Source organism: Mustela erminea, chromosome X, assembly GCF_009829155.1.
Source record: "Mustela erminea isolate mMusErm1 chromosome X, mMusErm1.Pri, whole genome shotgun sequence".
NCBI classification, from domain to species: Eukaryota; Metazoa; Chordata; class Mammalia; order Carnivora; family Mustelidae; genus Mustela; species Mustela erminea.
The window spans coordinates 26,256,677-26,400,855 of NC_045635.1; the positions used below are offsets into that span (position 1 = coordinate 26,256,677).

The window sequence follows — 144,179 nt, forward strand, 5'->3', positions numbered from 1 at the left end:
GAGAGAAGCAGGCTCCCCGCTGAGCAGGGAGTCCAACTCAGGGCTCCAACCCAGGACCCTAGGATCATGACCTGAGCAGAAGACAGATGCTTAATCAACTGAGCCACCCAGACACCCCTCTGTGTGGTTTTCTGTTGGTAGGTAAAACATGCTAATTTACTGGTTATGTTCAAAGGATGGGAAAATAACTTAAGAATTTGGAATTGGGAAGAGATATTTATAGTTTAAATTTTAAAATAACTGTAAAAGAAATTTTCATAGAAAAATATATAAGCATATTAAAATCATCTATTTAAAAGAAGAGACTATTATAATGGAATGAAAGAGGAAGCCTGTCATATACAGAACATAATAAATATATTTAAGGCAAAATATTTTCAAAATTTTAAAATCAAAAGGATGTAAAAATATTTATTAACCAAATGAAAGGTGAATGGGGGAGACAGTTGATTATATAATACAAAATAGAATTAAGACATAAATCTTGACATTCAGTACTGCTTAATATTAACTGCAAAGAGAGGTTTGAGCAAATTACATAGTATGCAAATTATATCTCAATAAAACTGTTTAATAAGAAAGTTTCTTTTTGACATGACCATTAGAGGTAGCAAAGAAAAGCATTTCTTGACATCCAGCCACAGGCTGGCAATTGAAAGCCTACATAAATGTATCACACCATTTCCATATTTCTCCCATTCTTTTTTTTTCTTTTTTAAGATTTTATATATTTATTTTAGAAAGCTAGAGAGAGTAGGGAGAGTAGCAGGGGGAAAGGGGGAGAGAGAATCCCAAACAACTCCAAGCCGAGTGTGGAGACTGACTCAGGCCTCCATCCCAAGATTCTGAGGTGAAGACCAGAGCCAAAATCAAGAGTCACATGCTTAACCCATTGAGCCACCAGGGTGCCCCCACTCCATTCTTCTTTAGCATCATGGGACTTCTTTTTCTCCAACTCAGGTTAAATGGAGAAGGATTTATGGTGCCTTTGAAGAGAGGCAGCCCCCTGAGCTGGGATTCATTACCATTGTCATCTGGCGATTCTGTATCAACAGTATTTAAGAATAACATTGCCAATTTCATTCTGATTTTCATCCTGTTCTTTATCCACCACCTGAACAGCTGACTCACCTAAACCATTTTTTTCCCATTTCTCTCATTATCATTTTTATGTTTCTGTTAGCCTTCTTTGTTCTTTGGAATGGCTTCTCATTACTAAAGCAATGCATGGCAGATATCGTAGCAAGAGGTTGTTTTCCATGTGGTTTATCGCCCCCTGAACATGAGGTTGAAATAAGGTGGCCTAGGCAGAAGGAACTGCCTATATCACAAGGTATATGGTTGAATGAACCAGAGGCACATTATTTTGGCTGGCTGATTGCTTGTCGTCATAAAATCAATCTGACCTTGCTTGTACATGTAACATTTTAAGGACTTCAGGGGATATTTCATTATTTAAAGAAGGCAAGACAGTCAAGTGGTAAAATTTTCAGCATAAACTTGCTCAATTCATGACTTCATTCATTCCAAATTGGTCAACTCAATTACATCTAAATTCTGGAGAATTTTCTATATGTTAAATTCTGCTGGGACTCAACCAGAATAGTCCATTCTGTTCAATTATGTCTACCATGAAATTGTAAGTCTCTCAATCATTTAACTAATAAATCTGAGAGAAAGAAGATTTATCAGGGACTTGCTAAGATTTTCAAACAAAGTGTCACACTCCTTTGAACTATATTGACAGGCTTCCGTGGTGGCCTCTCTCCTGTGTCATGTACCTGGGAGTATGGCTAGTGACTAATGACCACATCTGAATAAAATCATAACTGATTCAGTATTTCTCAAATTCCCAACAGAACCTTCCTTGTACAATAACTTTTTCAATTGTCTGTTTTACCTACTATGATTGACTCTTTTCTTATGTTTTCAGCAATTCTACTTGCACTAAAAATCAATTAAGTACTAACCCAGTTATATTCTTTCTCGGTCTCTTCCTCTCCATTGCCCTTTCCTTATGAATTTATTTTGCCATCTCAACAGGAGTCAAAACTTTTCACTCATAAATAATAAGCAAGCAAGCAAACAAATCTCCACCACAGAAGTTTTGCTGCTTCGTACAAAGAGTGGGTCAGCAACTGTCCTGGCATTGAAACCTGAGCTCTTTCTTCCCTTGACCTTACCTGACCATGAAGTACCCTTGCCATACTGAGTTGTAGGTCTGAAAGTCAATCCTTCCTCTTCAAGATGCCAGCCTGTACGACCTACAGTGATTAAATTGCAGCAGTGGCCTTGGGTTCTTATTGATAATCAAACTCATAAAGCACAATAGCCTCAACAAAGCACCAAGTTCATTAGCTTTCAAGAAGGTTAAAGATCAGGGAACAACATGCACAGTGGCTGAAGAGCAATTGTCTCTTGACTCTCAGAACCTATTCTGAATATTTCCTAAATTCCATAATAAGATTATGGCTGAGATTTGATATTGGATTTTTTTTTAGATTTGTATTTATTTATTTCCGTGTGCACACGTGTGTGAGAGAGAGAGAGAGCGCGCGCGCAAGCCAGGGAAGAGGGAGAGGGAAACGGAGAAGCAGACTCCCTGCTCAGCAGGGAGCCTAACTCAGGGTTCCATCCAAGGACCTTGGGATCATGACCTGAGTGAAAGGCAGATGCTTAACCAACTGAGCTACCCAGGAGCCCCTGATACTGGATTAAGTAAAATGGAGGCTGACTGGTTACATTGACAAAAAAGTTACAATGTTATCATGGAGCAAAAATCTGATTAAAGAGGACTAATGAGAAATAGAGGAGGCATTATAGGCAGAAACTATAGATAACACTGTCAATGAGATGAACAACAGAGAAATGGGCAGAGACTTGAAGCAAAGGTCAAGTCAGAAATGGCTTTCATTTTTTTTTTTTTTAAAGATTTTATTTATTTATTTGACAAAGAGAGATCACGAGTAGGCAGAGAGGCAGGCAGAGAGAGAGAGGAGGAAGCAGGCTCCTGCTGAGCAGAGAGCCCGATGTGGGACTCGATCCCAGGACCCTGAGATCATGACCTGAGCCGAAGGCAGCGGCTTAACCCACTGAGCCACCCAGGCGCCCCCAGAAATGGCTTTCAAATGGAAGCATTTGCTGATGATAATAAACCAGTAGAATAGGAAAAATAAAATATGCAGAAGGAAGAAGGAAGCATCGCTAGAATGATGTACTTGTGTAGGCAAGAAGTGAGTACTGCACATTGTTGGAGTACTCGGAACATTTCCAGATTGTTTTTTTTTTTAATTAATTTTTTATTTTTTATAAACACATATTTTTATCCCCAGGGGTACAGGTCTGTGAATCACCAGGTTTACACACTTCACAGCACTCACCAAAGCACATACCCTCCCCAATGTCCATAATCCCACCCCCTTCTCCCAAACCCCCTCCCCCCAGCAACCCTCAGATTGTTCTCATGTATCATTACACTATTTACTGTCATTGCAGGCTTCAGAAGAGATAAACATATGCTAGCAACTCTTTGCTTCATTGTTACTATTGTTGGTTCCTTTTTTTATAACATTTAGTGTTATAATTTCTTATTGAAATGCTTTAGGGTGAATTTTAATTCCAAGAAATGGGGAAATCCACTAATTGTGTCCCCATTCCATTGTCCTATGAAGAAATATTTCCCAAGATTTTAATTGCTCGGAGGAAATAAAATAAAATCAGTGTAAAGGATCCACACATAGCTGAGATTTTCTAGGCATTTAGACAGGAAAAAAAATTGTAGCTTACACAACAATGGCATTGTAATCAATGATTTCTGCTGAACTCTTTGCAGAGTGTCCATTGGGATTCCAGGTGTGTTTAATATGCAGGAGATGGATCCAATCAGACAAAGAAGGGGAAGGCTTTGCAAGTAGGAGGAATGCTCTTCTCTGTTCTGGTTTGCAGTCCCCACTGTACTGATTGTGTTGATAGAGTGTTATTTCCCCCATTTGTTCTTGCCTTTATTGTTGATGACTTTAATATATTTTTAGGAGTCAAGCATCCAAGGATAACCTGAGAGATGTAGCTCATCTCATGCATTACTAGGATGACAGCAGATATATTATTAGCTGAAAATCTGCTCTCTCAGTACAAGACCAATGGTATTGGGTATTAAGAAGTGCACATATTGCATGGAGTACTGGGTGTGGTGCATAAACAATGAATCTATGAACACTGAAAAAAATAAAATAAAATAAAGATGTTACAAAAATAAATAAATAAAATTAAAAAGATTAAAAAATAAAAATAAATGAAAAATAAAGCAACGCAAAACAAAACATGGAAGCCATTATTTTCCTTTTCTATTATTTGCTTACCAGCAGACTTGTTCTTGCCTCTAATCAGATTTCCTTAAGGCCAAAGCTATGTAATAAATAAATTTAAATAAATATTTAAATCAAATTTTCTTTATTTAAACTTATTTATTTAAATAAATTTATTTAAATAAGTATCTATTCAATTAAATAAAAAAGAAACAGCCATATTTCTTTTTCTATAATTTTCTTTTATTTTTTGTTAACATATAATATATTATTTGCCCCAGGGGTACAGATCTGTGAATCGTCAGGCTTACACACTTCACAGCACTCACCATAGCACATACCCTCCCCAGTGTCCATAACTCAGCCACCCTCTCAGTACCCCCTTCCCCCAGCAACCCTCAGTTTGTTTTGTGAGATTAAGAATCTCTTATGGTTTGTCTCCCTCCTGAACCCATCTTGTTTCATTTTTTCCTTCCCCTCCCCAATACCCCCCACATTGACTCCCAAATTCCTCATCTCAGGGAGATCATATGATAATTGTCTTTCTCTGATTGACTTATTTCGCCTAGCGTAATACTCTCTAGTTTCATCCATATCATTGCAAATGGCAAGATTTCATTTCTTTTGATGGCTGCATAGTATTCCTGTGTGTGTGTGTGTGTGTGTGTGTGTGTGTGTGTGTGTGTGTGTATCACTTCTTCTTTATCCATTTATCTGTTGATGGACATCTATGTTCTTTCCATAGTTTGGCTATTGTGGACATTGCTGCTAAAAATATTCATTTTTCTGCATGTGGCTGTCCAATTTTTCCAACACCATTTGTTGAAGACACTATCTTTTTTCCAGTGGACATTCTTTCCTGCCTTGTCAAAGATTAGTTGACCATAGAGTTGAGGGTCTATTTCTGGGATCTCTATTCTGTTCCATTGATCTGTGTGTCTGTTTTTGTGCCAGTACTAGACTGTCTTGATGATGACAGCTTTGTAATAGAGCTTGAAGTCTGGAATTGTGATGCCACCAACTTTGGCGTTCTTTTTCAACATTCCTCTGGCTATTTGAGGTCTTTTCTGGTTCCATATAAATTTTAGGATTATTTGCTCCATTTTTTTGAAATAAAAATGGATGGGATTTTGATAGGGATTGCATTAAAAATGTAGATTGCTTTAGGTAGCATAGACATTTCACAATATTTGTTCTTCCAATCCATGAGCATGGAACACTTTTTCCATTTCTTTGTATCTTCCTCAATTTCTTTCATAAGTACTTTATAGTTTTCTGAGAACAGATTCCTTGCCTTGTTGGTGAGGTTTATTCCTAGGTATCTTATGGTTTTGGGTGCAATTGTAAATGGGATCAACTTCTTAATTTCTCTTTCTTCTGTCTTGCTGCTGGTGTATAGAAATGTAACTGATTTCTGTGCATTGATTTTGTATCCTGATACCTTACTGAATTCCTGTACAAGTTCTAGCAGTTTTAGAGTGGAGTCTTCTGGGTTTTCCACATAAAGTATCATATCATCTGCAAAGAATGATTGACTTCTTCTTTGCTGATTTGGATGCATTTAATTTCTTTTTGTTGTATGATTGCTGAGGCTAGGACTTCTAGTACTATGTTGAATAGCAGTGGTGATAATGGACATTCCTGCCGTGTTCCTGAACTTAGTGGACAAACTCTCTGTTTTCCCCATTGAGAATTATATTCATGGTGGGTTTTTCATAGATGGCTTTGATGATATTGAGTTATGTTCCCTCTATCCCCAAACTTTGAGGAGTTTTGATCAGGAAGGGATGCTGTACTTTGCCAAATGCATTTTCAGCATCTATTGAAAGTATCATATGGTTCTTGTCTTTTCTTTTATTTATGTATTGTATCACATTGATTGATTTGCAGATGTTGAACCAAACTTGCCGCCCTGCAATAAATCCCACTTGGCTGTGGCGAATAATCCTTTTAATGTACTGTTGGATCCTATTGGCTAGTATTTTGGTGAGAATTTTCGCAACTGTGTTCATCAAGGATATTGGCCTGTAATTCTCTTTTTTGATGGGGTCTTTGTCTGGCTTTGGGATCAAGGTAATGCTGGCCTCATAAAATGAATTTGGAAGTTTTTCTTCCATTTCTATTTTTTGGAGCAGTTTCAGAATAGGAACTAATTCTTCTTTAAACGTTTGGTAGAATTCCCCTGGGAAGCCATCTGGCCCTGGGTTCTTGTTTGTTGGGAGATTTTTAATGACTACTTCAATCTCCTTACTGGTTATGGGTGTCTTCAGGTTTTCTATTTCTTCCTGGTTCAGTTTTGGTAGTTTATATGTGTCTGGGAATGCATCCATTTCTTCCAGATTGTCCAATTTGCTGGCATATAGTTGCTCATAATATATTCTTATAATTGTTTGTATTTCTTTGGTGTTGGTTGTGATCTCTCTGCTTTCATTCATGATTTTACTTATTTGGGCCCTTTCTCTTTTCTTTTTGATTAGTCTGGCCAGGGGCTTATCAATCATATTAATTCCTTCAAAGAACCAGCTCCTAATTTCATTGATTTGTTCTACTGTTCTTTTGGTTTCCATTTCATTGATTTCTGCTCTGATCTTTATGATTTCCCTTCTCCTGCTGGGTTTAGGCTTTCTTTGCTGTTCTTTCTCCAGCTCCTTTAGGTGTAGGGTTAGGATGCGTACTTGAGACCTTTCTTGTTTCTTGAGAAAGGCTTGTATCACTATCTACTTTCCTCTCAGGACTGCCTTTGTTGTGTCCCACAGATTTTGAACCATTGTGTTTTCTTTATCATTTGTTTCCATGAATTTTTTCAATTCTTCTTTAATTTCCTGGTTGACCCATTCATTCTTTAGAAGGATGCTGTTTAGTCTCCATACATTTGGGTTCTTTCCAAATTTCCTCTTGTGACTGAGTTCTAGCTTCAGAGCATTGTGGTCTGAAAATAGGCAGGGAGTGATCCCAATCTTTTGGTACCAGTTGAGACCTGATTTGTGATCCAGGATGTGATCTACACTGGAGAATGTTCCATGTGCACTAGAGAAGAATGTGTATTCTGTCGCTTTGGGATGGAATGTTCTGAATGTATCTGTGATGTCCATCTGGTCAAGTGTGTCATTTGAGGCCTTGATTTCCTTGTTAATTTTTTACTTGGATGATTTGTCCATTTCAGTGAGGGACTTGTTAAAGTCCCCTACTATTATTGTATCATTATCAATGTGTTTCTTTGATTTTGTTATTAATTGGTTTATATAGTTGGCTGCTCCCATGTGAGGGGCATAGATATTTAAAACTGTTAGATCTTCTTGTTGGACAGACCCATTAAGTATGATATAGTGTCCTTCCTCATCTCTTATTATAGTCTTTGGCTTAAAATCTAATTGATCTGATATAAAGATTGCCACCCTAGCTTTCTTTAATGTCCATCAGCATAGTAAATTGTTTTCCACCCCCTCACTTTAAATCCGGATGTGTCTTTGGGACTAAACTGAGCTTCTGGTAGATAGCATATTGATGGGTTTTGTTTTGTTTTTTATCCAATCTGATACCCTGTGTCTTTTGATTGGGCATCTAGCCCATTTACTTTCAGGGTAACTTTTTTTTTTAAAGGTTTTATTTATTTATTTGACAGAGATCACAAGCAGGCAGAGAGACAGGCAGAGATAGAGGAGGAAGCAGACTCCCCGCAGATAGCCCGATGTGGGGCTTGATCCTAGGACCCTGGGATCATGACCTGAGCTGAAGGCAAAGGCTTTAACCACTGAGCCACCCAGGCGCCCCTCAGGGTAACTTTTGAAAGATATGAATTTTGTGCTGTTGTATTGCCTGTAAGATGACTGTTATTGTATATTGTCTCTGTTCCCTTCTGGACTACTAGTTTTAAGCTCTCTCTTTGCTTAGAGAATCCTTTACAATATTTCTGGTAGGGCTAGTTTGGTGTTTGCAAATTCTTTTAGTTTTTGTTTTTCCTGGAAGCTTTTTTTTAATCTCTCCTTCTATTTTCAATGAGAGCCTAGCTGGATAGAGTATTCTTGGGTGAGTGTTTTTCTCATTTAGTGCTCTGAATATATCATGCCAGTTCTTTCTGGCCTGCCAGGTCTCCGGATCAGTGTTCTGCCAATCTAATATTTTTACCATTGTATGTTGCGGACTTCTTGTCCCGAGCTGCTCTCAGGATTTTCTCTTTGTCATTAAGACTTGTAAGTTTTACAATTAGATAACAGGGTGTGGACCTATTTGTATTGATTTTGCAGGGGGTGGGTCTCTGCCTCCTGGATTTTGATGCTTGTTCCCTTTGCCATATTAGGGAAATTCTCTACAATAATTTGCTGCAATATACCTTCTGCTTCCCTCTCTCTTTCTTCTTCTTTTGGAATCCCAAAAGAAGATATCTATATATCTATATATCTATATATCTATATATAGATATATAGATATATATATAATGTTGTTTCATCTTTTGGTATCACTTATCTCTTGAATTCTCCCCTCGTGGTCCAGTGGTTGTTTGTCTCTCTTTTGCTCAGCTTCTTTATTCTCTATCATTTGGTCTTCTATATCATTAATTCTCTCTTCTGCCTCATTTATCCGAGCAGTAAGAACCTCCATTTTTTATTGTACCTCATTAATAGCTTTTTTGATTTCAGCTCAGTTAGATTTTTATTCTTTTATTTTCCCAGAAAGGGCTTTTATTTCCCCAGATAGGGTTTCTCTAATATCTTCCATGAATTTTTCAAGCCCGGCTAGCACCTTGAGAATCGTGATTCTGAACTCTAGATATGACATATTACTAATGTCCATATTGATTAGGTCCCTAGTCTTCAGTACTGCCTCTTGTTCTTTTTTGTGTGGTGAGTTTTTCTGCCTTGTCATTTTATCCAGATAAGAATATATGAAGGAGAGAATAAAATACTAAAAGGGTGGCAAAGACCCCAGAAAAATGTATGCTAACCAAATAAGAAGAGACCCCAAATCAGGGGGGAAGAAAGGGTGTAGAAAGAATTTCTTTTAATTTTAAAAATTAAATATATATATATTTGTTTTATATATATATATTAGACTAGTGAATAGAACAGAGCCACCCACTTGATTTGGGGAGTATTTCGGTCTCTTAGAAGAAACTACCTCCCAAAATTTCAAAGAAAGAAATATATATATATATATATATATATATAAAACAATAAGGGTAAACATGATGAAGGGATGAAATATGACTGTAAAGATGAAAATTTTTTTAAAAATCTAAAAAAAGAATTGATAAGTTGGTTAGAAAAAGAAAGTGGAGAGAATTTGCTCAGGCTGGAGACTAGAACAAAGCACTGTGCTACATTTAGGGTATACTTTGATGTATTAGAAGAAATTGTATCCCAAAAAATTTTTAGAAGAAAAAACCCTATATGTATATAAAAAATAAAGTAAGATATAATGAAGGATAAAATATGAGTATAACAATAAAAGTTTAAAAAGATTTTTTTAGAAAGCTATGCTAAGATAAACTAGTTTAAAAATGTTAAAAGAGGAAAGAAGAAAGTTAAAAAAAAATCAGAATAAGAGAAAAATGAAATTAAAAGAATTTAAGTAAGTTTGCAAGACTAAAGAATCATGGGGAGAAAGCCATGAATTCCATGCTTTGCTTTCTCCTCCTCTGGAATTCTGCTGTTCTCCTTGATCAGTGAGCTCGGTCTTGGTTGGATGTTCTTGCTGATCTTCTGGAGGAGTGGCCTGTTATAGTGATTCTCAAATGTCTTTGCCCAAGGCAGAATTGCAGTGACCTTGCCAGGGGCCAGGCTAAGTAATCTGCTCGGGTTTGCTCTTGGGAGCTTTTGTTCCCTGAATGCTTTCCATAAAGTTCTGGAGGACATGAATGAAAATGGCGGCCTCCCAATCTCTGTCCCAGAGGAACTGAGAGCTCAGGGCCCCACTCCTCAGTGTGCGCTCAGAGAAAAGCACTCAATCACTCCCATCTCCCTGGCCTCCGGCCACGCTCTGAGCTCACCTGGCCTGTGACCGAGCTTTTCTGTCTCTGGCACAACTTGGAGTCTCCAAACCCAGCAGATTCCTGCCTCCAGAGGAGGAAGGTAGGCCTCCCTGGATCTGCCACTTGTGGGGCCCTGCTCAAAGAGCAGGATCTGTACTGTGGATCACAATTTAAGGTAACCCCAAGCTGAGGGCTCACTCCTCGGCTCCGTCTGTGTAGCTGGCTTCCCCACTCTGATACCTGCGAGCTCTGCTACACTCAGACACCCTCAATCCTTCTGTGACCCTGCGGGACCTGAGACCACACTGTCCCCGCAAGGGGTCCACCTCCACTTAGCCTCTGGAGCAAGCCCCTCAGTGGATCAGACGCTTTTTTTTTTTTTTTTTAAAGATTCCATCCATTTATTTGACAGACAGAGACCACAAGTAGGCAGAGAGGCAGGCAGAGAGAGAGGAGAAGGCAGGCTCCCCACTGAGCAGAAAGCCCGATGCTGGGCCCAATCCCAAACCACAGGATCATGACTCAAGCTGAAGGCAGAGGCCTCAACCCACTGAGCCACCCATGCACCCATGGAGCAGACTTTTAAAAGTTCGAGTATTGTGCTCTGTTGCTCCACTGCTTGCCGGGAGCCGGCCCCTCCTCCCGCAGTCTATCTTCCAGTAGCTTCGGATTCACTTCTCCGCACGTCCTAGCTCTCAGAAAGTGGTTGGTTTTCTGTTTCTAGAATTGCTGCTCTTCTTCTCTTTGATCTCTTGTTGAGTTTGTAGGTGTTCAGAATGGTTTGATAAACTATCTAGCTGAACTCCTGCTACCTGATGTCATCTCAGCTTGCTACTCCTCCACCATCTTGACTCCTCCCCACTGGACAGTTGTGTTTTCATTATCATTTGTCTTCATGTATTTTTTTAAAATTTTCTTTTTGATTTCATGTTTTGCCCACTTGTGGTTGAGCAGCCTACTGTTCAGCTTGCATGTATTTCCATTTTCTCCAGATCGGATTTCTAGTTTCATACTGTAGAAATTGATTGTTCTATAATTGATTACTAGTTTAAGACTGCTGTGGTTACAAAAGATGCTTGATATAATTGCAGGTTTCTGAGTTTTGTTTTGTGTCCTAACATGATCCACATTGAAGAATATTCTGTGTGCTCTTGAAAAAAAATGTGTATTCTGGTGTTTGGGGATGGAATATCTGTATCTGTTTGATCCATCTGGTTTAATGTGTCATTCAAAGGTAATGACTTGAAGTTCTGTTGGGATGATCTATCCATTGATGTAAGTGGTGTATTAAAGTCCCCTAGTGTTACTCTATAAATTTCACTTCCTCCTTTTATGTCTATTAAAATTTGCTTTATGTATATAGGTGGTCCTGTGTTGGGTATATGGATTAATATTTTTACCATTACATAATGCCCTTCTTTTTTTTGTTCTAGTCTTTGTTTTATTTTTGAAAAAGATTATTTATTTTAGGGGTGCCTGGATGGCTCAGTTGGTTAAGGATCTGTTTTTTGGCTAAGGTTATGATCCTGGGGTCCTGGGATGGAGCCCTATGTCAGACTCCCTGTTCAGCAGGGAGTGTGTTTCTCCCTCTCCCTCTGCCTGTTGCTCCCTCTACTTGTACTGTCTCCAATTATACTCTCTCTACCAAATAAATAAATATAATCTTTTATTTAAAAAAGATAATTCATTTTAGAGAGAGGATAAGTGAGGGTAGGAGCAGAGGGAGAGAGAGAATCCTGAAGCAGACTCCCCACTGAACATGGAGCCCAACACGGGCCTTGATCTCACGACCCTGAGATCATGACCTGAGCTGAAAGCAAGAGTTCACTGCTTAAGTGACTGAGACACCCAGTCATGCCTGGTCCTTGTTTTAAAGTCCTCCCCCTTTTTAATATCTGAAGTAAGTATTATTACCCTTACCATTTTTTCACTTCCATTTGTATGGTACACATTTTTCTAACCTTGCACTTTCAGTCTATGTGTCCTTAGGTATGTGGTAAGTCTCTTGTAACCAATATGTATATGAATTTTTTTATATGTTCAGTTTTTTTATTGGAGTATTTAGTCCCTTTACATTTAAAGTAATTGTTGTGGTGCCTGGGTGGCTCAGTTAAGCACCCAGCTCTTGGTTTCAGCTCAGGTCATGATCTCAGGGTCATGAGATTGAGCCCTGTGTTGGGAATTGTGCCTGCTTGAGATTCTCTCTCTCCCTCTTACTCTGCCCCCTCTCTGCCAACTCACTTGCTCTCTCTGTGTCTCAAAAAAATAAATGTAGACTTAAAAAATAATTATTGATAGGTTTTCCTTTTTGCCATTTTGCTAATTTTTTTCTGAAGTGTGTGTGTGTGTGTGTGTGTGTGTGTGTGTGTGTGTGAGCTCCACACCCAGTGTTGGGCTTGAATTCATGACCCCAAGATCCAGAGTCATATGCTGTACTAACTGAGCCAGCCAGGTGCCCCTTTCTGGTTGTTTTTATAATTCTTCTCTGCTATTTTTTTTTCTCTTGCTCTCTTGTAGTTTGATAGCTCTCTGTATTGCTATGTTTAGATTCATCTCTCTTCTTTTGTATGTATTACAGGAGTTTGATTGTGGTTACCACTAGGGTCATATAATATCTTATATGTATAACACCCTGTATTAAGTTGACAGTCACTTACATTTGAACATGTTCTAAAAACACTACATTTTTAGACCCCTTTCCTCATTTTATGTAGATGGTATCATATTTTATATCTTTTTATTTTGTGTATTCCTTGACCAGGTTTTGTAGTTAACACTGATTTTGCTATTTTGGTGGTTTATCCTCCACATTAGTTTTATAAGTGATTAATCTACTACTTTTACTGTATCTTTGCTTTTATCTGTGAAATTCTTTCCTTTCACAATTCTCTTCTTGTTATGGACTTTTCATTCTACTTAAAGATTTCCTTTAATATTTCTTGTAAGTCTGGATTAGTGGAGATAAACTCCTTCAACTCTTTTTTTTTTTTTTCTTGTCTGGAATATTTTTTATCTCTCTTTCCAATTGGGAATGATAACCTTGCTGGGAAAAGTATTCTTGGTTATAGGTATTTTCCTTTCAGCACTTTGAGTATATCCTGTGACTCCCTTCTGGCCTGCAAAGTTTTTACTGAAATATCAGCTTATAGCCTTATGGGATTTCCCCTGTATGTAACTGAATTTCATTTTCTCTTTCTACTTGTAAAGTTCTATCTTTATCATTATTTTTTGCCATTTTAATTCATATGTGTCTTGGTGTGAACCTCCTTGGATTGATGTTATTGAGGGCTTTCCCTGCCTCTTTGATCTGGTTGTGCTTTTCCTTCCCCAGAGATTAGTAAACTTTTCAGCTATTTTTTCTTCAAATAAGTTTTCTGCCCTCTTCTCTCTCCTCTTTCTGGGACCTCTATAATACAAATATTATATGCTTGATGTTGCTGAGTTCATTTAACCTATTGCCATTTTTTATTCTTCTTTCCCCATTTGCTCATTAGCTTGGTTGATTTCCATTACTTGGTCTTCCAGATTGCTGATCAGTTTTTCTGCATCCTCTAATTTGCTATTAATTCTTTTCAATGTATTTTTTATTTCATTTATTGAATTCTTCATCTCTGGTTCTTTTTTATACTTTCTATCTCCTGGTTGAAGTTCTCACTGAAGTCTCCTACACTTTTCTCAAGTCCACTGAGTATCTTGATGACCATAACTCTGAACTTTATCGAGCATATTGTTTATCTCCATTCCATTTAGGTGTTCCACTCTGATTTTTTCTTGTTCTTTTATTTTGTAGAGATTCCTCTCTCTATTTTGTCTTAGTTTCTGTGTTGGTTTCTTGAAAGTAGTGGCCTCATGTAGTGGAAGTCCTGTGGCACCCTGTAGCACAGTCCTGCCACCCCCTCCCCTCTAGGTCACTAGATTTAGGTGCTCCAAGGGGTGTTCACTCTGTGGGCTACATCAACACTAGTATTGGAGCCAAGCCATGGGTTATCTTTAGCTGAGCCAGCTGCAATGAGCTCCTTTGCCTGCTGTGGCTACACGGGGCAGGGTTTGGTCCCTGAACTGTTGAGAGGTCTGAGGCCACTGTGAGTTCTTTGGTGGCCAGGACTGACAGTCAACCAAGATGCCTGTAACTAGCCTCTGGGCCATAGCTGCAGGTGCACCCAAGGTCAGGGTTTGTTTCCTGTGCAACCAGCTAAGAGACAATGTTGCTGAGACTTGAGTGTAGGGTTATCCCCACCTCCCCCAGGGGCAGGAGTCATTTTGGAGTGGCACTGGTCCTCGTTGGGACTGCCTGTGGGGTGCAGCAAGGCAGGAGCTTCTCTGTGGGGGGGGACAATCACTCTGACAGGTGGGTTGGATGGGGTAAGTCTGCAGGGGAATCCTGGGGCAAGGCATGTGTTGCTAGAAAGACAGATGGGAGAGCTCTCTAGGCCAGGGAAGTGGAGGAGAATTGGTGTCCACCAGCTTTTTTCATCCTGGGGACATCTGAAGATCCCTGCCCTTCTAGCACATGTTCTAAGATGAGTCACTAAACCTTCCCAAGTACCCTGAGACAGTTTCAGCCCACAGCATATATGCTGTGTCTTGGGTGGAGTTATTTATTCAGACTCTTGAAGGGCAGGGTCTCCATTTCCTATTTGTCTTCCTGTTCTCCTAGAAGGGAGCCCACTGGTGTTCAAAGCCCCCCAAATTAAACCCAACAGGTTTTCAAAGCAAGCAGACTTGTCTTCCCGGTGTGGGTCCCCAGTGCCGGGGGTGCCCAGTGTGGGATCTCATCTTCCTGTTTCTGTGGGCTTGCAGCGTTTCTCCTATCTGTGGTTCGTCTTACCTGGGATTTGGTTCCCAGCTGCATCTCTCTGCCTTCCTGTTTTCTTGAGACAGTCTGCCAGTCTTCAAGTCATTTTCAGAGTTAGGGGCATGGACATATCTGTTCGCTTCACTGTGTCCATGGGATGAGATGAGCTTAGGATCCTCCTACTCTGGACATCTTACCCCTTTGTCCAGGTTTTCTTATTGAGGAGGTCAACAGTTTCTGTTGAGTTGAAGTTCTTCTACAGATAACCACCCAGTCATGGTTTTCTTCTGTATGTTTTATTAAGTGTGTGTGACAGGAAAACAAGAGACTGCAAATGCGTGTTCATGGATATGACCCAATAAGACTTTCCTCCAATGTTCCTATGACCAGGATAGTTCAGTGTGCTGGCTTCTCTCTGCTGTGTGTCCCTGCATGAATTCTGAGATTGCCAGAAGTTGTAAATTGTAAATCACATACCTCATATTGATAGTGGTTTTTTCACCAGAACGCTTGTGATTATGGATGAATAAGCAGCATTTTTGCACAGACTTTATCACATAATGCATTTTGGTATGGCTTCTCACTTGTAGGGCTCAGTACCTGAGTTGTCAGCGGGTTGCGTGGGTGAACAGCTTTCCACTCACGTGACAGCTGTAGGGTTTGACTCCTGTATGTATTCTCGCAGACCTTCTGCAGCGCTGGGCTTGTATAAACACTTTTCCGTAGGAGTTATACAGCCTGGCCTTGGAATACGGGTATCTCTGGCCTTTCAAAACTTTGTGATACACCAATCGGTTTTTACGAAAGAGCTACATTCATACGTATTTTTGATAACCAAAAGAAACCTGAAGAGGACTACTTTTTACCAAAAAAGGCAGAGAACAAAAGGTGTCCAGCATCCAACCCTTTAAGCAGTGAGAGTGGCCCCACCCAGCGGCCCCCTCTGGGAACTGCACTGAACGTCTCTGCATCAAGCCGACGGAGCCTTACACCCTGTGAGCATCTGTGCTTCGTCCTGACGTGTGTGTGTGTGTGTGTGTGTGTGTGTGTGTATCTCTTAGCCACATGTGTCCTAAGGTGTCAGACAAACCCTGAAAGAGGTTATTTTGGGGGGTCCAGGAGTGCTCAGAAAATGTCTCCTGTAAATGAATGGTGCCTGCTCCTTTCCTTTAGGCCCTTTCAGCTTACACAAGCTTTGAAAAGGAATGCTCTGCTTCTGGACAGCCCGGGAACCTCGAGCTCTGATCCGGCTCTTCCCTGCAACTCTCCACCTCACCAGGATTCTTGACACTGGCTATATATTAGATACAGCATGTTCTTTCAGCGTATAGCTGAGCTGTGATTTTCCATATTTCTCTTTCACTGTTTGAGTTGGCACAAAGACATCCTGTGCTGGCAATGTATTTATAGAGGTCTGAAGTGTCATTTCTTTGTGCAACCTGTTCTCGTACAGGTGTAGACAGTTTATTTGCATGTAGAAATTTTTCAATAGATACATTCTTTTATATTTTTTAAAGATTTTATTTACTTATTTGACAGACAGAGATCCCAAGTAGGCAGAGAGACAGGCAGAGAGAGAGGGGGGAAGCAGGCTCCCTGCTGAGCGGAGAGCCTGATGTGGGGCTCCATCCTAGGACCCTGGGATCATGACCTGAGCCGAAGGCAGAGGCTTTAACCCATTGAGCCACCCAGGCACCCAGATACATTCTTTTAAACACAGAGTACTGTCTTACTCTGCTTCGTTTTCTGGGAATTGAAAGCATTTTTCGTGTCTGATAACAACATCTTTGCCAACGCCCCTTGGTAAGGATTTGCCTGAATTAAATCTGATTTTATTCTTAATTCCAGTTTTTGATCAAAAGTTACTTAGAAGAGTTTTTTCGTTTTCTTTCTGGTGGCTTGATTTGTTTTTAGATTTAATGTTTCACAGTCAGAAAAATGTGGCCTGTATAATTGCTTTAAAAATTGCAATTTTCCAGTTTTTTTATTTTTGTAAATGTTTGGTAAACTTTTAAAAGAACATTTAGGTCATGTGAGATATATAATTTTATTACATGGAGGTTTCAGTAAGCTGATTCTTATACTATTTGTCTGTTTTTACATTTCACACTCAGAATTCTGTTCAAGTTTAACATAAATGCAGGAGAATTCCGGTGTCACTTTTGTTTTTCTTTGTAGGTACTATTTTTTTAACCCTCCCACCATGTTTCTACTTATTGTTTCTCTCCCATTTGCTGTGTCATTTCTAATCGTATTTTTAATTATTGCTACTCCTAGATCTAGATTTCATGTTTGTTGTGTTAGTTCTTCATCTTTCTTCTGAATACTTGAATAATTTTCTGTTGACTCAGGTTTCTTAAGTTTAACTACCTATATCTGCATTTTAGGATTTTGTAAAAAAAAGTTTTCATTGGAAGGAAACTGTTTTTGATCTGATTGATCCTTTCTGAAAGATAGCCCATTGCTATACATTTTGTTTGGAATTAAAATTAGAAATAAAGTTTTCTGCACTGGTTCTGTAGGATGAGGTCCTTCTTTAAGAATGCTAAATCTTTCCACGAGTGTATTGATTTTTAAGGAGTCTTTAAAAAGATGACTTGGAACCCAGTGCTCAGATCTTGTAATCCTTAATGAAAAAGAAAGCTAAAGCTTTGTACTTTTTTCTGTGGATTTTCTTCAATGAAAAAAATCCTTGATGACAGAGCCGAGGAAAGACAAGCAAGTTGCATGTACTGTGAAGCCTTGGTTTTTAGCCACTTGGTAAGCAAGCACCCATGGGTACTGCTTTAGGTATTTCCTGGACAGTTGAAAATTGTTCCCTGGAATCCTCAGTTAGGAGATTCAGATTTTTCTTCCAGGTTCGTTGTGGTAGCTGGAAGTTACTTGGTGCATCACACTCCTTATCTCAGTGGCCAAACTACTCCCTTCAATGCCTTGCTTCCGTAATGAAACCCATGGCAGCAGTGAGACAAAAACAAAAGCTGCTGTATCAGTGCTTCCTGTCCAGCACATGTACCCTTGCATTTGTCTCCTGCCCCGAACTTGGGGGGCTTCAAAGCCTTTTGTGGGGAGTCCCATAGATGTGCTGTGCAGGATTTCCTTGATAAGCTTCACTGGTGACTGCAATTGTGGCCTGGTTGATCCTGGTTGCTACTGCCTTCAGTATGTCCCCATCTGTACTTGGTCAGTTCTGACCCCCAGAACATCATTTCCTGTTTTCCAAACATTAAAGATGTTTCCATGAGTTACTTTAGAACCTGGAAAGAGAAACTCAAATCATAATCTTAAAATAGGAGTTCCCCTGCCACACCTGACTGTTAGATTCCTTGCCACAGTGTATAGGGAACGCGAGTGATTTCAGTTATGCGTAACCCAAAGATCTTTGAATTAAACCTAACCTACCCAGGGCAGACTATTCTTAGTGATTTGAAAGAAATCAAAATTGGAGGATGGGATTTTAAAAAGGCTATAAAAGTTAGTGGTTCTTGACCGGTGCAACAGTACTTCCTGAAAACCACCTGGGACCCCAAGAGAATCTAGGCACAAATAAGTCAAAACCAAGCAAAGGAATATAGAATAATGAACACTTTGTTTCCAAACTACAATGCAAAACTTGAGGAAGCCAGGCTGTGTGAAAAGCACCTGATTTCCCCCACACTCTGTGTTTCTTAACCACCAAAATATCAAGAAAGAGTGGCCAGAAACATATCCATCAAATTCCAAGAGGCAGGAAAAGTGAGGTGGTCTGCCTGAGAGGAGAACCTGGAACTGGTGAACCATAACATCACCCACATACTCTGTATCTCATTAAAACCTTTGAAACCCCTATCACAAAACATGGCCCGGACAGCATCCTAGGAAAAGGCCAAGAGATCAAAGTTAAGAAGTCTTTGGAGGAATGCAGGTGGTAGACAAGCTCCCCACACCCAACAGTGAGCCAGACTTCTGTGGGAAACTGAGCTACTCAATACCTAGAGAGAAATTATGAGAAGGAGATCATGTAGTTCTCACAGATGCCTCTTAACTACAAAAACGAGCACCGTCATCAATATTGTGTTAACAGATTCGATGTCATTTTCTTTTTCAAAATCCACTATTGGAAAGGGACAACCTAGAATGTGGGAAATAAGAAAGGGAGCAGGGGAGTAAGAAAAATAGTCCACCTATTGTTTTTTGAAGTTGTCTTGGATTTTCTTTCTATGAATTACTTTACTTACTGTTAGATGTGGTGGGGAGGTAACCAAAGAGTAATGAGGGAAAGTTTGATTTAAGGTATAGACTTGTGCAGTTTCAAGATGTAAGGGACAACAAGTATTCTACTCAGATCCTAATTGAGAACTGTTATTAAAAAAAAAAAAAGGCTACTTGGAAAATTTAACACAGGATATAGGATAGTATTTCATACGGTGCAATAGGAGCATTTGGCGCTTAGGTTTAAAAAAAAAGAGTTGATAGAGCGCCTGGGTGGCTCAGTGGGTTAAGCCTCTGCCTTCAGCTCAGGTCATGATCTCAGGGGTCCTGGGATTGAGCCCCTCATCGGGCTCTCTGCCTGCCTCTCTAATTGTGATCTGTCAAATAAATAAATAAAATCTTTTTTATAAAACGTTGATAGATGATTTCTTTGATGCCTGGGATTATTTTCAAAATAATCACGGGGAGGGAAGCCTGGGTGGCTCAGTCATTAAACATCCGCCTTTGGCTCAGATCCTACATCAAGTTCCCTGCTCAGCGGGAGGCCTCCTTCTCCCTCTCTTGCTCCCCCTGCTTGTGTTCCCTCTCTCCCTGTGTGTTTCTCTGTCAAATAAATAAAAATAGATAAAATCTTTTATAAAACAAAAATAATGGGGGCGTGGGGGAAATCATAACACAGATGAAATGCAATTGCTTACATAGTGATAATTTTGGAAGCTGGATAATGAGCAAATGAAGGGTCATTCTACAATTCTTCTGTATTTGAGTGTGTGCATTAATTTTCATATATTAAAAAAAGTAGTAGAAATTGTTTTGACTCCAAATATGCTTACTCACTGAAAAGGCTACCTACTAGAATTCATCTGTGCTGATTGCTGTGCAAATGTTGGAAGGTGGACTATGACTCTAGGAAGAGGAGGGTCAAGGGCACTGTTGCGCTGCACAAGTGTAAATCCGCCGTGTGGAACTTCTGGGTCCCCAAAATGTAATAGTCTAATGTGGACTGGAAACCTTACAGAGACCATAGTCATTCACCGCATATGCTGTATGTTCTATGGACTATATTGCTATAATAAAGCATGCTAGAGAAAAGGAAGTATGGAGAAAAGGATAAGATGAAACACATTTGTAGTCCTGTACTGTTTTTAGCCCAGTCCACACGTAAGTGCACCTGTGCAGTTCAAACCCATATTGTTCAAGGGTCAACTGTAGCTACAAATGATGAAAAAACTGAGAAGAAAAGTACTCATTATTTAAGTTCCTAACCTAGTCCACCATTTTCATAAAATTTGCTTATTTATCCTTCTGCCCAGGCTTTAAAGTTAATGGACATTTAATACCCCAAATCTAAAATTACGACGTGATCTAAAAGAGGAACAGAAATATGGAAGATTACGTTTTTGAGACAGCATATTTCAGTCTAGAAAACTAGGTGTTGGACTATAAATAAATCATTTCTAACTACACAGAAAAGATGCAGAATGTAGTGTTTGTTTTTAGTTTATTAATTTATTTTGCAGGAATCTTCGACTTTCCGAGTATGTACTGTTTGGAAGTACGATGCATGCATAGCCTTTTAAAATGCCTTTGTACAATTTCACCTCAAAATAATGATTCACAGCATACACAGAAATCTAGAAGAAACATGGTATTTACAAGATTTAATAAGGTCTTGCTGTTTTAATGAAGAAACTGATCAATTCTTTTACAGTAGGGAAACACGGACATCGGGTGTCATTATAAATAAGAATTCAGAATTGTTCAGTCTCAAAGCAACTTTTCATGGCTTTAGAAACTAATATTGGGTCACCATCCTATTAATCTCTGAATGCCCAAGCCATGCAAAATCTACTTGTATTAAATATTTGGGGATGCAAATAATAAAGAAAAAAATGCAGGTCTAGTGAATGTGAAAACACCATCAGAATTAACTTTTACAGTAAGAAAATACTGTTAATTCTTTCGAAAAGATACAGTAGTGGTGCAACAGACAGTGCCCAATTTATTCTCATTTTTTATAGTAACATTTCAATGGTCATTTTTCTTGCTCGATCGATATACAGACACACACTGCAACATGGATTCATTCCAAGTCTGAACAGTGGTTACAACAGCAAAATAAATCAAATTTAACTAGGAAGGGACATCTTCACATTCCAGGATACATCACTGATATTTTCAAAGGACAAATTTTCTATGCCTTATATCCTTGCTTTTTGTTTATACTGTCAAAGACATTACAGTTACCTTGTAAAATACTATAGAAAACGGAGTTGCCACAGAAAGTTGGATACGAACCCTTGGTAACCAGGACAAAACAATGACAAAATTTACGGAAACAATAATTTTTTTTAATAATTAAAAAGTACTAAAATCGAGACCAGCTCCTTAAAAATTAAACTGCTCATCACACTTCCCATTTCGTTCAGGGAAATAAACAAATTAGCAACACTTTCCCCACCATCCATTATCTTCTCTAAAACTACCTTTTCTACAATGCAGTTCTTTAAAGCCCCCTCCCTCTTTCCTCTCGCATACAAGGTCATTATATCTGACAATGCTGAGAAAGTTTCTGGCTCTTCCATTCCCACTTTAAACTCCTCAGACCTACTCCAAAAGTTAAGGGGCAATGTACTTTTAACAAAACAGCAAACGTGCTTTCTAAAAACCCAGTTTACAAAACCATGAAATAGTGTAACGTGTATCATCAGGCCTATGTGTTACCAGGTATATCAAACTAGGCGTGTTATAAGAAAACATACTTTTCACTAGAAAAACGAGTGCACCAACGGACCCCGAGAGCCAAAGGAGGGCAGCAGACAGGCATCTTCTCTCCGCCCACTCCGGCGCGACTGCGTGTGCTCGTCCATCTGACCAGGAGATCCTCTTGAAAAGACACCTAGAAGTGGACTGAATTCTTGTTTAAAGCGGTCACGGGCAAGAAGTATATACAGGGGACATGATTAAACTGACCACATCTGTCAGTGTAAGACAATTTTGCTTTCTTGAAAAATGAATAGAGCCTATGTTGGCATATGAAACTTGTGCACAACCAGAAATGAACATAGACGAAACGACTTTAAAACCCAGCTCTGATGTCTCCTACCCCACCCTCTACACCTGAGAGACTGGTTGTTTCTTTTTCCTGGCAGGTGAAAACAATGATTTACTAGATAGATCACCAAAGGACTGGAACCATGCATCTATTGCGTGACAACAGCTTATTAACCGGGATGTGTGTTCATGCAGTAGTTGTAAAATCACCTACAGGGTTTTAATAAAGCATCCGACTGTTTGCATACATGCTACTTTCATTCTCAACGGACATGTCCCAAGTTAACTGCTGCCCCTTCAGCAGATCTAAGAATACTGGTAAACCTTTAGCTAGAACACCAAGCAGTATATATATTTTTCCCCGAAATTGTTATCTAATACCATGGGGGGGGGTGATCGTCCCTAAAGAGATACGAAAACCACACAAAGGCAAAGGCATTGGCGTATTACAGAATAGCAGGACTGAGAGATGGCTACTGGAGACGGACAGATACCAGTGTCACAGAAACCTTTAAAGAATGCAGTTTTCAGGTCAATTCTTTTAAGCCCATCTGTTTTCTCACCATTATTTTCACAGTTTTGCCACAGTTTTATGAGAGATGTTTTATCAGTGTCATAACATAGCCATGCATATTTTTGTGAGACAAGTGGATTTGGGAGGGGGGGGCTTTTCCACATAGGAAAAGAACATTTTCAAAGCTGTAGGTCAAGTGTGAAATTAGATGATTTTGATGGAAAATGATGATGGGTTATTAAGCCTTTGGTTTCATTATACTATTAAGTGCAGCTTGTTTTTCCAGGTCTGCCAGATATCACTTCTAAAGTAGAATACAGTGACAGCTTCAAGAGCGTGTGTGAGTGTTGTGTGTGTGTGTGTGTGTGTGTGTGTGTGAGAAAGAGAGAGAGACAGAGACAGAGAGAGTGTGTGAGTGTGAGAGTAGTGGGGCACACAGTATGGGAGAATGGATATTCCTCAAAAACTCTGGTAAAATCCTTTAGGATTACAAACGTTACTAGTTTTATTGCTGTTATTTATTTTATATTCACCAAAATAACAGGAAGATTCCAAAACCCAATTCTGAGCTAGGAAGGAAATTCAACAGTGATAGAGATCTTAATTAAATGACCTATTAATAATTTTCCAGTGGTGCACCCTAGTGAGTCACATGATTTTATATCTCTTCAGTTATTCATACCTTAAAGCTGGGGTTTCATAAACAAGGAGTGCTTTAGTATCACCTGAACTACTTGAACAAACTCAGTATTATCTCGGAATACAGTATGTTAAATTGAAACAGTTCTTGGTTTTAAAGTCTGTTAAATTGAAACAGTTCTTGGTTTTAAAGTCCTTTGTATTCACCCTTCTCTTAAAATCCCGTTTCTCGACTAGCCTTCTCTTCCTCCCAGGTAATGCAGTGTACCACTTTATGATCTTGGCCAACTGTAATTGCCCTCACATTGGCTTATTACTGACATGTGCAAATCAATCCGTATTGAACAGCTAATGTTGATTTTTTTCTTTTCAGCTAAGTAAGGATTCTGGCACAAAACACTGTGCTGTAAACATCGTGAATTCATCACAAAATTGGAAGGAGGATAAAAAAGGTCCTATGGACTGCAAACATTTCTTACAGAACCACAGATGAGCTCAAGATTTCCGAATGGATTTTGGAATGGATTTACATTTGGCATACATTCACTGTGCTATTGGCAAAGCGCAGTTTTACAAGAAGGTCATTCATAAAATTCATAAAATCGTACTGATAAGGACTTGTTATTTTTAAGGCCAATGGCCCAATAAAAGCATGCAGTAACTTAAAAATTGTATCTACTATGTGGCATAATTAGGTCTTAGTTACCAGTGTTGATTTAGCTTGATGAATTATTGTACAAGTCAAAGGGATCTTCTCATCTCTGATTGTACTTTTGAATGAAAGGCACGATATGCCTCATTCTTAACTGCTACAAATCACATTTTAAGCCACTTGTGTTTGTGTGTTTGAAATTATCTCTGAAAAAAGCAGCAATTACACATACCCTTATTATTTTGCCCACCCCCCCAAGTCATATTCTGAGTGCTTTCTCCTGTCCTTCTCTTCAGTAGGAAACAACGGGAAGAAGCATGGGGAACCTTGGTTTTCCAGAGAGCTGTGACCAGGTTAAGTCTGCTCTGAGAATTCACAGTTTGTCTGCATAAACTGTAACATGTCACACCATGATTTAAAGTTCTAGTTTATAAAGTAAGGGCCACTCAGCAGTAACTTTAACAATTGGGATTCCACAGAAGAGCTCTTGACTTCTCTGTGTACATTCTTTCAGGAGTGAATCCTTTCCCAGTTTCAAGTATCCCTTTCTATCTCACTCTGCAATGAGTTAAGAAAGGAAAAAAGGAAAACCCAAAACAAAGAGAACTCCCCATTTTTCTTGAATGAGCACGAGCCCTACAGGGGCGCTGCTCCTCCCCCAGTGGAATAGGAAATGAAAAGGCCGGGCAGATGCACACACTCCCAAGGCTCCTTTTCTTCTAGTGGGTGCTCCCAGTTTCTCTCTCAGGTCGATGCAGACTCTTGGGCATTCAAGTGTACCGTGGCATCTCGCACTGCTCACAGCGGTTCAGCGCAGGGTGGTTTAGGAAGGTGCAGCTATCACAATTCCATGGGGCCCCCTCATAGTCTTCATCACGGGGTTGTGTCCGGGGACTCTGTTTGGAGCCAGTCAGATGCTCTGAGGGAAGTTAGGATCAAGAGAAAAAAGAGATTGAATTCTTCCAAGTATAATCCAAACTGAAAAATTACAAAAAAAAAAAAAAAAAGAAAGAAAGAAAGAAAGGGAAAAACGGTAGTTTCCTACCTGACCTAGGATAAAAGCCAATGAATGTCCATAGCTACTAGAAAAGGAAGTTTATGATACAAATTGTACTTGGTCTAAGAAAATAAACTGAAGTCCAGGATCGACTACCATCCCTCATTCAGTATCCATAGATAGTGGTTATGCTGTACTATAGCCAAATGGACAGAGAACTATACCCTAGCATGTGAAATTCTGCCCCCTCCCTTTCCCCCTTCACTTCAGTGCCCCTACTTCACAGCCCCTTAGAGTAGTGGCCATACTGTATTCAACATGTTCTGGGATGTCTGCCTCCTTCTGGGAGACCTGCAGCTTTACAGTATGCATATGTCAGTTAATAATAAGGGCTCACGAAGAGACGGTTCCTAACAAAGTTGCTCAGAATGGTTAAAAGAGAAAGACTTTACAGTTTTTCGTAAAAGCCAAATTCATTCCATGTGACTCTTTTTTTAAAAGATCTTATTTATGTATTTGACAGAGATCACAAGTAGGCAGAGAGGCAGGCAGAGAGAAAGGAGGAAGCAGGCTCCCTGCGGAGCAGAGAGCCCCATGTGGGGCTCAATCCCAGGCCCCTGGGACTATGACCTAAGCTGAAGGCAGAGGCTTAACCCACTGAGCCACCCAGGCATCCCTGAAAGACTCTTTTTTATTCTCAAATTTCTCCTATCTTTTTGGCATTACAAGGTTCTTCAGGTAGTTTTTTAAAAAGTCTATTATCTGGCAATATAAAATGATCACAACCTTAGGTGGGTCCTCAGGATTTTTTTTTAAAAGAATTTATTAGAGAAAGAGCTCATGAGCCAGCGGGAGCAGAGGGAGAAGAAGCAGGGCGCCTGAGCCCGCAAGATCCCAGGACCCTGGGATCATGACCTGAGCCAGAACAGGCACTTAAATTAACCATTTGAGCCACCTGGTAACCCTGGTCCTCAGGACTGTGTGTGTGTGTGTGTGTGTGTGTGTGTGTTACGTTAGCCACCATACAGTTCTCATCATTAGTTTTTGATGTAGAGTTCCATGATTCACTGTTGCATATAACACCCAGTGCTCCATGCAATCCATGCCCTCCTTAATACCCACCACCAGGCTCATCCACTCCCCACTCCTTCCCTATTAAAACCCTCCATTTGTTTCCCGGAGTCCATAGCCTCTCATGGTTGGTCTCCCACTACGTTTTCTCTCCCTTCATTTTTCCCTTCTCCTAATATCCTCAGGACTTTCTTTAAAAACACCTGAAACTTGGGGAGCCTGAGTGGCTCAGTCGGTTAAATGTCTGCCTTCGGTTGGGTCATGATCCCAGGGTCCCAGGATTGAGCCCCGCATCAGGGTCCCTGCTCAGCGGGGGGTCTGCTTCTCCCTCTTCCTCTGCTCATGTACTCTCTTCATCAAATAAATAAAATTTTTAAAAATACTTGAATCTTAGATTCCTCCTAGATCCTCATCTCTCAGCCTTGAGCTCAAAAAGGCTCTTTGCTTCAGGAGTTAATCTGTAAATCCTGCTTTTGTGGATTAGCCCCTACTGAAGGTGGCAGCAGTGACTATGAGGCGAAAGGTATCTGGGTGGAATTCCCCCTGGAATCCAGATCATGGCCAGAGGCTGGGAAAATCTATCTGTTAAACCAGTGGAAATCATCACTGTGAACTGTAAATGAGATTAAGATCTAAGGTAGGCAACCTATCTAAGCAGGTCACAGAAGGAACTAAGATGGAAGGATTTAATCAGTTATCATTTGGGGTTAAGTCTATCTTCCACTGGAAATTAATGAGCTCACTTGTGGTTAGCAATTTGTATTTCATGACAAATGGCTGGTGTGGACGTTCTCCAAGAGATAGAGAGAACTGAGCTTCAGACCTCCAACCCTACAACAGGCAATAATAAGACTCAGGCTTTGGGCACCTGAGTGGCTCAGTGAGTTAAGCCTCGGCCTTCAGCTCAGGTCATGATCTCAGGGTCCTGGGATCAAGCCCCACATCAGGCTCTCTGCTCAGCAGGGCTCTCTCTCTGCCTGCTGTTCTGCCTACTTGTGATCTCTCTCTGTCAAATGAATAAATAAAATCTTTAAAAAAACAGTAAGACTCAGGCTGAAACAGGAAGGAGATGTTAGCTTTACAACAAAATAGAAAACCAATGGTCCATCAGCCTATTCCTAGAACTATAAAAAGGAGAATGGGTTTGTTTATATGGCCTCCACTGGCCATCTGAGTGGCCATTATCACCCACCTTGTATTTTTTGGCTCATGACTCCAAAACACAGAGACTTGATAGTTTTCTTTTTTGTACAATATGGAAGAATAAAAAGCACATTTAATTGCTACGGCCTTCTGTTAGAGGAAAAATGTTCTGCACGCCATTTCCAGAAAAGGTCCTCTCTCATACAGTACTCTTTGGTTTTCAGGGCATTTTGTTCTCCGAAAAGGTTAACACGTAAACCATATTGCTGTTGGCTTTTAATAAACAGGCTCTGAAAACTCACTTTTATACATTCCCAGAGCAGGCAACTTTTTACTTCATGAAGTATAACTCCAAACCTAGCCTAAAATGTTATTTTCTAAACTCTATAAATAACTGCACAACCTCTTTTAGTGTAACTAATACAGGATACTTGGGGCTCCTCTTCATAGTCTAATACTGTACACAAAGTAAAAATAATTTCCCTTCTATCCTTTGAGTTCTTGCCTGAGACCCTCCTGTAATAAACGACAGACTAACAAGAAAAGAAACGAAGTTCATTAACATATGTAGCTCACACAGACAGGGCAGAGACCTAGAAAACCTAACTTAAAATACCATCTACAGCTAAAGACAAAAGAAACGTGTTGGGGGGAGGGCAGGGGAACCAATCAGGGAAGGTTACCTGACTGTTGCCTAGATTCCCTTCTCCACTGATCCACTTCTCTTTTGATTTAGTCACTAGGCTCTCTGGTAGGGGCAGGGAGACATTTCTAGGTGGAGATTGCCTTTATCACTGTAGATGTTCCTTACAAAAGGGTAACTTCTACTCTGTTGTCAGAGATTCTCCTGCCTTTGCAGTTTCTCAGAGTAATCCTTTTGGAAAAGAGGCATGTTTGGCGGTGGCATATTTTTCCCTTCAGTACCATAATGATTTAATTTGGAATCAAGTCACTCTGAAGAAACTTACCAAAAGAATTTTAAAGGCACCTAATTTAGAATTATTGTGGGTAAGACACTGCTCATTTCATCACAGGAAATACTGTTTAAATAGAAGTATTTAAAACCCAAAAGACATTTTAGATGTCCGTTTTCATTTGATTTACATTTGTAAAATTTTCTTTTTATGGACTTTTCAAAAGAAAAATATTTCAGGTCTCATAGAAAAATTAATATGCATATGTATACACAAATGAAAAGTGAAATCAGTATGTTTTTCCTTTAAGACTAATTATTTTTAGGGGCACTTGGCAGGCTCAGTCAGAAAAGCATGCCACTCTTGATCTCGGGGTCATCAGTTAAAGCCCCACATTGGGTGTAGAGATTCCTAAAAAAAATAATAATAATAAACTTTAAAAAATACTACTTTTAAAGGGGTTAATAGGCCAGATTTCCATAAAAATAACCATCCTCAAAAATAGCACAAATCAACAGTTTCACCAATATTGTTTATATTACATAGCCATACTTGTATAAACCCAAACATAGACAGTATTTTTAGAATGCTTATTTCAACGGAATCCCAGGGTAAAATTCAAGAAGCATTAGAAAATTGCAGTGAGAAGTTATAAAAGCCAGAACTTTCAAGTTATTTCCTTAATTACTTGGCCTTGCTTTCTAGACGCTATTATAAGAGCAATCTGTCCAATATGGTAACTGCCGGCCAACTGAAATGTGACCACTGTGAACTAAAATGTGCTCTAAGTGTAAAATGTACACCAGATTTCAAAGATATTGTATGAAATCAAGAATGTAGAATATCTCACTAGTTTATATTGACTTCATATTGAAATAATACTTGGCATATACTAGATTAAATATTTTAAGTATTTGCCTTGTATTATATTTCTGTTGGGCAGCACAGCCTTAGAAACTCAGCAGAGAGAATAATTATTTTTAAGGAATCTCTACACCCAACGTGAGCCTTGAACTCAAAATCCCAAGCTGAAGAGTCACAAGCTCCACCAACTGAGCCATCCAGGCACTTGGAGAGAGTAATTTTTTTATAAAGAGGGGGGGAAAGGTGGACTTTACTTGTGGTTAACTCTACATGGGCGAACACGTGTCTTTGGACTTTGTGCACAAAATCCGGACACACAAGTACAAACCCTCAGCAGCTGCTGCCTGGGTGTCATGGACGTCTGCCTGTACTTTGGAGGTCACGCTAATTCTTCGGGCTTTCCTCTCAATTGTGCAAGGGTCTGACGAATCTGCATGAAAAGAAGCAAAGCCAGGAGAAAAGGGATTAAAGCCATCCATGAGAAGAGTGGACAGGCTCCCAAGGCTCTCCCATGGCACGTGGACGGTTGCGTGTTTGTCCTTTCTATTGCTTCATATTATCGTTAGTTCTCCTGTGAAGGTAAGTGCCATATTTAATATCACTTTTACAACCTATACAGAACAGTGCTCTTAGAACTTCTTCCATCCTCTATAATTACTTGGATGCAATGCCTAATTTTACCAGTTTTCCCCCTTCCTAGTGCAAACTCAGTGACGGTAATTAAATTTAAGGGCAAAATGTGGAAGATGATACTTCAGCAACTGCCTTAGTAAGCAACAGTTATGAGAAAACCATGGGTTGAAAGTACATGATGTATAAGGTTAGCCAAAGAATCCATTAAATAATATAAAACTATAGTACATCATAATTAAAGAGTAGGATTAGCAGTAACTGAAAAAAATCAGAACTCAAAATAATGAATTTATTTCTATTAATTTCTACATGGTTAGTAAGAAGTCATTTCTTTGTAATTAAGAGTTGGTATCATCTGCCCTTCAGAACCAAAGAATGATCTTCTATTTTCTGATTAGTTCTGAGCCCATATAAGCAATCCTCTAGTACGATCCGCCTTTGGAAATCACTGCTCCAGAATTCTAAGCTTGGTACCTAGGTATGTAAACACACCATTATCAGAGTAAACAAAAGCAGAGTAAATGGTCTCCTTAGGCTCCAAAGAATAGTGTCAAGTTCTATTTCTTAAATTTGTAAAGCACTTTCATAGTGTCACATACTTACTCTCACAGACTCTTGTAACAGCCCTGTAAAATACACCAACTACTGGACTGATCACCTTTCTGGTGCACGGACTAGATCTGAACAAGGTCAGGAGGCCAAAACAACCCAGACATCAAGCTGTTGGACACCAAGGTCAATGCTCTCACCATTGTGTTACCAATGACAGCTTGGGGAGGCCTTGCTGGGTCAGCCGAGGAACTAACATGCACACTGCACTGCTTTAATACGAAGCTCAGTCCAAAAAGGTTTCTGGGTCTCCCTCTTTTTCCTTCTGTTTCTTTTCCTTACTCTCCCCTTTTCATTACCATACTTCAGACAAACATCCGCATTCCACTTGGATTTGCAGTTTACGTCTGTAATAACTCCAAGACATTTATTCTAACCAATAAATCAATCCTACCTGCTATTTATACTTTATCTTAAGTGATACTGCAAGAAAATCTACATTAAACTACATTAACTTTTTTTTTAAAGAAGAGGCCAATTTAGTTTAAAAATCTGCAAATGCTTAGAAGAAAACAAATTTGACTTCATAGAGAAAATCAAATAGCTTTTAGAAATGTAATGAAAAGTCTTCTTAAGGAATTGCAGCATTAAGTTCTATTCATAAATAATACTATTTTATACTCTCACCAACAGTATATATAATGAAGGCTCAATTACATTGCTATGTAGAGATTCATTTATACTTAAGATGTTAGTTCTCTACTCTACTCAAAACTGTTTATATAGAAGATAAGCTGCTTGGGGCAGGAGTCATGTCTCAACTTCGTAGCATCAAGCGTCTATGCACATTATCCATCTACACACTGAGCATTTGCTCTATAATTTAAAAAGCTGATCGCAACTGGAATTTAATTACAGCTAACTCGGAAGGACTAACCAATTATCAGCTTTAGCAAAATTTGTTTGAATTCAAAGTGCCTTTTTTTTGTATAAAACTATTTGTAGAGAGCCCAATGAAGCTTGATATTACAGCATCCTAATGATGCAAACAAACCCTGTACTATTCCTGAGCTGAACACCAGCTCTCTACCTCAAACACGTGGTGCTGGTCTCAAAGACAGCAGGCAGAGTGACCGTCTGCCACACTGCTCTCACCACTGCTAGAACACGGATTATATGGGCTCCTGGCAGCTGATCTATTCCATTACCTAAAAAAATTCTCCTTTTACTACTTTGTGAGTTTTCAAGGTAAAACTTATACAATGAAATACACAAACCATGTGTTGCCATATGGAGTTCTGACAAATGCATGTATACCTGAATAATCCAAATCCTGATCCAGATATTATCATTAGCCTATAAAATCCTCCCACGCCCTTTCCCAGTTAATCCCCAACCTCTCCTCCCAGAGATAACAGCTGTCCTGTTTTTTTGACAGAAATGCAGCTTATGAAATGCATGTAAACAATCATACAGAACACATTCTTTGCTGTTTTTCTTTCAGCATTATGTCCTTGAGGTTGGCCCATGTTGAGTTTAAAAATGCTGATTTGCACCGCTCAGTGTATCAGTTTGCTTATCCATTCATCTGTTGATGGCCCCTTGGTATGTTCCCAAATTTTTGGTTATTTTGAATAAACATGTTATGAATCTTCTAACACAAGTCATTTTGTGGACACAGGCTTTAAATTCTTTTGGATAAATTTTTAGAAGGAGAACTGATGAGCTACAGGGCAAGTGAATGAATGTTTGGTTTTGTAAGAAATGGTCACACCATCTTAAACTTTTACCAGAAATGTGTAAGAATTCCACTGTTCTATGTCCTCATTAATGTTTCAAGCCATCGCTATTCAGGAATCTCAGGATTTTAATTTGCATTTTCTTAATGTCTATTCAAGTTGAGTGTTTTCATGTGCTTATTGGCCATTTACATATATATTTCTTTGTCAAGTGTCGACTCAAATGTTTCGACCTTTTAAAAACTGGACTGTCCTTTTATTACCGTGTTACAAAAGTTCTTTACAGATTCTAAAGACCAGTTTTTGTTTTGTTTTGACCATATATGTTTACAAATATTTTTCCCCAGCCCCTGGTTTTCCTCTACACTTTCTTAATAGTGCCTCTTGATGAGCAGAAGAGTTAAATTTTAATGAAGGCTAAGGTACCAACTGTTCTGGGTCCCAAAAATTCTAAGCTAAACCTAAGATGCAAGGATATTTTATATTTTGCTCTTCAAGTTCTGTAATTTAGCTTCACACTTCAGTATGACCTACCTCAGATTTTTGTGTATAGTAGGAGGTAAGAATCAAAACTGATAATTTTTCCATTTGGTTATCTAGTTCTTCCAGCACTGATTGCTACAATGACTACAGTTACTTTAGTGGTTTTGTCAAGAATTTGGCAGTGTAAGAGAGGGTCTGTATCTGGGCTATTTATAAAGCTACAGTCGCTTCTCTATCTACTTTTTATCCCCATGCCAGTAACACACTGTGATGGCTACAGCTTTGTAGTAAGTTCTAAGGTTAGTTAGGGCTAACACTTGCAACTTCATTCTTTTTACAGATGATTCTGGATACCCTATGTACAAATCAGGGGAAAAAGTAAGTTTCCCAATTTTGATTTAACCAAAAACATGGTATATTACTCTAATTTATTTTGGCAACATTTTATAGTTTTCAGCATATACAGCTGGTCAGATTTATTCGTAAGTAGAACATGTTTTTTTGATAGTTTTGTTATTCTCTTTTTAATTTCGTTCTTCAATTGTTTGCTAGTATATAAAAATATAGTTCTTGTATACCGACCTTCCATCCCAAGACCTTAAGTTCTTGTTTAGTATCCTTGGGATATCTTTGCAAATAACCATGTTAGTTGGTGTGGCTGCTGACTTTAGTCAGATGCTTTCCTTGCATCTAGTAAAATAATCATGAGCTTTTTCTCCTTGATTGATAGTGCATTCCTGAGCTAAAACAAACATGGTCATGATATATTATCCTTTCTATTTACCATGAATATTAAGGATTTTTTTTTTTTTGCTTTAAGTGCAGGATTATTGATTTGCAATTCTATTTTCTTTGGGGAAACAGGGTGAGTAGGTAATCCTTATCAGGTTTTGAAATCAGGACTCTTGGGGCGCCTGGGTGGCTCAGTGGGTTAAAGCCTCTGCCTTTGGCTCAAGTCATGATCTCAGGGTCCTGGGATGAAGCCCCACATCGAGCTCTCTGCTCAGCAGGGAGCCTGCTTCCCTTCCTCTCTCTGTGTCTGTCTCTCTGCCTACTTGTGATTTCTGTCTGTCAAATAAATAAATAAAATCTTAAAAAAAATATCAGGGCTCTGCTGATTCCATAAGACCAAAAAAAAGGGGAGGAGTTTGTTCCTCCCCTATTTTCTCAAAGACTGTGTAAGATTGGTAGGATCTCTTCCTTTAATGTGTTATAGTATACACCCACCAGTGCAGTCATCTGGGTTTGGAGTTTCCTTTGTGGGACAATTTTTGAGATAATGGATTCAATTTCTTAAACAGATATATGACTATTATTAGGTCCTATATCATCTCATTTTCAGTTTTGAGTAGATGCACCCATTCACATAAAGTGCTGAGTTTACATAAAGATGTTCATCACATTTTCTTATTATTTTAATGGGTAACCCATCTTCTGGTTCTGATTTTGGTAAGTTGTGAATTTGTGTTCTTTCTAGATAGACATAATCAATATACTCTTAAGTTTTACTTATCTTTACATCTCTTTGACTTTGTTGTTCTTTCCTAGCTTAAGGTAGAATTTTAGGTCACTGATTATATTAATCTTCAGGTCTTGTGTATTTACAAATTTCTTTGTACTCACTGCATAAAATCTGTGTAAGTAAAGAATCTGACCTTGCCTAAAGCAGGTCTAGTTTTAATCCCTAGTTCCTAGGAGATAACCACTAAAATCTTGAAAATTTCCCAAATGATTGAAGTTGTCTCTCTTATTTACAGTGGGCTCTTTGGACCATACCTGAGAGTTTATGCTAATGAGATGGCTCATGGTAGACAAACTGTCTGCTCATCAACTGGGTCGTCTATCCCCAGATTAACAACTTTTCAACATACTCCCTTAAACAGGGTGATTCTTTTATAACAGACCATGAATCAATTATGTGTTGGGTTAGTAATAGGAAATACTTCTTTAGTAGACACTCGGGCAACATCAAGTTTAAAACCCCATGTATTATTATTTTTTTATTTGACAGAGAGAGATCACTAACAGGCACAGAGGCAGGCAGAGAGAGAGGGGGGAAGCAGGCTCCCTGCTGAGCAGAGAGCCTGATGCGAGGCTCGAGCCCAGGACCCTGAAATCATGACCTGAGCAGAAGGCAGAGGCTTAACCCACTGAGCCACCCAGGCACCCCAAGCCCCATGTATTATTAATCCAAATGGTTAAAGCGGTCAGTGATACATAACTCTGTGACTTTCAGCTTGAAACGGCATATAATGTTGCCATAGTGCCAAATCTAATACTTGGAAGTCATCCACTAAGACTCTTATTTGTATTTTTAGGAATCATACTATTTTAAACGCAGATATGATTAAACATCTATGGTGGTAGTATTACTGCACTGCAACCTATAAATTAAATACTTAAAATACACAGAAAACTGTTCAACTAAAATTTAGGTAACGAAATTTATATCTTACCTAAGAAGTAGTAACTTGTTTACTTGTTTACTTGTTACTTTATAACAAGATTTTAACTTGTTTCACCCTTAAATTGCTTAAAGCAAAATGGATTAAGATACGAAATGCATACTTTAGCTCAGTCTTGAGAACTAAACAAAAGAACATGAGCCTTAAGTAAGAATGGGACAAAAAAAAATTATCTAAATCCAATGACTCAGGATGTAAACTTAATTCAAGTTAATTTTTCAAGATACTGAAATGCCAATTAAACACTGATACATAAATATAAAAGAGAACAGATCCAAAAGTGATTCCTCCAAATCTTGGTTACAGAGGATTTATTTTGACCTTCATGAAAAAACACCTAGTCCCTATCTAGTTATTATGTTCACTTGTTGGGCACACAAGGATTCTTCTGCAACCTGCTAGTCTCAGATCTACTACAGATACAATTTAACATTCTAACGTAAGACCTTTTATGTTCTCATGATTTTATAAGAATTATCTTTAAGGATTATAGTTATTATAGAGGTAAGAAATTCTAATATTCGCTATATAATATATTCTTTAAGTTCTTTTTAAAAGATTAAATTGTATATTCCATTTAATTACCGATGACAGTAACTCCAGGAGTAACTAATTTTAGTGCTTTTTTAAAGTATGGGCACAGTAGTATCAATATGGTTAATTTTTTAATGCTGAACAAGTTAGCATCTCTAATAGAAATTTCTTCAGCTAAAGAGGTGAACTCTCAAAGAATTCTGATATTTATTTCTATGATGTTTATGGCATTTCCCTACTCACCTTTTTTAGATGGCTTGGGTGGTACAACTGGGCCAGGTTCTATGTTGTCATAAAAATTATTCATGGCTTTTGGATCAAAGTTTCCTATAAAGAAAATAAAATCACCACGCATTTAAGGCTTTCTCCTATTTGACTTTTTTGTTTAAAAATGTATAGAAATAAAATAGCTAAAATGGGAAACTGTGTTCTAGGGTTTCAAAACTCCTATCACCTTCCCACTGAAAATGTTTTTCTTGGTCCCTGTGAGAAAAGACTGCAAGCAAACTACCACAGCATTTTACCACTATCACTTGAAGGAATATTTTTCTAACTGCAAAGCTAGTCTCTTTCAGCAGGATTATGTACGTGGCACACTTAGGTAGGTAAATGAGTAGGAGAAATTAAAGAAAGGCTAAACTATTTTCTAGTGTTTCCTTCATCTCATTCATAATTTACCTTAAAAAGTTATCCATTATGAATTTAACAGTGGAAGAAGTCAAACATACAAATTTACAAAAGACGAATGAAGTCATACATATTAGCAGCAGCTCACAGATTTCAAGAAATGGAGAATACTGAATGTGGTCTAAAGATTTAACAAAGATGATAAGGTGCCAATTTCAGAATAATAAATACAATGATCCCTGAGAGTTTTGTCTTGCCACAAATTTTCAACTCTCTTAAAAAGTTCACTCCCTGGCCTTGTGCCGATTTCAGTCTAAACTCCTGCCGTGATGGCTCCAAGGTGGATTCTGATACAGTGGCAACCTTAGGTCCTACCTTCACTTCTGTGAACCCATCACTGTAATTGGCTTGTTCTGCACAATTCCAATTAAGCACTGTAACTACCATGCTTACTAACAGTTCAAATATATTAGATGTTTTGATTTCTAGACATTATTCCCCCGCAAGTTTCCCTCACCAAAACCAACAATAAACCTGCATTTCAGCAATCCAAATAATGATCTGCATCTAGATCCATTCTCTCACTTCAAATTCACGTTGGCATTCAGTATACAATTTTTCCAGAGTGTGGAAGAGTAGAATTCAGTATAAAATGGACATATTTGGACCCCTTATGAAAGGAGATTTAGAAATACTTAAGCACCAAAAAGAGCTCTTTGTTGCCCAATGGAGACCAAAAACACAGCTCTTTGCTTATAAAACTTTAATAGTGGTTCTTGTCCAGGTCCTATTACAAATGCTTTTAACCATTTGGAAGATAATGGAAGCCACAATGCTCTAAGATGTTGCATATGTATTTTTTCAATTACTTAAGTTACAGCTGATGTTTTAATTTCTAGATCTCCTAAGGCTGACTATAAATACTCTAACTGGTTGTTTTTGTGTCGTGCTTTAAAAAGCACCCAAGCAAAAACTGATGCGGTCTCCCAATACACTAACAATGATCTGTATCACCCGACTATAACGCAGAGCTCCACTGCTTCAAGCTACAAGTCTGTAAAGGGACTACTTTGTGAAATGCCCAGGCTGCTCAACTTTCATATTCAAATTTGCTTCTATTCAGATTGTTCGGTATCTTTTAGGGTCCCAGGCTTCTACTATTAAAGTTAGCCCATTGCCATTTTTAGTTGAGATTTACTATATACTGTCAAAATAGAGTAGAAGCTCCCTTAGCTGCCATAATTGAAAACAATAAGTGGTGGTAATAGAGAGGCTGATTGAAACAGACCTTTCAAGAAAAACTACTTGTCAACTTCAAAGCTGGATGAAGACTTTTTTTTTTTCACCACGTGTCCACTGAAGTTCTACACAGTCTTTCTTACATAAACATCCATGATGAGTTACAGAGGAAGTGGAAAACTTTTTTCTTATGTAAAGTTGCAGAAAATCAGCATTTCACGTTGTGTGGACCTGTAATTCAATCTGCTGCAAGCCCCCAATAGTGCTGGTGAAGCACAAAAGCAGCCCCAGACAATATGTGAACAAATGGACGTGACTACATTTGACTACAGCTACAAAAAGAACCAACAAGCTAGTTTGCTGAGCCCTAAAATTCTACAATTTTGTATTGTTTTGAGTAAGAAAACAGAATGCTCTTAGATTTTTGTGATTTATCCCCTGAACCCTTTGCTCAGACCACCCCCCAACCGTGCCTTTTTGTTGTTGTTTTTAAAGTAATTGGCCTTTGGGAGTTTTTTGGTAGAAAGAACAGCTCCTCCTGCATTCTTGTCAGCTTAATAAACATTAAATTACAGACGCAGAGTAACTGGCATGTGCAAGTTAGCGAACAGGTACAACAAACTCTCACTGAGCAGACCGTTCAACCACTAGGAGTGACAGTACTTGAACACGCCAGCACGTGGTCCCTAGTCATCAGTGTGCAGCAGCTGCGGACAGCGTCAGAGTATTGTACAGGGGGAAATAACATCAATAACCTACTGAGCTTGGTAAGTGAAAGCTAAGAGAGCTTCTACTGTAGTACAAGTCTATAAGAGAGCCAAAACAAAAACAAAAAAAGCCAAAAAAAAAAAAAACCCTCCAAAAAGTCTGAGATACAGCTGGATGTTTTCATATGATAGATATAAAAAATGGCATATGGAATTTACTTTAAAAGTGAGAAATCTGGTGTTCTGATATGTGATTCCCTATTTTAACAGATACATCTGATGATTACCATAACATCACTCTAGGAAGTTTTATAATTAAGACCCATCAATACAAAATATTCACAGTAAATGACTAGAACAAGAAAAATGCGGAGTAACCACTTAGAGCAGTCTAAATGACAAGAGCTTAATGATGGAACTGCCAAAGTAAAACTGTTTTTGATCCCCCAAATCTATGACCATGGAGTAGAAGGATCTCTTGAGTAGAATTATAATGGATAAAAACTATCTCTTAAACCTGTAAAACCAAAAATGATGGCTATTTAGCAGCTTAAAACACACTATTACTTATGGTTTACCAAATAATCAAGTCTATACCTCTAGATTGAAGGAGGTCAACTTCTTTCAGTGTACAGTCAACATTTATCTGGAGTTGTCTGTTCATGCTTCTCAATCTTGTCATTTCCTCAGGCTAGTAAGAAAGGACCCAAAATAGCAATTGTGGGAAAGTCATTATCAAGCCCAACATTTAAGAACTGCTATTCATATTAATAGTTCTGATTGGTCATTACCAACAATATGCCCTTAGTCCATAAGAGGGCATGTTAAGAAGTCCTAAACATTTAAAGGAACAATCAGGTAAAATGGGGACATCGGTATGGCCACATAAACACAAAATCTGCATAAAACGTGGCAAGATACAGTACTAGACTATGTTTTATCATACAAAATATCATTTTAATCACAGGGCACTAAAAATAATTTACTTCTACGCTTTCATGGTAAGGGAAACTATGAGAATCAATCTGTAAAACAAGCAATGTCCTTGATTTTAGTGCTGTCCAGGCTTGAAAAAACAATAATACTAAGTATCAGGCACTGTGTTTACCAGAGGTCTCATTCTTTCCTCAAAACATCTTTCAGGCAAGTACTAATATCCTTGTTAATTTATACATGAGGAAGCTGATGCACCCACAGTGCATATAATTTTCCCAAGGTTATAAAACACAATGATTGGTAAAACCAGGATTTACATCAAACAATCTATTACATGAAAATTTCACAAACAAATGGATCCCATTCTTCCTCCATATTTGTTTCCTTCTTCTTGACTTAGAGCCTGGTTTACCTATTCTTCGGCCTTTGAGGGGCACACACAAGACATCAAAATGTACAGAATGCCCTCTTCTTCAGTTAAATAAAGTTTTTTGGAAGTCTTTACATCCCCGGAACTTCTAGATTTTATATATATCTATATATCTATAGATATATAGATACACACACACACACACACACACGCGCACACACACACACACACAATAACAAACAAAATTCACGTCTGAATTCCAAAGGCAGGGATACTGAAGCTTTCAGCACAGCCCAGATATTAACTCAGTTAGTTACTAATGTGCTTTCAACTACATGAAGTAAAAGATAAATATCTGCTGTGACAGAATAAAATCCTCTTCCATTAAAAACCTTTACTTTTCTACAAACTATGTTAGTTTAAGAGCAAAGAAAAAGGAGTAAAAAGGTTCTTAATTCACAATAATGCAAGCTCTTATGCTGTTAGGACATGTCATCAGAATAAATGGGACTGCCCCTTGCATTACTAAGTATGAAACATTTAAAATACGTGATAGAATACAGTAAGAGCTACAATTGCTTAGAATGCTATGAGAACACAAAAGTCATTTAGAACTATTTATTAGGGATTGCTTTCTTTTTCCTATTTGCAAAAGTATGGGACATTACCAAGTAAAATGCTTACACCTTGTCTGCCAGGCAACATTAAAAGGGTTTAAAATATACCTGAGCATTTATACTAAAAATAAAGGACTTGTCCAGAGGTTTCAAAGACGGCTATTGTCTTCCTAGGAATATGTAAAAGAACTCATTCTTTTTAGAGTCATAACAGAAAAATTCAGGACCTAGAGGAGTTGCTTCTTCCTATGTGGGCGGCGGGGGGGGGGGGTTGGCCACAGAGGTCATAAAGAGTGAAGCTCCATAACTAAGTATGGAAGTACTGTAATACACTTTATATATAGTCTAGAGGCTACAGCACATTTGCTTATAACAAGAGATTTACTCAACAAAGTCATTTCCAAAGACAAGAGAACCACTCCAATTCACTAAAAGAATGGTATACCTATAAGATTCTTATGTCCTTTTTCATAGTTTCTGATTAAACCAAGGTCAAAAAAAATCTGAAAAGTCAGTACCATTCACCAAAAAATACACTGTCTTTTCAGGGAGGAGGGGTTTCAAGATTGGCTGTAACTTAGATCTGTTTGTAAAAGAGCTGACATTTCAAAGTGAAAAACTCTTAAGCTTTTTCCAAAAGGGGGCAAAACTACCTTAAGTCAACTGAGCACTTGAAGAAGTTGTATCACAGAGACCCAGTCGAAGACTACTGGAGTTCGGTGGCTTGGCCTTAATTATGCATCTGAGACTAACAAACATCGGTTATTCCAGAAACCCATTTAGAATAAGACATATGACAGGAAAAACTTGACTAAGGGGGTAAATGGCATCTCTTGCCTTAATCCAACCTTATTTATCTTTCAACGTGTAACTTAAATTTCCCTCTCCGCCATGAAACTGTCTCATCTTTGAACCCTATCAGCAAAAAGTTAACATTTCTATCTCAAAACACTGAAAGTACTTAATATCCTTAAACTGGCCAACATTTCTGATTTAATGTCAATTTACATGATCTTTTCTCTCTCACACACAAACACGTATCAGTTCACAGACACACATTTATCCTTTCACATAAAGATCTCTTTATGAGATGACCTCTTCGACAGCACTTAACAGTGCTTTGCAAACGGCAGATTAGGGCGATCCACTTCTGCCCTCCTTAGATTACTGCACTGGTGCTCTGAGCTTCTACAGCTGGCAACAAATGTGCATTCAGTTTCCTGAAGCATGCACATTTCTTAGTACACTGCTTGATAAAGAAATGTTAAAACCTGAAGGTAGAAATATGTGCTTAGTAGCAAAACAATAGTCCATTCTCTATCATGTAATCCCAAACGTGAGTGGGACAAAGATAAAGACAGCCATTTTACTGAGAACCTAACTCCATGCCAGGCACTTTACATATATTGCTTTTATCTTGACAACAATATTAAAATATATTTAACAGAATTCCCTTTTATAGATAGGGAAAATCAAATGCAGATAACTTAGATATAGTCAGTGATTGCCAGAACTATTCTGCCTCCAGAGCCTATGTGAGCACTTTTTTTTAAAGATTTATTTATTTTGGGGGGCACCTGGGTGGCTCAGTGGGTTAAGCCTCTGCCTTTAGCTCAGGTCATGATCCCAGGGTCCTGGGATCGAGTCCCGCATCAGGCTCTCTGCTCAGCAGGGAGACTGCATCCCACTCTCTCTCTCTGCCTGCCTCTCTGCCTACTTGTAATCTCTCTCTCTGTGTCAAATAAATAAATAAAATCTTTAAAAAAACATCTATTTATTTTAGAGAGCACAAGTGAGAGAGAGATTGGGGGAGAGGGGACAAGGAAGAGGAAGAAAGATAATCTCCAGCACATTACTCAGTAAGCATGGAGCCCAATGTGGAGCTTGATTCCATGACCCTGAGATCATGATTTGAGCAGAAAGGAAAATTCAGCTGCTTAACTGACTGAGCCACCCAGGTGCCCCTTATATGGGCAGTCTTTACAAGGATGTCATGGTGACTCGAATGAGCCTCTTTCAACAAAAAGGAATTCTGACAAAATGCTTTACTTCTGGATTAATTTCCTACATAATATACATACATTATGCATATTCCTGGAGTTAAATCAAAATTTTGCAAAATGGTTCAGGGGTGTGTGTGTGTGTGTGTGTGTGTGTGTATCTTAAATAGGATTTTCGAGTGTTGTCCAACCAACACTGGTAAGAATACTTACTATTTGTTGAGGATTACATATATTGATTATGTATAATATTATTTAATCCCATGAGATGGGCACTTGAAGATATTACAGGTAAAAAAACAAGCAGAGAAAGTTGCTTCTCCAAGGATATATGAGTAGCAGGAGGAGTCAAATTCACACCCGATAGAGAGGCACTGTCTGAACCTCCATGTAGAATTGTCCCTCAGCCATGCAATGCTAATAGTCCCTCACTTTACTCTAGGCCTGGCAGCAGAAACACAAGGCAATCACACAAATTTCTCATCTCTTAAATATTGTCAGCAATATGGGCTACCAATTTCTGAAGCTGGGTGATGGCTACACAGGGGGTTCATTCTACTCTTTTTCTTTTTTTAAGTAACTCATCAATAAAAATGCTCATCTAAAATCTGGATTTTGTTGAAGCACTAACCTATGTTACCTTTGACAGTTCTTTACTTTCCAAAACAACAACAAAAACCAATAGGGTTCATTTCAGCAGGAATTACCACACAGCAAGAGGTCACTAAACAAAACTTATTTAGTTATGTTAGGGAAATGACTTTTATGTTAACAAAATCTGCTCATGCTCCATAAGTACCTAAAAGACTCCAAAGTGCCCAACCACCAGGATAGATTCCTCTGTGGGTTATGTTCTTCAATACCTCCCCCAATCGAAGAATTCAATTAAGATTTCAAGTGGAGAAAACACTAAGAAATTTATTACCTTTCAGTTAATGAGAGCTTTATAATTTTCTTAGTGCTTTAAGTAAAACCCTCCCTCCTTGGTTCTAATACTGACTATACTTAGGAATTTTGTCAGTATTAGAAAAAATTTCATTAAATTACTAAATATGCCTCTTTATCAATAATCAGTATCAATAATTTCCTTCTGAAAAATTCCACTGGTTCCCCATTACCAGCAGAAGTTCAAACACTTCACCCTCAAGGTCTAAACCGCAATTGACAGGTGCACATTTACCTGTTAGGACACCAGAAATTTCAGCTTAAGTGTAAGACCTGTATTTGCTGCCTCCTGAAAGTCTGTCTCTGCCTTAACTTCGCACTTTTGTTACCTCTATGTTCTTTCCCTCTTTTCTCTTGTTTTCCCTTCTAAAATGCTCTCCCCTTGCCTCTCTCCCTCTACAGCAACACTATATGTAGACCAGTGGGTCCTCACCCTCTTCCCCTCCATTCTATTAACCTTAACAAAAATCAGAAACTCCAGAAACTGGAGACATGCTTCCAGACTGCACCTGACTTCAGGAGTTCACAGGCTGCCTTTGAAGCCATGACCTTCCATTAAAAACCTATCTATGAAGGCAGAGCTGCAGACATGCTGCTATTCTCCAAACCTGTAAATGCTGAGAAATTACTCTCCGCTGAAAGAGATCAGGAAAATAAGGAATGGCTCCAAGGACAAAGTAGAGTAAGGTGAAGCCCTGAAGCATACACAGGACTTAGCCATGAAGAGCTTCAGAAGGGCACTCCAGCAGAAGTGCACTGAGTACATACACAGACCAGTTGACATTCGAGTCCTCTCATTACCCGTGAGCATTACCAGCACCTACCACACCGAATTCTAAGTATCTGCCCACGGATCTATTTCTCTCACTAGCACGTACGCACCACGAACCTAGCTTGGTGCATACATACAGACCACATGCATAAACTCAACAAGGGCTGCCCGAATGACTATCAGATCACAGAAAGCTTGTACTTCCGTCACAAGATTCTAGGAGACTGGTTTTAAAACGTTCTGAATAGTTTAACATTTTTTAGAACTCGTAAACCGTACTTAAAATGTTATGAATATGAATATATTATCCAAATCTTTTCATTAGGGCAGTTACTATTAGGACTGCTGTCAGTATGGTTACCTTAGCTCCTACCTTATTTACACTTAATAAAATTGCTCTGCCTTATAATGCTCTATGGTGCACACTTTCCCAGATTCATACTGACACTGTTCTAATGCATTTGAATCGACATACTTGAGAAAATAACTTTTAAATCTTTGGAATTTATACGTATAGTATATGCTTAAAAGAATAAAATGAACAGATGAGAAAAAAATATAAAATGCTTGGGGAGGGTGTACCTCTCTATTTTGACAGAGAGCAATTCATAGTAAATGAGACGCCATACCTCTGTCAGAAAGTCAGTCATTTGAAAATACTGATGAACCTATGGAATTCATACATGTGAGAAGAAATAAAAGCACCGAATTATTCGGAAGAGAACTACTGAAGGCAAAAGTCTCTCATCCATTGTTTAAAATATGGAAAGGCCCTGTCAGGAACAGAACATCAAAGAAGAACACATGCCCCAGACAGCCATCACGCCCATCTTCCTGGCCACACAGGCCAACAGAGGACTTACCGTGGGGATTGCAGTGGTGCAGCTGACCCTTCGGAGCCGTCTCTGCATCAGGTCATGCTCCATCCCGTTCACTTCAGCCTTCAACCGCTCTAGCTCCTCTTTCTCAAGTTTCAACTGCTTTGCTAACCTCTCCATCCTTGCTCGCTGATGTAACAGCAAGGCTATAGTGTTACAGATAGAGTCATTGCAGAGGGTGACATTGAACAAGTGACTGGGAAATTTCTATATGCACTGCTAGTGCATAAAATACTCAAAAGAAACTCTGTCCTCCATTCTGAGCTGGCATTTACTCTTGTATCTTGCTAATGTTATTAAGCTTTAATTTGGCTCTTGGAACTCCTGCCAAAATGACATCATCCATATGTCCATCTTGCTCTGTTGACCTTCGTTTCCCTAAGATTGTCTTTTTAACTATACCTGTGTGGTTCTTAAACAGGTTCAATACCAGACATATCGAACTATAATCATAATTACTACTCCTCTTACACAATGAAAGAATATTAAATTCTCAGATACCTTGAAACCTGGATAGACTTTTTAAAAATTCCATCCTCCCTTTAATTAGGTCCACTATTAACTAATCCAACATTAGTCTTCATCACCAATCCCACTTATAAATATGTATCACTTATAAATATTACACCCCCTAGGCCAGTCTCGTTAGAAAAGATTCAAATTTCTTAACCTTGATAAACATTAGCCCACCCATTATGAATCTCCAATTCTGTAGTTTGTTTTTTGACAGTATCACTTTCATTTGTCTATGTTTTTGTCCCAATGAATGTTCTTCCTAAAAACAGCCTTATTAGATCACTATTTTCAAATTTTAAAACAAAACCTATAGAGAACTCTGAAGCACTGACACTATTTTTGTCTCAGCCTATTCTTGGTAGCAATGCTACTGTGAACTACTGAATAAATCCTAACCATTTCACTAAAACTAAACAGCTAATATAAATTTATTTTGAAAAAGCCACCTCACTACAAAGATTAAATTTCATAAAAGGGCTAAAATTACCTTGTGTATAGGCATAGTCATCTGATCCAGAACTAGAACTCCTCTGGTATTTATGGCTTCCCTTTTCTCCCCCAGAGCCTGGTACCACTGAAATAGGCTGAATAGGTTCTGGGGCTGCAGAACGTTCTTCTTGGTCCACTAAATTTAAAAGATTTTCAGTCGTCGCTCGACCTACAGTAATTTTAAAAACTGTAGTTGGGTTTGGTATCACTCGAGGAGATGGCGACGGAGCACATGAAGGTCCAGTGGGCTGTGTATATGTAATATACACAGGATTAACATTAAATGGAGGTTTTGGTTGACTGGATATTCCTCTTGAAGGAGAACTTGAAGGTGGTGTGGTGGCTGTGTACAGGGAGTGCTGATTCCGTGGAGATGGTTGATTACTGATAGGTGAAGGACTCCTGTTCATTGCTGTCCCAGGTCTTTGAGAGGGTTCTACTGTAATTTCTATCTTCTTCATGGATCCTTTGGGTAAGCTAGATGTTGTGTATGGGAGATAAGCTACTGAATGGCTTCCCTGCTTCTGATAGCTGGGAGGTCCTTGTTGATACGGATGCGGTGGAGTAGTTGAAGGACTAGGGGGCATAAAGACGTGGGAACTTGGGTGGCCCAACTGGGAAGGCTGCACCTGATGCTGTGGAGAGCTGAAGGGTGAAGGACACTGAGAAGGAGGTGGCGAATGGTAAGCAGGTTGAGGAATCTGCTGTTGTTTGGGAGAATACTGAGAAGGTTGATAGTTCTGTTGATGTGGATAAACAGGTAAAGGACGTTGGCTATAATGAGGCACTGGGCCCTGTGGTGAGGACTGCCATGGTGTAGTCTGAGGAGTTTGTCTTCCTGATGAACTCTGAGATGTCTGTCTAATATAAATAGAACCAGGAGACCCATAGAGATTGCTTGGAATTTGTGGAAGAATTTGTAAAGCTCTTGGTACAGTCTGTCCAGAAGGGAGGTTCTGGGACACTGTAACAGTAATCGGATTTGTACTATACCGAGGTATGTGCATGTACGAAGGAGGTGGCGGCGGTGAAGGCCCTTGCATAGCAGATGGATTCATTCCTGTGGGCATGGAAGACGGCTGCTGAGGTGGCTGTGAAGGAGGAGTAGCTGCACTTCTGTTCTGTTCATTCATAAAAAATGGATTGTAGTTCGGAGTAGCAGCCACAACAGCTGGAGCGGAGTGTGGTTCCTGAACTAAACATATCAGCTGTTTACTCGCTGCATGCTGTGGATCAATATGTCCATCACTTGAGCTGTGTACCAGTGTTCGACCCCCATTAAGTTGTGCCCCATCTCCTGGGTGGTAGCTACTCGGAGAATGGATACCCAGATTAATATGCAAAAGGCGATTTCTATTCATCCTGTTGTCATCTGGACTGTGGTATTCCATATATAAGTATTTGCTACTCTCCTGGGAGAGGGCTCGGCAACAGGCTTCAAGATTGTTGTTGTTCTAGGGGAGAAAAGTGGTAACATTAACAATGACAAAATGCACAAATCCTAAAAGAAGTCAAGCATTGCAGGTTATGCAAATACAACTGTCATAAAATAAGTAGAGAATGGCATTTTAAGCACAAACAGCTTCAGAGTCATCTACCCTGTCAAGGAGATCCCAAACAATTCATACTGTTTCACAGACATTTAGTTCCTATGACTAGTACTCCCGCTACTGCTACAGAAATGGAAAGCACCCACTAATGAACACGGTGACTCAACTCCACGTTGTCTGAGTCCAAATCCAGGACTCACTTTAGGTCTGATGCTTTTCAACAAATTAACATGTTGGGCCAATCTTGGAGTCACCATAACTGCTCAGAATACACCAGTTTAAAACCAGAAAACATGATAATAGTCATGCTTTAGTTTTTGAAAGGTAGTGGAACCACAAAAGGAGAAAAATTATAACAAAATTCCTAGAGTAAAAACAATAAAAATTCTAAAGCAGCCTTTTCTTTTCATCAAATTTATCCCTATAGAACTTCAACTATCCTTAGGAAAGATGAAGCTAACCAAAGAAATCAGTAAAAACAAGCACACATTTTTGAACTATGGTTCCAGAACTGCCAAAGTTAAGGCTATTTAACAGAAAACCAAGTCTCGACTGCCTCAATGAAATTCATTCACACTCCCACAGACACACATTTTCTACCCACTGAAAAGTAGCTTGGTCAACTTTCATAAGCATTGTAGGATCTGAATTTTTTGAGTCACTATACACACACTCAGAGATGGTATTACCAAAGTGACATTTTAGACATTCTGACAATAATGTAACTAATGAAGGAGGTTCGTCTTTTTTTAATTTGAAAATATAATGTAGTTTTCCATTAAAATACAAAATTCTCAACTATTTTATTAGCCTAAAGCACTATTATCCATTGCCTTTGGAATAATAAAATTTCTCAATTTCTATGACTTTCTCTGTAGTTCATAAATACACAGATACGCACATACATACCTACTACTGCATACTGATTTTAGGAAAAAGGACATTTTATACAAAAATGAAAGGAAACACTTTTACTTCTGCTGAGAAGCAAATAAGGTTAAACCTAAAACAGAACATACAATGCTGTAATTTTAGAGCTGGAAACGTTTAGGGTTCATCTATTCCAAATCAACTCATTTACAGATGAGGAAAGGGACACATGGCTTGAGAACAAGTACTTAACTAGTTAACAGGAGAGCCAGTTCTAGATTCTCAGTCTCCTAACTCCTTAATTTCAAGGGAGAGGATGTTAGGCTAAAAGTAAGTAACTATATTAAAGCTCATGAAGTAAACAAAGATTCAGTTAAACAAACCTTTACAAAATGAATTCTTAGAAATTTAAAGAACTGGCTTCATCAAAAGTCCATACATAACTTCTATCTGTTTCCTTATATAAAGCTGTGATACTAAAATTCTGAGCCCTAGAGAAAAGTAACTATCAAAATTTAAGAAGAAAATTATTTTTTAAAAAAGAAGAAAAATATTAAAACTCAAGAGTATGGCCTTTTTAAAAATCCTGTTTGAAAATCACTGTGCTCAAGAGATGAGAAGCTCAGTATTAAGCAAATTTGGATCCGAAGGATTCCAACTGATTGCCTACTAAAAATGTCACTGACAGGTAACTGAAAGAAAAAAATATGAAAAGTGAAAATAAAGTATGTCTGCAAATGGACTAAAAGGAGAACAAAAATTAGCCCATTTTATGAGCAACCCATTTGGGTTGCTCAGTGGGTTAAAGCCTCTGCCTTCGCCTCATGTCATGATCCCAGGATCTTCGGATCGAGTCTGCTTCCCCCTCTATCTCTGCCTGACACTCTGCCTACTTGTGATCTCTATAGGTCCCTATAGTTCTATCCCTATAGAACTATCCCTAACTAGGGATAAACTATTCCTAACTAGGGAAAAATTTGGTGAAAATTAAAAAAAAAATAGCCCATTTATATGAAACCTAAAGCAGTCGTGGATACTTCACTATTTGACAACTGTGGTAATGCTGCTGAAATTTCATGTTTTCTACAGTGAATTAGGGAGCCTGAACAGTATCCTCACAAATAGGACCCAAATTCACAATGATACAAAGTTGATTTGTCAGCCTATTCAAATGCATGTCTACAGTGACAAGGTAAGTAAATTTTCCTATGAAGAAAAAATTTTAAAAAGATTTCTTTACGAAATCATTTTTAAATACCACTGAAACAGATTCAAATGTGATCTTTAACCTGCAGAATGCCTTCAAAAGAAAAAAAATGGATACAAAATTTATCAAATAGTAAATCCAAATAAATAAAACAAAATTACTTAGTTGGATAAAGAGGTGAGAATTATTTTTTCTTTTCCTTTTTTTTTTTAAAGTAGGCTCCATGTCCAGTGTGGGGCTTGAACTTATGACCCTGAGATCAAGAGCTGGATGCTCTATGGACTGAGCCAGCCAGGTGCCCTAAGAGGTCAGAATTAAAACAAACAAACAAACAAACAAAAACCATATATAAACTCTTGAAAAGACCTAGGCAAAAAAGCATCATACTCCTAAAAAGTGACCCTAAATTGAGAGATGATATCTGGCTCAGAGAGAGAGGCTTTAAAACTTCTATATTAAATGTCAACTACTGAGTCTTTAAATGCAAACAGCAAAACTTTTCAGTGCCACTCAAAGGTAAGTCTCTATGCCAACAGACTCCTATTAATCCCAAAGGAACAAGGAAGAGGAAGACTTGAGTCAATGTCAATTAGCAATAAATGTTCATTAAGCTGAATTTAAAGTTCATTCCTTCAGTAAAGTTCATTCCTTCAGTTTAGTGTGATAAAGACACTAAGCCATGAAAAAATACAGGTAATAAAAGGATAAATTAAATTTGAAAAAACAAAGAGTTGGGGGATAGGTGGTGAGGACAGGTAAGGAAGGCAATTGCTAGGAAATGGTTTTAACTAAAAGCCTCACTCATGCTTGGTTTTACTCCATTGGGAAGCACCTTTTCTCTACCAGAGACCAAAATGTGGCTAAAGTAAAGAATGGAAATTCACAGTGGGAATGTGTGTTGGAAAAAACAAAAGCAAGCTGTAATACAAAAACTGTAACCCCAAAGGCCTAAACATAGTAGAAGGGCTAGGAAGCACCTCTTTTACCACAATTGTTCTGTGAGTCTCTATTTGCAATTAAACTCCGCAGTATATAGGCTTAGGTGATAAGCTGAGCCACTCACACTGCAGTAAGGTAGAGTCTGCATATGATGCAGTAAGGCAGAATTCAAACCAACAATGTGTGAGGAAGTCCAGTGGACAAAAGTACTGTACCAAAAGTGAACCAAACAGGGAAATGCTGTAACCCAAAACACATGGAGATCCTGTGGAGGATGATGCAAAATTCAACAAGGGGAGTATTAAGCTGGTTAATTTCCCTTGAATGGGAAAACACATTCTATCCAATTTAAAGATACATTTCAATATAAGACAACAAAATCAAAGAAATATGATTAAACTAGACAAAGTGGCCTTACACTTAAAATCACCTGTTAGTAAGCATTTATTAACTAGAAAAACAGTAAGAAAGGGAATGGACTCTCTATAGACTTTAAAAAACTGGCTCAAAAGTATAGCCAAAAAGTTATAATGATAAATCTGAGATTCAAAATTCAAATCTAAGAATTTAGGGAGTGATCAACCAACTCCAAAACTGTAAAAGGTGGAATCTGAACATAATGTTTTTGTTTTGCTACAGGCCTTTTTTTCCCCCTCTAAATCAGTGGTTCTCAGTAGGGTAGGTTTTGCCTCCCATAAGACATTTAGCAATGTGTGGAGACATTTTTGGTTGTCACAACTGCAAGAGTGCCATTGGCATCTAGTGGTAGAGACCAGGAATGCTGCTAAACAGCCTACAATGTACACGGCAGGGCCCCACAACAAAGATAACCCAGGCCAAAATGTCAATAGCACCAAGGCTGAGAATTCCTGCTCTAAATACCTCCCACTGCCCTCCACAAAGACAAGAAAACTTAAGGAGAACTGTAGCTTAATATCACTATCAGGTAATCTACCTGTAACATGCACTGAGACACAACACCCTCTGGAATCTCCGGGAAACGCTGTCGGAGGTCATGGAGAACCTGCATGTCAAGCTGTGGAGTGCTCTGCGCCATGCCAGAACAAATAGTGGTCAAGTATCGCTTAGGAAATTGACGCTAACCAGCCTTCCGATAGTAGTGATCTTCCAACACCGCATTCATTTTCTATTAAAAGAAATCAAAGTTAATCACTGTGTTGTCCACCTAAAACTCTTGTAACATTGTGTGTCAACAATACCTCAATAAAATATGGTTGAATTTAATTACATATTTCACATCATTCAAATAGCAACGGTCACTGTGTTAAAATGGCGAGTCGTAAAATTGACAAACTCAATTTAGCCAGACTTTTCTGATCACTGGTTCAGAAACAAAAAAAGCCAAAAGACATCCCCAAAACTTCATTTTCAGTTTAATGCTTAAAAAAAAAAATAAAGCACCAGCTAGATTAAAACTACAGAGTATTACTATTTTGGCAACCTTATCTCACTAGCCTTGAGAAATGCTACTTGTGTATAATCACTCAGGTTTTCCCAAGGGCTATCACATCACTCCCCAGAGCAGAGAAGTCATTTTGATGTCTAAAGTAATAAGAAAACAAGGACTTGATGATAACACCACAAAGAATTACCTCTCCTGTCTGTTTTACGTTCTACTTGTACTTTGAGACCAAAAGATTTGGACTTGAAGTATGAGTAAAGGAAACCCAAAGTCTAAAGGAAATAACTTAGCAAACGCAAATGGAAATGAAGACTCCTTTGTTTTTAATGATGATGCTTTTCGGGAGGGGAGGTGGGTGGGGGGATGGGCTAAATGCGTAGTGGGCATTAAGGAAGGCACTTGTGATGAGCACTGGTGTTGTATGTTAAGGGATGGATCACTAAATTCTACTCCTGAAACCAATATTACACTACATGTTAACTAACTTGAATTTAAATAAAATCTTGGAAGAAAAAATTAACTAAAAAGACGCTGCTGCTGGCCCATCATCTGCCAGACCTAAACAGCTGGGCTTTCACTTATTTTCTAATGCCACTGGCAGAGGTGCTACGATGGCAGGATTTAAGGGTACAGTTTGAGTGGGAAAAATTAACATCAAATCTCACTGGCACTACTCAAGCTGAGCACCCATATATAAAAAGGCAACTAGTGAAATAACAATTCATAAATTAACTGGCAGCATTAAGAATCAATGAACTGGGGGCACCTGGGTGGCTCAGTGGGTTAAGCCTCTGCCTTCCGCTTGGGTCATGATCCCAGGTGCTGGGATCGAGCCCCGAATCAGGCTCTCTGCTCAGCGAGGAGCCTGCTTCCTCCTCTCTCTGGGCCTGCGTCTCTGCCTCCTTGTGATCTCTCTCTCTGTCCAATAAATAAATAAAATATTTTTTAAAAAATCAATGAACTGATACATGTTTTAATACAGTTGACCTCTGAATGACACAGGGGTTATGGACACCAACCCCAGAGCATTCAAAAATCCGTATTTAACGGGGCACCTGGGTGGCTCAGTGGGTTAAAGCCTCTACCTTCGGCTCAGGTATGATCCCAGGGTCCTGGGATCGAGCCCCACATCGAGCTCTCGGCTCCGCAGGGAGCCTGCTTCCTCCCCTCTCTCTCTCTGCCTGCCTCTCTGCCTACTTGTGATTTCTCTCTCTCTGTCAAATAAATAAAATCTTTTAAAAAAATCCGTATTTAACTTTTTTTTTAATATTTTGTTTATGTATTTAACAGACAGACATCACAAGTAGGCAGAGAGGCAGGCAGAGAGAGAGGGGGGAAGCAGGTTCCCTGCCGAGGAGAGAGCCCAATGCAGGGCTCGATCCCAGGACCCTGGGATCATGATCTGAGCCGAAGGCAGAGGCTTTAACCCACTGAGCCACCCAGGTGCCCCCGTATTTAACTTTTGACTCCCCCCAAAACTTAACTACTAATAGCCAACTGCTGATCTTACTGATAACATAAACAGTCATATTAATCAAATTAATCATTAATAACATATTAATCAATATACATTTTGTATTGGAAATGACATATTATATACTCTACACTTACAATAGAGTAAAAACTAGAGAAAAATGTTAAGAAAATCATAAGGAAGAAAAAAAATTTATAGCACTGACTGTATTTATTTTAAAAAATCTGCATAAAATCTGCAATAATCTCCCTCTCTGCCTACTTGTGATCTCTGTCAAATAAATAAAAAAATATTTTTAAAAAATCTGCATGTTAAGTAGACCCATACAGTTTCAACCTATGTTGCTCAAGGGTTCAACTACATATATTTCCCATTTTTTTAAAGGGGAAAAACGTAGTGTATACCATACAATCCCATAATTTCTGCTGTGTTCACTCACTAGATGGTCAAGTATTTTTAAGTATGCGAAGTAAACACCTGCATCATCTTAAGAGGCATGGAAACCACAATTTTAAGCTACATGGTCTAAAGAACACACATAAGGAAGGGCCACTCCACAGCAAATCTTCTTTATCTTGCAAATAAGCCCTGAAACTTTAAATCATGCCATTACTTGGGGGCAATGTAGAGAACTACAATCAGTATTTCAAAAATCAAAAATGTTCGGATGGGTCTAAGAAGTCAGTATAGGAAGACCCTGAACTTATCTCTTCCCATGGACACACCAAATTTACGCCTATATATAGATCAATTCCTCCTGAAGAGTGGGGGGCTGACAGAACACCTTCTGCACAATACAAGGCTAGAGGGACCTCAATCAGAACAGCAAAAGAGACGCCTGGTAATAAGGGCAACTCCACCTTGACGCCACAAATTGCAATAATGGAAGGTATCACTGACAGATACATGTGCAGATTCACCTGCCCAGGGCACAGAAAACAAGCTGCAGCTTAAAGGGTAACCAGAGAGGTGCCTGGATGGCTCAATCGTTGGGCGTCGGCTTTCGGGTCAGGCCAAGATCCCCGGGTTCCTGGGATGGAGTTCCACATCAGGCTCTCTGCTCTGCAGGGAGCCTGCTTCTCCCTCTCCCACTCCCCTTGCTCGTGCTTCCTCTCTCTGTCAAATAAATAGTCTTTTTCTAAAAATAAATAAATGAAATAAAGGGTAACTAGACTATAAGTGAAGGAAAACCATTTATTAACCCCAGAACATCCACCAAACAGTGGAGTAACTACAGGAACTCTCCCTGGGGACAGAGGTGCTGTGACTGCCACAGTTGACCTTCCCCCTCCCACGAGACAGGAGCAAGGACTGGTGTCCTAGCAGCCTGCCACTTCGGCTAGTTCTGGGCTCCAAGCACATACCAGCTCCAACCATCCAAGCAGGGTGGCCCCAGGATGGCGCACACCAGGGCACACCTCACCTATATCCAATACGGCTCCAGTAGTATCACAAAAGAGGTACAGGGCAAAGCCCCCTGAGACACCTACATCCACGCCAGGTTGTGCTTCAGTTTTCCATTAGGGCAGCCACACTGTGGAGTGCCCCAGGACCCGGAGACCCATGGATTATAGCCCCACACAGCCAGCTACCCAAACGTGTGAGGAACACACAGTCTACATAGAGGATGTGTCTACACAAGGCCACTCTTCTAAGACCAGGAGAGGTGGCTCTTTCACTTCATTCATAGAAATAAACACAGAAAATCAGATTTTAAAAAGGGACAGAGGAATATGCTTATAAGACAAAATAAAGAAAATAACTAAATAACTAAAGAAAATAACTAAACCAAAATGACATAAGTCATCTACCTGACAAATATTTCAAAGTAATGATCAAAAAGTTGCTTGCCAGACTTGAGAGAAGAGATGAATTCACTAAGAACATCAACAAAAACACAATGTTTTTTGAAAAAAAAATATGGGGTGCCTGGGTGGCTCAGGCATTAAACATCTCCCTTCAGCTCAGGTCATGATCCCTGGGATCAAGCCCTGTGTCGGGCTCCCTGCTCAGTGGGAAGTCTGTTCTCCTTCTCCCACTCCTCCTGCTTGTGTTCCCTCTCTGTCTCTGTCAAATAAATAAATAAATAAATTTTAAAAAAAAATCAAAAAAACATTTTTAAAATCTGAGGTAAAAAGACTAAAATAACTGAAATAAAAAATATACCTGAAGTACTCAACAGGAGATTAAAGGATGCAGAAGAACAGAAGAGCACTCCAGAAAACAGGTAAGAAAAAACATTCAAGCTAAACACCAAAACAAAAAGGAATTTTTAAAAAATGAAGATGGTTAAGGGACCTCTGTGACAACATCACGCAAATTAACATTCCCAGGGTATGGATCTCAGAAGGAGCTAAGAGAGAAAGGGGAAGAAATAATAGAAAGAAATAATAGCTGAAAACTTCCCTAACCTAGGGAATGAAAGAGACATCCAGGTTCAAGAAGCAGAGAGCCCCAAATAAGATGAACCCAAAAAAGGCCCAAACCAAAACATGTTATAATTAAAATGTCAAAGATTAAAGATAATGAGAAGATCTTAAAAGCAGCAAGAGGAAACCAAACAGTCATCCACAACAAAAAAACCCATGAGGAGGGACGGCTGGGTGGCTCAGTTGGTTAAGCCGCTGCCTTCGGCTCAGGTCATGATCCCAGGGTCTTGGGATCGAGTCCCGCATCAGGCTCCTTGCTCAGTGGGGAGCCTGCTTCTCTCTCTGCCTCTGCCTGCCGCTCTGCCTGCTTGAGTTCTCTCTCTCTCTCTCTCTCTCTCTGACAAATAATAAAATCTTAAAAAAAAAAAAACCCATGAGGATATCAGCTGATTTTTCAGCAGAAACTTTGCAGGCCAAAAGAAAGTAGCAAGATGTACTCAAAGTGCTAAAAGGACAAAACCAACAACCAACAATCCTCCATGCTACAAGGTTAGCACGTAAAATCAAAGGAAAGCTAGAGTTACCCAGACAAACAAATTAAAGGAGTTCATCACCACTGAACCAGCCTTGTAAGAAATGCTAAAGGGACATCTTTAAGTGGAAAAGAAAAAGCCATGACAAGAGGTAAGAAAACGATGAAAGGAAAAAATTTCAAGTGTAAAGGCACACATGGTACATCAATCACTTACACTGTGAGTATGAAGGCTAAAAGGCAATAATAGTAAAAATCATTTGTATCTAAAAAATTAAGAGAGTCACAAAAAGATGTAAAACATATAAAAGACGGATGGGAAAGTAAAAATGCAATTCTTTAGAATGTGATAGAACTTTAACAATCATCAACTTAATATAAACTGCTATATACTTAGGATGTTTTATATGAACCTCAAGGTAACTACAACACAAAAACCTCTAAGAGATACATCAAAAAATAAAAAGAAAGGAATCCAAGCATAAAACTAAAAGTCAACAAACATGAGGGAAGAGCAAAAGAATAAAGAAACAGATAACTACAAAAGCTATCAGAAAAAATTAACAAATGACAATAAATACATATATATCAATAATTACCTTAAGTGTGAATGACCTAAATATTCTGATCAAAAGCCACAGGTTGAATGCATTTAAAAAAAAAAAAGACCCATCTACATGCTGTCTATGAGAAACTTAACTTCAGACAAAAAGACGCATACAGACTGAAAATGAAGAGATAGAAAAATATTCCACGCAAATGAAAGCCCCCCACCAAAAAAAGCTTGGTTAGCAGTGTCAGACAAAATAAACTTTAAAACAAAGACTGTGAGGCATCTGGGTGGCTCAGTCAGTTAAGCGTCTGCTTTCAGCTCAGGTCATGATCACGGGATCCTGGGATAGAGCCCCACATTGGGCTCCCTGCTCAGCAGAGAGTTCACTTCTGCCCCTCCCTCTGCCCCTCTCCTCACCTCCCTGCTTGTGCTCTCTGCTCTCTCTTGGGCTCTTTCTCCCTCTTTAAAACAGTGATGCACTATCACAATGCTAGATTTCAAGCTATATTACAAAGGTAGAGTAATCGAAATAGTATAGTAATTATAAAAATAGACACTTAAGATCAATGAAACAGAACACAGATCCCCCCCAAAAAACCCAGGCTTACACGGTCAGTTAATCTACAATAAAGGAAGCAAGCATACACAATGGGGAAAAAAACCGTCTCCTCAATAAACGGTGCTAAAAAAAAATAAAATAAAATCCAGAGAGTTACATGTCAAAAAAATGAAACTGTACTGCTTTCTTATATACAAAAATAAATTCAAAATGGATTAAAGACCTAAATGTGAGACCTGAAAGCATAAAAACCCTAAAAGAAAACATAGGCAGTCATGTCTTGGACATCAACCTTAGCACGTTTTTCTTGATTTCCCTTTAGGGAAACAAAAGAAAAACTATGGGGAGTACGCCAAACTTAAAAGCTTTTACACGGCAAAAGAAACCATCAACAAACCTAGAAGACAACCTACTGAAGGGAAGAAGATACTCGCTATTGAAGGGGAGAAAATATATAAAGAATGCATATACCACCAAAAACAAAACAAAACACCAAACATTCCAATTAAAACATGGGCAGAAGACCTGAATGGGCATTTTTGGAAAGACATGCAGATGACCAACAGACACATGAGAAGTCACTCAACATCACTCATCCTGAAAATGAAAATCAAAATCACAATGAATTAGCATTTCACTCTTGTCAAAATGTCTAATATCAAAAAGACAAAAATAAGTGTTGTGAGAATGTGGAGGGGAAAAAAAAAAACCTTTTTCACTAATGATGAGAATGTAAAGTAGAGCAGCCACTATGGAAAACCGTATGGAGGTTCCCCCAAAATATTAAAAATAGAACGACCATACAATCCAGTGATTCTACTGCAGGGTATTTACCTGAAGAAAATGAAAACTCTAATTTGAAAAGATACATGCACCCCCACTTTTACTGCAGCATTACTTACAACTGCCAAGTTACAGAAATATCCCAAGTGTCCACTGACAGCTGAATGGTAAAGAACATGCGGTATATATACACAATGGAGTATTACTCAGCCACAAAAAATAATAACATCTTGTCATTCACCTACAGGGTGTTATGCTAACTGAAATAAGCCAATTATAGAAAGACCTATACTATATGATTCTACTTACAAGTAGAATCTAAAAAAAAAATTTAACAAGCAAGCAAGAAAACAGAAAAAGACTCATAAACACAGAGAACTAGTAACTGCCAGCAGGAAGGAGGGATGGGCGAAATACATGAAAAGGATTAAGAGGTACCAACATCCAGTTATAAAATAAACAGGTCATGGGAATAAAAAGTACAGCATAGGAAATACAGTCAGTAATATACTGTAATAATAATCTATCATGCAAATAGTAGCTACACTTATTGTAGTGAGCATTCGTGACGTATAGAATTGTTGAATCACTCTGTTGTCTGTTGTATAGCTCTAATTGACATTGTAAGTCCACTATTCTTGGATTTAAAAAATTAAGAAAAGAAGGACCATCTGTACCCCAATGTTCATAGCAGCAATGGCTACAATCGCCAAACTGTGGAAAGAGCTAAGATGCCCTTCAAGAGACGAATGGATAAAGAAGATATAGTGCGTATATACAATGGAATTTATGCCTCCTCCATCAGAAAGGATGAATACCCAACTTTTGTATCAACATGGACTGGACTGGAGGAGATAATGCTGAGTGAAATAAGTCAAGCAGAGAAAATCAATTATCATATGGTTTCACTTATTTGTGGGGCATAAGGAATAATATGGAGGACATTAGGAGAAGGAAAGGAAAAGTGAATTGTGGTAAATCGAAGGGGGAGACGAAGCATGAGAGACTGTGGACTCTGAAAAACAATCTAAGGTTTTGGAGGGGAGGAGGATGGGGAGTTAGATGAGCCTGGTGGTGGGTATTATGGAGGGCACATACTGCATGGAGCACTGGGTGTGGTGCATAAACAATGAATCTTGGAACAATGAAAAAATAAAATTTAAAAAAATCATCACCTCACACCAGTCAGAATGGCTAAAATCAACAAGTCAGGAAAGGACAGATGCTGGCGAGGATGCGGAGAAAGGGGAACCCTCCTACACTGTTGGTGGGAATGCAAGCTGGTGCAGCCACTCTGGAAAACAGCATGGAGGTTCCTCAAAATGTTGAAAATAGAACTGCCCTATGACCCAGCAATTGCACTACTGGGTATTTACCCTAAAGATACAAACGTAGTGATCCAAAGGGGCACATGCACCCGAATGTTTATAGCAGCAATGTCCACAATAGCCAAACTATGGAAAGAACCTAGATGTCCATCAACAGATGAATGGATCAAGAAGATGTGGTATATATACACAATGGAATACTATGCAGCCATCAAAAGAAATGAAATCTTGCCATTTGCGACAACATGGATGGAACTAGAGCGTATCATGCTTAGCGAAATAAGTCAAGCGGAGAAAGACAACTATCATATGATCTCCCTGATATGAGGAAGTGGTGATGCAACATGGGGGCTTAAGTGGGTAGGAGAAGAATCAATGAAACAAAATGGGATTGGGAGGGAGACAAACCATAAGTGACTCTTAATCTCACAAAACAAACTGAGGGTTGCTGGGGGGAGGGAGGTTGGGAGAAGGGGGTGGGATTATGGACACTGGGGAGGGTATGTGCTTTGGTGAGTGCTGTGAAGTGTGTAAACCTGGTGATTCACAGACCTGTACCCCTGGGGATAAAAATATATGTTTATAAAAAAAAATTAAAAATTAAAACAACAAAAAAAATCATTAAAAAAATAAAATTTAATTAAAAAGAACTGAACGGATCTTTGAAAAACAAATTAAGAAATAAAAATGTTTAAGGAGGGGCACCTGGATGGCTCGGTGGGTTGAAGCCTCTGCCTTCGGCTCAGGTCATGATCCCAGGGTCCTGGGATCGAGCCCCGCATCGGGCTCTCTGCTCCACAGGGAGCCTGCTTCCCCCTCTGTCTCTGCCTGCCTCTCTGCCTACCTGTGATCTCGTTCTCTGTCAAATAAAATAAATAAAATCTTTTAAAAAAAATGTTTAAGGAAAATACTGAATTCAGTATTACTTTTGCTGGTTTATAATTAAGTAGATACTTGAAAAACAATCACCATGTAATCTCAAACTCAATGTTGATTACAGGCAGGGCATTTCATTTTGCACACAAACTGCCGGGTTCAACTGGGTGTCTGGCTGGCTCTCCTCTTCCTTCCAAGCTAAGACTGTCAAGGGTTATGGACACTCTTTCTGTCTACCAAGTGGTCACAAAGTCCATATCTATGAGATTCGGCCTAACCACAGATAAAAAGAGCCATTAGTGACTGCTTTAATGACCTCCAGCCACGATATAAAAGCTGTCTAATGAACATGAAGGAAAACTGAAATGTTGGTGAACATTCTTGGCACACATATGGGCTTTCTGTCTACCCTGTACTCTTCTCCCTACAAGTCATTCCTTAGTCTGCTTTAATCTGGCTCTTATCACTGCTCCACTGAAATACTTATCTCTCTGATGCTAAATCTAGATCATTTATTTTTCTGGTCCCTATGCCCCCTTGATCTCTGCAGCCTCTGACAATACTGACTGATACTTCTTTTTTTAGCCTCTTTGACAACATAGTAGCCTGGTTTCTTCCCACCTCTTTTGTCCCATTAACGTCTGTCTGGTTTTTGTCCTAATTTGCTTCCTCTTTTCATTCTGCATCCTTTTAACCAGTGATTGTATCCACTACTAGGCATTCAGTAACATTTAAAGGCTGAGAATTCCCAAATCGGTATCTTGAACATCATGCTCTCTGCCAGACTCCAGACACATACAGCCACCTGCCTACTACAGAGCACCATCTGGATATGCCCAAAGATAATTGTCAATATGTTCAAAAAGGAAATCCTCACCACAACCCTTCCCCAAATGCTCTCTGTTCTCTCCATGAATGTTACTATTATTCACTCAGTAACAATACTAGAAACCAGCGTGTGATCCCTGACTTCCCATTCTTGCACAACCAACTATAGGGTGAAAGGAAGTGCTCACGGTTTCCACCCCATTTTTGCCATCTGTTAGTGTCTAAGAAATATACTCAATCCTCACAACTTTGAAATTTCACCTACAAAATGGAAATAATAGTAGGGCTGTAGTAAAATTTAAATGTCAACCGTTACTAAGTCAGAAAGCATTAGTTACTATTAAGGGCATTTTTTAATACTGTCATCAACATTACGGCTCCAAGTTCCTGCTGCTCTCTCACCTCTGGTCTTGCCTTCCTCCAACATCACAGCCACAGAATTAGTGCTCTAAGATGCAGATCTGATCATGTCGCCTCCACTCTGCACCCCAACAGAAGAGAGCCGGCTGTGATCCCGTGCATGGCTGTCCTGTGCTACCTCCTCCTAGGGCATGATACCATGATCATCCATCTGCCTGAGATGCTTTTCTTCCTTCCTCCCACTGCTTCTCAAAGCCACACTGATCCTGTACACGTGGGTACTGATGGCACTTCCTCTCTGGAGGCTTCCACTGACAACACCATTCCCCGAATCCTGCCACCAAGCCTTTCCTCTACCCACCATGCTAGAGGACCCTCCATATGCTGTAACTGCAGGTTGTGCTTATCCTCACAGGTGCACCAAACACATGACAATGAAGCCACTAGGGTGCCTAAAGGTCTCATATGAACCGTAGCTCTACCCAGAACATGGTGTTACACCACCGAGTAGGGGAAGTACTCAAAAATGATGGGAGCTTGTGCTAAGGACCGGGGAGCTAGCTTAAAGCGGCTCCCACTGGCCAAATCTGTGACAATTTGAGTAAAATACAATTTGAGTAAAATACAATTTGAGTAAAATAATTAAGGACAGTAATGAATTACAGGCCTGTAGAAAACAGGAACCCACGAGCTGCTATCAGTATTAAATACATACATAAATAGAGAAGGGAGGACTTTTATGTACGGTAGAATCCAACCGGTAAACACTCAAGGAGTGCTAAAGCCTTAAGAAAACATCATTTTGCAGATATCACAGTACAGACTGCTTCAAGAAAAAAATCATCAAGGATGCTAAATCTAGGAGTAGATTTGGATAAAGGGTAGTATGTATGAATGGTCTTCAAGTATACCCCCCAAAACAGCTTATTAGTTGCAAGTGGGGGGATTACACAGTAGATAAATCAAATGATAACATGACTAGCTAATGAAAATTAACATCAATGAGGGAAAGATGGACAACATACACCTCCAGGCGGGTCACCCCGAGAAAACATATTACTTTACAGTATTCCTGTCAGGAATGCAGAACCTGAGGGACACCTGCATGGCTCAGGTGGTCAAGCACCTGGCTTCAGCTCAGGTCATGATCCGAGGGTCCTGGGATTGAGTCCCGTGTCAGGTTCCTTACTCGGCCAGAAGCCTGCTTCTCCCTCTCCCTCTGCTTGTGTTCCCTCTCTCAAAGAAATAAAATCTTAAAAAAAAAAAGGAATGCAGAACCTGAAACTTGTGAGGAAAGAAACAAAGCCAAAACAATAAATGCTCTATTTTAAAAAAAAGAGAGAGAGAGAGAGGTGGAGACAAGGTGAGCATGTCATCTTAAAAATGTCAATGTTATAAAAGAAAAAGGCAAGAAAAATATCACAGATTAAAAGAGACAGAGTATATAACAACTAGTCTAATAACTGATCCTAGACTGGGTCCTATACTAAGTGGGGAAAATGTTATAAAAGAATGACCAATTAACAAAAATGAGAGACAGAAGGTAGATTATGAAAAGTATTCCATTATGTTTAATTTATTGAATTTACTAAATTTACTGAATTGATAACCGTGCTACAGTTTTATGTGAGGCTACACTTAGTTTTAGGAAACTAGGCAATGAAATATTTAGGGGTAAAGCATATGCCAACTTAATCTAAAAAGATTCAGGAAAAAATATATAGTATGTATGTGTACATATGTGCATGTACACAAACATACACACACACATACATGCACAGAGAGTGGGAACAAATAAAGCCAATGGAAGAAAATGTTAATAGGTGAATATGGATAAAGGATGTGCTCTCTGTATAATTTTTATTCTCACAACTTCTGTACTTCTGGAATTATTTCCAAATAAAAAGTCAAAACAAAACCAAAAAGGTTGTAGTTCTATTCAGGGGCTATGCTTTGCTTACCACTGCGTTTCCAGAGCCTGAGCCCACACTTGCTCAAATGTCTGTTAAATAAAGAAGTCACTTTCACTATACCAAACCAATCTACCCAAGAAGATAAAATATATACACAAAACTTGGCTCCTACCTCCTAAACAAACCCCCAGTAAAATACTGGGGGATCGGTGATCACCTATGTAAAACAACTTGTGAATGCTTAGGAAAAAGGGAAAACTGATTTAAGCTACTAGATCTGTGAGTATGTTTTTACAGTTTTCCATTCTTTAAATATCCCAAATCTGAAAAGCTAAAATAGTCTACCAGATTAACAATTCAGGCTTAATTTAAAATGTACCTTATTTCAAAGTCCTTAGGGTTAACTTTAATCCTTAGGGTCAATTCAATCCTGTTCGGTGCCTGGGTAGCTCAGTCAGTTAAGCAGCTGACTCTGGGTTTCGGCTCAGATATATTTCGTGGTCATGAGATCAGGACCTGCGTCTGTGCTCAGTGAGTAGTCTGCTTTGGATTCTCTCTCCCTCTCCCTCCAGCCTGCATGCGCTCTCTCTCAAATAAATAAAATCTTTAAATGTGTTTGAATTACCCACCATTTTCATCAAAACAAACATTATCTGCCATCTTCACAGGAAGATGATCTATAATTTGCACAGCCTAACTAGAGTTAGGAGTCCTAACTAGATGAGTAACACTGCCAAGTCACTGAAGGTCAAAGACAGCACTAATAAAAATACACTGCAAGTTCTTTTAAATGTCCTAGAAGCCACATGAAGGAAAAAGCAAAGGTGAAATTTTAATATATTTTATTTAATCTGATCAAAAATAGTATTTTTAAAATATATGATCAATATAAAAATCAATGATGAGCTATTTTACATATTTCTCTCCAACTAGACCTTTGAAATCCATTGTGCATTTTATACTAACAGCACATGACAATTCAGACTAGCCACATTTCAAGTAGTCAGCAGCCACCTACAGTTAGCAGTGGCTACCTTACTGGACAGCGCAGCTCTAAGGCTTTAGGACTTTCATTCAATTAAAAGGCTAAGCCCTACAACTCTTAGATTCTATAATTCAATATCTCCTTGGAGGGTATTCAATTGATTAAGCACAGGGCCTGGCACAGACTAGATATTAAATGAGTATTTGTTAGGTAAAATAGAAAAAAAAATGTAATTCACTGAATTTAATGGTAAAAATTACCTTAGTCATCAAATCTGTTTGTATTTACAGAAATGATGACAACCTTCCCACCAGGAAATGATACTTCACACTTGAGGGGCTAACCACATTCAGAACACTTGATAGCTATTTAACTTGTTCACAAAGAGCTTCTGAAGCACCCAAAAGCTTAACTCAAGCTTCCCTAGTGGCTCCAAAGAACTGTTTTATTCATTTCTCAATCCTAATTTCAAGTCTTTAAAATAGAAGGATAATATAATTGCCTTTTTACAAAAAAAGAAAAGGCAACAAGGGTAAACAAAAACAAAGACGGATTAGGTGTCAAGCAAGAGCTTGGGTTCTGTCCGGTTCTGAGGTCTTGGAAGCTGCTAGCTCTCTGCCAGCTCTGTCTACCTTTTTAAAACCTCAGGTGCCACCAACACCAAAGTTACCATTAATTTCACCACTACTGCTATCATATACCATTTACTGAACAATTGTGTCCTCAAAGGTAGCTGTGATGATCTCTAGTTTACAGGTAAGAAAACAACCTAAAGAATGGGCATATGGGGCGCCTGGGTGGCTCAGTGGGTTAAGCCGCGGCCTTCGGCTCAGGTCATGATCTCAGGGTCCTGGGATCGAGTCCCGCATCGGGCTCTCTGCTCAGCAGGGAGCCTGCTTCCTCCTCTCTCTCTGCCTGCCTCTCTGCCTACTTGTGTTCTCTGTCAAATAAATAAATAAAATCTTTAAAAAAAAAAAAAAAAAGAATGGGCATATGGCAGAATCATGACTCAAATCTAAGTCTGCCTTCTCCAAAGGCTGTGCTCTTTCCACTACGTCACTGGTAGGTAACAAGGACATTGCCAGAAGGTGAGGAGGAGCGCCTTTCTTTGGGGAAAAAAAGACAAGAAACCCCCATCACTTTATCATCCAAAAAGAGGGGTTACAGGGGTGGGAGGCGAAGGGCTAAGAGGGGAGCAAAGAATCCTTGTATAAACAAGCTGTTTTAGGATACAAACAAGGCAGAGCTAAAAGGGGAAAAAATACCCTTTTCTTAAGAGTTATAAATACTTATCTTTGGAAAAAAATATTAAAAAGCATCTTTATAATCAAAGCCAACAATTTACATACCCACAAAAATGGCAACCATCTGAAAAGATGAATTTTTTTATTTTATTTTATTTATTTATTTGACGGAGAGATACAGCACAAGCAGGGGGAGCAGCAGTCAGAGTGAGAGGGAGAAGCAGTCCCCCCACCGACCAAGTGACCAAAGAGCCCGATGCAGGGCTCGATCCCAGGATCTTGATCCCAGGATCCCAGGATGTTGGGATCATGAGCAGAAGACAAACACTTAACCGACTGAGTTACCCAGGCATCCCCGGAAAAATGATTAATAGTAGGCCTACTTGTTACAGCAAATATGAAAATTTCTCTTTAAGGGATTATGTCCGTAATCTGAACAGTGGTTAGCATTCTGCCCTATACAATGGTCATTCACATAAGCACAAACTGACATGGATAACTATTAAGTATTTCACAACCTATAACACTCTCAATAATTTCCTGCTGATTAAAAGAATGTTAAAATTCTTCCTTAAAAAAAGCAATTTCCTTTCTGATGAGAGGTTAAAACAACAGAGAGTTTACAAACTATTCTAGCCAGTAAGATGAGCCTGTTTCCCTAAAAAGCAACGTTTTAAAACATGTATTACAGTACATTTCTGCATTCAATCCCACCGAATACAACCAAAATGAAACACTGTCCTATAGTATCCTACATTATAGATTTTGATATGATACACATCAAAACACAGTATCTAGTCTTGTCCAGATATTATCAATGTATGCAACAACTATGCAAACGAGACACAAACTTTGTTCCTTTACATTTTAACGGGCTGCTTCTTTTTAGACAATTCTTAAGTGATGAGTGACAATCTAAAACCAACCAGAGAACTCAAGCAGTATCTGAACTATACTGGCTAGGTGAGGCTGTGGCCTAACTCCTGGGACATCTTGAAACAACCCCATTAAAGCACAGATGGCCACAGCTGTGGACTGTGGAGCTGTGTAGGGTTCTAAAGCCATGTAAACCAAGACGTTCTACGGGGTGGAACTTTGTTGTCTGTCAGCTTTGCGGGCAAATTCCGATCTCTGAGGGCAGGATGGAGAGTGGGGGGGCCCAGACGCTAGGCTTAGCAGTGGAATCACACTGAGGCTTCTTCTGGTGGTGCAGCTGCCCTCACTCCCACTCAGAAGAGCCAGCACCACGAGGTGCAGTGGGCTCAAAAAGCAGCTACCAGGATTTCTCCCCATAGAATTCCTCCTCCCAAACAGACAAATTTCCCCCAAAGCTCTGTTGTGATGCTGCCATTTTCCATACTCTAGAAAATGAGCTCACACCTGGTGCTTTCTTTCCACAGCCTTCTCAGAGATCAGCAAATATGCAGGGTAGTGCAGTTATGGACCTCAGTGTTCACTTCTATAGCATTTTAGTTCACTTCCTAAAATAATTATAGCAGAGATTACAAACCAATGGTCTGTAGGCCAAATCCAGCCCCCTGATCTGTTTGCTTTGACCTCAATAATGTTAAAGAAAAAAGCTGAGCCACATTTTTGGGGGGAAGATTCTTTACTTCTTTAAGTCATCTCTACAACCAAACTGAGGCTCAAACTCACACAACCCGAAGATCAAGAGTTGCATGTTCCACTGACTGAGCCAGCCAGGTGCCCTGAGCCACGCTTTAAAATAGAGAAATTTTACATAACAATCTGGATACCCAATTTTTCTCTGGAAAAAAATAAGAAGCTAGAGCAACAGCAGGCAACTGGTTAAAACTGAGGCATGGCTGCACCCTTTCAAAGGGCCACATACTTTCCAGCTTGCCTACTTTCCACACTTCCTAGGGCATCACAGACACAGAGGCCTGAGGTCACTTCACTCACTGGCCTACTGAGGGGTCTGCGCCACCTGCACTATGTTCCATCAAAGGTTTAAAGCCAGTACTGTATCAGTCGCGTCTAGTGTGTCTCCACAACAGGCTATGGATACAGTAATTTTGCGTACAATAATTCTTCATCATGCATGCTTGACCCATGTATCACAAGGCGGTTAGGATCCTGGCCCCTTCTGTAAAACACCAAAGGCACGCCCAGGAGGCCTCTAGAAAGTCAAGAGCATCTCAGGCTGACAGCCACGGCTAGCACCTTAAGTTTGGTGAGGTGAAAACTGCTGAGGTTTGAAGAAAAGTAAGACTTGTCTTGAGAGGACTTTTAAGTAAAGGAATCATTCATTTTTCTGATTAGTCTGGCCTAGCCAATAACTGTTGAACAGAAACATGTATACTCATGTAAACCTTTGGAATTTTCACCCATTTTCTTGTTGCTTTGGAAGTTTTGGTTTTCAATGAAATTTACTGAGCCATATGTATGTACCAGACACCAGGCTAAGTGCTTTGTCTCATTTAATCCCCCTTATCCCATAGGAGAGGCAATAATATCATCCACATTTTACCAATGAGGAAATGTGAGGCTCAGAGAGGGTAAATAAGTTCCCTGTAGTCACACAGTCAACAAGCAGCAAATCTAGGAAACAAACTTATCTGGCTACATGGTAAGGCTCTGATGATGTCAAAAACTCTTAAAGACAGTTTCAATCAAAACCTGATTATAAAACAGAAGGGGTTTTTGTCCTGGATAGTAAATTCTTTGAGGTAAACAACAATAAGAAGTGGGCAGTAGTGGAGCATAACAAATGACCTTTTATTAGTGGTACAGGTAAGGGTTCTAATTTCAAGACTTTTCATGCATATATGTAAAGGTGCAACTAAATAACAAGGAAGGGATAAGAATTCAATACTTGTTATTTCCCCTAAATGAGCCTTCCAAATGATTTCTAAGATAATCATCCCACAGGATTCTGGAGATACACTACAGATCAATATAATACTTATATTAAAAGACTCAAAAAGCAGGGCGCCTGGGTGGCTCAGTGGGTTAAGCCTCTGCCTTCGGCTCAGGACATGATCTCAGGGTCCTGGGATTGAGCCCCACATGGGGCTCTCTGCTCAGCAGGGAGTCTGCTTCCTCCTCTCTCTCTGCCTGCCTCTCTGCCTACTTGTGATCTCTCTCTGTCAAATAAATAAAAATAAAAAATTTTTTTAAAAATTTTTTAAAAGACTCAAAAAGCATTTTCATCTTAAATACAGTCCCCCAGAAACAAATAGAAGCATATTCACTTTTTTTTTTTTTAGATTTTATTCATTTGGGATGCCTGCATGGCTCAGTCATTAAGTGTCTGCCTTTGGCTCAGGTCATGATCCCCGTGTCCTGGGATGGAGCCCCACATCTGGCTCCCTGCTCAGCGCGAAGCCTGCTTCTCCCTCTCTCTTCTCCTTCTCCCTCTGCTTGTATTCCCTCTCTCACTGTGTCTCTCTCTGTCAAATAAATACACAAAATCTTAAAAAGATTTTATTCATTTACTTCAGAGAAAAAGAGAGAAAGACCATGAGCAGAGGAGAGGGGCAGAGAGAGAAGCAGGCTCCCTGCTGAGCAGAGAGCCCAATGAGGGGCTCAAACCCAGGACTCCAGGATCACAACCTGAGCCTAAGGCAGACACTTAACCGACTGACCCACCAAGGTACCCCCATATTCAGTTTAAATTTAAAATGAGCACCCATTCTCACACTCCCAAGTGAGTATCTGCTTGCACACTGCCACCTCTACAGAACCCATCATATGTGCCACTCCTGCCGCCCCCCACTGACCTCCCCAACAAAAAATAAAAATAAAGGTACTTGGGATCATCTCCCATTCTGAGTATGGTAACAAAAAAAAACCAGGATATTATTATTTGGGTTTTTTACTTATTTTTTTTTAATTATTTATTGGAGAGAAAGAAAGGGGGGAGGGTAGGAGCTCAAGCCAGCAGGGGGAGGGGCAGACAGAGAGAATCCTGAAGCAGACTCCTAGCCCAGCGGGGAGCCTGATCTGGGGCTTGATCCCATGAACTAGGAGATCACAACCCCAGCCGAAACCAAGAGCCGGATGTCCAACAAACTGAGCCACCCAAGTGGCCCAATTATTAGTTTTTAATTCAGCTCTATGCCCAACAGGGGGCTCAAACTCATGACCCCAAGATCAGGAGCCACATCCTCCACTGAATGAACCACCCATGTGCTCCAAAGAAATAGGATATTAAAAAATAAAGCAAAACAACCTTACAGAGTGGCATACGAAAAACGAAATGGGAAAGTATTGATTTTTATTAGAAATATTTTGTTCATTTAGGAATACTGAGTTGGTGGCAGGAAAAAATAGTATCTAGATTAGAAAAATCAAAGGTTTCCTTTATAAAGTGACTCTAAAAATATCTCAAGAACATTCTGGAAAAAGCAAAATTAGAGAGACAACAAAAAGATGTGGTTGCCAGGGGTTTGTGGGGCAGGTTCACAGATGGAGCATCGGCAATTTTAAGGGTGGTGATATTATTCTGTATAATACTCTAATAGTAAATACGTGACATCATGTACTTGTCAAAACCCATAGAACTTTTAACACACAGAGTGAACCCTTTTTCTTTCTGAGGAAGGGAGGAGCAAGGGAGAGGGAGAGAGAGAATCTTAAGAAGGCTCCACACCCAGCCCGGAGTCTGATGCAGGGCTCAATTTCACCACCCTGAGATCATGACCTGAACTGAAATCAAGAGTCAGACGCTTAATCAACTGAGCCACCCCAGCGCCCCAAGAATGAACCTTAAAGTATACAAATTTAAGACCATTTAGTAAGTCAGGGGATCCCAGGAAGGAATAGACACCATACGATGTAATCTAACTGTATTACAAACGTATGACACAATGTCATCCCAGAGGGTTGAGGCGGGGGGGGGGGGCGGGGGGAGTTGTTGACCTACATAACTTTGGAAATGAGTGGCATCTGTAAGACTAAAGTAAAGGCAAAAGGAAATATACATAAGCACTGTACTGTAGTTGATAAAGTGTTTCCCATGGAAGTAGGAGTGAACAATTAAGTACATGGATGGTGAACAGTGACAGCCAGGTTTTTCACTATTGGGAGAGGTTACATACAGATAAACAAGCGGAGGAGGCTAGAATGATCCATGCCTTAATGGATTACACTGGAGACATAAGTAAAAACTCATGTTTAGCTTAATATTGATATAGGTATATAAAAATAAGATACAGAGGAATATTTATAGACATGCATAAATACTCAGATAGTGTATACCTGGGATTTCAGCTAACAGAGCCTAGAAATACCACCACCCCAAAGTAGCAATGACCCTACCTAGCACTCAGATCTTGATTTCTAATACCATTAGCACTCTCTAATAAAAGGAACCAGGGCTTTGTGGAGAAGAAATGGCTGATTCTAGAACTAAAACAAGGGATACACAGGACAAGTCTGGAATATCTTACAATGCTCAAAAGTAAGGAAGTGCTCAAAAGGAATCCCACCCCACAACAATGGGGGCATGCTAAAGTAACACACGGGCTAACCAAAAGAGCTCATCAATGGCCAAGGCTAGAAAAATTTAAGTAACACAATAAAGCAGTAATGGATTATGACCCAAAGTATAAAATAATTATCCATGAACCCATAATAATACAAAGAAATGACTAAGTAAATAAGGTAATGGGGGAAAATAAACAATCTTTCATTCAGAAGAATTCCCAATAATTTATGTAGAACACACTAAAGGAGCTGGAGTATAACTTCCCACTACTTAAGTGGCAACTACACAGTGCCTTTATTCCAAAACAACACACTACAAAAGAAAATTTTTAAAAAACTAACACTTGAGTGGAGAAGGGAGACAGTGGACATAAACCTCAGCCAGGTGACCAAACCAACATTAACAGTGATAAATCATGTTGACAGTACGTACTCTTGACATGATGTGACAAGACTACAGGAATGGCACTTTACCTCTCTGGTCTTCCTCCCCAAAACACAGAACACAAGTCTAACAATGAAAAAACATGGGACAAATCCCAGTTGAGGGACATTCTACAAAATACCTGATCAGTTCTCCTCACAGCTGACAATGTCATCAAACCAATGAAAATCCAAGAAATTGTCACAGCAAGAGGAGCCTAAGAAGACATGACAACTAAACATTATCCCAGTGGGATCCTGAAAGAGAAAAAGTACATTAGTTAAAAAGTAAGGAAAAGTGAGTGAACTATGGACTTTAGTTAATAAAAGTGTTTCAATATTGATTAATTAACTGTAACAAATATACCATGTCAAGGTCATCTATTAATAATAAAAAAATTGAGTGCTGGACATATGGGAACTCTGTATCATCCTCTCAATTTTTCTATAAAATTAAAACTGTACAAAACAATTGATCTAATTTTTAAAAAATTACCTCAAGATGATCTAGAATCTCCAGCACAGGAGTCTTATTCACATCTTCGGCTCTAAAAGCACCTTCTTTTCAGTAGTCTAGAAATGTGACAAAATGAGGAGTTAATTATCTTTTTTTTTAATCTTTTTGCTGAGTTTTCCTAACTCAGTATGGAAACCTGACAAAAACTCAGATTTCTGGAGCTTTTAAGTAATAGCACACAGAATGCTAGACCGCACTTTGAGGGTAGGTGGCTCTTTCCCAAGTAGCATCACAAGCTGAACCATCTTCCTTTCTTTTAGGTCACAAATATTTTCTACAGTAATTAAATTCTACATTATCCCAAGGAGAGAGCAGCAACAAAGAAAAATTAAAAAATAACCCACTGTTTTTTTTTAAAGTATAATAAGCAGGTTTTACTTTTAAATAACTTTTTTTTTTCCCTGAGCCAGATTAGATCGTCATTCATTCAGGAAATTTATTTTTTTTGTATTACTGTTATGTTATTCACCATAGTACATCATTAGTTTTTGATGCAGTGTTCCATGATGCACTTTCTGTGTTTAACACCCAGTGCTCCATGAAATCCGTGCCCTCCTTAATACCCACCACCAGGCTCACCCATCCCCATACTCCCTCCCCTCTAAAACCCTCACTTTGTTTCCCAGAGTCCATAGTCTCTCATGGTTTGTCTCCCCCTCCAATTTCCCTCTCTTCCTTTTTCCCTTCCTTCTCCTAATGTCCTCCATGCTATTCCTTATGTTCCACAAATAAGTGAAACCATATAATTGACTTTCTCTGCTTGACTTATTTCACTCAGCATAATCTCCTCTAGTCCTGTCCATGTTGATATAAAACCTGGGTATATTCATCCTTTCTGATGCTGAGTAAGATTCCATTGTATATATAGACTTCACTCTCAGCAATAGACAGATCATCTAAGCAGAAGATCAACAAAGAAACAAGGGCTTTGAATGACACACTGGACCAGATGGACCTCATAGATATATACAGCACATTCCACCCTAAAACACCAGAATACTCACTCTTCTCAAGAGCACATGGAACTTTCTCCATGGGCATTTGGGTCACAAAATCAGGGCTCAACCAGTAACAAAGGATTAGGATTATTCCCTGCATATTCTCAGACCACAATGCTTTGAAACTGGAACTCAACCACAAGAAAAAGTCTGGAAGAAATTCATACACTTGGAAGCTAAAGACCATCCTGCCCAAGAATGTCTGGGTCAACCAAAGAACAACAATTCATGGAAACCAATGAAAAACCAATGAGAACGAAAATACATCAGTCCAAAGCCTATGGGATATGGCAAAGGCAGTCCGAAGAGGGAAATACATAACCATTTGTTTTCTTAAGGCTTTGCAGCACACGTGGTTGTGACGTAACATCCCGAGGCCTCAGCTATTTATAGAAGAAAGGATGAAGTGCAGGCCCCGCAAGCATGTACGAAACTTTAAACTGCATGGCCAAAAGAATAAATGCCTTTTTTAAAATGCTGACTATAATATAACCCATTTCTGTTCCATGAAGAGCAATTTATGTAAGGACCAGTGGCCTTACTGCCTTATTTTGACAAATGAGCATTCTCTTACCATGACTCAGAAACTATAAGAGTCCCCTCTTACATGTCGTTTTGCCTCCTACAACTTCAGTTGCCCATGCTCAACTGCAGTCCAGCAGCAGATGACCCACCTGCCAACGTCAGCAGAAGGTCAAGACTGGCCTAACACTACGTCACAGTGCCTACGCCATTCATCATCGCACTGTGCATCATGTAGGCATTTTATCATCTCATAAGAAGGGTGAGTACAAAAAATAAGCTATTTTAAGAGAGACACCACATTCACATAATTTCATTATGGTATACAGTCATAAATGTTCTATTTTATTATTATTAATCGTTTTCTGTCCCTAATATACAAACTTTATCACAGGTATCTATATACATACAGAAAAAAAAAAAAAAAAACACAGTAGGGGCAGCTGGTGGCTCAGTCATTAAGAGACTGCCTTCAGCTCAGATCATGATCCGAGCCGTGGTGGGACCAAGCCTCCTGTAGAGCTAGCTCCCTGCTCAGCGGGAAGCCTGCTTCTCCCTCTCCACCTCCCCACTGCTTGTGTTACCTCTCTCACTGTCTATGTCAAATAAATATATAAAATCTTTAGGGGAAAAAAAACCCATAGTATATATAGGCTTTGGTACTATCTGCAGTTTAGGGGACCCACCTGTGGATAAAGTGGGGGGGGGTTGCCATATCTTCATCCCAGTAACCCTAATACTACAGTGTTAACTTTATCATTTGGGGGCAAATAATGCCTTAGATCAGAGGGACCAGAGAGATACAAGTCTCCTGACTGAACCTCATTTTATAACCACAGGAGAGTTAACACACTCTGTTTATGCTGTATATATTCATATACACTTTATACTGTGTATACACACACACACACACACACATACACACACACTTTACCATATTTTTACCAAATTTTTAAATTTCTTAATTACTTTATCTTAAACATTACCCCCAAAATGAGCAAAAGTTCTGGGCACCTACACGAATGCTGTGTTCTACCATATGTAATAGCTTTTTCAAATCTCTCATACGACAATGCAAAATCCACCCCACATTCATGTCAACTTTCCTCCAGTGACCTAAATCACCACAGCTTTTTCCCCCTCCTAAATGTCCGAAAAGCTGTGCATTTATTACCACTATGAGCACTTGAACTAATGTTTTTTAACTTTTTATTGTCCTCTAGGTATTATCATTGTAAATCTTGAGAACAAAAACCAACAGTACCTTGTGCACACTAAATATTTAGTAAAAATGACAAAATACAGGATTTTATATTTATTGGAAATCAAGGTGTTTCAAGGTCATTTTTTTTTCCCCCAACAAAAGGCCAGAAGAGCTCCTCAGGCAGGCTGGCTTCTCAGGGGTCAGGGCATTTGAGCAGTAGTGCTTGAATAGGGGGACAGGGTACCCTGAGTGCTCTGTGTTGCCCTGGGCTGCCTTGGGGACAGGCAGCACTAGCTCAAAGGTAGGGTTAACTCCAAAGGCCTCAGCCTCCAGCAGTTCTGAAACAGAATCCTCCCTGGTCAGCACTGGGATTCGTCAGTGCTGCCTGCAGTAATGCTCCCGGGATGGCTCTCTTTAGACCAGCCGTGGGGGCCAAGCACCCTCTGGAACCCCTTCTGGTAGTCTGGGAGGTGACAAAGGGCAGCTGGGCGGCAGATGCCCCTAGGGCTGGGATCAGTGCCCTTTTGCAGGGAGCCTTCCGAATGGAAATTGATTATGGTTCTCACGGAAATCCAACAGGATGAAAGGGCAACCCCGCCCCTGGGGACTGGTGCCCCCACCTTGCCACCCTAGGCCTTAGGATTCCTCTACACCCCCACCTGCCCTCTATCACTCTTCTTCCTTGGAGTCCACTACTAGCACCCACTCGAAGATATGAAGGGAAATGTCGCGCACAGTCACTCAGGACTTCTCCCATCTCCAGACCTTCCTGATGCTTGCCATCACTTTCTTGATGTCATCCTTACCCCAGCTCTGGGTCTCAGTCCACATGGTCCAGCCAGCCATGCTGGCAGGTCTAAGGTCGAGGCTGTGGTTGGGCTGCCTCCCGTCCGGCAGGCTCAGGTTCAGCACAGGACCCGGGTGCCGCTCTCTTGGCCGACCGTCCCTCCCCACTCCAAGGCCTTTATTATTAGCTCAATTCTTAAATGGCATTATTTAAAAAGAAAGACAGGACAATTGATGGGTAACACATGCTAAAGGCAGATCATCTCTACATTTTATTAAAGAGATTACTTAGAACAGTGTTTTTCAAATGGCAAGTTGTGGCCTATTGGTGAATTGTGTAATAAATTTATTGGGTGATGACAAGCATTTTAGAAAAAGAAAAGAAGTATCATAGAAAGCATCAGAGTGCTTTATACATAGTAATGATAAACAGTTACTCAAAAAATTTATTTGAGGTATAGATATGTATTAAATAATGATTTAAATGTGTTTTTTGGGGTTTGTTTTGGTTTGGTTTTTTTACTGTGGGTTGTTATAAGAAATACTGACTTAGAATGAGGTATTATAGGTTAAATAATAAAGAATATTTACTACCTTTCCATTTTACTTTCATCTTAATAGATGGGTAGCTTTCTAATTAACCAAATGGAGTTGAGGAACATCTGGACATAAAAGCCGAAAAAACTCTTTATGTTATGAATTTTTCTGTGACTGTATCTTTCTCAAATGCAGCCTCAATGTGTTTTGTGTGTCTCCCTCACATACTACCAGAGGTTCCTACCTTCTAAAAAGTTTTTTTTTAAGTAATCAGTGTCCTAAACTCAGAAATTCAAGATCACAAACCATGGGTATTTCCTACTGGAAAGGTATGAAAGATGAACAAAGTACCACTTATAATCATTTATTTAACAATGACAAATCTGACAATCCTCCCAAACCCACTGTTCATTCATTTAACAAAATCTGAGCACACATCTTAGAGGTAGGAAAGACCCATGCCCCCTCAAAGAAACACACTGGCAGTTATAGTAGAGTGGGATTAAGTCCTATAATAAGCTTTCAGATACAGAAACAATTAAAGTAAGACAAGGAAAAAGAGTATGAATGAAAGCTTCATCGAAGAGATGACATTTAAGCTGGGTTGCAAAGAATAGGGTTCTTTGAAATAAGAACAGAAATAGAACATTAGAAGGAACTCTATACATCATGTAACCAAGTGGCTCCCAATTGGGGATGATTTTGCCCACAAAGGCATATGGAAATGTTTGGAGACAATTTTAGTTGTCATACTGGAGAGGGATGCTACTGGCATTTGGTAGGCAGAGGCCAAAGACACTGCTCAACATCCTGCAGGCACAGGACAGGCCCTGGCAAGAAAGAATTATCTGGTCCCAAATATCAATAGTGCCAAGGTTGAGAAACTCTAAATCCAACTCAGTACAATCCCCTTGTTTTACACAAGGAGGTAACTGAAGGCCGCAGGGATTTTAAAATTTGCTAAAAAAGTTTATAAAACAGGCCTCATAAATCTTGTCCAGTGTTCAATTCACAACACACCCACACCCACATGTTATTATACTAGGAAACAGTATATATATAACAATAATAATAAATAACACATATATATATTATATATGTTATATAATATATATAATAATATATAACATATATAATATGTATATTATATATCTAATATATATAACAGTTTTATTTATTTTTTTAAAGGTGTTAATTATTTATTTGACAGAGAAAGACAGTGAGAGAGGGAACACAAGCTGGGGGAGTAGAAGAGGGAGAAGCAGGCTTCTCACCCAGCAGGGAGCCCGATATAGGACTCGATCCCAGAACTCTGGGATCATGACCTGCACCGAAGGCAGACGCTTAGTGACTGAGTCACCCAGCTGTCCCAGGAAACAGATGTTTTTAAAAGAGTGGGAACATGGGGCACCTGGGTGGCTCAGCGGGTTAAAGCCTTTGCCTTCCGCTCAGGTCATGATCCCAGGATCCTGGGATCGAGTCCCGAATCAGGCTCTCTACTTAGTAGGGAGCCTGCTTTCTCCTCTCTGCCTGCCTCTCTGCCTACTTGTTATCTCTGTCAAATAAATAAATAAATAAATAAAAACTTTTTTTAAAGAAAAGGTTGGGAACGTTTGTGTAAGGTGGAAAAATAAACTATCTAGATAGAAATCAAAGGTGATATTATTATACTGTCTTAAAACAGATCTACCAATGGCTCAAAGTAAAAAGGATACTACAATACTATTTAAAAAATTATACCCATATTTGTTTTAATACTAGATTTATCATCTATACAACTTGGTTACTGAACATGGACCTCTAAGAAAAATTACAATAAAAACCAGAGAATTGGAAGGTCAGCATACACACACTCCACACTCAGTTACTCCTGAGGGCAGGGCTTCAAAGCTTTCCCAGCTCCAGCCACAATCACTGGGTGTCTGGAACCTGGGCGGGATTTGCCCCTTTAATTCAAAATCAAATTCTAAGTTACCCTTTCCGTCGGGACTGGTGAGGTTTCTAATAAAAAAAAAGATGAATTGTACACACACCTCCCTCAAGGTCCTGAATTAGGGCCTGGACACCTGAAGTCACCTAGGCATCTTTTATTTTTTCATCTTTGCTCTTCAATCAACAAAAAGGATGGGGGTGAGGGGATAAGATAAACAATGATGCTAAGAGCAATACAAATTAGATTTCAAAAAAGGTTTTTGCTCTAATAACTACAGAAATAAAGACATATATATATATAGATAGATATAGATATACACTCCTTACCTCCAATTTTTCAAAATGATGAATCTTCAACTAAGATAACTTGTCCAGTTTGACACACAACAGTTCACGGTGAAAAACTTGAGAAAAGGCTGCAGACACTATCCTAAAAAAAATTAAAGACCAAACAGGTAAGATTTCAACTATGAAAGGTTTAAAGAAATAAGCAAGTTATACAGCAAATAAATACAAGGTCATGAAACAGAAAGCATTTGTTTGTACACCTTTACTACCTGAAATTTCAGTAAATAAGGTTGATGTTCCATCAACACTAACAGGAAGTTCACCTGAGTAAATCAGTCACCTTGGTCCCCTTCCCACTAAGTCGCTTTTAGTACCTAAGGGAGATCTATCAACAGCAGAGGATTAGGATTAGGGCAAAGATTTTCTGAGGTTTTGTCTTCCCAGAAAGTTAGCAAGAAGAACTTTAATTGCAGCCCTGGCAAACCATCAGGGGTCCTGGTAGCTTCCCATTTATACTAGCCATTAAAATTTAATGGGTTTCAGGTTCCTTAAGAGCCATAGGTCTTAAAATTTAAATGACTCCATACCATGTCTAAGTTATTCTCTGGTAAAGAAATTTTTCAGATTTCCACACCCCAAATGAGCACCACACCCTTAGAGCAAAGCCCAACAGCAAAGAGGGTATATGGTTCTTTGTCACCTGATATACCTTCTCAATAGAATTACAACTGCTCAGGGTGCCGGGGTGGCTCAGTGGGTTGGGCCTCTGCCTTCAGCTCAGGTCATGATCTCAGGGTCCTGGGATCGAGCCCCACATCTGGTTCTCTGCTTGGCAGGGAGCCTGCTTCTCCCTCTCTCTCTCTCTCTCTGCCTGCCTCTCTGCCTACTTGCTATCTCTGTCAAATAAATAAATAAAATCTTAAAAAAAAAAAAGAGGTACCCCTGGGTGGCTCAGTGGATTAAGTCTCTGCCTTCAGCTCAGGTCATGAACTCAGGGTCCTGGGATCGAGCCCCGCATCGGGCTCTCTGTTCAGTGGGGAGCCTGCTTCCCCCTCTATCTCTGCCTGCCTCTCTGCCTACTTGTGATCTTTGTCAGGTAAATAAATAAAATCTTTAAAAAAATTACAAAATAAAATTAAAAAAGAAAAAAAAAAAAGAACTACAACTGCTCACTAAAGACTGGGAAGTCTTTAACCCATAACCCATAACCCAACTCACAAAGTCAATCACCTAACACTCAAAAATACGAAAAAAGAAAAATACCTGATCATAAATGCCAGTGAATATATATAAATATACATAAAGAAGAAAGCAGAAATAAGTACATACCTATCAATAATTACTTTAAATGCAAATGGACTAAAGCACCAATAGAAAGATACAAGGTAAGGGGCACCTGGATGGCTCAGTCTGCACAGCATGCAACTCCTGATCTCAGGGTCATGAGTTCAAATCTCATGCTGGGTGTGGGGCCTACTTAATTAAAAAAAAAAAAAACAGATACCAGGTCAATGAATTAAAAAAACAGGATTCATCTATATGCAGTCTACAAGACACTCACTTCAGAACTAAAGACACATGTGGACTGAAAGTGAAGGGATGGAAAAGCATTTATCATACAAATCAAGTGAGAAAACAAACAAACAAAAAAAGCCAGAGTATATGGGGAAATTGGGTGGCTCAGTCAGTTAAGGCTCTGACCTTCTCATTTCAGCTCAGGTCTTAATCTCAGGCCATGGTTTCAGGCCCCGTGTTGTGCTCCACACTGGGTGTGGAGCCTATTTAAAAAACAAAACAAAACAAAACAAACAAACAAAAACTTACTATGTACAAGAGCCAGGGTAGCAATACCTACATCAGACAAAATAGACTTTAAAATGAAAATTGTAGCAAAAGACAAAAGCCTTACATAATAATAAAGGAAACAATGCAGTAAGAGGATATAAAAGTTGTACATATCTATGCACCCAGCATAGAAGAACCAAAATTCGTAAACCAATTATTAACAGACAGAAAGGGGAGAAACAGACAGTAATAATAGTAGTGAACTTTAACACCCCACTTACATCAACAGATCATTCAGACAGAAAATGAAAAGGAAAGAATGGCTTTAAGCAGCACATTAGACCAGACAGACCTAACAGATATGCACAGAACATTCCATCCCAAAACAGAATACACATTCTCTTCAAGTGCACATGAACATTCTCCAGAATAGATCATGTAAGGCCACAAAACAAGTCTCAGTGAAAACTGAAAACACATCAACCATCTTTTCCAACCAAAACAGTATGAAACTACAAATCAATTACAAGAAAAAATTCCGGAAAAACACAAATACACGCAGGCTAAAACAACATGATACTAAAAAAATGGGTCAACCAAGAAATCAAATGGGAAATCAAAAAATACATAGAGACATATGAAAATGAAAATATGCTGGTCCAAAATCTTTGGGATGCAGCAAAAACAGTTCTACGAGGGAAATTTATAGCAATACAGGCCTTCCTCAAGAAATGAGAAAAATGTCAGATAAACAATCTAACCTTATTCCTAAGGAAGCTAGAAAAAACAAGGCCCAAAACTAGTAGAAAGAAGGAAATAGTAAAGACTACAGGAAAAATAAATGACATAGAGACTACAATAAAAAATGATCAATAAAATGAGGAGCTTGTTCTTAAAAGATAAAATTGATAACCATTAGCCAGATTCATCAATAAAAAAAGAGAGCTCAAATAAATCAGAAATGAAAGAGAAGTAACAAACTGACACCACAAAAACACAAAGGACTGTAACAGACTACTACCAAGGGGCGCCTGGGTGGCTCAGTGGGCTAAAACCTCTGCCTTCAGCCCAGATCATGATCCCAGGTTCCTGGGATGGAGCCCCACATCAGGATCTCGGCTGAGCAGGGACCCTACATCTGCCTCTCCCTCTCTCTGCCTGCCTCTCTGCCTACTTGTGATCTCTATCAAATAAATAAATAAAATCTTTAAAAAAAAGAGAAAGACTGGGGCACCTGGGTGACTCAGTGGGTTAAGCCGCTGCCTTCAGCTCAGGTCACGATCTCAGGGTCCTGGGATCGAGCCCTGCATCAGGCTCTCTGCTCAGCGGGGAGCCTGCCTCCTCCTTTCTCTCTCTCTGCCTCTGCCTACTTGTGATCTCTGTCTGTCAAATAAATAATAAAATCTTAAAAAAAAAAAAGAGAGAAAGACTACTACCAAAAATTATGCAGCATGAAAATGGACAACCTAGAAGAGATGGCTAAATTCCTAGAAACGTACAATTTTCTAAAACTGAATCAGGAAGAAATAGAATATTTGAACAGAATGATTACTATAATAGGTAAAACCGAATCAGTAATCAAGAAACTTACAAAAAGCAAAAGTCTAGATCCACATAGCTTCACAGGTGAATTCTACCAATTATTTAAAGAGTTAATACCGGGGCACCTGGGTGGCTCAGTGGGTTAAAGCCTCTGCCTTCGGCTCAGGTCATGTTACCAGGGTCCTGGGATCGAGCCCCACATCAGGCTCTCTGCTCAGCAGGGAGCCTGCTTCCTCCTCTCTCTGACTGCCTCTCTGCCTACTTGTAATCTCTCTCTGTCAAATAAATAAATAAAATCTTAAAAAAAATAAAATTCTTTGCCAGAAAAATATTTTTAAAAAAATAAATAAAAAGTTAATACCTATCCTGAACAAAGTATTCCAAAAAATAGGAAAAAAAATTCCCTAATCATTCTATGAGACCAGCAGTACCCTGATACCAAAACCAGACAAAGATATTAGAATAAAAGAAAATTACAGAGAAATATCCCTGATGAAAAGAAATGAAAAATCCTCAACAAAATGTGAGCACACCAATTCATTATTACATTAAAAGAATCATTCACTGTGATCAAGTAGGATTTATTCCAGGGATGCAAAGGTGGTACAATACTCAAAAATCAATGAGACATCAAATAATCAAGATAAAGGATAAAAAACCTTATGATTATCTCAACAGTTGCAGAAAAAGCACTTGACAGAGTACCACAACCACTCACGATAAAAACTTCCAACAAAGTAGGATAAGAGTGAACATACCATAACACAATAAAACACACATATAAAAACCCACAGCTAACAGCATACTCAATGATGAAAAAGTGAGAACTTTTCCTCTAAGATCAGGAAGACAAGGATGTCCACGCTCACCACTTTTGCTCAACATAGATCTGTCAGACAAGAAAAAGAAAAAAAAAGGGGGGCACAAAGTTGTAGAGAATAAGTAAACCTATTTGCAGTTGACGTGATACTACATAGAAAAAACCCTAAAGCTTCCACCAAAAAATTAGAACTGATCAATGAACTCAGTAAGTTGCAGGATATAAAATTAATATACAGAAATATGTTGCATTTCTACACATTAATAATGAAGTAGTAGAAACAGAAATTAAAACAATTCCATGTAATTTCACCAAAGAGAATAAAATTCCTACAAATAAACTTAACTAAGAATGTGAAAGACCTGTATTCTGAAAACTATAAAACGCCAATGAAAGAAACTGAAGAGACACAAATGGAAGGATACTTCGTGCTCAGGGATTAGAATAATTAATATTTTAAAATATCCATAATACCCAAAGAAATCTATACATTCACTGTAATCCCTATTGAAACACCAAGAGCATTTCTCACAGAACTAGAACAGATAACACTAAACACCGTGACAAGCCAAAGCAATCTTGAGAAAGAACAAACCTGGAGGTACTACAATCCCAGATCTCAGGACATACTATAAAGCTGTAATAATTAACACTATGCTACTGGCACAAAAACAGATACATAGATCAAAGAAACAAAATAGAAGGCACAGAAATAAAGCCACACTTAGTCAATTAATCTATGACAAAGGAGGTAAGAGTATACAATGGGGAAAGGAGTCTCTTTAATAAATGATGCTGGGAAAACCGAACAAGCTACAGGCTAAACAACGAAAATGGATCACTTTCTTACACCATACACAAAAATAAACTCAAAATGGATTGAAGACATAAATCTAAAACCTGAAAATACAAAACTCCTTGAAGAAAACATAGCTAGCAGTTTCAGAGACATCAGGCTTAGCAACATTTTTCTAGATATGTCCCCCAGGCAAGGGAAACAAAAGCAAAATTAAACTATTGGAACTACACCAAAATAACAGGCTTTTACACAACAAAGAAAAGCATCAACAAAATGAAAAAGCAACCTACAGAATGAAAAAAGACACTTGCAAATACATTAACTGATAAGGGGCTAATATCCAAAATATAAAAAGAACATCTAACAACTCAAGGCCAAAAAAACCCCTCAAGTAATCTGATTAAAAAATGAGAAGACCTGAATGGACATTTTTCCAAAAAAGATATACAAATGGAAGACACATAAAAAGATGTTCAGGGGCACCTGGGTGGCTCAGTTGGTTAAGCCTCTGCCTTTGGCCCGGGTCATGGTCTCAGGGTCCTGGGATTAAGCCCTTCATTGGACTCCCTGCTTGGCAGGGAGCCTGCTTCCCCCTCTCTCTGCCTGCTGCTGCTCTGCCTACTTGTGATCTCTCTCTCTCTCTCTCTCTCTCTCTCTGTCAAATAAATAGATAAAATCTTAAAAAAAAAAAAGATGTTCAGTCATTACGGAAATGCCAATCACAATGAGATACCACCTTAAACCTGTCAGGATGGCTATTTCAAAAAGCCAAGAAATACCAAGTGTTGGAAAGGATGTAGAGAAAAGGGAATCTTCACTCATTGTTGGTGGAAATATAAATGAGTATAGCCACTGTGGAAAACAGTATGGAGGTTCCCCAAAAAATTAAAAATAGAAATATTATATAATACAGTAATTCCACTACTGGGTCCTTACCCAAAGAAAATGAAAACATTAATTTGATATCTGCACCCTTGTGTTTACTGCAGCATTATTTACAATAGCCAAGATATGGAAACAACCCAAGTGCCCATCCATAGATGAACGAACCACTGAAGATGTCGCGTGTATGTATGTGTGTGCGTGTAATGGAGTATTACTCAACCATAAAAAATTGTATCTTGGCATTTGAGACAACATAGATGGGGACCTAGAAGGTATTGTGCTAAGTGAAGTAAGTCAGAGAAAGACAAATACCATATGATTTCACTTACATGTAGAATCTAAAAAGCAAAACACAGTAAAACAGACTCTTAAATGCAGAGAACAAGCTGATGGTTGCCATACGGGAGGTGGGTGGGGGAATGGATGAAACAAAAGGGAGTAAAATGTACAAACTTCTAGTTATAAAATAAGTTAAGTCACTTAAATGAAAAGTAACATAGGGAATATAGTCAGTTACATTGTAATAATGTTGTCTGGTGACAAGATGGTGACTACACTTATGGTGAGCACTGAGTAATACACAGAATTGTTGAATCAGTGTATTGTACACCTGAAGCTAATATAACATTGTACACTACTTATACAGCAATTTTATTTTATCTTATTTTATTTTAAAGATTTTATTTATTTATTTGACAGAGATCACAAGCAGGCAGAGTGTCAGGCAGAGAGAGAGAAGGAAGCAGGCTCCCTGCAGAGCAGAGAGCCTGATGCGGGGCTCGATCCCAGGACCCTGGGACCATGATCTGAGCCGAAAGCAGAGGCTTTAACCCACTGAGCCACCCAGCCGCCCCTATACAGCAATTTTAAAAAGAAGAAAGCAGTCTTGAGTTCCCCAAGAGGCGTTAACAGCTCAAAAACGGATTAGATATTTCAGGTTAGCCAAGTAGCCCTATTAAAATGAGGAAAAATCTTCTACAGAGAAAGAGTACAGCTAATAATGGCAGAAGTGACCAAATTAGAAAAATCACTACTTTGTTTTATTTATTTATTTATTTAGTAAACTCTACCCCCAATGTGGGGCTTGAACACATAACCCCAAGATCAAGCCTCATATGCTCTACCAATTCAGCCAGCCAGGCACCCCTCAATTTCCTAATTTTTAATTAAATAACTAATCCATGCACTGGTAATCAATGGATGATAAAAGAATGAGGTAAAAAGTGGGGTTCCATGAGGGGATCAGGATGTTATCACCTGAACCTGCAACAAATCAAACAAACTACATAGAAAAGTTATTTAGAGAACTGGGGAAACTCGAACATGGACTAAATATCATATAAGCTATTAAGAAATCATTATCAAGGGTGCCTGGGTGGCTCAGCAGGTTAAAGCCTCTACCTTCTGCCCAAGTCATGATCCCAGGGTCCTGGGATCGAGCCCCACATCAGGCTCTCTGCTCAGGAGGGAGCCTGCTTCCCCCTCTCTCTCTGCCTGCCTCTCTGCCTACTTGTGATCTCTGTCAAGTAAATAAATAAAATCTTTTTTTAAAAAAGAAATCATTATCAGGTGTGTTGTATATGATCATAAATTGCGGTAATGCAAGATAATGTGCTGCTTTAGAGACATATTATTTAGGAATAAAATAATGTCTTAGATACGCTATAAATCCTCAGCAAAATAGTGGAGTAGGGGATGAGGAAACAAGTATGGTGAAATGTTGATGACCACAGCACAGAGGTTCACTAAACTTAGTGTACATTTCAAAATGTTGGGGCGTCTGGGTGGCTCAGTGGGTTAAAGCCTCTGCCTTCAGCTCAGGTCATGGTCCCAGGGTCCTGGGATCCAGCCCCGCATCAGGCTCTCTGCTCAGCAGGGAGCCTGCTTCCTCCTCTCTCTCTGCCTGCCTCTCTGCCTGCTTGTGATCTCTGTCTATCAAATAAATAAATCAAATCTTCAAAATGTTCACAAAAAGGGTTAAAATAAAAGCAATCAAATAGAGTCACTGCAGAGTCTAAGGAGAAAACAACAATGAATTCAAATTAACATTTAAAAGAACACTTTCATTACTTTTTACAGAGACTGCAGAAAAAGCTGCAGATATAAGACTACTGCAAGAGTTCTTAAGGCAGTCCACAGTCCAAAGATAAAATCCTTAAAAAGCCAACACTATTTATTTTAACTATCAATTTAATACTAATGTTAGTAACCGTATTATTAATTATAATGATCACATTATCATTTATAACTGATTATACTGCACATATTAATTTAAGTATTTATTGAAAAGTTATTATATGCAGGCTCTGCAGTAAGTGGTAAAGGAAGACTGGGAAGCCCATTCCCGGTTTAAAGCTTCCACCTGAGCTGGTGAAAAAGAACATAACCCATACACTAATAACAGAGTTCAGAGAAAGGAGAGATGGGTTCAGGTAAAGCAAACGAAAGAAAAATAACCAAACGAAAGAAACGAAATAACCAGTTAACCAAAGAAAAATAACCAAAGCAGACAACAAAATAGATACAAGATTTTAAAAAAGGAAGGGGGAAAATGCAAAAGTTCTGATGAGGATATCCAAAAAGATGATGGCACCAGTCACAGTTCTATCAAAATTTTATTTTTGTTTTTAAATATCGGAGAGTGAGCGAGAACTCATGTGGCAGAACAGGGACAGAGGGGCAGAGGGTGAGGGAGAAGAGGAGACCCCCCAGAGAGTGCAGAGCCTCACAGGGGGACTCAATCTCAGGACCCTGAGACGATGACCCGAACCGAAATCGACAGTAAGATGCCTAACCAATTGAACCACCCAGATCTATCAATATTTCAATGCATGACAGATTTGTCAGTGGGACAGGAGGCAAAACTAATAAATGAACTTTCAAGAAAAGAATCCTTAGACAGGGATCTAAAAAAAATAGTTCTTGAAAGAAAATGGAGTAATACTGAATGAAGCCACATCCTCATACCCTTAAACATGTAGTAAATGAACACTATGTAACTGAATATACTCCAAGTAAACAAGAACATTTGACATTCACAGACCCAATAAAAGATAACTGTTCAAGGTTACCCTATCAAGAGCATTGAAGTGAGATGTAAGCACCATGCAGAAGCACCATACTTCTGGCGAAGCAGTGACTCTATTGCTGCAAAAAAAAGGTCCAAGGGAGAAAAGCTTTTTGTTCTCCCTAAGATTCAGATGATCAGAGCAAACAAGATTTTTACTAGGATTTTAATCGAGTGATTAGAGAAGCAAGAAAAAAAGCCTTACAGAAGATATCCAGTAAGGGAGTTAGAGTTTGATTTTAACCATAAGAAGAATAAGGATGGCAAATGTGTTAGAAAAAAAGAAAGGTATCTCTCAGAAGTGGAAAAACAGAAGCATGTCTAAAGAGAGGGAAAGGACTGACTATACACGTGGGGATAAGAAAAGACAGTAACAAAAACAAGCTTTCCAACAGGGCAGAAGAGTTGGCAAATTCCAGAGCTAGTGGAAGGGGGTGGGGCAGGGGTGGGGGAGTCACTGAGGCTCAGATATGAAGGCATAATCTCCCAATTGTCTCAATCCTTAGGACATGAATTATGAAGTCATTCTGCCATTTAGTTTACAGAAAGAAAAAAGCATTAACATGACAAAACTAGGCAATCAGTGAGTATCTATAGGCAAGTTTTAACGGGTCACAAGAGGTGAAAAAAAAAATGCCCTAGTGGTCACAAAGGACATATGCCCTTAACCAGGTATAAAGCAACAGACAAGTCACTTAATTTCTCTTAGGCCCTGTTACCTAACCCTTTGTGTAATACACATAACTATCACCACTTTACCAGGCTATTATGTTAACTACACAAAGAAGGAAAATGTTCCTCACTTGCAAATAACTATATTAATTTATGAGGCTGTTTGAGAACTCTCACAGGACAGCAAAAAGGCATCTCTGCAGAATGGCATCTTTCTACTTTCAAAAGGACAGATATATATAATACCTACAAAGAGATAAACTAAGAAAGATGTAATGTTGGTAAAAGTGTAGCTAGGAAAGCATTCTTTTCCACAACATAAAAAAAATTAGTTGATACTGCATATCCCATTTTCAAGAGCAATTAAGAGGGATTCACGTTCTGAGACTCATTCCAGACACTATTTTTAGCTGAAACTTAAATACAACAAATGTGTCCATTGTCAAGGTCTAGAAACTGCCCAACATTGAAGAGACTTAAAACACTGAGTATTCTGGTAAAAGTTTCTTTATAATTTATACACACACACACAGAACATAACCTTTTAATAAAAATGTATAAAATTATCCAAGTGAGTACAAATACATAAAACAAAACTTAAAAGAGAACTAGGGGCTGAGTCTGAACTCTTAGAGAAACATAACAAAAGCATATTCTGCCATAAAGAGCCAACAGAAGGACCTCCTCTTTTGGTTATGGCACATTACTTGATTTAAACCAATCTTCCTGCTGAAGACATATAAACAGAACTACACAAAATAAAAGAAATGACTCTTACAGGGGCACCTGGGTGGCTCAATCAGTTAGGCATCAGCGTTTGGCCCAGGTCATGATCCCAGGGTCCTAGGATTAAGCCCCACGTCTGGCTCCCTCCTTGGCAGAGAGTCTGCTTCTCCTTCTCCCTCTGCCTCTCCCTGCCTCTCATGTGTTATCTTTCTCTCACACACAAATAAATACATAAAATCTTTTAATAAAAGGAACGACTTTTGTAAAAGATTGAAGAACCAACAGGATAGTGCTTTTGGATTGATTAAAGGATCAGAAGATTCTGAGAAGTTACCCAACAACTCAGAGGAAACTTAGGTTAAACTGCATCTGACAGCCTGACAGGCTGAGAAGGACAGAAGGAAATCCTCTTCTCCCATCTTCAGGTCAGGAAACTGAAGAGCAGTACCATATTAGTAAGGGTGAACAAGAAATCAATCAATCCATACACTGAATGGAATTTGGCCCTGAGTCAACTGGTTGGCCAAGAAAAAGTCTTAAAAATTGAGATGAGACTAAGTAATCCTGGATTCTCTCAAGCAGATGTCACAAAAATATGGGGCACCTGAGTGGTTCAAGTGGTTAAGCATCTAACTCTTGATTTTGGCTCAGGTCATGATCTCAGGGTTGTGAGATCCAGCCTTCTGTGGGGCTCTGCACTGGGTGTAGAGCCTACTTAAGATTTTCTTCCTCTGCTCCTTCTCTCCCCGCCACCGCCCCCCCGCAAAAAAAACACCAAACCAGATGCCACAAAAATAAATCCTTTCTGGAAGACATCCTTGGTCTCAATTTCTAAAATGATCTTTCAAATCCAATGCCCAGCATACAGTTGAGAACTAGACACTTGAGACAAGAAATAAAGATCAAATGCCAAAGAAATAGCAAACAACAAAAAGTGACTCAGAGGGACTCCAAATATTGGAATTACCAAATAGAGATTTTTAAATTACAACGTGAACCCAGCAATGAACTAAAATACCGTAAAAATTGACATAGAAGATTTTTAAAAGAAAAAGTAATTGTGATACTGAAAAATGCAAAAACCAAAATTAAGAATTCAATAAACAGGTTTAACAGCCGGTGGGATAGTAAATCAAAAGACAGATTAGGAAGAAAAAAAGCTTAGAGTACAGTGGAAGGCCTACCATACAATGTAGTTAATTGGAATCCCAGGAGAAAAAACAGTATGGGGCAAAAGCAATATATGAATAGCTGAAATTTTCCAAAAATGATAGATGATATCAGACCACATACTAAAGATTCTCAATGGGAACAACCGGGGCTTCAGTCAGGTAAGCATCCGGGTTCCACTCAGATCATGATGCTGGGGTTCTGGGATCAAGCCCCATGTCAGGCTCCCTGTTAGGCAGGGAGTCTGCTTCTCCCTCTCCCTCTGTACCACCACATGCTCCTGCACTTCCTCTCCCTTTCTCTCTCTCAAATAAATAAATAAGACCTTCTAAAAAATTCTCAATGAATTCCAAGCTCACAATCAACAAAGAAAAACTTAAATGCATGAGGGGGGAGGAGATTACTTTCAAAGAAGCAACACTTCAGATAGCTTAATTTGTAACAATAAACATGGAAGCTAAAACAATTTCTGAGGAGCAGAAAGAAAAACAACTGCCAACAACTGCCAACAACAACTGCAGAGAAAATATCCATCAAGAATGGAAATGAAATATATTTTCAGACAAGTAAAAACAGAATTCACTTCCAGCAAACCCAAAAAATCATAAAGCAAAAGAAAACTGATCCAAATTGGAAGGTGAGAGATACAGAAAAGAATAAACTTTCATGAAAGTTTAAGGAAGCAGTTTAAAACCTAACAAAACACTGTATAAAATATTGTTTTGTGGAATTTAAGATACACGCAGAAACTTATCTCTGAACTAAGTTATATACATTAAATATGTATACCTTTTATAAAAAAATATATACAGAAAGTGAAATTACATGACAAAAGCATATATGTCAGGAGGTGGTTAAATGGAACTAAGGAGTTTTAATATTCTTGCTTCAACCAAGAGGAAAGTAAAAGTATCACTTAACACTAAACTTTGATAAGTGAAATATACATGCTGTAAGCCCTGGGTAATCACAAAAAGAATTAAAGTGAATAGGTGATATTTGAACCAATAATGGAAAAAGTGATATAAAAGATAATCAAACTATGGGGCGCCTGGGTGGCTCAGTGGGTTAAGCCGCTGCCTTCGGCTCAGGTCATGATCTCGGGGTCCTGGGATCGAGTCCTGCATCGGGCTCTCTGCTCAGCAGAGAGCCTGCTTCCCTCTCTCTCTCTCTCTGCCTGCCTCTCTGTCTACTTGTGATCTCCCTCTGTCAAATAAATAAAAATAAAAACTTTAAAAAAAAAAAAAACCTAGAGGGGCACCTGGGTGGCTCAGTGGATCAAGCCTCTGCCTTCGGCTTTGGGTCACGATCTCAGAGTCCTGGAATCAAGCCCCGCATCGGGTTCTCTGCTCAGAGGGGAGCCTGCTTCCCCTCCTCTCTCTGCCTGCCCCTCTGCCTAACTTGTGATCCCTCTCTGTCAAATAAATAAATAAAGTCTTTAAAAATTTAAAAAAAACCCTACAAATAGATGTTGCTTTCAAGAGACCCATCCAAAACATAATGCAAAAAGACTAAAAGTAGAGGCACCTGGGTGGCTCAGTTGGTTAAGAGTCTGCCTTTGGCTTGGGTCATGATCCCAGGATCCTGGGATCAAGCACAGCATCCGGCTCCCTGCTCAGCAAGGAGCCTACTTCTCCCTCTCCATCTGCCGCTCCCCCTGCTCGTGCACATGCTCACTGTCTCTCTCTCTCTCTTTCTCTCTGTCAAATGGATAAATAAAATCTCTTTTAAAAAAACAATTAAAAGGAAAAGGATAGAAAAATACATCATGCAAACATTAGCCAAAGTAAAGATGCAATAGCTAAATTAGTTTCAGACAAAACAGACATCAAAGAAAAATCATCACCAGACTTAAAAGAGTCACTTCAAAAACAGTAAAACATTTAATTCACCACAACAATACAAGTAACTAAATTTGTATGCAACTAGTAACATGGCCTCAAATTATATACATAGGTAAAGTGGATACAATTACTAGGAGAAACAGACACAGGTCAGTATCACAGTGGCAGTTTTAAAAATCTCTCCCCCAGTCCCTGGGTGGCTCAGCTGGTTAAGCGTCTACCTACAGCTCAGATAATGATCCCCGGGTCTTAGGATCAAGCCCCACCTTGGGCTCTCTGCTGGGCAGGGACCTGCTTCTCCCTTTCCCTCTGCCACTCCCCCAGCTTGTTCTCTTTGTCTTTATCAAATAAATAAAATCTTTATATAAATAAAGATCTCTCTCGGTAGTTAAAAGAGTAAGATGACGAAAAATCTGTAATAATACTGATACAACACAGTTAACAAACTTCACCAATAGACACACACAGAACACTGAATCCAAGACCTACAGAACATACACTTGCCAAGCACTTACATTACAGAAAATGACCACAGGTTGACCATAAAGTAAATCTGAAGAATCTTAAAGTCACTCAAAGGAAGTTCTCTAAGAAAAATGTGATAAAGGCAGAAACCAATTACAAAATACACATACTTAGAAAATTCTCTTATTACTAGAACTTAAGAAATACAATTTTATTAAATAACCCATGGATCAAAAAGACATAACAATGGAAATCAGAAAATGATATGAAATAATGAAAATATTACCCCCCCAAATTATGGGATTCGTGTAAATACTTGAAAGTGAGATGTAATTTTTTGTTTCAAGTTTTATTATGTTCAGTTAGCCACCATATAGTACATCATTAGTTTTTGAGATAGTGTTCAACAAATTCATTAGTTGCATATAACACCCACTGCTCACCACAAAACGTGGGCTCCTTAATACCCATCACCCGGTTACCCCATCCCCCAACCCCCCTTTCTGTATCCCTCAGTTTTGTTTCCAGGAGTCCAGAGTCTCTTACAGTTTGTCTCCCTTGAAATGATAAGTTTTAAATCCACGTGTTAGGAAGGATAGAAGGTTGCACATTTATACCTAACTACCCCTGTTAAGAAGTTAGAATAAGAAAAGCAAAGTAAATTCTAAATAAGTAAAAGGAAATAATGAACATAAAAGCAGATATTAACAAGACAGAAAAACACCCCAAATGGGTTTTTTGTTATTGTTGTTTTTTAAAAATTACTCTAATTGCTAAACCTCCACAGAAATTTTATTTTATTTTATTTTATTTTATTTTATTTATTTTGAAAGCAAAAGAGAGAGAGCGCTCCCGTGCAGAAGCATGAATGTGGGGGAGGGACGATGGAGAAGCAGACGCCCTGCTGAGCACAGGACTTGATCCCAGACCCAAAGATCATGACCTGAGCAGAAAGCAGATGCTTAACCGACTGAGCCACCCAAATGCCACGGAAATTATTTTTAAAAGCGGGGGGGATATACATATATCCAGTAACAAATGAAAAAGGCCCAAGAGAAATAAAAATAGACAACCGCATGAAAACTTGTACATGAATGATTACGGTAGCTTTTATCCACAGTAGCCAGAAAATAAAAATCACCCAAATGTCCATCAATTGATAAATGAATAAATAAAATGACATATTCATAAAATGTAGTATTTTCTGGCAATAAAATATAAAACTGATAAATGTTACAATACAGGTAAACCTTAACATTATGAAAAGTGAAAGAAAGCCGTTCACAAAAGACCAAATATCATATGATTCCATTTATATGAAAATTGCAGAATAAACAACTCTATAAGGGGAAAAAGGACTTGTGATTACCTAAGGCTGATGAAGAGGGAAGAGAGTTTGGGAGATAATGGGGAGCAGGATTTCTTTCTGGGGTGATGAAAATGTTCTAAAATTGATTATGATGATGGTGGACAACTCTATGAATGTATTAAAAACCACTAAATTGAGTGGCACCTGGGTGGCTCAGTAGGCTAAGCATCTGCCTTCAGCTCACATCATGATCCCAGGGTCCTGGGATGGAGCCCCTTGTTGGGCTCTCTGCTCAGCAGGAGCCTTGCTCCTCCTGATTGTGCCCTCTCTCTCTTTCTGTCAAATAAAAAAAAAATTAAATTGTATACTCAAAGCTGTTTTAAAAAGGAACAGAAGGAACAGAAGGGAGGACTATCACTAAGAAATCTGTACACATTAAATGACAAAAAAGTGTAACTGTAATGCCAATACATTTGAAACTTCAGACAAAACAAAGTTTTACAAATATATGCTTTACCAAATGGTCGTGAGAAAAAATAAAGACACATATTTAGCATCTTCTTCCAACTACAATAGTATGAAACTGAAATCAATTAAAAGAAGAAAAACAGAAAATTCATAAATATGTGGAGATTAAACAACGTGCTACCGAACACTGAATGGGTCAACAAAGAAATCAAAAAGAGAAATCAAGAAGTATATTAAGACAAGAATCTACATTATTTCATACAATCCCTACCAAAATACCAACAGGGTTTTTTTCCCACAGACTAAAACAATCCTAAAATTTGTATAGAACCACAAAGGACCTCCAATAGCCAAAACAATCTTGAAAAAGAAAAGCAAGGTTGGAGACATCACAATTCCAGACTTCAAGTTATATTACAAAGGTACAGTAATCAAAACAGTATGGTACTGACACAAAAACAGACCCATAGATCCATGTCACAAAGTGGAAATCCCAGAGATGAACTCCCAACTACATGGTCAATTAACCTTCAACAAATCAAGAAAGAATATCGCATGGAAAAGACAGTCTCTTCAACAAATGGTCTTTGGAAAACTGGATGGCAACATGCAAAAGAAGGAAAGTAGACAACTTTCTTATACCATACACACAAATAAATTCAAAATGGATGAAAGACTTCAATGTAACACTTGAAACCATAAAAATCCTAGAAGAGAACACAGGCAGTAACTTCTTTGACATCAGCTATAGCAACTTCTTTCTAGTTATGTCACCAGAGGCAAGGGAAACAAAAGCAAAAATAAACTACTAGGACTACATCAAAATAAAAGCTTGGAAGTAATCCCAAAATACCAGTAATAAATAAATAAAAATAAATAAATAAAAATCTTGTGCACAGTGAAGGAAATAATAAAACAAAAAGGTGACCTATGGAATGGGAGAAGATTTTGCAAATGACATCTGATGAAGAGTTAGTATCCAAAATATATAAAGAACTTATCAAACTCAACCTCCCAAAATTGAATAATCCAGTTAAAAAATGGCAGAAGACATGAATAGACAATTCTCCAAAGAAGACGTCCAGACAGCCAACAGACACATGAAAAGATGCTCTACATCACTCATTGTCAGGGAAATGCAATTCAAAACTACAATGAGCGATCATTGCACACCTGTCAGAATGGCTGAAATCAACACAGGAAAACAGCAGGTGCTGGTGAGGCTATAAAATAAAGGGAAAATGTCAAGATGCCTGGGTGGCTCAGACGTTGAGCGTCTGCCTTCAGCTCTGGTCATGATCCCCGGGTCCTGGGATCGAGCTCTGAGTCGGGCTCCCTGCTCAGCAGGGAGTCTGTTTCTCCCTCTCCCATTCCCCCTGCTTGTGTTCCCTCTCTCGCTGTGTTTCTGTCAGATAAATAAATAAAATCATTAATAAAAAGAGGGGGGAACAGTCTTACACCATTGGTGGGAATGCAAACTGGTGCAGCCACTCTGGAAACCAGTATAGAGGTTCCTGGAATATATAATGAATACTACTCAGCCATAAAAAAGAATGAAATACTGCCATTTGCAATGATGTGAATAAAGCTAGAGAATATTATGCTAAGCAAAAAAAGTCAGAGAAAGATAAATGATATAACTTCACTCAAATGGAATTTAAGAAGCAAAACAAATGAGCAAAGAAAAAAAAGAGAGGCAAACCAAGAAACAGAATCTTAACTACAAAGAACAAACTGATGGTTACCAGAGGGGAGGGGTGGGGAGTGAAACAGGTGAAGGGGATTGAGAAGTGCACCTATGATGAGCATCAAGTGATGTATTCAAGTGCTGCATCACTGTATTGTACACCTGAAACTACTATTACATTGTAAGTTAACTAACTGGAATTTAAATAAAAACTATTTGTTTAAAGATTTTATTTATTTATTTATTTGATAGAGAGAGAGACAATGTGAGAGGGAACACAAGCAGGGAGAGCAGGAGAGCGAGAAGCAGCCTCCCCACTGAGCAGGGAGCCTGACAGGGGACTTGATTGCAACCTGACACAGGGCTCGATCCCAGGACCCTGGGATCATGACCTGAGCCGAAGGTAGACACTTAACAACTGAGCCACCCACATCGGGCTCTCTACTTGGCGGGGGTGCCTAGCCCTTAAATAAAAACTTTAAAGAAATCCCTTGAGGGGTGCCTGGGTGGCTCAGTGGGTTAAGTAAGCCTCTGCCTTCAGCTCAGGTCATGATCTCAGGGTCCTGGGATCAAGCCCTGCATTAGGCTCTCTGCTCAGCAGGGAGCTTGCTTCCCCCTCTCTCTCTGCCTACCTCTTTGCCTACTTGTGATCTCTGTCAAATAAATAAATAAAATCTTTAAAAAATTTTTAAAGATTTTTAAAAATAAATAAAATACTTTGAGTCAAATGAAAATGTAAATATGCCAAGATTTATGCAATGCAGAAAAAGCAGTTCTAACAGAAAAGTTCAAAGCAACAAATGCCTATATAAAAACACAAAAAAAATCTCAAATAACTTAACATTACACCCCAAGGAACTGGGATAGGGGAGGAAGCCTAGAGTTCATAGACTGAAGGAAATGACAAAGAACAGAATAGAAATAAGTGAAATAAAGATGAAAAAGACAACAGAAAAGATCAATAAAATGAAGAGCTAGTTATCTGAAAAGATAACAAAATTGAGAACTTTTAGCTAGACTCAACAAGAAAAAAAGAGGGCTCAAATACATAAAAACAGAATCAAAGAGGATGAAAGAGATCCCACATAAATACAAAGAATCAGTAGGGGGGTACCTGGGTGGCTCAGTGGATTAAAGCCTCTGCCTTCAGCTCAGGTCGTGATCCCAGGGTCCTGGGATCAAGCCCCACATAGGACTCTCTGCTTGGCGGGGGAGCCTGCTTCCTCCTCTCCCTCTGCCTGCCTCTCTGCCTACTTGTGATCTCTGTCTGTCAAATAAATAAATAAATAAATAATACAAAGGATCATAAGACACCACAATAAACAATTATACGTAAACTGAAAAACCTGGAAGAAATGAATTAATTCCTAGAAACATACAACCTTCCAAGACTAAATTATTGCAGAATAGAGTACGTGAATAGAACAATTACTAGTGTAACACCTGGGTGGCTCAGCTGGTTAAGCTGCTGCCTTTGGCTCCGGTCATGATCCCAGGGTCCTGGGATCAAGTCCCACATCTGCCTCCTTGCTCAATGGGGAGCCTGTTTCTCCCTCTGCCTGCAGCTTCTCCTGCTTGTGCATGCACATGCACTCTCTCCCTCTCAAACAAAGAAATAAATAAAATCTTTTTTTTAAAGATGTTATTTATTTATTTGCCAGAGAGAGATCACAAGTAGGCAGAGAGGCAGGCAGAGAGTGAGAGGAGGAAGCAGGCTCCCTGCTGAACAGACAGCCGGGTGTGGGACTCAATCCCAGGACCCTGAGATGATGACCTGAGCCGAAGGCAGAGGCCTTAACCCACTGAGCCACCTAGGCGCCCCAAAGAAATAAATAAAATCTTTTAAAAAAAAGAACTATTACTAGTAAGGAGATTGCATCAATAATCAAATACCTTTCAATGAGCAAAACACCAGAACAGGCAGTGACACTAGTGAATTCTACTAAACATTCAAAGAAGAGTATCAATCATTCTCAAATTCTTCCCCCAAAAAATGGAAAAGAAGGGAACACTTCCAAACTCATTTTACAAGACCAGCATTACTCTGATACCAAAACTAAACAAGAACACCACAATCAAAGAAAATTATAGGCCAGTATCACTGATGAACATAGATGCAAAATCCTCAAAAAAATAGTAACAAACCAAGTTCAACAATACATTAAAAGGATCATACACCAGAATCGAGTAAGATTTATTCCAGAGATACAAGCATGTAAATCAATGTCACAGACCACATTAACAAAATAAAGAATAAAAATCATATGATCACCTCAATAGATGCAAAAAAATCAGTTATCTTTTTATGATAAAACATCTGAACAAAGTTAGGTATAGAGGAAACATAACTCAATATAATAAAGGTCATATATAATAAGCTCTCACATAACAGCACACTCCAACAGTAAAAAGCTGAAAGCGTTTCCTCTAAGACCAGGAACAAACACAAAGATGTCCACAATCTCACCACTTTGATTCAACATAGTACTGGTAATCTCAGCAGACCAATTAGGCAAGAAAAAGTAGGCATTCAAATTGGTAAGGGAAAAGTAAAACTCTTCCTATCTGCAAATGACATGATATTATGTAATGGGATTAAGACAGTGATGAAAGAAATTGAAGACACAAATAAATGGTAGGAAATACCATGTTCGTGGATTGGAAGAACTAATATTGTTAAAATATTCATAACCACCCAAAACAATCCACAGAGTCAATACAATCCTTTCCAAAATACCAGTGATGGCTTGGTATTTCACATAAACAATACTAAAATGTGTAGGATTGACCTCCAAAAGACCCTAAAAAATGGCCAAAGCAATCCTAAGAAAAAAGAACAGGGATGAAGGCATCATACTCGCTGATTTCAAACTATCTTGAGTATGGTATTGGCATAGAAACAAACACACAGACCAAGAGAACAGGACAGACAGCCCAGAAATACATTCAAGCATATACAGTCAATCAATTTATGACAAAGGAGCCAAAAACATACAGTGAGGAAAGTAGTCTCTTCAATAAAGTCTGTCACGAAAACTGAACAGCTACTTGAAAAAGAATGAAACTGGATCATGATCTTACCCCAGACCCAAAAATTAAGTCAAAATGGATTAAACACTTGAATGTTTAAGACATGAAACCATACAACAGGTTTCAGGCTATAATGAGCTTGACATCGGACTTAGTGAAGATTTTTCTCCATCTGACTCCAAAACCAAAGGCAACAAAAGCAAAACAAACAAGTGGGACTACATCAAACTAAAGGCTCTGCACAGCAAAGGAAATCATCAACAAACTTGAAAAGGCAACCTACTGAATGGGAGAAAATATCTGCAAATCATATCTCTGGTAAGTAGTTACTATCCAAAATATATAAAGAACTTATACAACTCAATAACAAAAACAAAAACAAAAAACAAAAAACAAAAAAAACAAAACAAAAAAACCCACAAAAACAAAAAACAAAAAACAAACAAACAAAAAACCCACAAACCCAAACAACCTAATTTATAAATGGGCAGAAGTTCTGAATAGGCACTTTTTTAAGCAAGGCATGCAGAAGGCCTACAGCTGCATGAAAAGATGCTCAACATCATTAATGATCAGGGAAATACAAATCAAAAGCTCAAGAAGGAGGCACCTGTGTGGCTCAGGTCATGATCCCGGTCCTGGGATCCAGCCCCACATCAGAGCAGGGAGCCTGCTTCTCCTTCTCGCTCTTCCTCTCCCCCTGCATGTGCACTAACACAGGCACTTTGTCAAATAAATCTTTTTTTTTAAAGATTTTTAAAATTTATGACAGAGAGAGACAGCGAGAGAGGGAACACAAGCAGGGAGAGTGGCAGGCAGAGGGAGAAGCAGGATCCCGCTAAACAGGGAGCCTGATATGGGGCTTAATTCCAGGAACCTGGGATCATGGCCTGAGCCGAAGGCAGATGCTTAACGAATGAGCCACCCAGACACCCCTCAAATAAATAAAATATTTTTTTAAAAAACGTATAACAAGAGGCTCCAGGTTTGCTCAGTTGGTAGAGCATGCAACTTTCAATGTCAGGGTCATGAATTTGAACCCCACATTGGGTGTAGAGCTTACTTTTTTAAAAAAGTGGAAAAAGAAAAAAAAACACCCCACAATGAGCTATTATCTCACACCTGTCAGAATGGTTAATACCAAGAAACAAAAAAAATAACAAGTGCTAGTGAGGATGTGGAGAAAAAGGAACCCTGTCCACTGCTGGTAGGAATGCAAATGGAGCCACCTCCATGGAAAACAGTATGGAAGTTTCTCAACAGATTAAAAACAGAACTACCATATGATCCAGCAATTCCACTTCTGGGTATCTACCCAAAACCACCCCCAAAACACTAACTCCCATATTCACTGCAGCATTATTTATAATAAAAAAGACAAATACTGTATGATCTCATTTATACGTAGAATCTCCCCCCCCCAAAAAAGCTTATAGATACAGAGAACAGATTAGATTAGTGGCTGCCAGAGGTAGCAAGTAATGGTGGGCAAAATGGATGAAGGAGGTCAAAAAGTATCAACTTCCAATTATAAAATAAGTCCTGGGGATGTAATGTACATCATGGTAACTATAGTTAATAATAGAGTATTGCACACTTGAAAGCTTCTAAGACAGTAAATCTTAAAAGTCTTCATCAAAAGAAAAAAACTGGGGTAGTAAATATGTATGGTGAAAGATGTTAGCTAAACCTATTGTGGTCATCATCTTGCAATACATACAAATATGGAATCAATGTGTTGTAGGGCTGATACAATGTTATACGTTACAATGTTTGTACTTCAATTAAAAAAAAGAACAAACCTTAAGTATACTACTACTCTTACTTTAAAATTTGAATCTGTAATTAAAACCTTTCCTACCTGGGGCAACTGGGTGGCTCGGTGGGTTAAGCCTCTGCCTTCAGCTCAGGTCATGGTCTCAGGGTCCTGGGATTGAGCCCCACATTGGGCTCTCTGCTAACCCGGGAGCCTGCTTCCCCCACCCCCTGCCTGCCTCTCTGCCTACTTGTGATCTCTGTCAAATAAATAAATTAAATATTTTTTAAAAATAAAAAAATAAAAGCTTTCCTGCAAAGTAAACTCTAGGTCTAAACGGCTTCAGGGCTCAATTCTATCATACCTTTAAAAGAGAAATAAAACCATGGGATGCCTGGGTGGCTCAGTTGGTTAAGCAGCTGCCTTCGGCTCAGATCATGATCCCAGCGTCCTGGGATCGAGTCCCACATTGGGCTCCTTGCTCGGCAGGGAGCCTGCTTCTCCCTCTGCCTCTGGCTGCCTCTCTGTCTGCCTTTGCTCGCTCGCTCTCTCTCCCTCTATCCCTGACAAATAAATAAATAAAATCTTTTAAAAAAAAAAAAAAAAGAAATAAAACCAATCTTAACACAATCTCTTCCAGAGAATAGAAAGAGCAGGTATATTCCTTAACTCATTTTACAAGGCCACCAAAACCTGACAAGGGCAGTACAAGGAAACAAAATTAGATGCCAATTTCACTCAAGATCAAAGACCCAAAACTCCTAAGGAAAATGTGATGCTAACTGTAACTAACTGGGTTTATTCCATGTAAAGTTGATTTATCTTTAGGAAATCAATAGGTATAATCTGATTTGAGGAGCAAAATCATAATTCCTTTTTAACAATAAATATTAGCTAAAAATCCAGTATCACTCATGAGATAAGCCCTTAGCAAACTAAGAACAGAATAAAGTTCCTTTATTAGAGGGTAACTGGGAAAAAATTAAAGCAAATACATATTTAATGAAGAAATATTGAAAGTTTCCCATTTGCAAAAAGGAACAAGACAATGGTACCCTGTATTTCCACTTCTATTCAATAATATAATCTTAGTACTAGTCAGCACTAAGAAACAAAAGTAGAGCAATTCGAAAGAAACAAAAAGCCTGAACAATAAATTACTAAAATAAGCATTTAGCACAATTGTTACATACAAGGTTGATATAAAAGTCAACTGTATTTTGATAAGCAACAAAATGATCTCTTTAGAACTACAATATCAAAAATATCAAATATCTAGGAATAAAAATCTTTTTTAAAATTTCTTTTCAGCATAACAGAATTCATTGTTTATGCACTACACCCAGTGCTCCATGCAAACGAGCCCTCCAAAATACCCACCACTTGGCTCCCCCAACCTCTCACCCCCCCCACCCCTTCAAAACCCTCAGATTATTTTTCAGAGTCCATAGTCTCTCATGGTTCATCTCCCCCTCCAATTTCCCTCAACTCCCTTTTCCTCTCCATCTCCCCATGTCCTCTGTTATTTGTTATGCTCCACAAATAAGTGAAACCATGTGATAACTGATTCTCTCTGCTTGACTTATTTCACTCAGCATAATCTCTTCCAGTCCCGTCCATGTTGCTACAAAAGTTGGGTATTCATCCTTTCTGATGGAGACATAATATTCTATAGTGTATATGGACCACATCTTCCTTATCCATTCGTCCATTGAAGGGCATCTTGGTTCTTTCCACAGTTTGGCAACCGTGGCCATTGCTGCTATGAACATTGGGGCACAGATGGCCCTTCTTTTCACTACATCTGTATCTTTGGGGTAAATACCCAGTAGTGCAATTGTAGGGTCATAGGAAAGCTCTATTTTTAATTTCTTAAGGAATCTCCACACCGTTCTCCAAAGTGGCTGCACCAACTTGCATAGGAATAAAAATCTTAAATGTTACAGATCTCTCTGAAGAAAATTACAAACATTACTGAGAGAAATTAAAGAGGGCCTAAATAAACAGAGCCGATCATGATCATGAATTAGAAAATAAAAAGATAAAGATGTCAATTCTAAATTGCTCTACAGAATTCACAGAAATCCAATTTCCAAATACAACAGATTTTTTTGTGTGGAAAGTGACATGATGATATTAAACCACATTATATATGTGCAAAGGGCCAAGAATACCCAAGATGCTCGGAAAAGACAAGCAGGTGGAAGAACTTGTTCTAATGATCATCAAGACTTAAAATAAAGTTTTAGTGAAGAACACAGTGTGGTATCAGTACAGTGAGCAATGGAACGGAATAGACAGCTGTGAAACAGAACCACAAACACATAGATATTTGATTTCCAACAAAAGTAGGAAAAACACTGTGCTGGGACAATTAACTAGCCATGTATAAAACAATGATACTGGGGAACCTGGGTGGCTCAGTGTTCTGCCTTCAGCTCAGGTCATGATCTTAGGGTCCTGGGATCGAGACCCGCATTGGGCTCTCTGCTCAGCGGGGAGCCTGCTTCCCCCTCTCTCTCTGCCTTCTTGTGATCTCTCTTTCTCTGTCAAATAAATAAATAAAATCCTTAAAAAAAGAAAACCGATATTGTCCCCTTTCTCACACAATGCACAAAAATCAATTTCAGGTACAAAGCCAAAGTAATATAGCTTCTGGAAGATGAATGAAAATATCTTCAAGACCTCGAGATAGGGAAAGATATTTTTAAACTGAACCTGGTATCTAATCTAAATACAAAGGAAACTATTTCTAAATTAGACTTTAAAGAATTTTGATTTATCAAAAAACACACCAAAAATGAAAAAACGTGCTCATGAAACCAGCAAGGGCTCATTTCTAGCATACAATAAAGAACTTCTACAAATCAGCAAGTCAAAATAGTCAATGAAGTACATGACACATTCTTGAAAGAATTCAGCCCACAATAGCTATAAAAACACAAACTTCAGTCACCTAGAAAATTTAGTTGTAAATACTGATACTTTCCCTGAGATTTAAATTATGATTTTACTATTTATTAACATTTAAAAAAATGTTTCAGATGTCCAGTTCTCTCTTCTTTCTCCAGTGAGAACTCCTTAAGAAATACTTATTGAGAAGTCTTGTTTAAGAAATCTTTGCCTACTCCAAGGTTACAAACACATTCTCCAAAAACTGAGACCTACCTACATATCCATCAATAACAGAATAGTGATATAGTCACACAAAGAATATACCCTAAGGAGAAGAAACAGCCTACAACTATACACAATATGTAAATAAATCTCATATTCAGAATGTCACCCAAGACTACAGGAGGATACCATTTACATAAACACAAAAGTAGAAAAACCATGTGATGTTAAATGTCAGGAAAATGGTGAAGGAGATGAAGAGGTACAAACTTCCAGTTATTTAAAAAAAAAAAGGGAAATGGAGGGATGGGTAGGGTAATAAATGATCAGAAAGGCACAAAAGGGGGCTTCTAAATGGCTGGTAATGTTCACTTTCTTGATCTGGGTGCTGGCACAAAAGTGTGTTCAGTTGTGAAAATTCACTGAGCTGTTTACTACTGATGTATGCTTTCTGCATATTTAATAAAATTTTAATAAATTCTTTTTTAAGTATGAAGGAGTACTTATTTTTCAAAATTTGTTAAGGAATAGGAGAGCAAAAAAAAAGTTTGATTGGTTCAGGTCAAATCACAGAAATCAAATAACTAACTAACACTTAAAAAGCAGGTATTACACGACACACTACCCAAAAACAAAACAAAACAAAACAAAACAAAACTCATAGAGGTGCCAAACCAACTAGAAACTCTCAAACTTACAGTAAAATTGGTCTGAAACTATTCAAACCCAAAAAGGTAAACTGATTTATATCTAGATCTAATGACTAGTATTGATTCATAAAACTCTAACACAAGCCACTTGATCTTAGTTTTTATTAAATAACAAGGTCTTTCAAATCTAAGAAGTGAACTAATAGATTCACATATCTAGTCAAATCTCCTAATTTTATTAAGAATCCAAGGTCTTCTGAATTGGCTGATTTGTCCAAGGTCATAAGCAGCTCTCCATAAATAGAAACAAAATTATTTAGTCAAATTCATCACTTTTCCAATTTTCTGTAAGTTCTAGAGGATTCCCACCCAGCAGGAGAATCTGTCTACTGGCAGTGACTCTCAGTACACGCTATATTCAATTGAAACATTTTCATCCAAATGTTACCAAGTCAAAATTAATTTCTTGGCCATCTATGACTAATAGCCAAAAGCTATTTCTGGAGCAGAAAAGATAAAGACTTTCTAAAAGTACAGTTCATTATGAGCAACCTAACAGATCACGTTCTGTTTACACTAAATGATGACTCTGACAACAAACTTAAAGCATGTGTGGTAATTTACAATGACAATGGCCCCTATAGCATATGGTAACCCCGAAAAAGACCAAAAAAAATCATGACCACAACCTGAAATCAGTACATAGTAAAAAAAAAAAAAAAAAAAACCTCAATTAATGACAATAAAATCATAGTACTAACATAATATTAATTTCTTATTAAATCAGTAAGTTCAAAAAAATTAATTTCTCCAATCATTCCAGTTAGCTTCTACATCTAATATGAAGTATGCTTTCTATGTTACTTTAACATTTTTATTTCTTTTTTAAAGTTTTATTTACATGAAAGAGAGAAAGCATGAGTGGGGAGGACGGGCAGAGGGAGAGGCAGCTCAGGAGCCCCACGTGGGACTCGGTCCCAGGACCCTGTGATCATGACTTGAGCTGAAGGCAGACGCTTAACAGACTGAGCCACCCAGGTGCCCCAACTTTAACACTTTTAAAAGGAAAAATGACTTGTCATTCTGAAGCTAACTCCATCAAAAGTATACAGTACATAAAACAACCCATTTAATCCTGTGAAACATTTTTACAATATAAAAATGCTTTACTCTCCATTCCATCCCCACAGCATTCTTTCTACTATCACAGGACTCTCGCTTTTTTTTAAGGATTTTATTTATTTGGGGGGGGGGGGCGCACGACAGACAGCGCGCGCACACATGAACAGTCATGAGAAGCAGAGGGAGAGGGGCAACCAGACTTCCCGAGGAGCATGGAGCCTGTTGCCAGGCTGTAGGGCTTAAGTGAATGAGCCCGAGAGAGAGGGGGGTATTCTAGCTGTCCTAATGGTAACACTTAATAATAAATATGTGTATAATGTTACTTATGCACTGAACTACGGGCTTGCTGCTGTTTTAAGTGCTTTACATATATTAACACATTCAACCCTCCCAAGAATCTCTAAGGTAGGCATTACAGTGCTAATACCTACATTTTACAGATAAGAAGTTCTGGAAGTGATGGAACGGAGATCTGAGGACAACCAGCATACTAAACGGCCTTTTGAGGAGCCACACCAGGAAAAAACGTCTGCTTTCTAGAGACCAGGTCTCACTACTCATCCGGTCCTCAGCATCCACTTAGAGGACAAGCTCTCTGCCCAAGACCTGGGAGTCCTTGCTAGGATTGTGAAGGAATGTGCCTCCCCATTCCATCGTCAAGATTGTGTTCATAATCTTGCAGTACCTGAGGCGCTCAGTGCATATTCTTGTTGAGACACTGTTATACATACATGTTAATTTATAGAGCACTATCAGTCTTCAAATTCAGTTATGTGGGACTGGCCTGGGAATCTGAAGGCCATATGTGACATTATTTCTATGGGAAAATGGTGGTGAATTTCAAAAGGAAAGTCTTACAGGGCCCTTGGGTGGCTCAGTTGGTTGAAAACTGCCTTCAGCTCAGGCCGTGATCCTGAAACCCCAGGATCGAGTCCATCATTGGGCTCCCTGATCACTGGGGAGTCTGCTTCTCCCTCTGACCCTCCCCCTTCTTCTGCTCTCTCTCTCTCTCATTCTCTCTCTCAAATAAATAAATAAAATCTTTTTTAAAAAAAGATACTCTTACAAATGGACCACTTAAAAATTGAGGCTCCCTCTACACAGAATTTGGCCTTATAGAAGCCAAGATAACTAAACAAATTTAAATAAAAGACACCACAATTACTCACATAATCCAGTTTTGCTCATATATCAAAGTGGCACAGTTTCTTATAATAAGGATGGTGTTGCTGAAAAAATTTATCTTAATATTTTATGTATTTCCTGCACTACAACCCATTTTGGATCTATCCAACAGTTAATACACTGCTCTCCCTGGCTCCCCATAAGCTTTACATGAAAAATTACTACGAAATAAACAAATGTTATCTTTCTCTCACAGTCTCTCTCTCTCTCTCTCTCTCACACACACACACACATACACACCCAGAACAGAAGGGGTGTCATCTGAGAATATAGTAACAGCAGAAGTAACAATAATGATGACAACATAATAAAATTTAAAAAACTAACTCTTCTTGAGTATTTATCATCACTAGTTATGTTCTAAAAATACACTATACATCTTCTGGCTCACTTAATCCTAACAAAAATCCTGTGAGTTAAGTATTACACTACCCCAATTTCAAAAATGAGGAAACAGGTCAGTGATTAAGCAACTTGCCCAAGATCATAGAGCTAGTGTCAAAAGTAAGATTTGAACATTTAAGCATTTTACCCTGAGAAATATTTTTAACCATTGCACTCTGTGTATCATTAAATAATTTGGCAAACTCTTAAAATAAATAAAGGGTGCTTACTCTACTTTTGAAACAAGAGTGATTTGGAGACAAAAAAAAAAGGAGATAGAGACCCATCTTGCCTTTTATTAAGAATCTATCTTTCCACCAAGTAAAGACTGAGCACATTTACAGAGAATAAATTTAAAATGTATTTTGCTTGAAATCCCTCACTTAACATGTTTGAACACTACTAACAGTAGTAAAGGCATGTAGCTTCAACAGACTAATAAAACTTTTTCAAAATCTTCAACATAAACACATTGTCACTGTTTACCATTAAGTAAACTAGGATAAAGTAACTGCTAGAGTTCAAATACCCTTGAAAAGTTTCAAAACAGTTCAAAACAGCAACAAGAAATAGTGGGAACAAGATATTCTTTTTATGACAAAATAAAACTCTGTTCTTTCCACAACACTGTAACAAGTGCTTTAAGGACAAATATTAACCTGAGACAGACCAAAGAACTACATTTCAAAACATGTGCCTAAATTCAGAAATTCTTCCCTGACAATCTAAAAAGGCTATCAGTTTATCTCCCAAAAGAGCCACCTAATCCACATAACATATCTAATTTTGGACAGCTAAAAGGTGTGCTCCATACCATCTCACTGAGTAATTAACAAAAAGCATGCAACTCCCAACAACTTCTGGAGCACAGGCTGATTTTTTTTAAATCATCTATTTGAAGCTCAGAACTTGCCTTCCCAGCAAACAAAGGTCTATGTGGCAGGCTTCCAAAGGAGTCCACAAAAGCTAAAACACCCATAAGGTTACAGAAGTATAACAAATTCCAAACCTGCATGGGCAATGTTTCTATGGGAAAACTCATCCAGCAATCAACCTAGAATAAATCCAAGTACCCCTGCCCCACTCAGCCCTGGAGTAGAATTGTTCCCTCCCCTAGGACCACAGGCCTAGGATTCCACGACTGAGGCCGAGCAGGAGAAACGGCAGGAAAGACAGCATTTGGTACTGCACGAGGTTTCAGAGTTAGGACAGACAGGCAGAGCAGCAGTGGGAGATCCTGATAAGACAGGCAAGACCTACTTGAGAGAGAAGGATGAAAGGCGGGATGGCAGCTGAAAGGAGCTGCGGAAAAGTGTAGGGGTCAGGGTGGGCTGCAGGAAAGGACAAGGGAGCAGGGCCTGCTCCTGGAGCAGATAGATTTTACAAACTTTCCTCCTGAATGCTTAGGAGAGGGGAGGAAAAGAAAAAGAAACCGTGGCGGGATCTTAACACAGCCTCTCTTACTCTGGATACTCTCATTCTCCTTTTCAATAAAGAGAGAAGTGAGTGAAGAGGTCTTGTCCAGATCCTTCTTGATCTCCTAGAGCACAGGGTCTCGGAGAATGGGAACGAACTTAAGAGGAGTATTGTTTCCCCTCCTAGCCAGCATTCACTCTGCTAAAGACTTCGGTGTCAATTCGAACTAAGGGAAGTAAGGGCTCCAGGTACGAGCTGGAACAACTGGTAGGAGAAAGAGAGGAAGGAACCTAAGGAAATTTGAAGCAGGAAGTGGGACGGTGGAAGGCCAGACAAATAAGTTAATAGAACTGCCAACAATTTAAACTATAATAACTGTTCTTAAGTTAGTTAATTTAGAATTAATTCATCTTGACGGTTACCAGTATTTCCTCAGGTCCATTTCACTTTTAAACAAATGAGTATTTGTGGCCATGGCAATATATTGAGGTTTATTACGTGGAAGATATGAAAACATACATTTAAATACATGTGAGATAATTTCCCGCTGCCTTTTCTTTATACAGTGGCAATATAAATCATTTCAGAAAGGCTTTTTTATTTACAGAGTGAGCACTCAGTTACATCATCATCTGTCAATTTTTCTCACCCCAATAGCCCAAATATCATGAGTTATTACCTTCACAAATAAGGAACGATATTTAACTCCTTCTTGGGATTTTAACTATAATGAAAAACTTGCTCATTGAGACCAAACACAGCCTGTCAGGCCTCCAAGTTAGTATTTCAAGCAAAGTTCTGAACTCATACACACACACAAATGCATCTGAGGAGTACAGGACATCTTTTACCTCCAGCCCCTAAAGCTCAGGTTTCCATAAAACAAGGCTACTTAACCGAGCACCCCCCCCCACCCCGCAAACAATTTACATCTTAAAAGATGGCGCAGTAAATCCCAAATTCCCTAATAACGTTTCCACAACTCACAGCCAGGGATAATCAATTCAACAGGTAAACCTAACCAAATATCCAGCTAGAGGATGAGTGCCAGAAACTTAGCATCCATTTTTTCCTCTATTATTTAAGCTACTACTCTTCCAGTGCAACTCTCTCCTCAGCAGAGATAATGGCCAGGAGGCAAGCTCAGCAACACATCAAAGACGCAAGAGCAGAGACCATTAAGGGACAACAGTGTCTATCAGCCCTGCGCTGGCAAGATTTTCCTGCTGTTTCACTGACATATCCCACACTGCCTGGGAACCTGGAAGATCGTTTACTCCAAGCCCCACAGATTATGCTGGATCCCAGAATAGCTGCCGTATTTTCTGCAAACGATAAAGTGGATCTATAAACCTCTGTACTAAATTAAAGAGAAGAAAAACAGCATCTGTTATCAAGTACTCCACTTGTTGGAGAAAGTAGGTGGGTGGGTATGTGTGTATACCTCCAAGCTATGATAAAGCAAATTTAGACCCCTAGAAATAGCTGCTATTTTATTTTAGTAATATAATTTGAAAACTATTCAGGACCAAAATAAACAAAATATTTAATCTCTGAATTACCCCGGGCATGCTGAAACTGGAGGCAAAGTTACTGAAAACATCTGAATTTCACATAGGTCATTATGGGCTGCTAAGAATCCTTACTAATCAGCAGACTTCTGTTAAAATGTTACCTCTAGCTAGAAAATGAACACGAGAAAGAAAAGAAAAACCTTAAGATTATCTTCAACCAAGAACACTGAAATCTTTCAAGATTACCAAAAGAACTAAAAGGTTTCTTTTTAACAGAAATTTTCATTTTCTGAAATTTTTATCAGCACACACACTTATGCAGAATATAGTAGAAAAAGCACATTTTCTAAAATCAGACACACATGAGTTTGGGTTCTAGCTCTGCAATTTACCAGCTATATAAACTCCTCGGGAAAATTACTTAAGAATACAGGAGGTTAGTGTGGTTATCTGTACAGCAGGAATAAAATTACCCGCACAAGGATTATGGGGATTAAATTAAAGGACTATGAGGATTAAATGCAAACATACATAACCCACCAAAACCAGTGACTGAACATACTCAATGCTAGCTCCCTTCACTCCAACACAAACTGTACAGATTTTGCTAATGAAAAATCTATATAATTGAGAAGACTGTGTCAAATCCACACATGGAAGAAAATTCAGAGTGAAAGAACATAGGTTCTGTTCAATTTTAAGATGAAAGTCATATATTTAATATTTATCTTCACTAAGTCTTTCCTTTGATTAAACCAGTCACAAGCAAACGAAGAGTGGGGTAGGTTAGGTTGAAAAACTTCATAGGACACAAGGCTTTAAAGTATGTGTGTGCATTTGCTTGCACTCTTGACACCATCACAAAATTTACTATGGGTGATGATGCCCTTTAAAACACGATAACCCCAAACCAAACTTTCACCTCGAAAACCTTTTCTTTTGATCGAAATATTTCTTCCTTCTTACAAATGTTCTGATAGACGACTGGAAAACATTTACAAGGAAAAGGGGAAAAAATCCCTTCATTCTTCCAAAATGAAAAAGTGAGCAAAAGAAGCACGTTTATCAAATTGTTCTTCTTTCCCACACATTTTTTCCTTTTACAAACCAAAAATAAACACATCAGATGCCGAAATTATTGTCAGATTGACAAATGTCACTGAAGAACACATGGAATTGACATGCCCTGTCTGGACCAAAGGTGACAAGTGTCCTTAAGTAATTTAAATAAATTACGTTTCACTAAGGACAAAAATGCTTTTGTCCTTACTTTGACTTTATATGCACCCTACTTTATATAAAACCCACCTTGTACCCCTCTCCCATCCCCCCAAATCCTGTTTTTATGCACTTCAATGAGCTGGCACACAGTACCAAACTACACAACTCCAACTGGGAATAACTCTAATCTGTCACTGGACCTCAGAGGACTGCTTGTGTGATCTTTGTTAAAGAACGAAGACAATGTTTTCGCCTTACTCCACACCTGCCATCAATTTACAAACCCCTTATAGAACAATTACTATTACTACTAACCTTCCCCCGTATATCTCAACACCCTTAACAGACCGAACCTTGATGCTGATTAGCCCTCATCCCCAAACGCCTTGCTGGGGGCTTGAAGCCCTCCACCGAGGTTCACTCTCCTCAATGTCCAGGGTGCGGCGAGGAAGGACATCATGCCCCCCACCCCCCGTTCTAGGGGAGAGGGCCAACCGAGGCCCCCGGCCACTCCCTCTCTACTCGGCCTCCCGGGGCGTCTGGGGCGGGCGCGCCAGGCCCTGCGCAGACCTCCAGCAGTCCCGCAGTTCCTAGTGTCCGCCGCAACCCCAGGCCGAGCCGAGCCCCCAGGACCCCCGCAGTAGCGCGCACGCCCACCGCCCTGGCGCTGGGTCACCGAGACGACCCCGGCGCCACCCCCGACGCCCAGAATCGGGCAGGTGCCGGGCCCTCCTCAGAGACACTCACCCGGCAGCCGCTGCTCCCGGTCTGCCGCTGCCGCTGCCTCACTTTCTCTCCCGCCGCTTGCTCCCGCGGGGGGGTCCGGGCCGGCGCCGCTTCCCCGCCCGACCCCCCTCGGGTGCGCGCCGCACGGGGACCGGATCCGGTGAGAGGAGGAGGAGCCGCCGCCGCCGCCGCCGCCGCCACCGCCGCCGCTGTCGCTGTCGCTGCCGCCGCCGCCGCCGCCGCCGCCGCCCCCTTTCCTTTTCTCCCTCCTCCCTCAGTGCGTCCCTCCCACCGAGGCCCGCCTCGTATTTCCTGGATCCGGTCTCTGCTGGAGCTTGGTAAGCGCACCGCCGGCTTCAGGACTCCTGTCGGGCGCCGTCGCTCGCCAGACACAAAGATGGCGCCGTCGGAGACAGCCAAAGGCGATGTCGCGAGACTTCCCCCTCCCTAGCCCCTCTACACACACACCCCCCACCGTAACTAGAAGGCGGGGGCCAACTGGGAAAGTGGTCAATTAGAGCAGCCTTAGCTGGCGGGAGCAAACGCTCCTGCAAAGTGAAAATGGGCTGTACCAATTACAGCGGAAGTTATTGCGCCTGCGCAGGGGCAGGGATTGACGCATGCCCAGAACGGCTCCTGAAGTGAGACCCAGTTCTCCGTGTTTTACCAGTTTCCTTCTAGAGGCGCGGGGCGGGGAAGGAGTGGGCGGAGGAACCAGAACTGAAACCCGGGAAAGGGTTGGGCAGGCCTGGTTGAGAAAAGAGGGGCGTGCCCTAAGGCTGGGTCGTCCCTCTAGAGCCCGAACTGCCAATTTGGCGTCCTCGGGAGTCCTCTAACCCTATCCTCCTTCCTCTCTCCCGGTCACGGAGTATTCTTTGCAAAGTCTCAGCTGTCCTTTCATCCTGCTGGCGATTCGCGTTTTTTTATTGAGAGCTCGCTGGCTGCTCGGAGCTGGGTTTGTTGCTGGGAGCCACAGCCCTCCTGTTTCTCACATCAACATCTAAGTTTCTCTTTCGTTTTGGCGCTACGTGAGCTTTCCAAATCGCATACTATTAACAGTTTCCGTTCCTGTTTTATTTTCCTTACTGGGAAAATGCAATGAATTTATTCATTCATTGAAGCGTGTGTTGTTCTGAGTTTCCTGTGGTACTGAGGAAAGGTACATGTGCTCTGTCCTCAAGTGGGTATGGGCCTGGGATGGCTATGGCGGAGAAAATAAACGATGGCAGTTGAGCAGAGTAAATTCTATAACGAAAATAAGTGCAGAGAGGAGTAGCAGGTGCTGGGAAAGGACTGTCATGAAACATGCCAAAGAGAAGATTCTTCTTAAAGATTTTATTTATTTGACACACAGATCATAAGTAGGGAGAGAGGCAGGCGGGGGTGGGAAGCAAGCAGGATCTCTGCTGAGCAGGGAGCCCGAGGTTGCCGGGCTCCATCCCAGGACCCTGAGATCATGACCTGAGCCAAAGGCAGAGGCTTTAACCCACTGAGCCACCCAGGCACCCTCAAAGAGAAAATTCTTGAGGGTAGTCTAACAGGCAGAGGATTTACTTCATGGAATCAGTCAGGGGAATGTTGGGAAACAAACCACCCGATTATTGTAACAAAATTTAATACAAAGAAATGATAATTAGGTAACTGAAAATGCAAGAAGAGAACTCAATATGTGGCAGAGATAGCGACTGTGCTCTAGTGGCCTAGCAGCTACTATGCCTGGAGCTAGGGGGACCTAGGGAAGAGGTTGAGATTATTCAAATTTAGAGAACTAGAAGAGGAGCTGTGTGGAGCTGAAAGTCAGACCTCTGAGAAGGGAACCGGTGTTGGTGTCTCTGATGGATCAGGGCTCAAGATGCTGTTGTCTTCTAAGTGTGGGAAAAACAGCAAACTGGATCCAGCGGCTGCTATGGGAAGGAACTTGCACTGTCCTGAGAGCTGCAATCTCCCTCTGACCTGGGAATGAGAGACATTAGAGTGGAGCTGAACTTGACCCACATCCACCAGCAGAGCAGCTCCCTGTGGAGAGCCACTCATTTTAGAAGCTGGATGTGGTCAGAAAGGAGGCCTTCCACTCCTGTCACCTAACCCACTGTCGTGTTAGCAGGCAACGTCGTGTTAAAACACTGGTTTAAAAAAAAAAAAAAAAACTGTTTTGAGTTCAGGGTTTCATATAAAACAGAGCTGCCTCAGCCCACTCCCAGAGCCATGAGTGAGAAATGTGCATATGTAGTATGGCCTTGAGACTTTCACTTATTAGATGGCAAAAATAGACAAATAACAGCAGCTCTGTTCCACAGAGTGAGCTGGAGTTTGTCTTCTGTCTTCATTCTCCACCATCTCTAGAGTACTGTCCTACCATATTTGGTCCAAAATGGTTCAGTACCACAGTACATTCCAGTTATCAGGAAGGGGAAAATGTACCCATTTCCTTTAAGGGTACAACCCAGAAGTTGTTGACATCATTTATGTCTGCAACCTGTTAGCCAGAACCTATTCACATTAATGTATTTACCTGCAAGGGAGACTGAGAAATGTGTTCTTATTTTCAGTAGTCTCATACTTAACTAAAAATTCCCTGACTTCAGAAAAATGGGTGAGGGGGAGGTGTTGGGAGGTGGAGGTGGGAAACAAGCAGCTTGATAAAATAATCAAAACTCAGAATTTGATTTATGGTTATTTTTTATCCTCTCTCCCAGTTGAGTTCTGCAAGGGCCTTAAAGTCAAAGAAGTGATTATAATCCTCTTTTCTGTTCCTTACACTTCCAGGTCGCCCTCCCCATTTTCCTAACCACAGTTTCTTCTCTAAGGGTGAAGAGGGTGGGAATGGAGGTAGATAATTTCCTGCTGTACAGGTTACAGTCAGAAGATTTTTTTGTCCTCTCTGGACACAGCAGATGCATAAAGTTGGCTCCTTCTCTGCTGGTTGCTTTTGGAGGTTCTTCTTAGGCACCCAGTGAAGATTTGATAGCACATCCTAGGACACATAAGATGCTCTTTCCTCTATCTGGCCTCTCTCTCCATCCCACTCTCTTTTACTTTCTGATGTTGCTAAAAGTCCTCTCTTGGTTGTCCATATCTTCTGTGTGACTGGCATCCAAATGCTGACACTCCATGAAGTGAGTGTGATTCTTCAACCTCCTGGTGTAGTTCTTTGATATGGACTGCCCTTGTGGAATACCCACAGCTTCTTACTGCCAGGATCCCCTCACCCATTGGCAGGGTCTTTGGCAGGGCACAAGCAAGAGGCTCAAGCTCTTTTGCTTTCTGTGACCATCACTCGATCCATAGGAAACACACGTATCTTTGCCATGCTGAGTAAGATAGGCTGTCCTTTCATTGCTGCTTCAGCAAGCTTCCTGTCTTCAAAATTCTTCTAGCAAAAGACAGGCAGCAGTGTCTATGCTGATTCTGCTCTCCAAACTCCAAGGGTATGTGGCCAGCTCTCCCTAAAATTCTCTGTCTTTAGGGACGCTTGGGTGGCTCAGTTGATTAAGAGTCTTCCTTTGGCTCAGGTCATGATCCCAGGGTCCTGGGATGGAGTCCCACATGGGGCTCCCTGCTCATAAGGGAGTCTGCCTCTACCTCTTGCTTTGCCTGCTGTTCTTCCTGCTTGTGCTCTCTCTCTCTCTCTCTCTCTGACAAGTAAATAAATAAATAAAATCTCTTAAAAAAAAAAAGAAGCTAAAATTCTGTCTCCCCTAAAATTCTCAGGTAGCCACAGTTCAGTCAAGCCGTTGGAGTGTCATACATCTTTAAGACATGCCGAACTCAGCTCTCACTTGGCTTTGCCTTCTCAGTGGAAGAGAAAATCTACAATAATCCCTGGGTGATAATAACTAATCAAAATCTCCCTTTTAGTCTTCTCTTATTTCAGCTGGAGGAAGTATTTTGGTTATAGTTCTAGACCCAGTTTTGCTGCCTCTTGGTGAGTCTTTAGGGAAGGGCCTAAAGCTCTCTTTGGAATGTGAGAGAACTTGCATGTGTTTTCTTCTGATGCATCAGATCCATCTATGTATGGTTTCAGATATTTTTGGCCTCATTTGTGTCAATAATCTGTTGCCACATCACAAACCATTCCAAAACATAATAGTCTAAACTAATAACCATTTTATTTGTTCATTATACAGTGGGTCAGTAATTTAAGGATTTTTTAAAAAGATTTTATCTTTTTGAGTCGGCTCAACTGACTGAGCCACCCAGGCATCCCAATTTAAGGATTTTTGATTTTTTTATTTAGTTTTTTTGGGTAATCTCTATACCCGACGTGGACCTTGAATTTACAACCCAGAGATCAAGAGTCACACACTCTACCGGCTGAGTCAGCCAGGTACCCCAGTAGGTCAGCAATTTAGATGGCCTCAGCTGGGCTGCTCTTCTTCTGATCTCACCCAGGGTTACTCATGGTGACAAGAATAGTGGCTCTTCATGGGACTAAAAAGGCCCTCTCTCACCAAGTCATCCCAACTCCACATGGTATGGTCTAAAAGCTAAAAAGTTGTGCTTACTTTGTAGCACATAAACCAAGACCTAAAATGTTAGCTGGACCTTTAATGGGCCCATTTCATTAAGCTTTCTGCTTCTGAGTGAGGAAGCATTAACACCACCACTGGTTCTCATGGTCACGTGCAACTCCTTTGCAGTAACACAATCTGTTGGTTTTAGGCAACACTGTATGGGATACCATGTCAATGGATGACCATTTTGTAAACTCTTGAATGGTAGTCCTGCTGGGGGACCTGTGGATAGGAACGGCAAACTCATAACTAGAGTATGAATCAGTCCTGGAAAGAATGAATTGCTGCCCCACAGTCACACCCACCCCATGTGGAAGAGATCCAAAGTAATCATTTTCTTGAGTGACTGGCTGGTCTCCTTTGAGAAATGGTGCCATACTGCGATTCAGTGTTGGTTTCTGCAGGTGGGGGATTGGGCCAGTAGCAGCTAATTGAGCCTTAGCAAGAGGGAACCCATGTTGGACCTGAAGAGTGAGCCTGGCTTCCATTGACAGGATCCCTTCTTATGGAGCAAGCCTACGAGGAACCTTGTTGGTGATGGACTACTTGGCCTGCCGGTAATCTGGATTTGGGGGTGCCTGCTGTTTATAGGCATTTTCTGGGACCTTGAAGCTGATGGGATGTTGCAGTCCTCTTGTGAGAGAATGAGGTCCCATGAGAGGCTAGGCTGGAGTGCAACTGATCCCTCTGGGAGAAAGGCAGTTCTCTGGTTCTAGTTAGCTTTTTGCCCGCAAACCAGCATCATAATTTCTTGGAATCACTTTCAGACAAGTGTGCTCTTTGTACTAAAATACTCTCTTTAAATTATGTTAATGTTCACTTTAGACCCCTTGATTGATTTTTACCTTGTGATTTGGTGATTTTCAGTGGGAAAGAGGTTCCTTACAACCTAAATTGTTCCTTCTGTTCTACCTCATTATTTTGCTTCCCTCCTAACCTTCAATTTAGCCCTTGTCCCTATACTGGCCAGTACCCTAAGTAATGAGCATGCCAAAGTGCCTTCTGAGCTTGCTGAAAGATGTAAAGGCAGCCAGTTCTAATTGTCCTTATCCTAACCACCAAGAACAATAAGATTTAGCCCTCTTATACCAAGATATCTAAAGAAGAAAAATAAAAGTATGAATTAAGTGCAAAGGACAAAGGAGATAAAGACGCCCACTGCCCAGCACCAGCACCCTTTCACCACCACCACCAACCCCCGCCCCACTTCCAGGGCAGAGCACACTCACTGTCTCATGTTTCAGCATTCTCTGAGTTGGAAGTTGTGATATGGTGATGGATAATGGGATAGTGCTCTTTCTGGAACATGACTCATCTATACTCACCAGCACTCTTTTTAGAACAAGCCAGAGAAATAGGATTGGTCTCGGGCCATCACCTGAACTGGAAGGATATAGTACACTAATCTCAGCAACTCTAGCTGCTGACCAGAATCAAGCCTTTCACATCCCTCCCTTTCCTTGCTAGCCCACATTCCTAACCACCAATGCCCCCATCCAGTGGTCACCTCCCCACTGGTTCATCCCTACCAAGGCTGCTGTCATCTCAGGAGTGGAAACCTATCTCTCTTAATATAGCATAATCAAAATTGGTTCAAAATCTTTTTCTTGGTTAAAGTCAAAGGTTAATTAAGAATTGGAATAAAAGGGTGCCTGGGTGGCTCATTTGGTTGAGCAACTGCCTTCCGCTCAGGTCATGATCCTGGAGTCTCAGGATCGAGTCCCACATCGGGCTCCCTGCTCGGCAAGGAGTCTGCTTCTCCTGCTGACCTCTCTACTCTCACGTGCTCTCTCTCAAATAAATAAATAAAATCTTTTAAAAAATTGGAATAAAAACATTTAGGGTTCCAGTTTTCTTGACTAGTACAAAGTTATCTCTAATCCCTTTTCCCCCAAAAAAGTACATTTCAAATAGAAAACATTCTCAGTATCTACTTCTAAATAAACTCACGGCAACTCTTATTGTATCTTTCCTTAATGCTACATAAGCTCAGTAATGCTCTGAGGGACTCCTAATGCACAGGAGGCCACTTGCCCACCTTCCTCAGCTCTCAAGTTGAGAGAATCATAAATAGAGTAACTTTAAAAAATCTCTTCTCTAGGGATTCCTGGCTGGCTCAGTCAGTACAGCATGCATTTTCATCTCAGGGATTGTAAATTCAAGCCCTGTGTTAGGCAGAGAGGTTCGTTTAAAAAAAAACGTTTAGGGGTACCTGGGTGGCTCAGTCGGTTCATTGTCTGCCTTCGACTCAAGTCATGACCTTGTCATCTCAGGAGTGGAGTTCTAGGATCAAATCCCACATCAGGCTCCCTGCTCAGTGGGGAACCTGCTTCTCCTTCTCCCTCTGCCTGACACCGCCCCCACCTCCTGGCTCATGCTCTCTCTCTGTCAAATAAATGAATAAATAAAATATTTTTTTAAAGTTTAAAATAAGTACAGGGGCACCTGGGTGGTTCAGTGGGTTGAGGCCTCTGCCTTTGGCTCAGATCATGATCCCAGGGTCCTGGGATCAAGCCTCACATCGGGCTCTCTGCTAGGTGGGGAGCCTGCTTCCCCCTTTCTCTCTTTGCCAGCTGCTCTGCCTACTTGTGATCTGTGTCTGTCAAATAAATAAATAAAAGTTTTTTAAAAAGTTTAAAATAAGTACATACATAAATAAAAATCTCTTCTGTAATGAACCAGCTATGTAGATTTGCACAAATACAGTGGATGGGTAACAGTGCTTGGGGAAGAGAGGAGATGTAAACACCATTTTTGGCTAGGCAGGTAGAGGAGAATGAGTGGGTAGGAGAATTAGGAGAAGTTCTTATGGAGTGACCTTACTGAGATTACAGCATTGGTAGAGGGCATTTGTCTCTGTGGTCATGCGCTGAGATCCCCTGTTCAGAGCATTGCACCCATCCCCAAGTGACTGGAGCTATTGATTTCTGACAGGTGACATCTATGTAACTCACTGGGAATTGCCTTTGCTTCAGGGATCTGCCTCACAAAGATTATGCACTTTCCTAGCGGGTGACCCACAGCCAATGACTGACTGAGGAGGAAATACAAAGACTTGGCAACCTTTCATTAATTCGGGATACTCCGAAGGACCATTCTAGCTTCAGAGCTCCTTGTGACATAGGCTGAAGTCTTGGTTGCATTGTCATCATGGGTCAGTGTTTCCTTCTGCCCCATTTTGTTTTCCTTCCTTACTGGTGTATTTCCCAAGAGAATTTCTCAATAAACCTCCTGTACTCAGTTTTTCACCTCAAAATCTCTTTCCAGAGAAGCCCACCTAAGCCCTCTGTATAGAAAATGAATGTATATCCCACTGAGTTGTTTTATTGCCTGGCACTTACCAACCCTGCTAGTAATCATCCCAGATTTCCCTTGGTGAGGGAGGGAAGAGACTACCCCCCTTTTTTAGTTTATGTGCCTCTGATGAAGTTCCTCTACCATCAGCTCCCAGGGGGATCACATTACTCAGTTTTGGCTAATCAGAGCCGCATAATCCTTAAGTCTCAGTAATTGGTTCAGGGGTGGGCATGTGACTCAGGCAGAAAAACTCAGATGCAATAAGACGTTTGTGAGACATCCAGGGAAAACATTCTCACTTTTTCTAGAGGATGCAAGATCTGAAGTTACAGTAGCCATCTCGTGACTACAGAGGGAACTTGTCTAAAGAATGGTAACAACCCAGGGCACCTGGGTGGCTCAGTCATTAAGTGTCTGCCTTCAGCTCAGATCATGACCCCAGGGTCCTGGGATAGAGCCCCGCATTGGGCTCCCTGCTTCTCCCGCTCCGGCTCCCCTCCTTGTGTGCTCTCTCTTTCTGTCAGTCAAATAAATAAATAAATTCTTAAAAAAAAAAAAAGAATGATAACAACCCTAACAAAAGGAAATGAGAGATGAAGAGCGCACGTGAGAGAAAAGGAAACTAGGTTTGGGGATATCCTTTGAATTCCTGTATCATACAGTACTTAAAGCCAGCACAGGGGGCCGGGGTGGCTCACTCGGCTGAGCATCTGACTCTTCATATTGACTTAGTTCATGATCTCAGAGTCCTGGCATTGGGTTCTATGCTCAGATTGGAGTCTGCACGAGATTCTCTCTCTCTGTCTACCTCTGCCATCCCCTTGCTCATGCTCACTTGCTCTCTAAATAAATAAATAAATAAATAAATAAAATCTTTAAAATAATTTTAAAAATTAAAAAAAAAATAGCCCTGTCTCCTATACCATTCAGTTACATAAACTAATACCTTTTGTTTTCTGCATAAGCCTGTTTAAGGTAAATTTTCTATTGCTTGCAAACAAAAGATTCTAAACTGACATACCATAAGTGAATGAGTATAAGAAATGAATAGTTGGGGGGTGCCTGGGTGGCTCAGTGGGTTAAAGCCTCTGCCTTTGGCTCAGGTCACGATCCCAGGGTCCTGGGATCAAGCCCTGCATCAGGCTCTCTGCTCAGCGGGGAGCCTGCTTCCCTTCCTCTCTCTCTGCCTGCCTCTCTGCCTACTTGTGATCTCTGTCTGTCAAATAAATAAATAAAATCTTAAAAAAAAAGGAAATGAATAGTTGGAACACTCAAGACTATGATTGAGATGGGGAAGGCAAGTTAACCATAAATATTTATATTCTGTGTTGATAAAATGAATCCTATCTTTTCTTAGAACTTTCAGGTTTCAATATATAACCTCTTGAGACCTAAGGGCTCCAGAAGCATCTGTTAAATTAAATATAATTCTACAAAAGGAAACAGACCTGGAGTACCAAGGTGGCACAGTGAGTTTGAACAAAGACAAGATTTAAACTCCTCCTCACCAAATGTTAATGATTTATGGATTAATACAGTTTACAAAATATGGTAACTGAGAATCTTCTTTGTTCTTGTGAGGACAAGGCCAACCCCACAAGACAGCTAAACAATGGCTTCTGGATGGTCTTGAGGACTTTCTGAACCACAGAATTCCCTCTTCATAATAAACATGTGTAGGGAAGGAATAATTTTATTCTACTCATCAAGCTTCTTCTAGCTGGCCCAAGAATTAAATTGACATAACAGAGTAATGGGGGAAAATGAACTTTAATTACATGTCCGTGGAGGACCAATAATAAAATTGAGACCTCAAAAGAATGACCAAGGCAGAGTTTTCATACCTTTTTTTAAAGGTTTTGTTTATTTAAGTACTTGCTATACCTGACATGGGACTCGAACTCAGAACCCAGAGATGAAGAATCACACAATCACCCAACTGAGCCAGCCAGACACCCCAGTTTTTATGCTTTTTAAACAAAGAACCAATCAATTTGGGAGAAAGTGACCAGACAAAGAAAATATATGTTTGGGAGTTTCAGTTAATAAGGAATCTTCAACAGGTTTTGGGCTGGGTAGAAAATTAGTGGAAGTAACCGAGTTTCTTTAGACAGGCTTCCTGGCTCTGAATTCCCTGTCTCTGATGATAAGGGTGTTGCTTTGCCTCCTGGTACTGGAAGGGCATCTGTCACATCAGAGATTTACTTTCTGCCGTCTGGCAACAAAGGCCAGGGTACGCTGGCTGTTTCTCAAGTAACTTTATTTCTATTTATTTCTTTATTTTTTAAGATTTTATTTATTTATTTGACAGAGAGAAAAACAGCAAGAGAGGGAATGCAAGAAGGGGGAGTGGGAGAGGGAGTGGGAGAGTGCTCCCGCTAAGCAGGGAGCCCCAAGACACAGGGCTTGATCCCAGGAACCTGGGTCCGTGCTGAAGACAGAGGCTTAACGACTGAGCCACCCAGGAGCCCCTCAAGTAACTTTAATTCATAGATTTAAAAAAATTGTTTTAAGTGGGGTGCCTGGGTGGCTCAGTGGGTTAAGCCGCTGCCTTCGGCTCGGGTCATGATCTCAGGGTCCTGGGATCGAGTCCCGCGTCGGGCTCTCTGCTCAGCAGGGAACCTGCTTCCCTCTCTCTCTCTCTCTGCCTGCCTCTCTGCCTACTTGTGGTCTCTCTCTGTCAAATAAATAAATAAAATCTTTAAAAAAATTGTTTTAAGTAATCTGTACACCCAACGTGGGGCTTGAACTCTGGACCCCAAGATCAAGAGTCACATGCTCTATTGACTGAGCCAGAGAGGCGCCATTTAAGTAACTTTAATTCAAAATAATCAATATGCCAGGGGCGCCTGGGTAGCTCAATGGGTTAAATCCTCAGCCTTCAGGTCAGGTCATGATCCCAGGATCCTGGGATGGCTCCCCATATCGGGCTCTCTATACAGCGGGGAGCCTGCTTCTCCCTCTCTCTCTGTCTGCCTCTATGCCTACTTGTGATCTCTGTCTAATAAATAAATAAAATCTAAAAAAAAAATCAATATGCCAAAATGGCACATTTTGGGGCAGACGGCCTTTGGTATCACAGATGGACTAGTACCAAGAAATATTTGACAGATGGAAATTGAAGTTAAGAGAATTGCCCAAGGTAATAAGTAACTGGACCAGTCAATATGGGACTTTGAACCTCTCTTCCCAAATGTAATAACCTATCTGCCAGAAACAGCAAGTGTCATTTACTCATGTCTTAGGAATTCATTCATTGTTTGACATATTATTGAGTCAGATTCTGATGATACAGAGACGAATAAGACAAAGTCCTTGGCTTCAAGGTATTTCTAGTCTATTTGAGAAAAATGTCACATAAACAAATAAGCATAATAGAATGATGCAAATGAACTTATAGTTCATACCTTTGATGTTCTAGAAGCTGTGGTCTAGAGGAAGTGTTTGGCATAGTGGCGACCAGGAAAAGTTGCAAGAAGGAGACGATTGTCTGGGAAGAGTGTCCCCAAAGAGGTCATGTGTAAAACTCATAATGAAAATGAGTAAATATATGTTCAGTTATTATAAATGAAATCATAAATATACAAATTAAAGTTTATCGTTATTTCAATTTTACCAGGGTGAAATTATGTATTGTTATGTATTGTTTTAAAATTATGTATTGTTTAAAAACTTCTTTTCATATCCAAAAAGGTTATTTGTTTCTTCTCAAGTCTTCTCCCAATCAGCGAGTAGTAATGTCACAAGAATTCTTTTTAAACTTCTCATTCTGTAATTTTCTGACCAACCATCGCGAGTCTAGAGGTGTGGGAGGGACTATCTAGGAGATGATAAATCAGGGTGCGCGGGAGTAGATCCTTGTTATATTGTGATTTATAATAAGAGATACATATTTGGTCTGTATTCCCATTCCTGGCATAAAGAGCCTAAAATCCTTGGAATTCCCAAGCCTTAAGAGCTATGAAAGTGCCTTTGTTATTCATAACAAGCTCTTTTCAACCACACCTGAGTTTGTGTCAACTAGGTAACTTTTGGAAAACCCCTAAGGATAGGAGCTGGTTGCCTAGGGAACCAGCCTTGTAATTAAAGGGCTGGCACTTTCAGCCCCATCCCCAAACCTCTGGGGAGGGGAAAGGGGCTGGAGGTTGAAATAATCACCAATGGCCAATGATTTAATCAATCGTGCCTTTTTAATGAACCCTCCATAAAAACCCCAAAGGAGAGGACTTAGAGAGCCTCTGGGTTGGTGAACATGTGGGGGTGCCACAAGGGGGTGAATTGCAGAGAGGCCATACAAGCTCTGTGCTTCTTCCCCATACCATGCCCTACACATATGGCTATTCCCTCTTGCTTTTCCTGAGTTAAAGCCTTTTATAATAATCTGGTGATCCAGGGGCGCCTGTGTGGCTCAGTGGGTTAAGCCGCTGCCTTCAGCTCAGGTCATGATCTCAGGGTCCTGGGATTGAGTCCCACATCAGGCTCTCAGCTCAGCAGGGAGTCTGCTTCCCTCTCTCTCTGCCTGCATCTCTGCCTACTTGTGATCTCTGTCAAATAAATAAATAAAATCTTTAAAAAAAATAATCTGGTGATCCAGTAAGTAAACTGTTTTCCTAAATTCTGTGAGTTGCTTTAGCAAATTAATTGAATCTGAGAAGGGGGTGATGAGAGCCTCTCATCTCAAGCTGGTTGGTCAGAAGCACAGATAGCTAACTGGGTCCGTGACTGGTGTCTCCAGTGTAGAAGGGATAGTCCTGTGGGATTGAGCCCAGAACCTGTGGAATCTGCTGATATTTCCAGGAAGATAGTGTCACTGATTAGAACTTAATCATATGATTACATCTAATTCCACATGCCCAGGAAACAGGTTAGATAGAATGTATTGTGTCCGACAGCTGGTAGGCTCCACCACAGTAGTGTATATAAAATCTTTTTGTAGATTTTGCTTAGTTATTATAATAAACATTTTCAGTATTTCTTCATAGCCTTCATTATTGTAGATTTTATTATTGTTCAAAAATATTTGCTGCCCGGGATGCATGGAAGCCTCAGTCGGTTAAGCATTCGCCTTTGGCTCAGGTCATAGTCTCAGGGTCCTGGGATCGAGTTCCTCACTGGGCTCCTTGCTTGGTGGAGAGTCTGCTTCTCCCTCTGCCTGCCACTCCCTTTCCTTGTGCTCTCTCTCACTCTTGCTCTCTCTGACAAATAAATAAACAAAAGCTTTCAAAAAAATTTGCTGCCCCTTTTCGGGGGAACTCTTTGTACAGAGCTACTTCCTGGTGGGCCTCCCTGTAACAGTAGTTTTCTGCATCCCTGAGAGAAGCTTGGTCATATGACTTGCTTTGGCCAGTGGAATCTGAGCAGAAATGACAAAACCCACATCTGACCTTAAGTTTTAAGAGCCATTACATTAACCTGTCTTGCTTTTTTTCTACTGCCTTGACCCCAACACGAGCTGATCTTTCCAACTGGGATCTGGGATGAAACAGAGCTGCAGAGTGACAAACCTGAGATAAATCAGAGATTTGGGGATCATCTGTTACTGGGGTATAATCAAGCAAAAGCTGACTGATGCAATGATTATAATGGCTGCATAATACTCTACTGGGTTATAGATTCTAATTTTTTAGTCCATTTTCCTAATCTTGAACATTTAGATGGTTTCCAATGTTCTGCCATTATAAATCATGCTACAATGGGCATCTTTGTGCACATTTTTGTTATTGTTTATAACAAATTCTTTCTTTAGGCTACATTTTCAAGGATAGAAAACTGGGCCAGCATGTACGATCATCAAGATTCCTCTTATTCTGGGAAGCCTGGGTGGCTAAGTTGGTGCTGCTCTGGGTTCAGGTCAAGATCCTGGAGTCTTGGGATCGAGTCCCACATCAGGCTCCTTGCTCAGTGGGGAACCTGCTTCTCCCTCTGCCTCCTGCTCCTCTTGCTTATGTTCTCTTTCCCTCTCTCTCTCTGACAAATAAAGAAAATCTTTTAAAAAAAGAGGAAATTGACTTTATAATAATGGAGAAGCTGAAAAGTTTATGGTGAACTAACTCAAAGATTGGCAATAGTAGAAAGATGCCGCCACCAGTAGGGATGGAAGGACACTTGGATGAGGTAGTGTTACCAAAGCTCAGGGGTGCCTGGGTGGCTCAGTCAGTTAAGCGTCTGCCTTTGGCTCAGGTCAGGATCCCAGGGTCCTGGGATCAAGCCCTGCATGGGGCTCCTGCTCAGTGGGGAGTCTGCTTCTCTCTCATACTCTCCCTGTGCCCATTCATGCTCTCTCTCACTCCCTCTCCCTCTCAAATAAATTAAAAAAATCTTAAAAAAAGATTACCAAAGTTCAGAAACCAGGGCCATCTGAAGAGAACTAGAATCACAGCTAGGTAGGCATGGTCAGAACTGTCCATTATTATTATTTTTGGCAGGAAGCCTGCTTCTCCCTCTGCCTGTCCATTATTTTTCATTTTACATTTCATATTGCTTGAAGTTGCGGAAGTTATCATTCCGACACAAAAGTGAAAAATACTCCATTCTAGTTTCTAGAACTAGATTATGATACGTAATTGCCTATGAATAAGTTAATAAGTTTGGCTGTATATAACAGATAAGTAAAATCTCTTCTGTAAAAGACTAGGCTAGTATGGTGCTTTCTAGTGTCAGGAAACCAGATTCCTTCCATATTGTTCTGCCATCTATAGAATGCTGCACAGTCTCCTGATCCCAGAGGGCTCTCTACCACCTTCATACTCCAGCTAATGGGAAGTGGGAGAGGGGAAGACTCACGCCTTCCCTTTAAGGGCACCACCTGAAAGTTACCTACCGCATGCCCTCTCACATCCCATTGGCTAGAAGTTTTCATGACCACATCTAATTACAAGGAAGGCTGTAAGTGAAGTGCTTATTTTAGGGAGCTACACACTCAGCTCAAAATTCTATTATGATACAAGGGGAAAGTAAATTTGGGGGGAAACTCTTGGCCCCTGTCGTTCTGATTTTCTGGACACACAAACATCTCTGTGTACACTTCTTCCCACACACAAGAGCACACGCATTGCTAAGGGAGAGAACTCCCCCATACAATCCCATTGCTATCGAAGGGAAGCAGATTATGCCATCCTAAAAGAGGCCCCTCTGTCACCGATCATCTTGAGAGCTAGTTATTTTTAAGAAACTGCAGATTACTGGAGAAGCTCTGAAACCCAGTAGAGGTTACTCTTTTGTAAGGGACATTTATCTTTCAGGGCAGTTGGGTGGCTCAGTGGGTTAAGCGGCTACTTTTGGCTCAGGTCAGGATCTCAAGGTCTTGGGATTGAACCCTGCGTCTGGCTCCCTGCTTGGGGGAGAGTCTGCTTCTCCCACTCCCACTGTACCGGCACCACTCCCTCCAGCTCGTGCTCTCTCTCTCAAATAAAGAAAATCTTTTTTAAAAAGGAGAGAGAGACATTTACCTTTATAAGGGAAATCTCTGTAGGCATAGATCCTTCTGTCCCAGAAAGAGGAGGATGACTAAAACCAGAAACTTGTGGGTGCCTGGGTGGCTCAGATGGTTAACCGTTTCCTTTGGTTCAGGTCATAATCCCTGGGTCCTGATATCAAGCCCCGTTTTGGGCTCCCTGCTCTACGAACCTCTCCCTCTGCCCATCTCGTCACCTCTCCCTCTGCTTGTTCTCTCCCTCAAATAAATAAAGAAAAAAATCTTCAGGAAAATAAAATAAATCCAGAAACTCTTAGCAGTGGTGAAGGGGAAGACTTCAATCTGCCTAATTACCTTACCTGCATTTACTGTGCTTTTTCCAGTCTCCTCCCATTAAATGGCATCCCCTTTCCCCCAATGTCTTTCTTTTATTTTTGTCTGAAGGTATTTAAGCACGTGGTTTGGGCCATTCCAGGGAGTTACTCAGTCTTCCTGGGTCTCTCCCATGTGTACAGGAAGTACATGTTATTAAACTTATGTTTGCTTTTCTCCCGTTAATCTCTCTCTTATTACCGTGGGGGTCTCAGCCAAGAACTGAGACGAGTAGAGAGAAAATGATTTTTCCTTCCCCACACTTGCATACGTTTCGAAATTCAGGATCTCTGAGGGATGTGTGATCCCCTGTGTGAGGTTCAAATTGTATCTTCTTGTGATCCTGCAATATGTAAGAAATAAGACAAGTGATGTGTGCCATCCACAGCATCACGGTAGAGCAGGTGCAGGGTGACAGTAGAAAAGGTGCTACTGGAAAGACCAATGTGACAACACTTGGCTGCTGGCCTTTCCTGGTGATTATTGGATGGAGACCAACTGGCTTGGAAATGCAAAAGCTCCATGCCTGAGCACTGAGTCACCTTCCTCAGTTAGCTCCTCTGATAGCCCTTAGCTCTGCTCCCTTCAAGAAAACCCTCATCCGTGTCCTCTCTGGCCCTCCAGAAGCTTCATTTCCATTGATTGCTTGTGGCCACATTCGCAGTGGGCCTCTCTTGGGGATGGGTTCGCTTTCACCATCCATTCTTTGCTGAGCAGTTTGGGGGCCTTGAAACTGCCTGAGGTGGAGAGGAACAGAATTTGCCACCCCCAAACATGCTTCTGCGGCATAAGGATTATTTGGGGCCGGGTATTTTCAAAATACTGCAGACCCGGAAAAAGCTGGGAACACCAAGTAGAAGTTACACTTTTGTGAGAGACCTTTACACGCCTTAGGGGAATCTGGATTTCTAAGGGTGGCTCCCTCCTTGTTCCTGGAAGAGGTGGTTGACTCCCTATCTCTACAAACTGTCATCCCGGGAGAAAGCAGGGATTTAAGTATGCATAACGGCTACACCCTTGTTTACCGAGCCTGGTCTGATAGCCTCCCAGAACAGACTCCCCACCCCCAACATATTTTGTCTTTTGCAGAAGCTGGTATTTAAAGTGATGGCTGCAGCCATTCCGGGGAGTTACTCACTTTTCCTGGGTCTCTGCCATGTATACAGGAGGTATGTATGTCATTAAACTTGTTTGTCTCTCCTATTAATCTGGGTTTTATTATAGGGGGAGGGGGATCTCAGCCAAGAACCTCAAAGGATAAAGGGAAAATTATTTTTCCTTTCCTGTGCAGGAGCTCATCATCACAGGCATTTGCAAACCAGCCTTTTGGTTTCTTTGGCTTTCAGATTCTCTCTAACATTTAATAGACTTCTGGTCTGTGTGCTGCTTGTCAATTACATATAGAAGAAACCATCCCAAGGGGTCAGTCTCAGGGCAGTAAGAATCTGTCTTGGCCCTGAACTCCTCTGGAGGAAGGAGGCAGAAAGCCGCAGGGCCTAGGGGTTGAAGGGCTCACAGGCTTCGGGAACTTGCCTAGGAACTTGACGGAGATAGTGCAATTGCCTAAGACTGTCCCGTTCCCAGCACCCCTGCGTGCCCTCCTGCCGCTGCCCTAGTTCCGCAGAAGCTGGGCAGCTCGTGGGGGCGATTTGCTCCCTGGCGTCTGACTAGCTCTGGCTGGGGTCCATCCCTCTATAGGATGTCTCTAGAAGCAGCAAAATGCAGCAGACAGTGTTCAACATTATAAATGTTTCTTTTTTATCCCAGTGCTATTCTTCCACGGCCTGTGAGCTGCTTTCCAAGATCTTGCTGACCTTTGTTAATGCTGTGCCTAGCTGAAATTTCTACTTCCTTAGAAGAAAGAGAAAATGGATGTTGGGACAACTAGCACTGGCTGCCACAAATGCCTATTGATTCAGACAGGTTCTTAATTCCACTCCATAACGTGAGTCAGCAACTTGTACGAGACGTGGGGCTAGCGAAATAGAAATCTGGCTCCCTCAGATAGTCAGAGTGTGTAGTGTCCTAGGGCTCACCAGGAGAAAGGAAACCCAGACAGCCCCAGCCCTCCCCGCCCCCAAAAGTTGCAGCTAAACTTTTGCTAGTTTTGATATATTGGATATAAGTGCTCAAAGATGATGTTTTAACTAGCAATAAGGCTGATTTCCTGGACTCTGTCAAAAACTTGACTTTGAAAATCTGGTAAAACAGCTACACCGTGACTTTAGAAACTCAAGTTGAGAAAACCCATGTACTGTTAGAATTTTTCAGTAGGGTTGTTAGGTTAAGTTAACTTCTGCAATTCTTTTATTCTCTTTTAGATACATTGAACATGGATCTGTAACTTGTAATATAGTCTAAATACTTCATGATGTTTCCTCCCTTCTTGCAATGTAAAATAAACTTTTATAGAGAATGAAAAATGAATGATTGTCACAAAGAAATTTTTCTTCCTCCTCCCAGCATGTTCATTTTCTCTATATGTCATTTTCTCAATGTTCATTTCATGTAATAAATGTACTCCAGATACCTTCATCTCTAGCACTACAGATGGCTTCATTAGTTTGCACTGTCAAAATACAAATTAAATACCAATTTTATTTGAGAATGGATTTGACGACCATTTTAAACAGAAGTTCTGGAACAAGGTCAAGAGACTTTGAGAAGTTTATATCATTATAGTTATTTATATTGGCATGAAATGTAAGGGACTTTGATGTATTTTGTTCACTGCTGTGTGGCTGATAGCTAGACCAGTACTTAGTGGACACTCAATAAATATTGGGTTAATAAATTAATGGATTTTTCTTTTTCATCATCCTAAAATACATTGGAAAATACTTAACCAAAGTCGTTGGAATAGAGTTTTCCGTTCCTTACAGAGAGAGGGCAGGGTGGGGCTATATAATTCGACTATTGAAATTGATGAAAGCATTCAGACTGTGTGAGAAGATACTTAACCTCAATTTGATGTCTCTAAATATTCATATCAGGAGAGAGGAGGAGGGGCACAAATCGTGTCCGTAGGAACACGATTATGTGATACAGTGTCTCAGATGTGCATCTCTGGTGGGAGATAATGGCTGAGAAGACACCCAAATGATTGGCAACATAATATTGGAATAAATATTTTCAACTGTTCTCCAGATAGTCTTCTGGTCTCACAACAAATTTGAGAGTGTCTCATTTTACAAATGTAGAAATTGAGTTTCCAAGATAGAACCTGTCCAAAGTCCCACAGCCGATGATTGGAAGAGCCCAGACTTCAAGGTCCCATTGGATAAAAAGTCCGGCTTTTGTTCTGTTGGCATTCAGCTGCTCTGCTATTCTTCGTCTGTCCTTCACCCCCTTCTGCAGCATATCTCCCTTTTTGTTACCGACTCCCTTTGTTACTAATGCTGTAATGTCATGAGCCCTGAGTTAATAAAGGCTTCTTTTCTAGTGTCTAAAACAATGCATAATATTTGCTGGGTCTTCAAGGAGGAGATAAAGATGATTGGAACCAAAGTCCCAGAATTCTTCACAAGCAACTTGCCATATTGCAGATTTCTGGGAGAGCTATTTTAGTAGGAACTCTACTTTGGACTGAAGATTTGTGCCCTCCCTCCGTTTATAGGTTGAAGCCCTAATGGGATGGTATTTGGAGAGGCCTTTGAGAGGAGGTTGGATTAGACAAAGTCCTGAGAGTAAGGCCCTCATGATGGGTTTCGTGGCTTTATAAGGGCAAGAAGAGAGATCTCTCTTGATTTCTGTGCCCTTGCCCCGAGGAAGGGCCATGGGAGGACCTAGAATTTGGCCATCTGCAATCCAACCAGTGCCTCTCACCAGGAGCTGAGTCGGCTGGCACCTTGATCTTGGACTTCCCACCAAAAACATGAGCAAATAAATTTTTGCTGTTTAAGTCACCCAGCCCATCCCATTTTTTTTTTAATAGCAGCCCAAGCAGACTAATATACACTCTCTATTTCTTTGGCCCCCAAACCTCTGTGTGGAGATCTTGGCTTAGGTGAGGCAAATTATATCACTAATGTTGAATGAGCACTGTTTTTGCCTAGACTAGAAACTGGCCTCAAGGCTCTTTCCCATGCATTCTTAAACAATTTTTTTAAAAAGATTTATTTATTTTATTTATTTGGAAAAGAGAGAGAGCATAAGCAGGGAGAGTGGGAGAGGGAGAAACAGGCTCCCCCACTCAGCGGGGAGCCCAACGCCAGGCTCCATCCCTTGACTCTGGGGTCATGACCTGAGTGGAAAGCAGCTGCTTAACCAACTGAGCCACCCAGGTGCCCCTCCCCCTGCCCCCGCAGGTGTTCTTTCTCCTGAGCCTGAATATAGTTTCTGTTCAGACTTCTAAAACTTTTTTTTTTTAAGATTTTATTTATTTATTCGACAGAGAGAGATCACAAGCAGGCAGAGAGAGAGGAGGAAGCAGGCTCGCGGCTGAGCAGAGAGCCCGATGCGGGGCTCGATCCCAGGACCCTGGGATCATGACCCGAGCCGAAGGCAGCGGCTCAACCCACTGAGCCACCCAGGCGCCCCTCTGTTCAGACTTCTAAGGTGACGGAAGTGGGGATGTGGAACTTCTTTCTAGCTGAAAGGGCCGTGAGAATACGAAGGGATGTGGCCCATTTGTCATTACCAGTTACCAAAAGAGGCCAAGAATAAGAATCTCAAAAAAGAGCATCTATGTCCAGAGAATCTCTATACATGGCTTATATAGTCTTTTAACTTCCCAGCTAATCCTAGAAACAGGTCTTTGAATTCAGACTTTTCTTCTTTTGTGATACAGGTTTTTAGTGCAATAAATTTCCCCCTAAGCACTGCTTTAGGTGCACCTTGCAAATTCTAATATGTCATGTTTCATTTTCATACAGTTAAAAATACTTCTTAATTTTTCTAGATTCCTTCTTTGTCCAGGAATTAAAGTTCTGTCATTTGGGAATTTTCCAGAGATCTTTCTGTTTGATTTCTAATTCCGTTGTGATCCTGTAATACACTTTGCCTAGTTTGAATCCTTTTTAATTTATTGAGACTTGCATTATGGCCTACACTATGATTTATATTGCTAGATATTCTACGTATATTTGAAGAGATTGCATATTCTGCTCTTGGTGGATGGAATATTTCATAGATGTTAATTGGGTCATGTGAACTGATAAGTGCTTACCTCTCCATATACTTGCTGGTTTCAGTGTACTTGTTCTGTTAGTTACTGAGAGGGGAATATTTAAGTATCTGACTGATTACGGTACTCTACTTTTCAGTTCTATCGGTTTTTGCTCATTTTTTAAAAAAGATTTATTCATTTATTTATTTTAGAGAGCAGGAGCACATGGAGAGGCAGAGGGACAGAGAGAATCTCAAGCAGACCCCTGCTGAGCGCAGAGCCAGAGTCAGGGCTCCATCCCAGGACCCTGAGATCATGACCTGAGACGGAATCAAGAATTGGACGCTTAACCGACTGAGCCATGCAGGTATCCCTGCTTGAGGTATTTTTAAAGTTGTGTTAATAAGTTCATAAACATTTATGATTTATACATTATTGATGAATGGACTGCTTTATCATTAGGAAATGACCCTCTTTATCCCTGGTTTTATTTTTTGCTCTGAAATCTAGTTTGATATTAACGTAACCACTCCAGCTTTATTTTGATTAGTATTGGCACAGTATATAGTTCCCCATGCTTTCACTTTTAGCCTGTACGCATTTTTTAAAAAGACTTACTTATTTTAGGGATGCCTGGGTGGGCCAGTGGGTTAAATCCTCTGCTTTCGGCTCTGGTCGTGATTCCCAGTGTCTTGGGATCGAGCCCCATGTCGGGCTCTCTGCTTGGCGGGGAGCCTGCTTCCCCTTCTCTCTCTCTACCTGCCTCTCTGCCTACTTGTGATCTCTGTGTGTCAAATAAATAAATAAATAAATCTAAAAAAAAAGACTTACTTATTTTAGAGAGAGGGTGGGGCAGAGGGAGAGGAAGAGGTAGAAGTTCTATACATATTTATTTTGTATATTAAACTTAATAAAATTAGTGTGTGAGTGTGTTGACACATGTATGTATTTCATAAATAAAGGTATGTTTCTATATTGGAGATTGTGATAGAAAATCTTAGTACTAATGGTGTAGACAATCAAAAAAAGCCCAGGAAAAAAAAAAGCATAGAAACAGTGACTTTAAGGGCATTATGAACAAATGACCAATCCTCCTTCCACGAGAACAGAAATAGAACTGGAGGGAGCAACAGGGCCTAGACATCACACAACTCTAGTTGACCAGCTCCCCTTGGATCATGTATGTGAATGGTGCGCCCCACAATGGTGTTACGCTATGGCTTTTGCTAGAGAAGGATTAGAGTCCCATGTGGAAAAGGCTGAGAGGCATCTCTTCCCAGGTGGACACAAGGAGAAGTGAACTGTTCTAATACACATCATTGCCCAGGTATGTGAGGAAAAATACTTCTACCTCTGTTCCTTCTGCGTTCTTGACTGAGGAGCCACCTCCCGCCCAAATAAAAACACAGAGTAATGGGAGAAAAAGAGCAGTTTAATAACATATATATCTCCTTTATACATGGGAGAGACCCAGGAAAACTGAGTAACTCTCCCAAATGATCTAAGCTACCACTTTAAATACCATCTCCAGCTGAAAACAAAAAGAGATGAGACTCTTGGCTGGCTCAGTAGGTAAAGCATGTGACTCTTGATGTTGGGGTCGTGAGTTCAAGCCCCATGTTGGGGGTAGAGTTTACTTAAAAAAGAAAAGATGTTGGAGCACAGAGTCAGTTATGGGAGGTTACCAGGAAAGCACAATAAACAAGTTTATGTTTGTAGGGCAGCTTCTGGTTTCCCTGGCTGGTTCTGTTGGTGGAACATGGAACATGTGACTCTTGATCTTGGGGGGTGGTGAGTTTGATAGCCCCATGTTGGGTATAGAGATCACTTCAAAATAAAATCTTTAAAAACAAAACAAAAAAAAACACAAAAGGGCAGCCTCTCTGTTTTTAGAGCTTTCTCTTGTGTCTTAAGCCTCTCAAAAATAATCAGCCCAAAATAATCAATCTGCCAAAGAGGCTTGTTTTGGGATGGGCTGTAGCTGAATAGTAAGCCGTGCATGTGCGGAATTTAAACACATAGTGTGCCCAAAAGTCATGAAGGCAAAAGTTCAGAGTACTGCCTCTGAAAAAGAGATACTTTATAAAAGCTAATACTTAAAAAATGTGCTATTCAAATAGTTTACTCTGGTAAACAAGTACATTTTACTGAAGAATACTGGTAATCACCCCTGTTAAAAGGATAGTTTCAGAGCCATCTGGCTGGCTCAGTTGGTAGAGCATAATTCTTGATCTTGGGGTCATGAGTTCGAGGCCCATATTGGGTGTAGAGATTACCTTAAAAAAAAAGTAGTTTTAAAAGACTAAACGTGTATGTGGACTGTCTAAAGACCACCTCACTCAGTATCAGGCTTCTTGAATTTAATTTGTAAACCTCCAAAGGTAATCTAAAGCCTGATACTTTTCAGATTGTGGATTGAAGGTGCAGATTTCCTTCAGCTCTTGTGAGGAAGTCCTTCTGAATTAATTCCCTGACATGAGATTGCACTATCCAAAGCAATTTTGGAGGGAACATTAAGTGTTTTTAATCAGAGCTGCATGAGAGCCCATTTAATCACTATGTAATGGAAGACATTAAAGGAACAACATTTTGTTTAAGGGACTTACTGACTGAGAAAAGTTCATTTAAACTGCGTCTTCTCTTCTCTGGCTTCCCATTTTGGACGTGTCCAACCAAGATTGAATTCAGTATTTCCGTTAGGTAGCTATCCTGCACAATACTCCTACCATCCACCCCCCTCCCCAGCATCTTCAGGCTTCATCTTATAAATGGAAGTTAACATGTTTTGGGTTTTGTCCTTGCAAGTTACAGTTGTCTCTGACAATTCCCTTTCTGTTTGAGAAAAGCCAGAGTGGTGCTGTGTATTTTCGGTCATATTCTCTCTGGTATCAAATGTCACAGCTGGGTTGCATGAGGTTTATTTATATTATAATAGCATTTCCTTTAGATCTCAAGGGGCCTCTATCTCTAAAATCACTTGTCTACAGGAACTACAGGGAGAATAACTTGACCTTTTTAAAAGTAAACTTTCCAACCGAATGGCTCCCTCTGGATCTAGGTTCAGATGGTTCTGTGTGTATGCACGTGTGACTTACGCTGTTAGGTTAATGTAGATTCTGACTTTTCAAAGTCTTTGATTTTTCAAATAGAGATCTTTCACTGATAGTGATGAGGAGTAATAACAGTAACCATTGTATAATTTATGGAGATTATGATGTATGGTCTTCTTCCTTCCACTCCAGAAAGTTAGTCAGTTCTTTTTAGTTAGTTTAGTTACTTTAGCTAATAATCTCTTCCCCAAATTCTGTTATATTTATAGGCAGAAGTAGGGTGACCAACTGACCTTTCCGTACATAAAGCAGGAAAGGGGGTGCGTGGGAGGCTCAGTTGGATGGGTCCAACTCTTTATCTCGGCTCAGGTCTTGATCTCAGGGTCGTAAGTTTAAGTTCTGCATGGGATTCCATGCTCAATGTGCAGCCTACTTGAAACAAACAAACAAATTAAAAAAAATAAACAACCCAGAAAACTCCCAGGCCAACTGGGATAAGTTGGTTACCCTGGGCAGAAGTGAAATAAAAGACAGTTCCCAACCTGTAATTTTTTCTAAACCCTGAGTTCACTGAAGAGAAGTGTCATGAAGGCAAAAGGAAAGTGTAAAAACAATGTATGTAAACGTTTTTTTAAACTTTAATTTCAGCATAGTTGACATACACTGTTATATTAGTTTCATGTGTACAATATAGTGATTCAGTAATTCCATACATTGCCCAGGGCTCATCCTGACAAGTATACTCTTTAATCCCCATGACCTGTACCACCAGTTCCCCCACCCCATACCTTGTAAACTTTTTTTTAGAAGATTTTATTTATTTATTTGACAGAGAGAGATCACAAGTAGGCAGAGAGGCAGGCAGAGAGAGAGGGGGAAGCAGGCTCGCCGCCGAGCAGAGAGCCCGATGCGGGGCTCGATCCCAGGACCCTGAGATCATGACCTGTGCTGAAGTCAGAGGCTTAACCCACTGAGCCACCCAGGTGCCTCCACTGTAAACTTTTAATTAAAATATAACATATAGGGGTGCCTGGGTAGCTCAGTGGATTAAAGACTCTGACTTCAGCACAGGTCATGATCTCAGGGTCCTGGGTTCGAGCCCCGCATCGGGCTCTCTGCTCGGCGGCGAGCCTGCTTCCCCCTCTCTCTCTGCCTGCCTCTCTGCCTACTTGTGATCTCTCTCTGTCAAATAAATAAATAAAATCTTTAAAAAAATAAAAAAATAAAAAATAAATATATAATATCTTAATATCTGAAGTGCATAGCTCTACAAAATTTCATCAAGTATACACACACACACACACACACCGTAAGTTGTGTCCAGATCGAAAGAGAGAATATTTTCAGAATCCTAGAACCCTCCTCGTGCATCCTTTCAGTAACTACCCCCCTTGAATAACCATGTAAGGCAGGGGGGGTAATTTTCCCTCTACCCTTCTGAGCTCTTGGCTGAGCACCCCCTGGAATAAAAGACACATTAACAGGAGAAAAAGAGAAGTTTGATAACATGTATACCTCCTGTATACATGGGTATACATGGGAGAGACCAGGAAAACTGAGAATAACTTTAAAATGGCCTAAGCTACCACCTTAAATAGCAGTGTCAGCTAAAGACAAAAGAAAGATGTTGGCAACAGGGGAAGCCCTGGTATGGAAGGCTATTGGAAAAACACAAATTGTTACACAGATTGAATTCCCTGCCTTCTCCATTGATGAGTTTCTTGTAATTTAGAGTCATCCTTCCCTTCCTGGTACTGATACGGAGACATGCTTGCAGGTGGTAATTAACCTTCTAAACATCAGTGTTTCTCACAGAAGAGTATATTCTACTTTGATTTTAGGGCTTCTTCGGTATCTACTTTTTCTCAAAAATCTGCCACCTCAAAATAGTTGTTCTTCCCTGGCATGTTTTGGGGTGGCATATTCCACTATCTTTAACTATTATCCTTACTTAAAATAATTTACGGGCACCCAGGTGACTCAGTTGGTTATACATCTGACTTTTGGTGTCGGCTCAGGTTGTGATCTCGTTGGTGGTGAGGTTGATGGAGCCTGGGTTTGGCTCCACGCTCAGTGGGAAATCTGAAGATTCTCTCCCTCTGCCCCTCTCTCCACTCCTCAAAGTCCATTCTGGAATAGCATCTTGAGTTTACTTTTAAATATCCCAGAGGCTTCCAAATGTGAAAGAACCCTCAAAGAGGAATGTAAGCCTCTGCTTCAATGACTTAGACTGTATTTGAAGATTTCAAAAATTTCAGAAACAATTTTTTAGATAGATCTCATGGTTACTGTACCCAAGCTCTCCCTTTTACCAGAAGTTTCTGCAAGGGAAAAGCTCTTCTCAAACAACTGGCCTAACATGGGGGCCTATCTTTGACATGAGGAGAGATAAGGAGCATAAACTATTTCAGTTCTAGAGAAAATTAACCTTAGGAGGTGACAACTTTATTCCTGTTCCAATATATATCAGCATGCCCATCTTGAAAGGTCATCTAGTATCGGAAAAGACCAAGGACTTTTAAAAAAATACTTTATTTATTTGTTTGACAGAGATCACAAGTAGGCAAAGAGCCAGGCAGAGAGAGAAGGGGAAGCAGGCTCCCTGCTGAGCAGAGAGCCCGATGCGGGGCTCGATCCCAGGACACTGGGATCATGACCTGAGCCAGAGGCAGAGGCTTTAACCCACTGAGCTACCCAGGTGCCCCAAGACCAAGGACTTTGAAGTCAGACATAATAGTATCAGAGAGTGATTTTCAAAAGTTAAAAACACAGTGTTCGTACCAGTATAGAATGGATGTATGTCAAAAATTTTATTCAGCTCATTAATGAGGGGATCAGTAAGATGGTAATCTGGTTCTAAGAGCATTTTTGAGGACTGGCATTATTTATAGTCTGCTAGGAAAGGCAGCTTGAGATAAATGTGCTAAGTTAGAGACAAAACTGATTACTGTCTAAAGGGCAATGAAACTAAATTCGAGGCTCTAGTTTCTATTGCACAGAATTAGCATATAACTTCAGAGTTTGAGCCCTTACTTAATAGTAAATGGCAGTTACACACAGATATATATCCCTTAGATAATCAAATAATCCTTGAGTATCCTGTCAACATCCCAAGATGGCTTTGAAAGGACATGCAACTCTAGGGGCCAAGGGCAGGCTACCCCAAGATGGGCCCCTTTAGCATGAAGATTATTCTGAGCTGAAGGCCCTTGGGACCTGTGGACTCAAGAGAAACTTTTGCTCCTCTCTTAACCACGTAGAAGAATCTAGATTGGGGATTTTTCCCAGAATAAGAGTTATTATCAGAGATAAACTTTATCTGAGTGACCCATCTGTATGGCAGGACAAACATCTAATTACCAAACATCTGCTCTTCTTACTGCCTTGTAAAGTCCATTTCTTTCTTCTGAAGTCTCAGACCCCTATCCCCTTCTTCTTAGTTCAGGATAACATATATATCTTATTTTGCCTGTCTTTGGAATTTCTATGTCTGTGTGGATTCCCTGTACATACACTGTTAACTTTCATTTTCTTCTGTTAATCTGTCTTATGTCAGTTTGATTCTTCTTTTTTTTTTGGATTTTATTTATTTATTGGGCACCTGGGTGGCTCAGTTGGTGGGGTGTCTGCCCTCGGCTCAGGTCATGATCTCAGGGTCCTGGGATCAAGCCCCACATCGGGCTCCCTGCTCAGAGGGGAGTCTGCTGCTTCCTCTGCCCCTCCCCCTGCTCATGCTCTCTCCCTCTCCTGCCCTCCCTCCTTCCCTCTCTCTCTAAAAGATCTTTTTTTAGAGAGTTTAAATATTTATTTATTTTTATAATAATAAATTTTAAATGTAGATTTTAAAGATTTTAAAATTTCAGATTTAAAAGATTTTAAGTCTTTTTTAAAGATTTTCTTTATTTGAGCGACAGAGAGCACACAAGCAGGGGAGTAGCAGGAGAGCGAGAAGCAGACTCCCCTCTGAGCAGGGAGCCCAATGTGAGGCTCTGTCCCAGGACCCTGGGATCATGACCTGAGCTGAAGGCAGACACTTAACTGACTGGTCTCAGAAGCTCCCAGTTAGATTATCAGTCCAGCTAGGAGGTCCCTTGAAAGGGACAAGAATTCTTGCTCCTGACACAGTTTAATTTTCCCCCTTATTTCTTAAGTTTTAAATAATGTGTCTTAGCAATATCTGAGACACCTAGCTGCACAACATAATAGCTTTTGAACAATTACCCAAATTCAGTAATATCTATTTTGCTTGATTATTTTTTTTCTTGACTCCCCAGCTAATGGAGACCAAGCAGGAATGGCCTATGGGTAGGCCAAAGATGGGGCTGGGTGCTTCTTTTTTTTTTGAGAGAGAAGAAGGTGGGAGGAGGTGGGGGAGGGGAAGGGGAGAGAAATAAAATCTTTTTTTTTTTTAAGATTTTATTTATTTATTTGTCAGAGAGAGACAGCAAGCACAGGCAGACAGAGTGGCAGGCAGAGTCAGAGGGAGAAGCAGGCTCCCCGCAGAGCAAGGAGCCCAATGTGGGACTCGATCCCAGGACGCTGGGATCATGACCTGAGCCGAAGGCAGCCGCTTAACCAACTGAGCCACCCAGGCGTCCCGAGAAATAAAATCTTAAGTGCGTTCTCTGCCCAGCACAGAGCTCAACATGGGGCTTGATTTCATGACCCTGAGATCATGAGCCGAAATCAAGAGTCAGATGCTTAACTGACTGAGCCCCCTAGGTGCCCCAGAGTTAGGTGCCTTTTGCAAGTATGACTGGGATAGAGACAAGAGGGTAGCAGGGTATGGGCCATGAAATAGACCAAAGCCTGCACCCCTGTATCAGAGGCATGGAAGCCTGGAAGGGAAACCAAGTGAACAATGAGCTGCCGATCTAAGGAGGAGTCAGAGTTGAAGAAACCCACAGATAGAACCGGCAGCGTGTGTCAGCCAAAGGCACACTTGAGTTCGGGGTTCAAAAACTAAAGTGGTGGGAGAAAGGGGACAAGAATGAGCATGAACCTGAGTGGGGGAAGGAGGCAGCTTTGGTTCTGTCCGGTTCTGCCAACAGTGTGAGGTGGCCTCCGTTTGGAGAATCGGGTTACTCTCGGGCAATAAATAGGGTAAAGGTTAATGATAATTTATGCCAGGCACCTTGTTAGCCTATCTGCAGAAGCAGGTGCTTAGTGAATGGTACAATTATCCTTTTTGTCTGCTTTGCTGTCAGTGGAGGTTGAAGGTGAGCCAGTTCTCTTTCAAATGAAGCTACAAGAATAAAAGTCTCTTTGCCTCTGTCATTAGTAGAGAAAGTATTCATTTCACCGGTGAAAATGAGGAGGGGCATGTGTTGTATTTGGCTGCTCGGGCAAACAAGGTGTGCCAGTCGCTTCTTCCTTCAAGAAAGAACTTGCTCGTCCCCCGTGGGGAGTGCGGTGAGCGATCAGCCTCCAGTCGCTGTGCCTTCGGGCCCTGCCTCTGCACAGAGCTGTGGGGCCCTGCTGTTCCCCCCCGGGGGGGGGGGGGGGCTAGCCAAAGGCTGAGCCTCGCGTGGCCACAAAGGCCTGGCCACTTCTGCTGAACATCGGTGCTCTGGAACGGGCTGTCCTCGCTCAGAGCTCCCTGGCTCCTTTGGAGGCTCCATCAGATCCGCCCTGCGGTCTGAGGTTCTCTGTGCGCCCATTCCTTCTCCTCCCTTTTTTTTTTTCACGGTTGTCAGATCTGCAGCACAGTTGGAAGGCTTTCTGTTGGCTCCGCTTCCTCTGCCTTCGTTTCTCCCACGTGTTAAACTCATCCGAGGAACATACTGCACCCTTCGCTCTGCCTCCTCGTTTGCTGCCTGGAAAGGGGAAGGTTCTCACGGAGGGGAATGCTCAGGCTGGTGCAAGGGTTTGAGAGGTCTGGAGTCTGGAGCCTGGAGGTGGGGGTGGAGGCTGGAGGAGAGGGAGGAGGAGGAGGCCATGCAGAGAACAGTGGAACTGTCTGGTTGCTGTTAAGTTCTGTAATACCCTATGGAGAGATAATGAGAAACCAAGGGCAGTCAGTAAGCAGTTGAAAAGCAGGTGTGAAGGCCACAAGTCCTCTCTGGTGGTTTACAAACAGACTCTTATCTTCTGCAGTGGGAGAGCAGAAGAATCTGAAGGCAAAACTCAAGATTGAATAGTCGTATTCATTGGCCCTCAAAGCCAATTGAACGCTTGACTGAGGCAGTCTGTTCCTGCAAGGCCAGAGCCCTGTTTGGGGCAACCTGGGACTCTGCTGCATGAGACAGAGACATGTGGGTGGAGGCCCCTGCAGATTTGGGCTTCCCAGGGTTCAAGAAACCACATGAGGTACAGGTTGAAGACATTTGCACTCAGCCCCATGACTGCACACCAAAATGGCACGAAATCTCGGTACTCAGCTCTCCCAGAAAACAAAGGCCTAGGTCGACCGGTCAGCACTTGGCCTGTCCAACACAAGTGAGAGGATCAGGCTCCAAGACTTCCCTTGGTTCCAGATGAGGAAAGTAACCCCGCTTCAACCCATCAGCAAACACTCAGCATAGCTTCCTTGTTCCTACTCATATTGGTCTATAAAACCCTCTGGAGTTGTGTACAGCCCTTCGGAGCTCCTTTCTCTTGGCTGGATTGGAATTTGCTCAACTCTTGGATGGCTAAATAAAGCCACTAAAAATTTTAAAATTTACTCAGTTGAATTTTGTTCTTTTTTTAAAATTTTATTTATTTATTTGACAGAGATCACAAGTAGGCAGAGAGACAGGCAGAGAGAGAGGAGGAAGCAGGCTCCCCGCTGAGAAGGGAGCCCAATGCGGGGCTGGATCCCAGGACCCTGGGACCATGACCTGAGCCAAAGGCAGAGGCTTTAACCCACTGAGTCACCCAGGTGCCCCCGAATTTTGTTCTTTAACACCAGGCTCCTTTGAGCCCTGAGAGCTTTCAAAGGTGAGCCACTCCTCCCTATCAAGAGCCATACTGCTCCCTACTTCCGGTGTAGAAAGATATTGTAGAGTCTTCTCCCCCATGAGGCAAACAGCCACACAACACCCCCCCCCCAACCCTCTCAGGATCTGTCCAACTTTTATCTCTCGGTTGCCAGGCTAGTAACTAGAATCATGCAACAGCATAACTCAGCTGGGGAAGGGCTGGGTCTGATAAAGGAGGAAAGGGACCATACCCCAGGGGAGCTCCAAGACCTGTCAGCGTTTGCTAGCAAGAGCTGTGGGAGAAACAGTGGTCTGGGTTTTGAGGATGATTGATTCATGGGCCTGAAAACTGTATTTGGGTAAGGCAGAGTTTATTGTCTGACTGACACTCTCTGGGGATACCCTGGCAAGTACCCCAGAGATGGGATCTGTTAAGGAAGTTTCTAGATGCCTGGAGAAAGTGGTAGCCCAAACTGAGCAAAGTTGAAATGCCTAAATTGTCACAACAAACAATAGAGCAAGGAATTAAGAGTCTGAGAGAGGTGGGCAGACAGGAATGCATATATTACATGAGACCCGATGACTCACCAGCGGATTATGCTGCTTGGAAAAATCCAGAGGACACACCATTCACCGAGACCATCAGAAATGTGCTGAGGAGCTGGATATCGGCCTTACTGAAACTGAGTGGAGGCTTCCACTGTAAGGTTAAGAGAGACCCTCACGAAGTTTGGCTTGTTGATCGTGAAGGAGATGATAAAATGGGACTCAAAAGCAGTGGAGGCCAGATGGTGATGCTTAACCGCCAAAGCTATGAGAGTACAATTATCATGATCAGAAAGGTTAGAGGAGCCACCAAGGGCCTTTTAACTAGGACAGAATTGGGAGGATGCTTACAAAATTACAGCTCTCTAGGGGCTAAACTGTAGCTGCCTAGGGGAGAACCAATGAGCATTAATAGTCCTGGGGTGCCCGGGTGGCTCATTGGGTTAAGTGTCTGAGTCTTGGTTTCGGCTCAGGTTATGATCTCAGGGTCATGAGGTCAATCGAGTCCTGCAGCGGGCTCCCCTGCTCAGCAGGGAGTCTGCTTGAGAGTCTCTCCCTCTTCTCCTGGCTCGTGCACACATGGCCTTGCTCATATGTGCTCTCTCTCTCTCTCCAAAAATAAAATAAAATAAAATAAAATAAAATAAATATATACCCTATATATATGGTATATATGCATATAGGTATATATACACACACAGAGTAAACCTCCCTTATCTGCAGAGGATATGTTCCAAGCCCCCCAGTGGATGCTGAAACCATGGATGGTACTGAACCTGGTATATATTATGCTTTTCTCTGTACATACATAACTATGATAAAGTTTGGTTTATAAATTAGGTACAGTGAGAGATTAACAATAAAAACTAATAGTAAAATAGAACAGAATAGTTCTGTTCTGTTCTATTCTAACAGAATAGCATAGAATAGTAAAATAGAACAATAATAACTAATAGTAAAATAGAATAGTAAAATAGTAACTAATAGTAAAATAGAAATAGAGTAGAATAAAATAGTAAAATAGAAATAGAATAGAATAAAATAGTAAAATAGAATAGTAAAATAGAACAATAATAACTTATAGTAAAATAGTGAGCGATTAACAATAATAACTAATAGAATAGAATAGTAAAAGTTACAGGAATATGGTCTCTGTCTCTCTCTGAAAATATCTTACTGTATTGCCCTTCTTGTGATGATGTGAGATGATGAGATACTTACCTGCTGAGATGAGGTGATGTGACTCCTATGGGCATTGTGGCCTTGCCTTTGGCTACTATTGATCTTTGGATGATTCCTAAGAAGGAGGGTCATCTGCTTCCGGACTGTGGTTGACTGTGGGTAACTGACACTGTAGGAAGAAAGACCGTGGATGGGGGCAGGGGGGCCGGGAACTACTCTATGATCAAAAGGAGGCAAATGTGGACATGCAGAAAGCTTAGAGTGTTCTCCAGTAAAATGTCATGACCCATTGTCCATTTTATTGTCCATTGAGCCAGTTTTCTGTAGTGGAATGTATTGAATTAAGAGGTGGCCATGTCTTCAGCTCTGCAGGTGGAAG

The 144,179-nt window shown here is 40.1% G+C and overlaps 1 protein-coding gene and 1 pseudogene across 6 annotated transcripts; both read right to left on the bottom strand.

The window, feature by feature from the left end:
• Window positions 1–23,633: 23,633 nt before the first annotated feature.
• Window positions 23,634–111,523, bottom strand: TAB3 (TGF-beta activated kinase 1 (MAP3K7) binding protein 3). 6 transcript variants are annotated; one of them, XM_032329928.1, is made up of 11 exons: window positions 111,438–111,523; window positions 78,096–78,198; window positions 75,320–75,494; window positions 71,769–71,845; window positions 71,416–71,530; window positions 45,604–47,059; window positions 44,586–44,746; window positions 38,680–38,773; window positions 35,753–35,836; window positions 29,435–29,536; window positions 23,634–25,036 (listed from the first exon to the last, which is right to left on the bottom strand). In XM_032329928.1, exons 5-11 carry the CDS (start codon window positions 71,446–71,448, stop codon window positions 24,888–24,890), a joined length of 2,079 nt encoding a protein of 692 aa, XP_032185819.1. In that variant the 5' UTR covers window positions 71,449–71,530; window positions 71,769–71,845; window positions 75,320–75,494; window positions 78,096–78,198; window positions 111,438–111,523; the 3' UTR covers window positions 23,634–24,887. The 6 variants fall into 6 exon arrangements, with proteins under 6 accessions (XP_032185819.1, XP_032185818.1, XP_032185817.1 ...); XM_032329927.1 differs by lacking the exon at window positions 75,320–75,494; XM_032329926.1 differs by lacking the exons at window positions 71,416–71,530; window positions 71,769–71,845; window positions 75,320–75,494 and adding an exon at window positions 51,127–51,318.
• On the bottom strand, window positions 74,001–75,296 carry LOC116582489 (annotated as a pseudogene).
• Window positions 111,524–144,179: the final 32,656 nt, after the last annotated feature.

Coding starts and splice junctions, on each gene's coding strand:
- TAB3 (XM_032329926.1), bottom strand. CDS start 51,228: ATGGCGCAGAGCACTCCACAGCTTGACATGCAGGTTCTCCATGACCTC. Junction 47,060..51,126: donor TGTCTCAGTGCATGTTACAG/GTAGATTACCTG, acceptor TTTCTCCCCTAG/AACAACAACAATCTTGAAGC. Junction 38,774..44,585: donor GCACCACTGCAATCCCCACG/GTAAGTCCTCTG, acceptor CTTTCTTACTAG/CCTGAGGAAATGACAAGATT.